The 125,225-nt window shown below is 49.6% G+C and overlaps 2 protein-coding genes across 2 annotated transcripts; one reads left to right on the top strand and one right to left on the bottom strand.

The window, feature by feature from the left end:
* The first annotated feature begins 6,597 nt into the window (after positions 1–6,597).
* On the top strand, positions 6,598–66,721 carry LOC147119156 (uncharacterized). Its single transcript, XM_085984861.1, has 3 exons — positions 6,598–7,277; positions 53,391–53,502; positions 64,040–66,721. The coding sequence occupies exons 1-3, from the start codon at positions 6,643–6,645 to the stop codon at positions 64,304–64,306; spliced, it is 1,014 nt and encodes a 337-aa protein (XP_085840987.1). The 5' UTR covers positions 6,598–6,642; the 3' UTR covers positions 64,307–66,721.
* Positions 40,676–50,691, bottom strand: LOC147119157 (uncharacterized). The gene is made up of 2 exons (XM_085987060.1): positions 50,687–50,691; positions 40,676–42,806 (listed from the first exon to the last, which is right to left on the bottom strand). Exons 1-2 carry the CDS (start codon positions 50,689–50,691, stop codon positions 41,708–41,710), a joined length of 1,104 nt encoding a protein of 367 aa, XP_085843186.1. The 3' UTR covers positions 40,676–41,707.
* Positions 66,722–125,225: the final 58,504 nt, after the last annotated feature.

Genomic DNA, 125,225 nt, shown 5'->3' with positions numbered 1-125,225 from the left:
GTGCTGACTCTGGCTGGGTTCAGTTCTACACTCACTGATTCCCCTCCCTCTCCTCCCCTGAAGGTGCTCACTCTGGCTGGGTTCAATTCTACACTCACTGATTCCCCTCCCTCTCCTCCCCTGAAGGTGCTGACTCTGGCTGGGTTCAGTTCTACACTCACTGGTTCCCCTCCCTCTCCTCCCCTGAAGGTGCTGACTCTGGCTGGGTTCAGTTCTACACTCACTGGTTCCCATCCCTCTCCTCCCCTGAAGGTGCTGACTCTGGCTGGGTTCAGTTCTACACTCACTGGTTCCCCTCCCTCTCCTTCCCTGAAGCTGCTGACTCTGGCTGGGTTCAGTTCTACACTCACTGGTTCCCCTCCCTCTCCTCCCCTGAATGTGCTGTCTCTGGCTGGGTTCAGTTCTAAACTCACTGGTTCCCCTCCCTCTCCTCCCCTGAAGGTGCTGTCTCTGGCTGGGTTCAGTTCTACACTCACTGGTTCCCCTCCCTCTCCTCCCCTGAAGGTGCTTACTCTGGCTGGGTTCAGTTCTACACTCACTGGTTCCCCTCCCTCTCTTCCCCTGAAGGTGCTGACTCTGGCTGGGTTCAGTTCTACACTCACAGGTTCCCCTCCCTCTCCTCCCCTGAAGGTGCTGACTCTGGCTGGGTTCAGTTCTACACTCATTGGTTCCCCTCCCTCTCCTGTCCTGAAGGTGCTGACTCTGGCTGGGTTCAGTTCTACACTCACTGGTTCTCCTTCCCAGAAGGTGCTGACTCTGGCTCTAACCTTCTTTCCAATACTCTGTCCTTCCTTATAAGCTTTTCTTCTGTAATATCTCACAATTTTGGTGAGGGGCACTCCCTGACCTGTCACAATTTCTCCTCCATTTACAGGCACTCCCTGACCAATTTCCCTTTCCCCTTCATTTACAGATGCTCCCTGACCAGTCTCCATTTCTCCTTCATTTACAGACGCTCCCTGACCAATCTCCCTTTCCCCTTCAGTTACAGATGCTCCCTGACTAGTCACCATTTCTCCTTCATTTACAGACACTCCCTGACCAGTCTCCATTTCTCCTCCATTTGCAGACGCTCCCTGACCAGTCATCATTTCTCCTCCATTTACAGACGCTCCCTGACCAGTCACCATTTCTCCTCCATTTAGCGACGCTCCCTGACCAGTCACCATTTCTCCTCCATTTACAGACGCTCCCTGACCAGTCACCATGTCTCCTCCATTTACAGACGCTCCCTGACCAGTCCCCATTTCTCATAGAGTTATACAGCACAGAAAGAGGCCATCATGTCCGCGCCAGCCATCAAGCCCTGTCTATTCTAATCGCATTTTCCAGCATTTGGTCCGTAGCCTTGTATGCTATAGCGTTTCAAGTGCTCATCTAAATGCTTCTTGAATGTTGTGAGGGTTCCTGCCTCTACCACCCTTTCAGGCAGTGAGTTCCAGATTCCAACCACCCTCTGGGTGAAAAAGTTTGTCCTCAAATCCCTTCTAAACTGGCTGTCCATTACCTTGAAACTATGCCCCCTGGTTATTGGCCCCTCTACTAAGGGGATAAGTTCCTTTCTATCTACCCTATCTATGCCCCTCATAATTTTGTACACCTCAATCAGGTCCCCACTCAGCCTTCTCTGCTCTGAGGAAAACAACCCCAGCCTGTCCAGTCTCTCTTCATAGCTGAAGCGCTCCAGCCCAGGTAACATCCTGGTGAATCTCCTCTGCACTCTCTCCAATGTAATCACATCCTTCCTACAGTGTGGTGACCAGAACTGCACACAGTATTCCAGCTGTGGCCTAACTAGCGTTTTGTACAGCTCCATCATAACCTCTCTGCTCTTATATTCTATGCCTCGGCTAATGAAGGCAAGTATCCCATATGCCTTTTTAACCACCTTATCTACCTGTCCTGCTGACTTCAGGGATCTATGTACATGCACACCAAGGTCCCTCTGATCCTCTGTCCTTCCTAGGGTCCTACCATTCATTGTGTATTACCTTGCCTTGTTAGTCCTCCCAAAATGCATCGCCTTACACTTTTCAGGGTTAAATTCCATTTGTCACTGTTCTGCCCATCTAACCAACCCGTCTATATAGTCCTGTAGCCTGAGGCTTCCCTCCTCGCTATTTACCACCCCACCAATTTTCATGTCATCTGCGAACTTACTGATCATACCTCCTACATTCATATCTAAATCATTAATGTACACTACAAACAGCAAAGGACACAGCGCCGATCCCTGCGGTACACCACTGGACACAGGCTTCCAAGTCACAAAAACAACCTTCGACCATCACCCTCTGCCTCCTGCCACTAAGCCAATTTTGGATCCAATGTGCCAAATTGCTCTGGATCCCATGGGCTCTTACCTTCTTGACCAGTCTCCCATGCTGGACTTTGTCAAAAGCCTTACTGAAGTCCATGTAGACTACATCAACTGCACTACCCTCATCCACACACCTAGTCACCCCCTCAAAAAATTCAATCAAATTGGTTAGACATGATCTCCCCCGACAAAGCCATGCTGACTATCCTTGATTAATCCTTGCCTCTCCAAGTGGAGACTAATTCTGTCCCTCAGAATTTTTTACAATAATTTCCCTACCACTGATGTTAGGCTCACTGGCCTGTAATTCCCTGGTTAACCCTACTACCCTTCTTGAATAATGGTACTATGTTAGCTGTCCTCCAGTCCTCTGGCACCTCCACTGTGGCCAGAGAGGTTCTGAAAATTTGTGTCAGAGCCCCTGCAATCTCCTCCCTTGCCTCACACAGCAGCCTGGGATACATCTCATCTGGGCCTGGGGATTTATCCACTTTTAAGCCCGCTAAAACTGCTAGTACCTCCTCCCTCTCAATACTAATTTGTTCAAGTGAATCACAATCCCCTGCCTGATTTCTATGCCTACAGCGTCCTTCTCCATAGTGAACAGATGCAAAATATCCATTTAAAACCTCACCCACATCTTCCGGCTCTACACACAGATTGCCACTTTTGTCCCTAATGGGCCCTACTCTTTCCCTGGTTATCCTCTTGCCCTTAATATACTTACAAAACACCCTGGGATTTTCCTTTATTTTGCTCGCCAGTGTATTTTCATGCCCCCTCTTCGCTCTCCTAATTTCTTTTTTAAGTACCCTCCTGCACTTTCCCAGCACTTCCTGGTTGTCCCGGAGTTTGTGTCTTAAACTGGCGGGTAGTTGTGTGAAGCGGATAATGTTGAGTGTTTTAATAATGGGGCCTGGGGCCGCACTCGGGGTGTGAGCAGCCCGCGTCACCCCGGGGTTCATTTATTTATTTATTTTTGTTTGTTTTTACATAGTTCGATGAATTTTTAATTATAATCAAGGCCACTGATTACAACTTCTGTGCAAATCTGCACATGCTCATAGAATTTGAGCCCTATAATATTAACACTCCTGTAATAGTGTATAATAAAATCACCATTTAACATTTTTCAATCACAGTAATCATTGACCCCCACACCAGATTGTATTCACCCTGAGCAATGCCATGAGAGATACACTAGTTACCTGAAGATTACTCTCGATTGCATTGGGAAAATAATTTCACTTGCAAGAAGATTAAGATCCCTGTATAAACCTTCATATAAACTCAGATATATTTCACATATCCTGGAATATAGCAGTTGAAATACACGAGCATTCAGTCACCTGTTTGCCAATACAATACTGTTCAGTTGAATTTGCTGCCTGTCTGTGAGACGGTCATTGGCGGCAGCTTGGTAAAAAGAGCCCCAGGCCAGTTTCTCCTCTACATTGGGGAGACCAAACGCAGATTGGGTGACTGCTTTGCGGAACACCTCTGTTCAGTCCGGAAGGGGGACCCCGAGCTTCCGGTCGCCTGTCATTTTAATTCACTGCTCCATTCCCACTCGGACCTCACCGTCCTTGGCCTCTTGTATTGTTCCACGGAAGCTCAACGTAAACTCGAGGAACAGCACCTCATCTTCCGATTAGGCACTTTGCAGCCTTCCGGACTCAATATCGAGTTCAACAATTTCAGATAATAACCTCGGCCCCTATTACTTTTTTACTTATAATTTTTTCCACCCCTTTGTTTTGGGTCCTCCTTTCCCCGCCCCCCCCCCTCCTTTCCTTTTCTTTCTCTCTCTCACCTGGCAGCTGTCTCTTACCTGCCAGTACACTTCACACCTAATCTCAGCTGCCTTTTGTCTCCACGGGCCTATTACCATCTCGTCTGGCTTCGAATACCTTTTATTGTCTGTTTTTCTTCTTTTGTTCGATCGCAGTCTTGCCTTCGATCTATTTTATTTTCTTTCCAGTTTTGAAGAAGCGTTTCGACCCGAAACGTCAACTCAAATTTCTCGCCACGGATGTTGCCTGACCTGCTGAGTTTTTCCAGCATTTGCTGTTGTTATTTCAGTTTCTGATTAGACCTTTCATTGGGTCCGATATAAATGTTGTGATCGTTTCTATAGCAACGAAGCCTGTGTGTGGACCTTGTGGGCAGACTGTATTTCATTCAATGTAACTTCAGGTGCTGCTTCTGTCAGGAGATTTCTGTTTCTCTCTGCCCTGCTTGAGCAGTCTGAGGGAAGGGCCGATCAAGTAGAAGATCGGAATAGCAAAGATTTCACTATTTTACCATGAGTACTGGGCAGAGCCTGTCCACAGTGCGCTCCGACACTCACACTGCTTTCTTGGTGTAATAATTTAACCCGTTCCCTGAGCTCGGGGTGTGAGCGGCCCGCGTCCCCCCGGGGTTCACGAACCCGCTCCCTGAGCTCGGGGTGTGAGCGGCCCGCGTCCCCCCGGGGTTCACGAACCCGCTCCCTGAGCTCGGGGTGTGAGCGGCCCGCGTCCCCCCGGGGTTCACGAACCCGCTCCCTGAGCTCGGGGTGTGAGCGGCCCGCGTCCCCCCGGGGTTCATGAACCCGCTCCCTGAGCTCTCTCACCTGATGTGTCAGCGGTTGCTGCCAAGGGCCGCGCATGCTCAGCTCACACCACCCGGGTGATTGACGGGAGCTCTGGACCAATAGGAAGAGCAGGGCGGGTCTGGAGGACCGGACGGGCAGCTGGTCCTCCAACCAATCGGAGTGTGTGAGGGGCGGGGCTTGACCTTTCAAACTGAACAACAGAAGGTGAGCTGAGCATGCGCGGACCTTGGCAGCAGCCGCTGACACATCAGGTGAGAGAGCTCAGGGAGCGGGTTCATGAGCGCCGGGGGCCCGCGGGCCGCTCACACCCCGAGCTCAGGGAGCGGGTTCATGAACCCCGGGGGGACGCGGGCCGCTCACACCCCGAGCTCAGGGAGTGGGTTCATGAACCCCGGGGGGACGCGGGCCGCTCACACCCCGAGCTCAGGGAGCGGGTTCATGAACCCCGGGGGGACGCGGGCCGCTCACACCCCGAGCTCAGGGAGCGGGTTCATGAACCCCGGGGGGACGCGGGCCGCTCACACCCCGAGCTCAGGGAGCGGGTTCATGAACCCCGGGGGGACGCGGGCCGCTCACACCCCGAGCTCAGGGAGCGGGTTCATGAACCCCGGGGGGACGCGGGCCGCTCACACCCTGAGCTCAGGGAGCGGGTTCATGAACCCCGGGGGGACGCGGGACGCTCACACCCCGAGCTCAGGGAGCGGGTTCATGAACCCCGGGGGGACGCGGGCCGCTCACACCCCGAGCTCAGGGAGCGGGTTCATGAACCCCGGGGGGACGCGGGCTGCTCACACCCTGAGCTCAGGGAGCGGGTTCATGAACCCCGGGGGGACGCGGGCCGCTCACACCCCGAGCTCAGGGAGCGGGTTCATGAACCCCGGGGGGACGCGGGCTGCCCACACCCCGAGCTCAGGGAGCGGGTTTTAAGAACCCCGGGGGGACGCGGGCTGCTCACACCCCGAGCTCAGGGAGCGGGTTCATGAACCCCAGGGGGACGCGGGCTGCTCACACCCCGAGCTCAGGGAGCGGGTTCATGAACCCCGGGGGGACGTGGGCTGCCCACACCCCGAGTGCAGCCCCAGGCCCCATTATTAATACACTCAACATTATCCACTTTACACACACCCGGGGTGGTCCTCAGGCCCCGAACAAGAGCCTGCGGGCCGGGCGTTTGCCCCGAGCGGGGCGGCAGCTGCGGGGCTTTCTTCCGGTGACAAGCCCGGGGGAACGGCTGCCATCTTGAGAGGCTCAGGGGGCAGCAGGGCGCATGCGCGGCCCCCTTGGCCAGGAACCAGGAGGAGAGAATCTTGTCAATTTCTATCCTGGACTCACAGTGATGGCTTTTGTAAACTCCTTTTACAGGTTGTGAGAGGGGCAGCATTTATACACCGCAAACTCAAACCAAACATCACATCAAGATCTGACAGAGTCACTCCATTCATCAGGAGCCGAATATCCTCGGACTTTGAATGTGGAAGGAGAAATGTTTGTCTGTTTTGTCTGTGGGAAAAGATTTCAAACATCAGTGTGACTGGAAAAGCACCGAGACACACACACCCGAGTGAGAGTGTTCCCGTGCACTGACTGTGGAAAGAGCTTTAACCAGTTACACAGCCTGAAAAAACATCGCACCATTCACAGCGGGGAGAAACCGTACACGTGTTGTGTGTGTGGACGAGGCTTCAACTGATCGTCCAACCTGGAGAGACACGAGGACACCCACACCATGGAGAAACCGTGGAAATGTGGGGACTGTGGGAAGGGATTCAGTTCCCCGTCACAGCTGGAAAATCATCGATGCACTCATACTGGGGAGAGACTGTTCACCTGCTCCGAGTGTGGGAAGCGATTCACTCGTTCATCAAACCTTCTGATGCACCAGCACATTCACACCGGGGAGAGGCCATTCACCTGCCCCATTTGTGGAAAAGGATTTAATCGATCATCTAACCTTCTGATGCACCAGCGCATTCACACCGGGGAGAGGCCGTTCACCTGTTCCGTGTGTGAGAAGGGATTCACTAAGACATCTGACCTTCTGATACATAAGCGAGTTCACACTGGGGAGAGGCCATTCACTTGTTCCGTGTGTGCGAAGGGATTCACTAATTCATCCGAGCTTCTGACACACCAGCGAGTTCACACTGGGGAGAGGCCGTTCCCCTGCTCTGTGTGTGGGAAGGGATTCACTCGGTCATCCATCTTGCTGAGACACCAGCGAGTTCACACCGGGGAGAGGCCGTTCACCTGCTCCGTGTGTGGGAAGGGATTCACTCAGTTATCCACCCTACTGAGACACCAGCGAGTTCACACTGGGGAGAGGCCGTTCACCTGCTCCGTGTGTGGGAAGGGATTTACGCGGTCATCCCACCTGCTGAGACACCAGCGAGTTCACAAATGACTGCAGCGGTTGGATTATGCTGTTATTGCGGCTATTAATCATATCTAGGACTGAACCGTGTTCATTCTGACAGTTGAGGTATGTTTCTGCTGATGTTAAACTCCAGCTCAGTTATAGGGGTTATTAATATTCTTGAAATGTAGCGGATTGACTTGTTGGGACTGCAGTGTCCCTTTAAGAACCGCTGTCTGATTTTGCCCCTTAATTCAGGGACTCTCATCAGAAATTTGTTTGCAATAAAATTATGAACTTTTACTTCAATGCTAAATTCATCTTTGGTACAATTATTACTGACTTGCACGTTACACACAGTGGCACCTCCAGTATCCACCAGAAAGAAGGGGAATGGGAATTGATGGAGAATCGAGAGTGCCCAAATGTTGCCCCTCCCGCCTGGTACAGCAATCCCCTCGGCATGGGAATGGAAACATGTCCAATCAGTAGCTGAGATTAACCTTTCTGGGCCTGTGGGATTGGTTTATATCAGACAGGAGGAGATTGGTGTCAGTGACTGTGGGGTTGGTTTATATCAGACAGGAGGAGATTGGTGTCAGTGACTGTGGGGCTGGTTTACATCAGACAGGAGGAGATTGGTGTCAGTGACTGGCTAGTTTATATCAGACAGGAGGAGATTGGTGTCAGCGACGGGTTGGTTTATATCAGACAGGAGGAGATTGGTGTCAGTGACTGTGGGGCTGGTTTATATCAGGAGGAGATTGGTGTCAGTGACTGTGGGGCTGGTTTATATCAGACAGGAGGAGATTGGTGTCAGTGACTGTGGGGTTTATATCAGACAGGAGGAGATTGGTGTCAGTGACTGTGGGGTTGGTTTATATCAGACAGGAGGAGATTGGTGTCAGTGACTGTGGGGCTGGTTTATATCAGACAGGAGGAGATTGGTGTCAGTGACTGGGGTTGGTTTTTAATCAGACAGGAGGAGATTGGTGTCAGTGACTGGGGTTGGTTTTTATCAGACAGGAGGAGACTGGTGTCAGTGACTGTGGGGTTGGTTTATATCTGACAGGAGGAGATTGGTGTCATAAGCACATAAGAACATAAGAAGTAGGAGCAGGAGTAGGCCATACGGCCCCTCGGGCCTGCTCCGCCATTCAATAGGATCATGGCTGATCCGAATCTAGACTCACGTCCACTTCCCTGCCCTCTCCCCGTAACCCCTAATTCCCTTATCTGCTAGGAATCTGTCTATCTCCATTTTAAATTTATTTAATGTTGCAGCTTCCGCAGCTCTCTGGGGTAGCAAATTCCATAGATTTACTACCCTCTGAGTGAAGAAGTTTTTCCTCATCTCAGTTTTGAAAGGGCAGCCCCTTATTCTTAGATTATGCCCCCTAGTTCTAGTCTCACCCATCAGTGGAAACATCCTCACCGCATCCACCCGATCAAGCCCCCTCAGAATCTTATATGTTTCGATAAGATCGCTTCTCATTCTTCTGAACTCCAATGAGTAGAGTCTCAACCTACTCAACCTTTCCTCATACGTCAACCCCCTCATCTCCGGAATCAACCGAATGAACCTTCTCTGAACCGCCTCGAGAGCAAGTATATCTTTTCTTAAATATGGAAATCAAAACTGCACGCAGTATTCCAGGTGTGGTCTCGCCAATACCCTGTATAACTGCAGCAAGACTTCCCCGTTTTTATACTCCATCCCCCTTGCAATAAAAGCCAAGATTCCATTGGCCTTCCTGATCACCTGCTGCACCTGCATACTAACTTTTTGTGTTTCATGCACCAGGACCCCCAGATCCCTTTGTACTGTAGCACTTTGCAGTTTCTCTCCATTTAGATAATAACTTGCTCTTTGATTTTTTCTGCCAAAGTGCATAACCTCACACTTTCCAACATTATATTGCATCTGCCAAATCTCTGCCCACTCACTTAGCCTGTCTATGTCCTTTTGCAGGTTTTTTATGTCCTCCTCACTCACTGCTTTCCCTCCCATCTTTGTATCGTCGGCAAACTTGGATATGTTGCACTCGGTCCTTACCTCCAAATCGTTAATATAGATTGTAAAGAGTTGGGGTCCCAGCACTGACCCCTGCGGAACACCACTAGTTACTGATTGCCAGCCCGAGAATGAACCATTTATCCCAACTCTTTGTTTCCTGTTAGATAGCCAATCTTCCACCCATGCCAGTATATTACCCCCAATCCCGTGATTTCTTATCTTGATCAGTAATCTTTTGTGTGGAACCTTGTCAAATGCCTTTTGGAAGTCCAAATACACTACATCCACTGGTTCCCCTTTATCCACCCTGTATGTTACATCCTCAAAGAATTCGAGCAAATTTGTCAAACATGACTTCCCCTTCGTAAAACCATGCTGACTCTGTCCTATTAAATTATGTTTATCCAAATGCTCTGTTACTGTTTCCTTAATAATGGACTCCAACATTTTGCCAACCACAGATGTTAGGCTAACTGGTCTATAGTTTCCAGCTTTTTGTCTACTTCCCTTCTTAAATAAGGGTGTTACATTAACAGTTTTCCAATCTGCCAGGACCTTTCCTGAGTCCAGGGAGTTCTGGAAAATAATCACCAATGCATCCACAATCCCTACCGCCACTTCTCTCAAGACCCTAGGATGTAGGCCATCAGGTCCGGGGGATTTATCTGCCTTAAGTCCCATTATTTTACTGAGTACCATCTCCTTAGTGATTTTAATCGTGTTTAGCTCCTCCCCGCCCCCCCCCCCCCCCCATTGCCCCCTGTTTGTCCAGTGTTGGGATATTTTTAGTGTCCTTTACTGTAAAGACTGATACAAAATATTTGTTCAGCGTCTTTGCCATCTCCATGTTCCCCCCCACTAGTTTCCTGGTCCCATCCTCTAAGGGACCAACGTTCACTTTAGCTACCCTTTTTCTTTTTACATAGCTGTACAAACTCTTGCTATCTGTTTTTATGTTTTTTGCTAGTTTACTTTCATAATCTATCTTCCCTTTCTTAATTAATCTTTTAGTTATTGTTTGCTGGCTTTTAAATGCTTCCCAATCTTCTATCCTCCCACTAGATTTGGCTACTTTATATGCCCTTGTTTTCAGTCGGATACTATCCTTTATTACTTTACTAAGCCACGGATGGCTGTCTTTTCTTTTATTCCCCTTTTTCCTCAGTGGAATCTATTCATCTTGAAAGATGTGAAATATCTCCTTGAATGTAGACCACTGCTCTTGAACCGTCTTACACTTTAATCTGTTTTCCAAGTCCACTTTAGTCAATTCTACTCTCATACCTTCATAGTCTCCTTTATTTAAGCTCAGTACACTGGTTTGAGATCCAACTCTCTCATCCTCAAACTGAATTTGGAATTCAACCATATTATGGTCACTCATTCCAAGGGGATCCTTTACTAGGACATTTTTTATTAATCCTGTCTCATTACACAGGACCAGATCTAAGATTGCCTGCCCCCTGGTTGGTTCAGTTGCATACTGCTCAAGGAATCCGTCCCTAATACACTCTATGAACTCTTCCTCAAGGCTGCCATGCCCAATTTGATTAGTCCAGTCAATATTAAAGTTAAAATCCCCCATGATTATAGCTGTTCCCTTATTACAAGCCCCAACTATTTCCTGATTTATACTCCGACCAACAGAGTTGCAACTGTTAGGAGGCCTATCGACTACGCCCACTAGTGACTTTTTCCCCTTATTATTCCTTATCTCCACCCAAACTATTTCACTATCCTGATCCTTTGACCCAATATCATTTCTGACTATTGCAGTGATTCCATCCTTGATTAACATAGCAACCCCACCTCCCTTTCCTTCCTGTCTGTCCTTCCTAATTGTCAAATACCCTTTAATGTTTAGTTCCCAGTCATGATTATCTTGCAGCCATGTTTCCGTAATGGCCACCAGATCATACCCATGTGTAGTTATTTGTACCGTCAACTCGTCAATTTTGTTACGAATGCTGCGTGCATTCAGATAAAGAACTTTCAAATATGTTTTCTGACAATTTATACCTGCTTTTACTACTTTACCTTTATCATTATACAGTCAGTGACTGTGGGATTGGTTTATATCAGACAGGAGGTGATTGGTGTCAGTGACTGTGGGGTTGGTTTATATCAGACAGGAGAAGATTGGTGTCAGTGACTGTGGGGTTGGTTTATATCAGACGGGAGGAGATTGGTTTCTGGGACTGTGGGGTTGTTTTATATCAGACAGGAGGAGATTGGTGTCTGTGACTGGGGTTGGTTTTTATCAGACAGGATAAACTGGTCAAAGTTGGAGAAAATGTATTTTTTGTCTGTATATTTATTATGTATATATATTTATGTACTTATGGATTTATATATATTAATTAAATAGTGTTATTCCTATATTAACGACTGTGGTAGGAATCTTTTTAAATCCTGGGATGTGAGCGTCGCTGGATGGCCCAGTGTTTATTGCCCATCCCTAATTGCCCTTGAGAAGGTGGTGGTGAGCCGCCTTGAACCGCTGCAGTCCGTGTGGTGAGGGAGGGAGTTCCAGGATTTTGACCCAGTGACGATGAAGGATCGGCGATATATTTCCATGTCGGGATGGTGTGTGACTTGGAGGGGAGCTTGGAGGTGGTGGTGTTCCCCTGCGACTGCTGCCCTCGTCCCTCTAGGTGGTGGAGGTGGCGGGTTTGGGAGGTGCTGCCGAAGAAGCCTTGCCGAGTTGCTGCAGCGCCTCTTGTCGATCAGAGGTTCTCAACCGGGGTCCGTGAGAAGGTTTCAAGGGGTGGGCCCAGAAACTCTCTCCCTCTTTCATTCTTTCTCCCACAAGCAGCCCTCACACCGGGCGCCGGCTCAGTTCCCATTGAGCAGCCGCGGGGGAAGCGATGTGGGGCGCGATGGGGCCAAGGCTGCGGAAGCCGCCCCTCGCTCGCTGACAATTGGGTTGATCCAGATTCCCATCATCTCCATCCAGCCTGTTGCCCCCATCTCCCCCCTTCCCCCCTACAAATCCAGGCTGGGGTTTATTGGAGGGTGAGGCCATTCCCAATTCCAGGAGCCCAGCCCGTTGACCACCTTCTCCCACTGGAACAGGAGCAGGGCGCAGGCGCAGTTTGCAGGACCCGCAGCTCCAGCCGCCGCTCGCCCTGACACCAGGCGGCGCCACTGAGCAGGACAGCCCGCGGCCCCAGGGATTGGTCCGTCAACCGTCAATCAAAGGCCAGCAGCCAATCCGCTTGGCCCAAGTCCCGCCTCCAACCGCCGTCCATTGTTGGAGCAAAATTCAAAGCGCCGCGAGCGGGAGCTCAAGCTGTCAATCAAAGGTCAGCCCCACCCACTGCACCCTGCTCACTCTCCGATTGGTGGCGGTCGGGGTGGGCGGGGCGATAAAGGGCCAATCAGTGCACTCCCCACCTCCGCCTGGGAGCTGGGCTTTGCTCAGGTGAGCAGATCACGTGGGCTGGAAGGAAATCGGCCACAAGGCAGCTTGTGAGGTCACTGGGCCTCTTGTATTGGAGAATCAAGGAGCAGGGAGTTTAAAACATACTATTACCGCACTTAATCGTCAAATACCTATTTATTTCAAAAAATAAAGCACAGTGATTTGAAATGGAAAGACTTGCATTTATACAGAGGCTTCTGTGATCTCAGGATGTCCCAAAGCGCTTTACAGTCAATGAACACTTGTGTTGTGTTACAGGGGAATTTTTATAACACAGGAGGGGCCTCAGAGAATCCCTGATATACACTGTCCAATCAAACACTCCCAGGGCAGGTACAGCACGGGTTAGATACAGAGTAAAGCTCCCTCTACACTGTCCCATCAAACACTCCCAGGGTAGGTACAGCACAGGTTAGGTACAGAGTAAAGCTCCCTCTACACTGTCCCATCAAACACTCCCAGGGCAGGTACAGCAGGCATTTGATACAGATTAAAGCTCCCTCTACACTGTCCCATCAAACACTCCCAGGGCAGGTACAGCACGGGTTACATACAGAGTAAAGCTCCCTCTACACTGTCCCATCAAACACTCCCAGGACAGGTACAGCACGGGTTAGATACAGTGTAAAGCTCCCTCTACACTGTCCCATGAGACACTCTCAGGGCAGGTACAGCACATGTTAGATATACAGAGTAAAGCTCCCTCTACACTGTCCCATCAAACACTCCCGGGACAGGTACAGTATGGGTTAGATACAGAGTAAATCTCCCTCTACAATGTCCCATCAAACACTCCCAGGGCAGATACAGCACGGGTTAGATACAGAGTAAAGCTCCCTCTACACTGTCCCATCAAACACTCCCAGGGCAGGTACAGGGGCGTGTTACCGATACCTCCCCTGGATACCAAGGCTAGGAGAGGCACTCTGGATGGTATGGGGAGCTGGGACTTGTCCATGAGAGTAACTGACCGTTTGAGAACTGAAATAATCCAGAGTAATGATCGGGTGTTAGTCGTGGCTCAGTGGGAGCACTCTCTCTCTCTCTGTGTCTCAGTGGGAGCACTCTCTCTCTCTCTCTCTCTCTCTCGCTGTGTCTCAGTGGGAGCACTCTCTCTCTCTCTCTCTCTCGCTGTGTCTCAGTGGGAGCACTCTCTCTCTCTCTCGCTGTGTCTCAGTGGGAGCACTCTCTCTCTCTCTCTCTCTCTCTCTTGTCTCTGAGTCAGGAGGTTGTGGGATCAAGTCCACCTCTAGAGACTTGCGAACACAATCTAGGCCGACACTCCAATGCAGTACTGAGGGAGTGCGGCACTGAAATAGGTCTTTCGGACGAGACGTTCAAGCGAGGCCCGATGAAGAGAAGGCAGGAACAGGGTACTGAATTTGGATGATCAGCCATGATCTCATTGAATGGCGGAGCAGGCTCGAGGCGCCGAATGGCCACTCCTGCTCCTATCTTCTACGTTTCTATGCCCTCTCAAGTGAATGTAAAAGATCCCATGATGTTATTTCGAAGAGCAGGGGAGTTCTCCCTGGAGTCCTGGCCAACATTTCTCCCTGAACCAACATCACTAAAACAGATCATTTGGTCATTATCACATTGCTGTTTGTGGGATCTTGCTGTGTGCAATGTGGCTGCTGCATTTCCTACATTACAACAGTGACTGCTCTTCAAAAGTACTTCATTGGCTGTAAAGTGCTTTGGGATGTCCTGAAGTTGTGAAAGGTGCTGTATGAATACAAGTCTTTCTTTAACAAAGGTGAAAAGGCCCAAAATGGAACAGTCGGTAACAGGACATCAATTAGTCTCCTCTTATCTTAGAGACATCAAGGACTCGATACAAAGTGTGTTTGAAACAAAGCGATTTATTTGACTTATATCCAGAATATTAAACTCCAGCCCAGTTACAGGGGTTACTAACATCAGCTGAAACAAACCCCAACTGTCAGAATGAACATGGTTCAGTCCTGGATGTGATTAACAGCAGCAATAACAGCAGAATCCAACCCCTGCAGTCACTGGTGAACTCGCTGGTGTGTCAGCAGGTTGGATGACTGAGTGAATCCCTTCCCACACACGGAGCAGGAGAACGGCCTCTCCCCAGTGTGAACTCGCTGGTGTGTCCGCAGGCTAGATGACCGAGTGAATCCCTTCCCACACACGGAGCAGGAGAACAGCCTCTCCCCAGTGTGAACTCGTTGGTGTGTCCGCAGGCTAGATGACCGAGTGAATCCCTTCCCACACACGGAGCAGGTGAACGGCCTCTCCCCAGTGTGAACTCGCTGCTGTCTCAGCAGGTGGGAGCTGTACAGAGCTCTGGTTAGAACCCATCTAGAGTATTGTGTTCAGATCTGGGCACCGCACCACAGGAAGGATATATTGGCCGTGGAGAGGGGTCGTGGTGCAGATTCACCAGAATGATATCGGTGCTAAAAGGGTTACATTTCTTCAATAAATTCCAGCAGGCTTGTGGGATGCGACTATCTTTTCCAGAAGCGGTGTGAGTCTCTCTAACGGCCCCTTCTCCTCCCCGGTGATCATAAACAGCATCTCTTAGGATCCTTTCAAGCATCTTCCCTGTGGTCAAGGTCACACTGATGGGCCTGTAGTTCCCTGGCTCTGATGGGAACTCCATGAGCTGCCTTCCAATCTCGGGGAACAACCCCTGACTCTGTTGAGCTGTTGATGATACGGACAAAGGCAGCGGTGGTTAAATACAGCCCGTGGGCCATTTCCAGCCCACCAATAGATTCAATCCAGCCCGCCAAGGCCTGGCTTCGAGGCTGAACATCCGCCGCACCCGACCCCAGCCTGACCCCAGCCCATGTAACGTCAGGAGGCGGGTCATTGTCTCCGAGGCAGCAGGGGAGTCACAACCACAAACAGAGGCGGGCAAATATCATCTGCCATTTGCTGCATCAATGTGTCTGGCTCTATTCCATGGAGGAGCCGGCAGATTTCCAGTTTCACCCACCCCCCGCCCTCCGATCTGCAAGCTCCCTGTCAGCCCTGGTTTAGCGGTTGGAGCTGGATATTGCACAGATGAGGCCCAGCCAGTAAAATGGCTGGGTCCTTTCGCCGAGGACATTGGACAGGCAGCACCATCGCACCGCTCACCCGATGTCCACCCAGAATGAAAATCAGCCCCAAGAAGTCTAAGCTCAGCAATCTCAGCAACGTCAAACACATCCAAGATCCCCGATCAGCTGCAAGAGAAGGATCGACATTCCATTCTCGCCCATGTACCAGTTGCAATTGAGCCTTTCTTTGAAAATGAGCCTGACTGAATGATCTGATCTGTGGTGTTTAATGGACTTGGGAAGCCAATCATATTTGGAAATATGAAACTGAACCCTGTATTCATTGAAAATTACAAAATCTACCTTATTCAGCTGACTGATGCATCTCAATGGCAAGAGCATTGCGATAATAAAGGTTTGCAAATCAGAGCTGAATTTGATATTTCCAATAAAATCAACTTCAATGTTTCACAAATCCAAGATGTTCCAAGAGTTTTCAATGCGGAGGACCAGACTGGATGATGATAAATATTTGGACATCTCCAAGCACACCGCCTGACACTAGATTGTCCTCCACATTACAAGCTGTCTTATCCTCTTCAGCAATGCACAGCTTCAAATGAGAGAAAAGGTCGTCGCGTGTCTGGGTTTCTTCCTGTACAATGGACCTCCAGTTTGTTCCCATTTGCTCACTGCATGTGAAGAGATCACTGCTTTGCGATCAGATCACAGGCCAAATGTCAGAATTAAAGCAATTGTGGTGATAAGAGTAGCTGGAACATTATTAAGGATCAGAACCAAACTATTGTCAGGAGAAATTTGCTTGGTTTGTGTTTGGAAACAGCAGGGGCTGATTTTAACCTCACGCACCCGGCGGGAAACTAATGCGATCAGATCGGCCACTTGTTTTACACCCCGCCCGATTTCACTTTCGACTGAAATCATTGGAGGGCAAAATCGGGGAAGATGTAAAACGAGCAGAAAATTCAATCCCGTCAGATGGGGGAGGTTCAAATTACCCCCAGCATACCTGAACTAGAAGGACAACTACTAAAAATGGCCAAAAGGACAATAAAATAACTATGGAAACAGCCTGAGCAGTTCCGCAGCAACACGAATCCTCAACTGGGAAGCTTTCTGCTTTTTAACCTCGTACACTATTTATCTACAAAGTACATCTCTAATTATCATCAACAGCAAGCTGCAATATCACTTATTGGAATATAATTGTTTGACTAAGTAAGAGTTTAGCTAAAGAACTACCTGCAGTTATTTTACAAATATAATATTTTCTTACCTTAAGCAAACCTTTTGAAGTTTTCTTTTGCCTTTTACTTTTTGTTGTGTGTTTTTTTCTCTTTAGGTCCCTGCACACAACCAAAGCATTCTCAGCTGAGGGAACAGGTGGGCAGCTTGCTCTGACCCTGCCGTTCTACTGTGACCCGTGGGGTCTCACCCTCCAAATGGACTTCCTTGTGGGGACACGCTCACTTTCTGTTGACCCCCCTCTTTCTTCCCGACAGTCCAGTGGAGATTAAGGATTTGCAGTGTGAGGGAGAATGGGCATAAACCCACATCCCACCATTCTTTGGTGCCATTTGTTGAGCTGGCATGCTGTGCCCATCTCCGTTAATGACTTCTGATGTTCTTCAGTTTTTTGAAGCAGAAACAGTGTCCACAAAGAGCTACTTGTGCTTCAAAAGACTCGAGCCGGTCGGCCAAACAGCCACGTGGACTTTCAGTCCAACATATAATCCATCGATCGATCGATCACTCATTTCATTCATTTAGTAATGGCAGATTTTACTATCTTACACCACATTCTGTGTATTTAAGATAGTAACTGAGGCCTATCTGAATTTATGTTGATAAATTATTGGGAGGGTAGAAGTGGTGCGATGCTCAACACTAAGAGTCGGACTGTTTCCGATTCACCAATTGAACACTTTACTCTCACCAACGTGCGCTGTCCCTTTAAATGTGCTGCGCGGTTTCTCTCCCAGCGGCAGGAGCTGGTGAGCGGCCTGCGCGGGGCCTCACCATTGCTGCGCCACCGTGCAGCCGCGCACCTTAGGGGCAACATTGGTGTGCGGCCCTCAACAGCTCACCACAACTTGTTAAGTGGCCCTCCAGCCCAAATCACTGCCCACCCCTGCCCGAAACCATCTTTAACGGGATTCTGCCTCCTGACGGGGCGGGAAAAGATTTTGCCATTATTACCACAATTGAGCACCATCTTCTTTTCCAAAGATCTCTGATGGCTGCTTTTGTCTCCCTCAACTGTGGGTGATATTTCTCTCTATTCTTCTGCAAACTGAATTCATCTTGATCTGAACTGGGTTCAATGTAAGATAGTTCAGGGAGTCAGGCATCATTCACCCCTAGACCTACGCTGGCCGGTGAAACCCCAGTCATTTCCTTAGTAAGAGTGCCTCTGGTTCCTCGCCAAATATTTGTCAGGATCCCAAAAGCCAGCTTTCTTACCGTCCACTCCTGGAGGCCCCACTCCCTGAGCCTACAACCTTCAGCAGGGTCAGTGGTGGAGTTCAACAGCAGGAGTGAACCCAACTGTCAGAATGAACATGGTTCAGTCCTGGATGTGATTAACAGCAGCAATAACAGCAGAATCCAACCCCTGCAGTCACTTGTGAACTCGCTGATGAATCAGTAGGTGGGATGACTGAGTGAATCCCTTCCCACACACGGAGCAGGTGAACGGCCTCTCGCCAGTGTGAACTCGCTGGTGTCTCAGCAGGTTGAATGATCGAGTGTATCCCTTCCCACACACAGTGCAGGTGAACGGCCTCTCCCCAGTGTGAACTCGCTGGTGTGTCAGCAAGTTGCATGACTGAGTGAATCCCTTCCCACAGACGTGCAGGTTAATGGCCTTTCCCCGGTGTGAGTGCGTTGGTGTAGTGATTTCAGATGATCGCCTGAACCGAGTCCCGCAGTGAGAGCACCTGAACGGTGTCTCGTCAGTGTGAACATGTTGATGGCACGTCAGGTCCTCAGAACTTTTATAACACTTCCCGCAGTCCGAGCATTTAAAAGATCTCTTGTCAGTGTGAACTCACTGATGGCACATCAGGTCCTTGGATCTTTTATAACACTTCCCACAGTCCGAGCATTTAAAAGATCTCTCGTCAGTGTGAACTCGCTGATAAAGAACATAAGAACATAAGAAATAGGAGCAGGAGTAGGCCAATCGGCCCGAGCCTGCTCCACCATTCAATAAGATCATGGCTGATCTGATCCTAACCTCAAATCTACTATCACTCTACATCCCACCCGAACCCATGTGATCTCCTGGGAGAGGCGAAAAACCAGATAAAAAACCCAATGGCCAATTTGGGAGAAAAAATCTGGGAAATTCCTCTCCAACCCACCTAGGCGATCGAAACTCGTCCAGGAGATCACTCTGTCCCAATATTTTCTACAGTACTTACCTTCTGTAAAAGGTGATCTCCACCCCAGCCAGGAACAGGAATAGAACCATCTCCTGAAATCTAACACATAATTAGAACACAAGAAGTAGGAGCAGAACCAGGCTACACGGCCCCTGGGCCTGCTCCGCTACCCACAGGGCCATGACCGTTCCGAACCTAGACTCATGTCCAATTTCCTGCCCGCTCCCCGTAACCCCTAATTCCCTTTACTTCTAAGAAACTGTCTATTTCTGTTTTAAATTTATTTAATGATGTGGCTTCCACAGCTTTCTGGGGCAGCAAATTCCACAGACCTACTACCCTCTGAGTGAAGAAGATTCTCCTCATCTCAGTTTTGAAAGAGCAGCCCCTTATTCTAAGATTATGCCCCCTAGTTCTAGTTTCACCCATCATTGGGAACATCCTCACCGCATCCACCCGATCAAGCCCCTTCGCAATCTTATATGTTTCAATAAGATCGCCTCTGAATTCCTCTTAAACTGAATTCCTCTTTAACATAGAAACATAGAAGGTAGGAGCAGAAGTAGGTCATTCGGCCCCTCGAGCCTGCTCCGCCATTCAATAAGATCATGGCTGATCATCTAAATTCAGTACCCTGTCCCTGCCTTCTCCCCATATCCCTTGATCCCTTTAGCCTTAAGAAATATATCCAACTCCTGCTTGAATATATTTAATAAATTGGCCACCACTGCCTTCTGTGGTACAGAATTCCACAGGTTCACCACTCTCTGGGTGAAGAAATTCCTCCTCATCCTTGTCCTAAATGGCTTACCCCTTATCTTTAGACTGTGACCCCTGGTTCTGGACTCCCTTGCCATTGGGAACATCCTTCCTGCATCCAGTCTGTCCAGTCCTGTTAGAATTTTATAAGTTTCAATGAGATCCCCTCTCATTCTTCTAAACTCCAGCGAGTATAAGCCCAATCGACCCAATCTCTCCTCATACGTCATTCCTGCCATCCCAGGTATCAGTCTGGTGAATCTTCGCTGCACTCCCTCCATGGCAAGAACATCCTTCCTCAGATAAGGTGACCAAAACTGCACACAATACTCAAGGTGTGGTCTCACCAAGGCCCTGTACAACTGCAGCAAGACATCCTTGTTCTTGTACTCGAATCCTCTCGCTACGAAGGCCAACATACCATTTGCCTTCTTAACCGCCTGCTGCACCTGCATGCTTACCTTCAGTGACTGGTGCACAAGGACACCCAGGTCTCGTTGCACTTCCCCTTCTCCCAATCTATTGCCATTCAGATAATAATCTGCCTTCCTGTTTTTGCCACCAAAGTGGATAACCTCACATTTATCCACATTATACTGCATCTGCCATGCTTCTGCCCAATCACTCAACCTGTCCAAATCATACTGGAGATTCTCGGCATCCTCCTCATAGCACACACGCCCACCCAGCTTTGTGTCGTCTGCAAACTTGGAGATATTACATCCAGTTCCCTCGTCTAGATCATTTATATATATTGTGAATAGCTGGGGTCCTAGGACCGATCCTTGCGGTACCCCACTAGTCACTGCCAACCACTCGGAAAAAGAGCCGTTTATTCCAACTCTTTGCTTCCGTCTGCCAACCAGTTCTTTATCCAAGTCAGTACCTTGCCCCCAATCCCATGTGCCTTAACTTTACATGCTAATCTCTTATGCAGGACCTTATCGAAAGCCTTCTGAAAGTCCAAATACACCACATCCACTGGTTCTCCCTTCTACCAGTTACATCCTCAAAAGATTCCAGTAGATTAGTCAAGCACGATTTACCTTTTGTAAATCCATGTTGACTTTGTCCGATCCTGTCAGTTTTCCAAGTGCTCTGCTATTACATCTTTTATAATGGACTCTAGCATTTTCCCCACTGTTACCGCCGAATTGGAGCCTGAACGGACCCAGTGATATACAGGGTCGACGTATACCCAACTTCGACTTATAGAGCAATAAACTCAGACTACTGCGGACCTTGCTGGAATGTGCGAGTACACTTTTATTTACAGAGCGCTCTGGGAGAAGTGCTATACACCCCCTTGGTGCAATCGCTAGCTTCTCAGCTTTACAATAGCAGCCGCGCTCCTTTTATACAATTTAAAAACAGGAAAGATACCATATTACATTAATTCCTTGGCCAATCTGGTACTTTAGCATCCTTTAACTTTGGCCAATCCGATACCTTAGCAACCCTTAATCACATTCTGTCAAAAACAAGTTGATTATATTATTATACCGTTAGCAAACAACTTAATTATATTACTGTTCTGTACCAGTGACATCACACGTTTGGTGTAAGCAGATCAAGTCAGCTGTCTGTTATGCCAGTGTCTGCAAAATGTCAATGAATGTCAAGTATTTCAGCAGGCACTACGGTGCCATTTTAAAATTTCCTCCAACAGCCCCTCCTTTTGGTCCTGGAGCACGATCCTCTTGCTCCCAGATGACCATCGTTCTTTGTTTCTTCACAGGGTTGGTTTACAACCACTGACTCATCTCGTGAGAACCGGCCGTTCCGGCCACGTCATCATACGTTTCTTCTTCTTCACCCATATTTCTGGGCAGGAGGTCGGTGTATTCTTCGACAGAAGCTACTGGCAGCACAGCTTTCACAGCAGTTTGACAGCACATTTTAATGATACTCAATGCACAGCACAGCAGTATACATATCACAACCATGATCAATATCATTTGCACTAGCCAAGCACCCCAGCCTGATCCTCCCAGTAACCAATCAAACCATCCGCCTCCAATATTGGATTGATGGAGCAAAGCTACTTGTTTCTGAATATGGTCCACTAGGTTGGTAATATTTTCAGAACTGTCTGGGATGTATGTACAGCATTCTGCTCCGATCATGGCACATGTACCTCCCTGTGCAGCTAGTAGGTAATCTAGTGCCATTCTGTTTTGTAGGGCGACAGTTCTTAGGGCTACCATTTTGGCACTCATCTCTCTCAGGGATTCAGCCGTGTCATTGGCTACTCCCTCAATTATGGTTGCCAATAACCATATTTCTTGAGAAGTAAACACTATTCCAGCCGTGGGGAACATAGCTCCTAGTACCACCTGCCAGGTGGGAAGTTCTCTTTTAGTACGACTATGCTTGTGGTGGTCTTTCAATTCCTTTATGTGGTGTATATATGGTACTACATACCCCAAATAGCATGATCCTGCCCAATTCTCTGGTAGCCAGGGGTATGCTCTATGACCCCATATGAAGTATGTCCCATTATAGGCTGTCATTATCTGTCCCGGTTGTTCGGGGTTTATGTTGGCGTGGAAGACGGTAAAACCCATCTGGTTGTCAGTATTTGTTCGCCTGGTCCCATTCCATGGTTTATTATTGGTCAAATTCATCAAATTGGTGGTATTGAACCACCAGCTTTCCATGGAATTTCCTGCATTATATGTGGTAAAATTTTGTATACAATGACCTTTCCCCACATCAATTCTGATCCCTTCAGTCTGTTCTGTACCGCGCTCCCAACATATTTCCCTGATCGGCTGGCCCTTTCCTGACGTATTGGTAAGAACTAAAAAGGGGGGTTCTTTCGTATAATTATATGTTGGCTTATACCATTCTTTAAAATTTTCTAACGAATATCCTCCCCCCTGGAACTCATTCCTTAGGCTAGTCCATTTCTGTTCCCAGGTTTTTCCAAAGGTGGATAAAGTGGTATTTTTCTGTTTCGTATGATTTCTATTAATTATCCATTCTGCCATATCTGTGAGGTTCAAGGGTATTGGTCGCAAGGGTATCCCTCCTTTCGCATGAGTGGGAGTATGGCTACATACCCAACAGGCATCTATCCCACTCCGTTTGGCATACTTATATGACATATATAAAAACGTATTTACATGCAATCCCCGTTTTCTATGCGGTCCTGTCGCCGCATCTCCCGTGACAATACGTATCAACGCAACTATACACAGTAACTTATACATGTTTTTGATGCAATATTCTTCTTCCAGTTATTGCCGAAGGGGTCTCCCTTTTTTTTCTGTGGAACAGATTCAGAACAGTGGGGGTAATTATTCACGTTCATGTCCTTTATATAACTTCAACTGAGTCCAATGTTTCCATATGCCCTTTCCCCTTATGTCCAGACAGGCACAGGTGTCCCCACTGATTATGATCTCATAGGGTCCGCTCCATTTCGGCGCGAACCCCGGTTTGCCAGGTAGATTTCTTACCATGACCCACGCTCCGGCGGGGGGAACGTCCGGGAGCGTGTTAAGTTCTAGCTCCTTGTCCCTTTCCCGCTGTTGGTCACGGATATTTTTACGCATCTCCTTTAATTGAGTGCTGAGTTCCAAAACGTATCGTTTTAATTTATCTTTTAGAGGACCTACATCGGCCCCACCTGTTATGATGCCTTCGGGTAATTGCATCGCCCTTCCTGTCATTGCCTCTCTTCCCGAGTGAGAGAGCCCGTGGTGAATTTCCAACAGAGTGTTTTGTATGCACTCTGGGGCCATTACCTTATCATCCTTTCGCCAGACGTTATCGCTTCCTCGTATAGCGCCTTGTTTCTCCCACATACCTTTCTCAACATCTGGTGTGTCCTCGTGCAGTTCTTCAATACTTATCTCCTCTCCTGGGTTACTTATGCTAGCCACTGGTGTGTCGCTAATCTCCTCTTGTTCTAACGCGAATTGTGCAGCTTTGTCCGCTGCTTGGTTCCCCTGGTGGTTTAACCAATCTGGGCTAGTTCTGTCCGGCTCTCTCTGGTGTGCCTTGATTTTTATTACTGCAACTTGTTGGGGCTTATTACTAGCCTCAAGGAGGGCCTCTATCCTTCTCTGATGTTTTATAGGATTGCCTCCTGTCGTAATGAATCCTCTCCTGCCCCAGGCGGTCATATAGTCATGGACTACCCCAAAGGCGTATCTACTATCTGTGTAGATGTTTACTACTTTATTTTCCGACATCTCCAGTGCCTTAGTGAGTGCCACTAACTCGGCCACTTGGGCTGACAAACCCCCATCGATTCGCCCTGACTCTACTGTTTCCAGTCGGTCATTAACTACGGCCCACCCTGTGCGGGGTAGTCCATCCATATATTTGCGCGACCCATCTACGTAAAGTGTTCCTTCGGCCGTCGCCAGAGGGGTATCCTTTATTCTATCTTCTTCTAAGTTCATATCTACATCCCCACAATTATGAGGCTCTCCGGTTCCTAATATTCCTTCTGCCGGATTGTCTCCCATATCCCTAATGATGGTTACTGCTTTACTCGGAGGGAGGAGGACCGCTTCCCATTTTGCTCGTCTCATATTTGAGACGGATCTCAATTTTCCCGTGTTCAGCATTTCTACCAAGGTGTGTTTGGTGTGAAGGATAATGTTTCCTGTCATCACAATTGGCTCGCTGACCTTTATGGCCCAGGCAGCACAATCTAATGCGGCTATAGACCGTGAAAGCCCGGTTACTACAGGTCCTTCTGCAGTGGAGTAGTATGCCACTGGCCCGCGCTTGTCCCCATGATCCTGTGTTACCACCGTGGTATAAAATCCCCCTTCATTATTGCAGTGTATGTGGAAGTCTTTGCACATGTCTGGTAATCCCAATCCTGGGGCTGATATTAATTCTGACTTCAGTTGGATATAAGCTTCCTCCTGCTCTGGGCCCCATTCTATTGAGTCCAGTGCTGGTTTGCCCCCTTTCACTAGCCACTGTATGGGTTCTGCTATTTTAGCGAACCCTGGGATAAAATTTCTACTATAATTAAAGAGGCCTAATACCTTCCTTACTCCCCTCACTGTTACGGGCCTGGGCATACTCTGGACAGCGACCTTTCTGTCCGGTGGCATTTCTTTAAGTCCCTGGGAGATAAGGTGTCCCAGATACAATACCTGGGTTTTTCCTATCTGTGCCTTTTTGGGGCTCACCTTTAGGCCAGCCGTCTCCAATGTTTTTAATACTAGGTACAGGGTCGTCTGGTGCCCTTCTTTCATTTCCGAAGCTATTAGTATGTCATCAACATACTGGAGAATCGTACTCCCACTGGGCAGTTCTACCCTTTTTAAGATGTCGCTCATGACTCGGCGAAAGATAGCCGGGCTATTGTGAAACCCCTGTGGGAGCCGGGTCCAGGTATACTGTTTGTCCCCTACCGTAAACGTGAATTTTTCCTGTGATTCTGGGTCCAAGGGTAAGGCCCAGAATCCGTTGGCTATGTCCAGGACTGTGAAGATTTGGTGTTCTGGGGCTAGACCGTTTAAGATGGTTGAGGGGCTGGCGACGATAGGGTGTAACTTAGGGGTGACCTTGTTGAGGGCAGTGTAATCTATAGTTAACCTATAGCTTCCGTCAGGTTTTCCTACTGGCCATGTAGGGGAATTGGTGGTACTTGTTGTTTCTCTCAGGATGCCTTTCTCTCCAAGTCCTTTTACTATGTCTATGACTGCCTTTCTTGCCTCGGTTTTTATGGGGTACTGGCGGTGTGGCTGATGTTCTGGTCTGGGGATCTTGATAGGGTCAATACCAGCTTTTCCTGTGTCTAGTTTTGTTTCTGCCCAAACTCCGGGGACGGAGGCGCAAATGGCCCCGTAATCACCTGTATCTAATTGCCAGTTTCTTTTGGTTACTGTGGCTACTCCAATCGTGCCGGTATTATTTGCGAGTCGTCCTACCTTTGCTATGTGGCCGTCTGTTTTTGGCCACATTAGTTTTCCCTTGCCACAATCGATTAATATTTTGTATTCTTTCATAAGATCATTACCCATTATTGTGCCCTCGTTATTTTTACATACGTAGAATCTCATCGGGATGTAAAGATTGTCTATTTCTACCATTTGGGTGGTACTTAGGAAGGCGGGCACCTTGGTGCCGCCGATCCCTGTTAAATATATCATCTTACTGGTTGTAGGGAGGGGAAGGTCGGTTACGGATATTGACGCTCCCGTGTCCACTAGCATTTCACACTGTCGGCCCCCTACTAGTGCAGACACATAAATCCTACCCTCCTTTTTGCTTTTTACGGGGGCCGCTGGACGTCACTTATTCTGTTGCTGTCGTTTATACTCCTGCCACTCCCTGTAGTCTTCGGCGGAAATCGTATTTTGCCCGCTAGTTGGCCTGCCATGTTTGCTGTAACAAGTGGCTTCCAAGTGTCCCCTTTTTCCACAATAGTTACATTGTCTCTCATTCTTTTTGCCCTTGCATTCTTTTGCAAAGTGACCCATCTTTCCACAATTATGGCAAGGTCCCTTTTTGGGTCTTGCTCCAGTTTCCAATTGGCCGACCACAGCTATTTTTTCTTCTTTAACTTTTGTCACTATCTCATCCTTCATCCCGTTTCCGTCTATTTCACATGCCCATTCTACCAGGTCATCATAATTTCTTGCGGTCACTACTCCCATTTTTATGATTGTTTGGTGTGCCGGTGATAAGCCGTCCTTAAATGCTTGTATAAATGCCGGATCTGTCCTGACTGCGTTTGGTTGGCCCGGACTTTCCTGGTAAATACTAAATAGTCACTCGCCATATTCTGAGGCCCCTTCTCCCTTTTGTTGTTTAGTCGCTGTAATTTTACTCCAATTAGTGGGGGAGTCACCTAAAACCCGTTGGACTTCAGTTTTAAAGAGAACAAAGGGTGCCTGTTGGGCGTCTACTTCGGCAGTGAGGGCTACTGCATGTGTCCAGCGTCCCCCACCGTAATCCCTTGCGGCTGCGGCGGCGCCTGCACCGGGATCGCCCGCCACAAGTCGCCACCTGTCCGCCGGACAGGCTGCCCGAACTAACTGATGGATGTCTCTTAGATGTAACTGATGCCCCACCCAAACGGCGTTGAGTTCTGCCCAAAACTTTGCGTTCAGGCTACGGGTCTGGAGTTTTCCCAGGACTGTCATGATTTGTTGTCTCTCCCCGGGGGTAAAGGGTTTATAACTCACTGTTGGTGCAGCGGCGGTTCCACCCCGGGTTACTGGGGCCATGTCGACACTTTCGACCTTTTCCTCAAACATGGGAGCCGTTGGATCTAGTGTCTCGTATGGGGGAAGGGAAGTAGTATCCGTCCAACCACTCATTCGTCCGCCCTCACATGTAGCCCTCTTTCCTAAATCCTTAATTACCTTATCTTGGCAAGTTATCTTTGTTTCGAGAGTTTTAATGTCCTGTGTTTTATCTTTAACAATTTTCTTAATTACATTTACTTGTTCTATCAGTCCTGACAATTGGTGTACTAGTAACACGCCCACCTTTTTAGTTTTATCCTTTTTCTGTTTACTCAGCCAATTTCTCTGAAGTTCTAATGTCTGTGATACGTCCCATCCATCCTTCTGCATTTTTTAAATGAGTGAATGCCTGTCTGTCATATAAGAATCGATGAGGGAGCCCGGGGGCCCCCTCTTAATCTCCTTACCTGATATCAGTAGTCCACCGACCTTTCCTCTTTGTCTGGAGTCACGTTTTTGAAAGCCCCTCTATTCTTTTCTTCTAAGAATACCCGGGCGTTTTAACGTACTCGAAACGGCATTCTCAGAGGTCTGGGTTTCTCTGTCTTTCAAGAGTGCCCGGACGTGTAACGTTTTACCCCGCTCCACAAGTTCCTAACATCAGTCTGTTAGTCCCGAATAAGACCTGAGGATTAAAATTTTGTCAATACAGATACGAATATAAGTTCATCACAGACAAATGTCAAGTGTAGTCCCACACTCCACTAGTCCACTTACTTATTCTTTGATCACTCGGCGTCCTTATACTTGATCAGAGTACTAAAACACCGGTGACCCTGCTCGCAGCGCCAATTTGTTACCGCCGAATTGGAGCCTGAACGGACCCAGTGATATACAGGGTCGACGTATACCCAACTTCGACTTATAGAGCAATAAACTCAGACTACTGCGGACCTTGCTGGAATGTGCGAGTACACTTTTATTTACAGAGCGCTCTGGGAGAAGTGCTATACACCCCCTTGGTGCAATCGCTAGCTTCTCAGCTTTACAATAGCAGCTGCGCTCCTTTTATACAATTTAAAAACAGGAAAGATACCATATTACATTAATTCCTTGGCCAATCTGGTACTTTAGCATCCTTTAACTTTGGCTAATCCGATACCTTAGCAACCCTTAATCACATTCTGTCAAAAACAAGTTGATTATATTATTATACCGTTAGCAAACAACTTAATTATATTACTGTTCTGTACCAGTGACATCACACGTTTGGTGTAAGCAGATCAAGTCAGCTGTCTGTTATGCCAGTGTCTGCAAAATGTCAATGAATGTCAAGTATTTCAGCAGGCACTACGGTGCCATTTTAAAATTTCTTCCAACACCCACGACCGATGTCAGGCATACCGGTCTATAATTCCCCGTTTTCTCTCTACCACCTTTTTTGAATAGTGGGGTAACATTAGCTACCCTCCAATCCATGGGAACTGTTCCAGAGTCTATAGAATTTTGGAGGATGACCAGCAATGCATCTACTATTTCTAGGGCCACTTCCTTAAGTACCCTAGGATGTAGATTATCAAGCCCTGGGGATTTATCGGCCTTCAATCCCATCAATTTCCCTAACACCATTTCCCTACAAATACTGATTTCTTTCAGTTCCTCCCTCTCATTAGAACCTAGGTTCCCCGACATCTCTGGGAGGTTATTTGTGTCCTCCTTTGTGAAGACAGAACCAAAGTATGTATTTAATTGGTCTGCCATTTCTTTGTTCCCCATTATAATTTCCCCTGATTCTGACTGCAAGGGACCTACGCTTGACTTCACCAATCTTTTTCTCTTCACATAGTTATAAAAGCTTTTACAGTCAGTTTTTATGTTCCCTGCAAGCTTACTCTCATACTCTATTTTCCCCCTCTTAATTAATCCCTTTGTCCTCCTTTGCTGAGTCCGAAACTGCTCCCAATCCTCAGGTTTGCTGCTATTTCTGGCCAATTTATATGTCTTCTCCTTGGATCTTATGCTATCCCTAATTTCCCTTGTTAGCCACGGTTGAGTCACCTTTTTCGTTTTATTTTTATGCCCAACAGGGATGAACAAATTCTGTAGTTCATCCATGCGATCTTTGAATGTTTGCCATTGCCTATCCACCGTCAACCCTTTGAGTAACATTCCCCAATCAATCCTACCCAACTCACGCCTCATACCATCGTAGTTTCCTTTATTTAAATTCAGGACCCTAGTCTCTGAGTCAACTACTCCACTCTCCATCTTAATGAAGAATTCTATCATATTATGATCGCTCCGACCCAAGAGGCCTCACACAAGATTGCTAATTAATCCTTTCTCATTACATAATACCCAGTCTAAGATGGCCTGATCTCTAGTTGGTTCCTCGACATATTGGTCCAGGAAACCATTACTGTTTGGAGGTCTGTATACCACTCCCACTGTTTTCTGCCCCTTGGTATTTCTCAGTTCTACCCATACAGATTCCACATCATCAGAGCTAATATCCTTCCTTTCAATTGTGTTAATCCCCTCTTTAACCAGCAATGCTACCCCACCTCCTTTTCCTTTTTGCCTATCTTTCCTGAATATTAAATATCCCTGGATGTTGAGTTCCCAGCCTTGGTCAACCTGGAGCCATGTTTCCATAATCCCAATCATATCATATCCGTTTACCTCTATTTGCGCAGCTAATTCATCCACCTTATTACGAATGCTCCTCGCATTAAGACACAAGGCCTGCAGGCTCGTTTTTTTTAACACTCTTGCACCTTTTAGAATTATTATTTACTGTGGCCATGTTTGATTTAAACCCTTGATTTCTCTGACTGCCACCTTTGTTTTTCTCCTTCCTTTCTTTTGCTTCTATCCTTGTTTCCCTTTCCTCTGTCTCCCTGCTCAGGTTCCCAAACCCCTGCCATTTTAGTTTAAACCCTCCCCCAGAGCACTAGCAAACACTCCCCCTAGGACATCGGTCCCGGTTCTGCCCAGGTGCAAATCATCCAGTTTGTACTGGTCCCACCTCCCCCAGAACCAGTTCCAATGTCCCAGGAATTTGAATCCCTCCCCCCTTGCACCATTCCTCTAGCCACGTATTCATCTGATCTCTTGATCTCAACTGGGTTCAATGTAAGATAGTTCAGGGAGTCAGGCATCATTCACCCATAGACCTATGCTGGCCGGTGAAACACCAGTCATTTCCTTAGTAACAATTCCACTGGTTACTCGCCATATATTTGTCAGGATACCGAAACCCAGCTTTCTTACCGTCCACTCCTGGAGGCCCCACTCCCTGAGCCTACAACCTTCAGTAGGGTCAGTGGTGGCGTTCAACAGCAGGAGTGAACCCAACTGTCAGAGTGAACATGGTTCAGTTCTTGATGTGATTGACAGCAGCAATAACAGCAGAATCCAACCCCTGCCGTCACTTGTGAAGTCGCTGGTGTCTCAACAGGTTGGATGAATGAGTGAATCTCTTCCCACACCCGGAACAGGTGAACGGCCTCTCCCCAGTGTGAACACGCTGGTGTGTCAGAAGGTGGGAAGTACTGTTGAATCCATTCCCACACACGGAGCAGGTGAACGACCTCTCCCCAGTACGAACTCGCTGGTGAGTCAGCAGATCCTTTTTGCTTTTAAAGCTCTTCTCACAGTCAGAACATTTAAAAGGTCTCACATTGGTGTGAACAAGTTGGTGTCTCAGCAGGGTGAATGACTGATTGAATTCCTTTCCACACACAGATCAGGTGAACGGTCTCTCCCCAGTGTGAACTCGCTGGTGTGTCAGCAGGTCACATGACTGAGTGAATCCCTTCCCACAGACGGAGCAGGTGAACGGTCTCTCCCCGGTGTGACTGCGTCGATGAATTTCCAGCTCAGATGGGTAATTGAATCCTTTCCCACAGTCCCTACATTTCCAGGGTTGCTCCCCGGTGTGACTGCGCTTGTGTTTCGCCAGGCCAGAGGATCGACTGAATCCTCGTCCACACACAGAACACGTGGACGGTTTCTCCCCGCTGTGAGCGGTGCTTTTTGCTTCCATGTTATGTTTGATGATATTCAGGTCCCGATGAATTGAGTGACTCTGTCAGATCTTGATGTGACGTTTGAGTTAAATTTCCTGTCTACAAATCCTGCCCTTCTAATACCCTGCAAAATGAATATAAAACAGGAAAAAGGGAGCGTGAGAGAGAACCCACAAAAACACAAAGACAGGTTTTGAAATTGAGCTCAATAAATCTGGGAGTTTGTGGGGCCGGTACCAGAAAAAAAGTTACAATGAAAGCTGCCGGATTGTCATTAAAATCCCAACTGGTTCACTGATGTCCCTCAGGGATATGGGGATCGGGCGGGAAAGTCAAGTTGAGGTCGAAGTTCAGCCATGATCTTATTGAATGGCGGAGCAGGCTCGAGGGGCCGTATGGTCCACTCCTGCTCCTAATTCTTGTGTTCTTATGGAAGGGAACCTGCCTCCCTACCTGTCCCACGACTTCTACCGCCTAAAAGGAAAAGGGCAGCAGGTGCATGGGAACACCATCATCTGCAAGTCACACACCATCCTGACTTAGACATAGATCGTCATTCCTTCATCGTCGCTGGGTCAAAATCCTGGAACTCCTTCTCTAACAGCTCTGTGGGAGCACCTTCACCACACGGACTGCAGTGTTTAAAGAAGGCGGCTCACCACCACCTTTTCAATGGGCACTAGGGATGGGTAATAAATACTGGCCTTACCAGCGACGCCCACAGCCGAAGAATGAATTAAAAAATCTGCATATGTAAAATGGATTAAAAGCCTTTACAGAAATACTTGTTCCTAAAACAATACTCTTTTACATTGTAGGGTCACTGTCTGTTTAACAACCCAATCTCCCCCAGAATCCACCTCCCTTGACAGTCTCACATTGGAAATTGTTGGGTCCTCCTGGGCTCAGAAGTACTGGGGGTTAAACCCAACAGCTTCTCCTCCATCTCCACTCCAGCTCAAACTGAAGCAACAAAAAGACCTACACAGGCAGCCAGGGACCGACTTCCGCATCCAGCGCCCGCCCTGATACAAGCCGGCTCTGGATTGGCGGCTCTGCTGTGTCGATCCAGTTGTGGTTTCTCCTGTCCGGGTTTCCTGGTGCCGCGCTCATCAGTCACCTGACAACCCATTGTTAGTGGAAGCGCGTCATCCTCGGTCCCAGGGACCGCCTCAGGAGAGAAGATGGCCACGCATGCGCCCTGCTGCAGGTGGAACCGGTCTGTCTTTCCTCTACCAAGATGGCGGCGCGTAACCCGGGCATTTCACCGAGAATAAGCCTCACCGCTGCTGGCCGGCGGAACACATTCGGCCGTGGGATCTCATTCGGGCCTGAGGCCGTTCTCCAACATTATAAACCCTGCGATGCGGCCTACCCGCAGTTTATTAATCTCCCGACCCCACTCCCGCCGACCTGCAGCTCCGCCTGGCGACCGCACGAGGATTTCTTTGTAAAGTCGCTGACATAAGAACATAAGAAGTAGGAGCAGGAGTAGGCCAAACGGCCCCTCGGGCCTGCTCCGCCATTCAATAGGATCATGGCTGATCCGAATCTAGACTCACGTCCACTTCCCTGCCCTCTCCCCGTAACCCCTAATTCCCTTATCTGCTAGGAAACTGTATATCTCCATTTTAAATTTATTTAATGTTGCAGCTTCCTCAGCTCTCTGGGGTAGCAAATTCCATAGATTTACTACCCTCTGAGTGAAGAAGTTTCTCCTCATCTCAGTTTTGAAAGGGCAGTCCCTTATTCTTAGATTATGCCCCCTAGTTCTAGTCTCACCCATCAGTGGAAACATCCTCCCCGCATCCACCCGATCAAGCCCCCTCACAATCTTATATGTTTCGATAAGATCACCTCTCATTCTTCTGAACTCCAATGAGTAGAGTCCCAACCTACTCAACCTTTCCTCATATGTCAACCCCCTCATCTCTGGAATCAACCGAGTGAACCATCTCTGAACTGCCTCGAGAGCAAGTATATCTTTTCTTAAATATGGAAACCAAAACTGCACGCAGTATTCCAGGTGTGGCCTCACCAATACCCTGTATAACTGCAGCAAGACTTCCCTGTTTTTATATTCCATCCCCCTTGCAATAAAAGCCAAGATTCCATTGGCCTTCCTGATCACCTGCTGCACCTGCATACTAACTTTTTGTGTTTCATGCACCAGGACCCCCAGATCCCTTTGTACTGTAGCACTTTGCAGTTTCTCTCCATTTAGATAATAACTTGCTCTTCGATTTTTTCTGCCAAAGTGCATAACCTCACTTTTCAACATTATATTGCATCTGCCAAATCTCTGCCCACTCACTCAGCCTGTCTATGTCCTTTTGCAGGTTTTTTATGTCATCCTCACTCATTGCTTTCCCTCCCATCTTTGTATCGTTGGCAAACTTGGATATGTTGCACTCGGTCCCTTCCTCCAAATCGTTAATATAGATTGTAAAGAGTTGGGGTCCCAGCACTGACCCCTGCGGAACACCACTAGTTACTGATTGCCAGCCCGAGAATGAACCATTTATCCCAACTCTCTGTTTTCTGTTAGATAGCCAATCTTCCACCCATGCCAGTATATTACCCCCAATCCCGTGATTTCTTATCTTGATCAGTAATCTTTTGTGTGGAACCTTGTCAAATGCCTTTTGGAAGTCCAAATACACTACATCCACTGGTTCCCCTTTATCCACCCTGTATGTTACATCCTCAAAGAATTCGAGCAAATTTGTCAAACATGACTTCCCCTTCATAAAACCATGCTGACTCTGTCCTATTAAATTATGTTTATCCAAATGCTCTGTTACTGTTTCCTTAATAATGGACTCCAACATTTTGCCAACCACAGATGTTAGGCTAACTGGTCTATAACGAACACGTGACCCGGGCCTACGGCCTGATTGACGGGAGCTTCCGACCAATAGGGAGCGAGTGGGGCGGGGCTGGAGGAGCGAGCCGGCGGCGGGTCCTCCAACCAATCGCGGAGCCCGAGGGGCGGGACTAGCGCCGGCTGATTGTCTGATCCGCAGGGCAGCGAGTTTCTCCAGTCCCTTGTTCAGGGCCCGGGGCCGGGGAGGCTGTGGGCCTTTATTCCCGTTAGTGGACACAAGGCTCTTTGGGGGAGAAATTCGGTTGGTAGCGCCACCGATTAGCACCTAAAGAGGCCGAGAAGTGGGGCGCTAACCAATTTCTGCCTGGGCGCAGCGAACCCAGCGCCTCTCCCCATATTGAGCTGGCATTTAGCGCTGGCGCAAAATCTTAGCGCTGGCGCAAAATCTTAGCGCCCGCTCACGGCCGCAGGCAGATTATGACGTCATTTGAGTGTGCAACGCCTTTTGGGCGCCCCGGACCGGAAATTCAGTAGCGCCCCCCTCCGTACCGCCTGGCGCTAATAAGGACAGCTTACCTGGAGCCTTCCCCAGTCGCTCTCGGGCTGGAGGGGCGTTATTTAAAGGGTACTGGTGTGGTTTGAAAGCGCCAGCCTTTTTGGCTCACAACTTCCTCGAGAGTTACAGAGAGTTGCTGAGCTGCACACTGCGAGCCATTTCACCACTGAGCCAGCGCTGGCAGAGGAACTTCAGCCTTCTGACCATCACCTTGGTGTTGGTGAGCATTTACAACGGGAAAACTTCCTGTGCGCACTTATTATGGGGGCTGCATTGGAGGGGAACATCCTGCTGCTGAATCATCGGGGAAGGGCACAGAGAAACATGGAGGGGCAGGCATGGCCAGACGGAGGAGGGCCAACAGACGTCGCCACACCAGACCTTACGCTGGCAGGGTTTTCTGACAGCAGTTTTCCTACATGAACATGTCGGAGGAGCAGTGTATCAGAAGGCTGCGCTTTACAAAGGAGGTGGTTACTGAGCTGTGCCAGCTGCTTCAGCCAGATCTGCAGCCTCAGATAAGGTGCAGGACATCTCTGTCGGTGGCTGAGAAGATGACTGCTGCCCTGAACTCCTACGCAAGCGGCTCTTTTCAGGCTGCACGTCAGAGGCTGATCAGAAGTCGCTTCTAGGCCCCTCTCACGGAATGCTTGCTGCCATTCCAAGAACAGGAATGGAACCGGTCTGATACCCCCAAGCCTGTAAATAGCAGACATGGCCATTGTAAATGAAGAAAGTGTTTTATTACACAAAATGTGGTTCCTTCCAACATGAAAAAGCAATGGCAACAGAAAGCAAAACTAACACACTGACACATAACTACCTCTCACACCCGGGAGACTGTCCAAAACATAAATCACATTCCGACCATCTTCCTTGGCCTTGATTCCTACTCAACAGACGCTTCATCAGCACCTTCTACTGTTTCCCCCTTGATGGTGATCTGGGTCTCTTTCGAGACTGGCCCCTTCCCTCCCTGCAGCTCCTCCTTAATGTGACCCCAGTGGCTGCAGCAAGGCTGGGGGAGGCCTGCTGACTGTCCGAAAGCGCAGATGCCCCTGAGGGGCGGCCTGGACGACCTCTGGGCCTAGAGGGCCCGGCTGCTGACTGCTCCACCTGTGCATGGGTGGAAGCAATCTGTCCTGCAGGTGGTGGCAGCTGCAGTGGAGATGTGCCAGCGGTGGCATCTGGAATGCTGTCATCCTGAGAGCGGACAGCAGCTCCCTGTTCGGCCGACACACTGGCACTCTGACGGGGCAGCACCACAGCCTGCGCAGCAATCGGATGGTCCACAGATTGCTGGCCTGATGTGGTGCTGTGAGGGCCCCGGGTAATCCTGCCTGATCCATCGAGGGTGGCAGCAGACAGTGCTCGCATGGCCTCAATCTGCGTCTGCATGAGACCAGCGAGTGAATGCGTGGCAGCACTCAGCACTTGCGTGGCAGGTGCCAGTGCTTCGGCGAAGCCCTGGACAGCCCTTTTCAATGCTGTCCCGAAGTCCTGCGCACTCCGGGCCTGTGCTGCGCCGAAGTCTTGAACACTCCTCGCCAGTGTCTCGATGGATTCAGGCAACCTTGCCAATGCAGCCATGAGCTCAGTGTGCCTCAGCCCAGCCTGGGCGCTCATTTCTGTGAAGGCACACACCTCCTCTGCGCTCTGTGCAGCAGCACTGGCGGCCTGACTCGCCCTCCGGGGAGACGGCCCCCGAGTTTCCCTACCCCCCTTGCGTTGCTGCAGCCCGCTGGTGCCTGGAGTTGGTTCCTCCTCAGAGATTTCCCCCCCCCGCTCCCCTCCAGGGAAGTTGTCCCCCCAGTCTGGCATTGGGCTGGCTCGCCTGAGGGTGGTTGGGATGGTCCGGCTTCCTCCTGCTCGTCGCCTCCAGAGTCACTCACAGTGGCAGCTTGAGGGCCCGCCTCCTCACCTGGCGAATCAGCACCTGAAAGCAGGGAGGTACAGGAGTGGCTTTAGCGTGAGGACAGGGTGGCAGCGAGGGAGGCATGAGTGCTGCAATGCACTGCACTGGTTCGACAGTGAAAATTAATGCTGGTGGGGGGAACAAGTGGAAGGAGAGAGGTCAAAAAGGTGATAACCTTACCATCGCTGTGTACACTGGGGTCGGCAGCTCCAGAGGCGACAGGACCACTCATCCGGCTTCCCAGAATCAGCTGGACTCATTCCTCCAGCTCCATCAGGGTGTGCAGGTCAGGCCGGCCTCCTCCCATCCGAAGTTGTTCCCGCCGGTTCCAGGCCAGCTTGGACTGCAGGAGAAAGGACGGGAAGTGATGAAACATGCTGCACTGAGCTGACACTACATGCCCCCCATGGTTGAATAGCCCTTACAATATGCACATTACATGCCCCCCATGGCTAAATAGCCCTTACATGATGCACTGAGCTGACATTACATGCCCATGGATAAAAAGCCCTTACATGATGCACTGAGCTGACAATACATGTCCCCCATGGTTGAATAGCCCTTACATGATGCACTGAGCTGACATTACATGCCCCCCATGGCTAAATAGCCCTTACATGATGCACTGAGCTGACATTACATGCCCATGGATAAAAAGCCCTTACATGATGCACTGAGCTGACATTACATGTCCCCCACGGTTGAATAGCCCTTACATGATGCACTGAGCTGACATTACATGCCCCCCATGGTTCAGTAGCCCTTACATGATGCACTGAGCTGACAATACATGTCCCCCATGGTTGAATAGCCCTTACATGATGCACTGAGCTGCATGTGCGTGTGTGTTTCCTGAAAGGGCCATGTGTGCTGGCTGACAGATGGCCATTGGGGACTCGCGCACCCTCTGGCCATAAAGTGAGGTGCAGATGGAGGGATGAAGAAGATTATGAAAAAGGTACTCACCCTGACGACCCGAGTGAGGTCGTTGAACTTCTTCCTGCATTGCAGACGAGTCCTGTGCACCACGCTGCTGGAGGACACTCTTGTGGCAACCTCCCTCCAGGCTCGGCGGTAGTCGGCTTGAGGAGGCCTCCTCCCATCCTCGGGGTACAGAACAGCTCGCTGGTGCTCCACTGCGCCAGCCAGAGCATCCAATGCCCCATCAGTGAAGCGCTCCGCCCTCTGCCTCACCCTTTCCATGTCTTGCCAGGCTGGTGCGCCACAGGTAGGTTCACACCAATTTTCAGGCCTACAAGGCAGTGAGTGTGTCTGCTGATGCTAATTGACCCGCCCCTTTAAGAGCTGGCTGGCGCCAGTGTGTCTCGGGGAAAGTGATTATTGACAGCACCTGCGCTGCGCCCCGCCGCCGCGAAATTGGGTTGCGCCGCCGGGTTAGCGGCTTAAGAGTATCGTGCAGCGCCTGATTTAGCACCGCAATCACCTTCAGGGGCGCTGCAGCCCAATATCACGCGAGGTGGCGCTAAATTGCGCCTGGCGCTAAACTTTGCGCTTCGCCAGGACTAGCGCCCCAAACGGGGCGATACCGAATTTCTAGCCCTTTGTCTCACAACACACCGACTCAGGTTTTAATAGAGACTTTTTAAATTCATCAATAAAAGCAGATAAACCCCGTGCTTCTGTCGAACAAACTTTTTAATATTTGGGAGTAAAAGGACAAGTTTTTTTCCCTCTGGGGAATTTATTATTAGTTTCAGGAAACAACAACAACCACTTGTATTTATAAAGCGCCTTTAATGTAGTAAAAGGTCCCAAGTCTCTTCACAGGATTGTTATAAAACAAAATTTGACACCGAGCCACATAAGGAGATATTCGGGCAGACGACCAAAAGCTTGGTCAAAGAGGTCGGTTTTAAGGAGCATCTTAAAGGAGAGAGAGGTAGAGAGATGGAGAGGTTTAGGGAGGGAATTCCAGAGTTCAGGGCCCAGGCAACTGAAGGCACGGCCGCCAATGGTGGAGCGATTAAAATCGGGGATGTTCAAGAGGCCGGAATTAGAGAAGCGCAGATATCTCGGGGGGGGGGGGGGGGTTGTGGGGGCTGAAAGAAATTGCAGATAGGGAGGGACGAGGCCACGGAGGGATTTGAAAACAAGGATGAGAATTTTAAGGATGAGACACTTGAGGAAAAGCAGGGAGTGGGGGAGGGTCAAGCCCTTATGGGACAGGGTCGCTAATTCTGTTCTGCAACAGTTACTGGGACAGACTGTATCTCCCCCTCTCCTCCACACAGGGATTTGTGGTAGTTAAAGAGACAGTGATTCTCCTTGTTCTGTGAGATTGTAATTAAAGGGACACTACTCTGAGATGGCTGCGAACTTTTAGTGTCGCCAGCCTTTCTAAAACATCTTCCTTTCTTTGAAGATCTGTGTGAACTCGCTGGTGACTCAGCAGGTTGGATGAACTCTGAAACCTCTTTACACAGTCAGAACATTTAAAGGGTCTCTCATCGGTTCTGGGGCAGGAGGGATCTGGTTAACAGTGATCACAATATCATTAGGTTTAAAGTAGTTATGGAAAGGGACAAAGAAAAATCAACGGTGAAAATACCCAGCTGGAAGAGAGCCAATTTCAGTTATTTGAGAAGGGATCGAGCACAGGTGGACTGGAAACAAAGATTGTCCAGGAAAACAGTGAATGACCAATGGCAGGCCTTCAAGGCTGAGACAGTTCGGGTACAAACCAAGCATATTCCCATAAGGAGGAAAGATGGGGCATCCAAAGCTCGAGCTCCCGATGACAAAGGATATCAAGGTTAGAATAAAACAGAAAAAGGAGGTTTACGACAAATGTCAGGTACAGAATACAGTCAAAAACCAGGCAGAATACAGAGAGTGCGGGGGAAATTGAAACAGGATATAAGAAGGACAAAGAGAGAATATGAGAAAAGATTAGCAGGTAACATAAAAGGGAACCCAAAATCTTCTATAAACATATGAAAAGTAAAAGGATAGTTAAAGGAACGGTGGGGCCGATTAGGGACCAAATAGGAGCTCATCATACGGAGGCAGAGGGCGTGGCTGAGGTACTGAATGAGTACTTAGCATCTGTCTCCACAAAAGAGGATGAAGTTAATGTCGCAGTAGAGGAGGGGGGAGTAGAGAAATTGGATAAAAATAGATAGAAAGGAGGTGCTAAATAGGTTGTCATCACTCAAAGTTAACAAGTCACCCGGACCAGATGGGATGCATTCTAGATTGCTGAGGGAAGCTAGGGTGGAGATAGCAGAAGCTCCGACCACAATCTTTCAATCTCCCTCAGATATATGGGAGTGGTGCCAGAGGACTGGAGGATTGCAAATGTTACACCCTGTTTAAAAAAGGGGAGAGGGATAAACCTGGTAACTACAGGCCAATCAGTCTAATGTCAGTGGTGGGTGAACGACTAGAGACCATTGTCAAGGACAAAATTAATTCTCACTTGGAGAAGCATGGGTTAATAAGGGGCAGCCAGTATGGACTTGTTAAAGGTAAATCATGTCTGACTAACCTGATTGAGTTCTTTGATGAAGTAACAGAGGGTTGATGAAGGTAGTGCAGCAGATGTTGTATATATGGACTTTCAAAAGGCATTTGATAAAGTACCATGTAAGAGACTTACTCGGAAAATAGAAGCACAGGGAATTAAAGGGCTGATGGTAATTTGGGTATATAATTGGCTAAGGGATAGGAGACAGTGAGTAGTGCTGAGGGATGTTTTTCTGACTGGAGGGAAGTATGCAGTGGGTTCCCCCAGGGGTCGGGATTAGGACCATTGCTTTTCTTGTTATATATAACTGACCTGGACTTGGGTATAGGTGTACAAGTTTGAAGTTTACAGATGATACAAAACTTGGCAATGTAGTAAATAGTGAGCATAGTAGTAGCAGACTTCAGGAGGACAGAGACAGACTGTGAAATGAGCAGACACAAGGCAGATGAAATTAAATGAGGATAAGTGTGAAGTGATGCACTTTGGGAGAAACAACAGGGAGAGGCCGTATAATCTAAATGGGACTATTTTGAGAGGGTGCAAGAGCAGAGGGGCCTGGGGGTCCATAATCACAAATCTTTGAAAGTGCCGCGGCAAGTTGGTGAGGCGGTTCAGAAAGCGTATGGGATACTTGGCTTTGTAAATAGGGCCATTGAATACAAACACAAGGAAGTTACACTAAACCTTTACAAATCACTAGCGAGGAACATAGGACAGGAGGCCATTCAGCCCCTCGAGCCTGTTCCACCATTCAATGAGATCATGGCTGATCTGCGATCTAACTCCATACACCTGCCTTTGGCCCATATCCCTTAATACCTTTGGGTAACAAAAACCTATCAATCTCAGATTTAAAATTAACAATTGATCTCGCATCAGTTGCTGTTTGCGGAAGAGAGTTCCAAACTTCTACCACCCTTTGTGTGTAGAAGTGTTTCCTAATTTCACTCCTGAAAGGTCTGGCTCTAATTTTTAGACTATGCCCCCAGTCCTAGAATCCCCAACCAGCGGAAATAGTTTCTCTCTATCTACCCTATCTGTTCCCCTTAATAACCTGAAAACTTCGATCAGATCACACCTTAACCTTCTAAATTCCAGGGACTACAACCCTAATTTGTGTAATCTCTCCCCGTAACTTAACCCTTGAAGTCTGGGTATCATTCTGGTAAACCTACGCTGCACTCCCTCCAAGGCCAATATATCCTTCCTAAGGTGTGGTGCCCAGAACTGCTCACAGTACTCCAGGTGTGGTCTAACCAGGGTTTTGTACAGCTGCAGAGTTTTGGCCTCAGCTGGAGTCTTGTGTACAGATCTGGGCACCACACTTTAGGAAGGATGTCAAGGCCTTGGAGAGGGTGCAGAGGAGGTTGACCAGGATGGTACCAGGGATGAGGGACTTCAGTTATGTGGAGAGATTGGAGAAGCTGGGATTGTTCCCCTTAGAGCAGAGAAGGTTAAGAGGAGACCTAATAGAGGTGTTCAAAATGATGAGGGGTTTTGATCGAGCAAGTAGGGAGAAACTGTTCACTCTGGCAAGTGGGTCAGTAACCAAAGGTCACAGATTTAAAATAGTTGCTAAAAGAAGTAGAGGGGAATGAGGAGAATTGTTTTCACACAGAGGGTTGTTAAGATCTGGAACGCACCATCTGAAAGGATGCTGGAATCAGGTTCCACAGGAACTTTCAAACGGTAATTGGACATGTACTTGAAGAAGACTAGTTTGCAGAGTTCTGGGGATAAAGCTGGGGTTTGGGACTAAATTGGACAGCTCTTTCAAAGAGCCGGCACAGACACGATGGGCCGAATCACCTCCTTCTGTGCTGTTAGATTCTATCATCAGTGTGAAGACGCTGGTGTCTCTTAAGGGTCTTCGAGCTTTTAAAGCTCTTCCCACAGTCAGAACATTTAAAGGGTCTCTCGTCAGTGTGAACAAGCTGGTGTGACAGGAGGCTGGATGAATGAGTGAATCCCTTCCCACACACGGAGCAGGTGAATGGCCTCTCCCCAGTGTGAACTCGCTGGTGCCCCTTCAGCTCCCCGGAGCTTTTAAAGCTCTTCCCACAGTCAGAACATTTAAAGGGTCTCTCGTCAGTGTGAGCTCGCTGGTGTACCAGCAGGTTGGAGGGCTGAGTGAATCCCTTCCCACACACGGAGCAGGTGAATGGTCTCTCTCCAGTGTGAACTCGCTGATGTGCCAGCAGGTGGGATGACTGAGTGAATCCCTTCCCACACACGGAGCAGGTGAATGGCTTCTCCCCAGTGTGTAGGTGTTGGTGTCTCTTCAGCTCCCCGGAGCTTTTAAAGCTCTTCCCACAGTCAGAACATTTAAAGGGTCTCTCGTCAGTGTGAACAAGCTGGTGTGTCTGCAGTTTGGATGATTCAGTGAATTCCTTCCCACATTCAGAGCAGATGAATATCCTCTCCCCAGTGTGGAGGCGCTGGTGTTGCTTGAGCTCCATGGGGATTTTGAAGCTCTTCCCACACTCAGAACATTTAAATAGTCTCTCCCCAGTGTGAACTCGCTGGTGTCCCTTCAGCTCCCTGGAGCTTTTAAAGCTCTTACCACAGTCAGAACATTTAAAGGGTCTCTCATCAGTGTGAGCTCGCTGGTGTTGCTTCAGATCCTGGGGGCTTTTAAAGCTCTTCCCACAGTTAGGACACTGAAATGGTCTCTCATCAGTGTGAACAAGCTGGTGTCCCTTCAGTTCTCTGGGGCTTTTAAAGCTCTTCCCACAGTCAGAACATTGAAATGGTCTCTCATCAGTGTGAACAAGCTGGTGTCCCTTCAGTTCCCCGGGGCTTTTAAAGCTCTTCCCACAGTCAGAACACTGATATGGTCTCTCATCAGTGTGAACAAGCTGGTGTCCCTTCAGTTCCCTGGGGCTTTTAAAGCTCTTCCCACAGTCAGAACATTGAAATGGTCTCTCATCAGTGTGAACAAGCTGGTGTCCCTTCAGTTCCCCGGGGCTTTTAAAGCTCTTCCCACAGTCAGAACACTGAAATGGTCTCTCATCAGTGTGAACTCGCTGGTGTGTTTGCAGGTGGGATGAACGAACAAATCCCTTTCCACACACGGAGCAGGTGAACAGACTGTCCCTGGTGCGACTGCGCCGTTGAACTTCCAATGCAGGCAGGGAACTGAATCCCTTCCCGCCGTCCCCACCTTTACCCGGTTTCTCCCCGGTGTGACAGTGTATGTGTCTCACTAGGTCAGGCGATCGGCTGAATCCGCGTCCACACACCGAACACGTGTGCGGTTTGTCATCGCTGCGATCGCTGCTTTCTCCTTCCATGTGCAAAGGCCGATGATATTCAGGTCCAGATGAATCGAGCGACTCTGTCAGATCTTGACGTGATTTTGGTCTGAGCCTCCCACCTGTAACTGCTCCACTTCTATAACCCTGTAAATTGAGATCAGAAAAGGATCAGAGGCAAACTGTTGTTTAATTTTCCCCTTTCCGAACCCAGGGGCAGTGAAGCTGATTTTCAGGCCCCAGCTGCTGCACAGGTTGGTTGAAAGGATCAGCAGTAATGGCGGCTGTAATACCCACAAGCCCCAGCGCTCCAGAAAGCGCTCTGTTGACGCTGAGTCCCGCGCATGTGCTCATGGCCCCCACGCTCTCCCTCCTGCTCCACAATCGCCCGTCCCGATCGGTCCGCAACGCGCATGCTCAGCACACAAAACCCCGTGGTTGGAACATCAGGCGCGCATGCGGAGTCGCAACATCTGGTACGCGTGCGCGGCTCAGGTGGGGGCGAGTCAGTGTTTTGCCTCAGTCACCAGGGAGGTGCACATGCGCAGGACGACCCAACATTCTTCCTGTCAGCAATCACTCCCTCGTTTCTTTTAATAAAAACAGAAACTGCTGGAAATACTCAGCAGGTCAGACAGCATCTGTGGAGAGAGAAACAGAGTTAACGTTTCAGGTCGATGACCTGTCGTCAGAACTGCTTGTTCTTTAGTGTCAGCTGTGACTCAGTTGGTAGCACTCTCTCCTCTGAGGCAGAAAGTTGTGGGTTCAAATCCCACTCCAGAGACTTGAGCACAAAAATCTAGGCTGACACTCCAGTGCAGTGATGAGGGAGTGCTGCACTGTCGGAGGTGCCGTCTTTCGGATGAGACGTTAAACTGAGGCCCCATCTGCTCTCTCAGGTGGATGTAAAAGATCCCATGGCACTAGTTCAAGAAAGAAAGACTTGCATTTATATAGTGCTTTCATTACCACCAGATGTCTTGAAGTGCTTTACAGCCAATGAAGTACTACAATGAAGTAGCCACTGTTGTAATGTGGGAAAGAGCAGGGCAGTTATCCCCAGTCTCCTAGCCAATGTTTATCTCTCAATCAACATAAAAAGATAGATTATCTGGTCATTATCACATTGCTGTTTGTGGGAGCTTGCTGTGCGCTAATTGACTGCTGCATTTCTTACATTACAACAGTGACTACACTTCAAAAGTACTTCATTGGCTGTAAAACACTTTGGGACGTCCAGTGGTGGTGAAAGGCGCTATAGAAATGCAAGTCTTTCTTCACTGGTCTCACCAGCGGCCTCTTCTGACTGATGGTTGATTGACTTTACAAGAGGATTTGAGTACAGGACTAAAGAAATCTTACTCCAATTATACTGTGTACAATTTTGGTCTCCTTACCTAAGGAAGGATATACTTGCCATAGAGGGAGTGCAACGAAGGTTCACAAGATTGATTCCTGGGATGGCGGGACTGTCGTATGAGAAGAGATTGAGTAAACTAGGCCTGTATTCTCTTGAATTCAGAAGAATGAGAGGGGATCTCATTGAAGCATACAAAATTATTACAGGGCTTGATAGGGTGGATGCTGGGAGAATGTTTCCCTTGGCTGGGGAGTCTAGAACCAGGGGCCACAGCCTCAGGATAAAGGGTCGGCCATTCAGGACTGAGATGAGGAGAAATGTCTTCACTCAGAGGGTGGTGAATCTTTGGAATTCTCTACCCCAAAGGGCTGTGGAGGCTCAGTCATTGGGTATATTCAAAACAGAAGTGGATAGATTTCTGACCAGTAAGGGCACCAAGGATATGCGATAGGGCCGGTGAATGGAGTTGAGGTGATGATCAGCCATCTCAGTGAATGGTGGAGCAGGCCCGAGGGGCCGAATGGCCACTCCTGCTCCTACTGGGGACAGAGCATCCGCGCATGCGCACACGGGCCGGCGGTTTGGGCCGAGTCCGGCACAGCGACCCCTCCCGGTCACCAAATGTAATAACCGCGCATGCCCAGAGGACACCAACCCCCCTCCCCCACTCGGAGTTGCGCCTGCGCACTCTTATCCTGTCGGACGGAGTCGGCGCGGGACATTCCGGGGAAAGGACTTGGTGCCGGTTACAGACTCGCGATCGGTGACGCAAAGTGAGTTTTCTCCGCTCCGATTGGGTGGAGAATCGCGCGGGGTGGGGGGAGGGGTGGATCGGGAGAGAATAAAGAGAAATAGAAAAACCTGAGAGTCCGCGAGGCCCCGGACCGAGCGGCGTCAGTTGGACCGAGCACGTGATCTCATCGGGCACACGTGACCCGGGGCCACGGCCTGATTGACGGGAGCTTCCGACCAATAGGGAGCGAGCGGGGCGGGGCTGGAGGAGGGAGCTGGAGGAGGGAGCTGGCGGCGGGTCCTCCAACCAATCGGGGAGCGCGAGGGGCGGGACTAGCGCCGGCTGATTGTCTGATCCGCAGGGCAGCGAATTTCTCCAGTCCTTTGTTCAGGGCCCGGGGCCAGGGGAGGCTGTGGGCCTTTATTCCCCTTATTGGACACAAGGCTCTTTGTCTCAGGCATAGGGTGGCCAACTAAATTTTAATTTAATTTGTTAAGTTTCATTTAATGGTTTTTTAAGTTACAGTTTCTTTGTTTATGGTCCCTACAAAAGAGTACACTCATCTGCACACCGCAGGTACTGGAGTGCTTATCACCACAGGTAATGAAATGTTAATTTAATTATTAAGTTTCCTTTAATGTTTTAAGTTGTTACAGTTTATTTGTTAGCACAAAAGAGTACACTCAGCTGCAATTCCTTTGAACCATAGCTTTCTAGTAAGAAATCACACAACACCAGGTTATAGTCCAACAGTTTTATTTGAAATCACAAGCTTTCGGAGCGCTGCTCCTTCGTCGGGTGAAGTGGAGAGATGCATAAAGACACAGCTTATATAGTCAGAGAATAATGTCAGATGATTACAGGTAATCTTTCTAACTGCCATTTATCACACCTCGGCAGAGAAATAATCACAGCTGTGATTATCTCTCTGCCGAGGTGTGATAAATGGCAGTTAGAAAGATTACCTGTAATCATCTGGCAGTACTCTCTGACTATATAAGCTGTGTCTTTATGCATCTCTCCACTTCACCCGACGAAGGAGCAGCGCTCCGAAAGCTTGTGATTTCAAATAAAACTGTTGGACTATAACCTGGTGTTGTGTGACTTCTTACATTTTTCCACCCCAATCCAAACCGGCATCTCCACACCATAGCTTTATAGAACTATCTTGCATAAGTTTTGAAATCTGTTATTATCTGTATAATTTAACCCTTTGTGGATTCGAGTTAGTAAACCTCCTCCACAAGTACTGCACATGATAACCTTTGAAAGGTTCTGATCTTTGTATTAGTAATTTCTGAGCTTGATGGTCTAGTTGATTTAATTTCTTGTTACTAACATACCTTGCACTATTTCTTTCATCGAGATAATTATTTCAAATACTTCCATTATCAGGTCTTTAGCTGCTCCATTGATCCCTGTCAATGATCCTTTGTTAGGGGCTGGGGTTAGGGTGTAGGTTTAGGGGTTAGTGTTTGTGGCTCTTGGTTATTGGTTAGGATTGGGGTTAGTGGTTAATGGTTAGGATTGGGGCCAGTGGTTGGGGTTAGTGGTTAATGGTTAGGATTGGGGCCAGTGGTTAATGGTTAGGATTGGGGTCAGTGGTTGGGGGTAGTGGTTATTGGTTAGGATTGGGGGTAGTGGTTATTGGTTAGGATTGGGGTCAGTGGTTGGCGGTAGTGGTTATTGGTTAGGATTGGGGTCAGTGGTTGGGGGTAGTGGTTATTGGTTAGGATTGGGGCTAGTGGTTGGGGCTAGTGGTTATTGGTTATGATTGGGGCTAGTGGTTGGGGTAGTCAATTGGAGGTTAGACTTAGGCATTAGTGATTAGGGTTAGAAACCACTATTAACAACACAGGTGTCACTGGACGCATCTTTTTTCATTTCATGTTTATTAACCTCACACAGACGAGTCACGGAACAGCCTCATGAATTGTTCATTCAAGGAACATTCTTTCTGGCTGGAGTCTGATTTTTCCCTTCTTTCACATCTCTACAGTTCTCACAGAAAAATACATACACTTTGGGATTTGGGGACAAGAACAGGCGGATCCAGGTGTTGGGCTGGTTACATCCCAATCATCAGCCTGCCTGAAAACGGCTTCTGAAAATAACCTGTCACCATCTGATTCCACCGTCATATCTTCATCCATTACCCGCCTTTCACCCTCACTGGAGCACTTATCACCACCATGACCATTCCCCATACTGAGGCTCTCTGATTTCCATTTATAGTCTGTGAAAGTGGTCCCTGGATTTGGTGTCACAATGTAAGTGGTCCCTGGATTTGGTGTCCAGATTCATTTCCAGCCATTTTGAGATGTCCCTTACCCTGACAACAGAAAGGCAACACACCCTTCGGGACTCTCGATCCTGACTGTAAAGACTACTACCTATCCTTCTAATTATAGAATCCCCTATATGACAGTGTTTCCACTCTGCTCCTCCTCCTTCTTCTTAGGCAGTCCCTCGGAACCGAGGATGACTTGCTTCCACATTAAAAATGAGTTCTCAGGTGACTGATGAGTCCAGTGCGGGACCTAGTCTCTGTCACAGGTGGGGCAGACGGTGGTTGAAGGGGCGGGTGGGTGGGGAGCTTGGGTTGACGTGCGCTCCTTGCGCTGCCTGCGCTTGGCTTCCGCTTGCTCCCGGCGAAGAGACTCGAGGTGTTCGGCACCTTCCCGGATGCTTCTCCTCCACTTTGTGCGGTCTTGGGCCAGGGATTCCCAGGTGTCGGTGGGGATCTTACACTTTTTCAAGGAGGCTTTGAGGGTGTCCTTGAAGCATTTCCTCTGCCCACCTGGGGCTCTCTTACCGTGCCGGAGCTCCGAGTGGAGCGCTTGTTTTGGGAGTCTTGTATCGGGCATGCAGACAATGTGACCCGTCCATCGGAACTGATCGAGCGTGGTCAAAGCTTCGATGCTGGGGATGTTGGCCTGAGCAAGAACACTGATGTTGGTGCGTCTATCCTGCCAATGGATTTGCAGGATCTTGCGGAGGCAGCGTTGGTGGCTTTGAGGTGCCTGCTGTACATGGCCCATGTCTCTGAGGCATACAGCAGGGCGGGTATTACTGCTGCTCTGTAGACCATGAGCTTAGTGCTGGGTTTGAGATCCTGGTCTTCAAACACTCGTCCTCAGGCGACTGAAGGCTGCACTGGCACACTGAAGGCGGTGTTGGACTTCGTTGTCAACGTCTGCCCTTGTTGACAGTAGGCTCCCGAGGTATGGAAAGTGGTCCACGTTGTCCAAGGCCTTGTCGTGGATTTTGATAATCGGGGGGGGGGGGGTAGTACTGTGTGGCGGGGGCAGGTTGGTAGAGGACCTTTGTCTTACGGATGTTTAGTATAAGGCCCATGCTCTCGTACGCTTCGGTGAAGGTGTTGACGATGGTTTGGAGTTCGACCTCAGCGTGTGCATAGACGCAAGCGTCGTCTGCATACTGTAATTCGACGACAGAGGATGGGACAACCTTGGATCTGGACTGCAGGCGATGGAGGTTGAACAGTTTCCCGTTTGTTCTGTAAATTAGCTCCACTCCAGTGGGGAGCTTACTGAGGGTGAGATGGAGCATTGCAGCAAGGAAGATCGAGAAGAGCGTTGGTGCAATGACACAGCCTTGCTTGACCCCGGTCCATACATGAATTGGGTCTGTGGTGGAACCGTTGGTCAGGATCACAGCTTGCATGTCGTCATGAAGCAGGCGGAGGATGGTGACAAACCTTTGAGGGCAGCCGAATTTGAGGAGGACACTCCATAATCCCTCATGGTTGACAGTGTCGAAGGCCTTTGTGAGATCAAAGAAGGCCATGTACAGCGGTTGGTGCTGTTCCCTGCATTTCTCTTGTAATTGACGTGCGGTGAAGATCATGTCCATTGTGCCCCTTAGTGGGCGGAATCCACATTGTGACTCTAGGAGGAGCTCTTTGGCCACTGGGAGCAGGTGATTGAGGAGGATTCTTGCGATGACTTTCCCTGTGGCAGACAGCAGGGAAACTCCACTGTAGTTACCGCAATCGGACTTGTCACCTTTCTTGAAGATGGTCACAATTATGGCATCTCTGAGATCCCCTGGCATGCTCTCCTCCTTCCAGATAAGAGAAATTCGTTCATGAATTCGCGCCAGTTGTGCTTCTCCGCCATGCTTTAGTGCCTCGGCGGGGATTCCATCTGCTCCCGAGGCCTTGTTCTTCAGTTGTCGGATGGCCTTTTCAACCTCATGCCAGGCTGGGGTTGTGCTGAAATGGTGGCGGGTAGCATGCTGCGGGATGGAGTTGAGGACACTCGCGTCGAAGACAGAGTCGCGGTTAAGGAGATCTTCGAAGTGCTCCTTCCAGCGGGCACTGACTGCATCTCTGTCCTTGATGAGTACCTCTCCGTTCTTGGCCCGCAGAGGGGTAGGGCCTTGGGTGCTTGGGCTGTAGGCGGTCTTGACTGCGCTAAAGAATCCACGCACGTCATGTTTGTCGGCTAGCTGCTGGATCTCCTGCGCTTTCTCCACCCACCATCTGTTCTTTAGGTCGCAAGTTTTTTGTTGGACCTCAGCCTTCAGGCGTCTGTAGAGCTGCTTTCTTGCTCTTGAGTTCTGTTGCTGTTTCCAGATCAGGAATGCCTTGCGCTTGCGGCATATTAGCTCCTGGATCTCCTGGTTGTTCTCTTCAAACCAGTCTTGGTGTTTCCTGGTCGAGTGACCGAGCGTCTCTTCACAGGTGCTGATTATGGAGGCCTTGAGTGCAGACCAGGCACTGTGGGCACTCTGTGTCTCTGCATCACTGGGAGTCGTCGGGTTGTTTGTGAGGCGCAGCCTGAATAGGGCTTTCTTAGCGGGGTCTTTGAGTGCTCTGGCGTTAATTTTCCTGCAGCATTGTTTCTGTTGCCGCCGTTGTTTTGGGGCTACATTGATGGAGATGACAGAACGGATTAGGCAGTAGTCTGTCCAGCAGTCATCAGTTCCTGTCATGGCACGGGTGATGCAGTTGTCCTTGCGGTCCTTTGCTCGGACGATGACATAGTCCAGCAGATGCCAGTGCTTGGAGCGAGGGTGCTGCCATGAAGCCTTGTACTTGTCTCTCTGACGGAACAAGGTTTTGGCTATGACAAGGTCATGTTCTAAGCATTTCGACAGGAGGAGGGTACCATTGGAGTTGGCTTTCCCTACCCCCTCTCTGCCGATCACACCTCCCCAGAAGTCTGTGTCCTTTCCAACTCTGGCGTTAAAAGTCGCCAAGGAGGATCAGCTTGTCGCCCGTTGGGACTCGGGTCAGGGATTGTTCGAGGCTGGCGTAGAATTCCTCTTTGGTCTCGTCTGGGGCTTCCAGTGTTAGGGCATACGCACTGATGACCGTAGCGTATTGGTTCTGGGCTAGGATAAGCTGAAGAGTCATGAGGCGCACGTTTATACCGCTAGGAGGGTCTCTGAGACGCCCAACTAGTTCATTCTTTATGGCTAAGCCTACCCCATGGAGCCGGCGTTCTTCTTCAGGCTTGCCTTTCCAGAAGAAGGTGTAGCCACCACCTTGCTCCTTGAGCTGGCCTTCCCCTGCCCGCCGGGTCTCACTTAGGGCGGCGATGTCAATGTCGAAACGTCTGAGCTCCCGGGCAACGTTCCGGTCTGTCACTGTTGGGGTCCATGAGGGTCCTGACGTTCCAGGTCCCGAACTTCATTTTAAAGGGTGGGAGATGCCTGTGCGTGAATTATTTTAACGTGGGTCCCTGGATTTGGTGTGACAATGTAAGTGGTCCCTGGATTTGGTGTCCAGATTCATTTCCAGCCATTTTGAGATATCCCTTATCCTGACAACAGAAAAGCAATACACCCTCCGGGACTCTCAATCCTGACTGTAAAGACTACTATCTATCCTTCTAATTATAGAATCCCCTATACGACAATGTTTCCACTCTGCTTCTCCACCCGTTGGACAGCCTCCTGTTCCATGGTGCCTTGGGCAGCATTCTAGCTGTCCTTCCCAGTCTTTCTCCTTATCCTCACAGGTATTGAGTACTTTGTACCTGTTGGACAGGAGCAGTGTCTGCTGGACTTCCTTCACTACTTCTCCTACATTCCCCTTACTCGGCTGACTGACAGTCACACTCTCCCCTTCCTGCACCTGTGCTTTCTTCTGGTGTGTGACTGTACTCGAGTAAATTATCCAGTAATTCCTGCTCCTCCCTTATATGTCGGAGTGTCTCTAGCTTGGACTCCAGCTCACCGACTCTGAGCTGGAATGTCATGAGGCAGAGACATTTGCTGCAGATGTGACAGTCTGGGACAGTCTCGTTGTTCACAAACTCCCACATACTACAATCCCCACACACTGCCTGGTCTTTATTAATGAATGAATTTATTTTTTGTTATCTGTAGTTTACTTCTTGAACTGTGATTAATTACTTCGCTATTTATCAGTTATGAGCGTCTTTAAAAGCAGTTAGAATTTAATCACTTACCTCGTTTTCCTTTGACTTACATTTACTTGCACTAATAAATCCTTACTAAGTCAAGCTTAACACTAAACACTAAAGAGACTAAACACACAAAGGGATATCGATATTCTTACCGATATACTTATGTTAATTTGCTCTGCTGTGTGTTGATTATAATGTCACTTTTTTCTGTGTCCTCCGGTGCGATTATTTATTATTTACTGTTGCTCCTGGTTTAAATTACTGAGCACCTCCTTCCCCCTCAGCATCCAATTCCCATTCTCACCAAATTCCCCTTACCACTCTGTTTAGCAAGTCACTCCGTTTAGTAGATTCTCAAGCTCTGTGTCACACCGCTCATCCTCCTCCTAGTCCCTCCTCCAAAGTTATCTCTGTCTTCAGCTATTCCACTCACTTTTCTGCCACCTTGTTGTTGATCTAAAATGGCGATGGCTGTTACCCAGAACACTCCGCGCGTGAGAATAGGCCCTATCAATGCTGCAGGGCCTGGTGTGCGCAGGCGCGGGGAGAGCTCGGTGCGGGGCGGGTTCCGCGCGTGCGCAGTGCCACCAGTCGGGTGATGGCGGCGGAAGGTGGAGAGAAGATTCCGGAGCGGGGAGGAGACAGCAGAGTGCAGGGGAGCAATAGAACCGGCGGGGAGGCTTTATAAACACCGGGGTGGGCCTCAGGCCCCGAACAAGAGCCTCCGGGCCGGGCGTTTGCCCCGAGTGGGGCGGCAGCTGCGGGGCTTTTTCCCGGTGACAGGCCCGGGGTAACGGCCGCCATCTTGAGAGGCTCAGGGGGCAGCAGGGCGCATGTGCGGCCCTCTTGGCCAGGAACCAGGAGGAGAGAATCTTGTCAATTTCTATCCTGGACTCACAGTGATGGTTTTTGTAATCTCCTTTTACAGGCTGTGAGAAGGGCAGCATTTACACACCGCAAACTCAGACCAGACATCACATCGAGACCTGACAGAGTCACTGCATTCATCAGGACCCGAATATCATCAGTCTTTGAATGTGGAAGGAGAAATGTTTGTCTGTTCTGTCTGTGGGGAAAGATTTCAAACATCAGCGTGACTGGAAAGGCACCGAGACACACCCCCCCGAGTGAGAGTGTTCCAGTGCACTGACTGTGGAAAGAGCTTTAACCAGTTACACGGCCTGAAAAATATCACCCCATTCACAGTGGGGTGAAACTGTACACGTGTTGTGTGTGTGGACGAGGCTTCAACTGATCGTCCGACCTGGAGAGACACGAGGGCACCCGCACCATGGAGAAACCGTGGAAATGTGGGGACTGTGGGAAGGGATTCAATTACCCATCTGAGCTGGAAACTCATCGACGCACTCACACTGGGGAGAGGCCGTTTACCTGCACCGTGTGTGGGAAGGGATTCACTCAGTCATCCAGCCTCTATACACACCAGCGAGTTCATACTGGAGAGCGACCGTTCACCTGCATTGAATGTGGGAAGGGATTTACTGCATTATCAACCCTCCTGACACACCAGCGAGTTCACACTGATAAGAGACCTTTTAAATGTTCTGACTGTGAGAAGAGCTTTAAAAGCACAAAGGATCTGTTGACACACCAACGAGTTCACACTGGGGAGAGGCCGTTCACCTGCTCCATGTGTGGGAAGGGATTCACTCAGTCATCCCACCTTCTGACACATCAACTTGTTCACTCTGATAACAAACCTTTTAATTGTTCTGACTGTGAGAAGTGCTTTAAAAGTAAAAAGGATTTATTGATACACCGACGCACCCACACTGGGGAGAGGCCGTTCACTTGCTCAATGTGTGGGAAAGGATTCACTTGTTCGTCCCACCTTCTGACACACCAACTTGTTCACTCTGATAAGAGACCGTTTCAATGTTCTGACTGTGAGAAGAACTTTAAAAGCAAACAGCACCTGCTGAAACACCAACGCACTCACACTGGGGAGAGGCCGTTCATCTGCTCCGTGTGTGGGAAGGGATTCACCCGATCATCCCACCTGTTGAGACACCAGCGATTTCACACTGGGGAGAGGCCATTCATGTGCACTGAATGCAGGAAGGGATTCACTGATTTATCCGACCTTCTGACACACCAGCGAGTTCACACCGGGGAGAGACCGTTCACCTGCTCTGTGTGTGGGAAGGGATTCACTCAGTCATCCCACCTCAGCGAACACCGACATGTTCACACTGATGAGAGACCTTTTGAATGTTCTGACTGTGAGAAGAGCTTTAAAAGCACAAGTGGTCTGCTGAAACACCAACGCACTCACACTGGGGAGAGGCCGTTCACCTGCTCTGTATGTGGGAAAAGATTTACTGATTCATCCTACCTGCTGACACACCAGCGAGTTCACACTGGAGAGAGGCCATTCACCTGCTCCACGTGTGGGAAGGGATTCATGGATTCCTACAACCTGCTGGCACACCAACCTGTTCACACTGGGGAGTGGCCATTCACCTGCTCCATGTGTGGGAAGGGATTCACTGATTCATCCAACCTGCTGACACACCAGCGAGTTCACACCGGGGAGAGGCCGTTCACCTGCTCCGTGTGTGGGAAGGGATTCACTCAGTCATCCTCCTTACTGAGACACCAGCGTGTTCACGACTGACTGCAGAGGTTGGATTCTGCTGTTATTGCTGCTGTTAATCACATCCAGGACTGAACTATGTTCATTCTATCAGTTGGGGTTTGTTTCTGCTGATGTTTATAACCCTATAACTGGGCTGGAGATTAATATTCTGGATAAATGTCAAATAAATCAGCTTTGTTTCAAACACACTTTGTGTCGAGCCTGTGATGTCTCCATGATAGGAGGAGACTAATTGATGTCCTGTTACTGACTGCTCCATTTTTGGACCGTTTCTCCTCTCTTACTCTGGATTATTTCGGTTCTGATCTAATTGGCCTACTACCACCCTGGGAGTCCTGTGATACAACGATAATGAAGTTGTTGACTAATCACAGCGATCAATCACTATCAATGAGTCTACAACAGACCCAGACATGAGGTGAGGAAAACCCCAGTGGTGGAGAGCTTGAGAAGCCATCGGACCAAAGTCACCTCTTCCTCCCGAGCATTCTACACTGACCACACGTCATGTCTCAAATTACTCACACACTGTGTCCCAAAGTCTTATTCTATGAATGAAATCGGTCCAATTTACATTTGAATGAATCAACACGAACTGCTTCCACCGTCTCCCTAGGGAGCTTGTCCCATAGATTGACCACTCACTAAATGAAATATTGTTTCCACAGATTGGATTTGAATTTACCCCCTTCAAGCGCAGGCCGTGTCCTCTGGTTCTACTGTGCTGGACAGGGTGAAATAACTTGTCGTGCTCTACATTATCCAGTCCCTTTAGAATCCTAAAAACAGCAATCCTATCACCTCTCCACCTTCTCTTTCCAGTGTGAACAGGCCCAGTTTACATAACCTGGACATGTTGGCTCGATACTCAGTTAAATTCTGACACAAACCTGTTGATGCTTCTTAAATTGCATTAACCGACACTTCACAGGATCCTAGAATGATACAGCACAGAAGGAGGCCATTCGGCTCATCGTGCCTGTGTGGCTCTCTGAAAGATCCATCCAATTACAAAAGCAAAATACTGCGGATGCTGGAAATCTGAAATAAAGAGAGAAAATGCTGGAAATCCTCAGCAGGTCAGGCAGCGTCTGTGGAGAGAGAAACAGAGTTAACGGTTCAGGTCACTGACCTTCCGTCAGAACCTTTCATCACACATTATAACCTAATGTATTACTCACTCTGGTTTAAGCTTATATTGTGGTTAATAACGGCAAACTCTGTTGTTTCTCCCGATCCGATTAGTTTCCAACCAGTCGATTCAGTGGAACGTTCTATCAGTGTTGCCATGGCGACCTGTCTGCAGTGAAGCGCCTGTTTGACTTCTTGAAAGTGCAAAGTATCTGCTGGCACACCAACACACTCACACTGGGGAGAGGGCGTTCACCTGCACCGTGTGTGGGAAGGGATTCAGTCTATCATCCAACCTGCTGAGACACCAGCGAGTTCACACTGGGGAGAGGCCGTTCACCTGCTCCGTGTGTGGGAAGGGATTCAGTCTATCATCCAACCTGCTGAGACACCAGCGAGTTCACATGTGGCTGCAGGGGTTGGATTCTGCTGTTAATCACATCCAGGACTGAACCATGTTCATTCTGACAGTTGGGGTTTGTTTCAGCTGATGTCAGTAACCCCTATAACTGGACTGGAGTTTAATCTGTATCAATGTCAATTAAATGAGCTTTGTTTCCCACACACGCAGTGTGTCGAGTCCTTGATATCTCGACAATAAGACGAGCTGATTGAGGACTTGTTACAAACTGAGTGGAATCCATCTGAGAACTGAGTTGCCACAACTTGTTAAAAGATGGATCTACAAGATGTCCAAGTCTGACAGGACAGAAAATTCTATTATATCACAGGGTCCACTTCAACCATCCAGGGCAGTGAGTCCCTGTAATATTGGATTTTAACCTATGGGAAATATTCTGATAATCTGTTATTGTCACGGGGCAAAGCAGCCTTGTTACTTTAACATCAGTTTAATCAGACTCAATGGACAATCCGATCTCCAAAGGGAAACGTCTCCTTAAAGCTGACGGTGTCGGCAGTTCTGCAGCTCATTTCTCAGTGTGAGCGTGTCAGAGTGAAAAGCTTTAACAACAGCCGATGTTTCACAAAGGGAGACCTCACCAGACCAAAGGCCATTGGTGGAGTTTAATGGGCTGTTTGTGTCACTGGGCCATTTTTAACTGAAGAAAAACTGGTCACAGCAAACAGAGAGTTTAACAGACTGTCCCTGGTCCACTCGAACCCCCACCTTCTCTCTCTCTCACTATTTATGGGCACTGCTGCAGTAATTGCTCCTCTGACCTTTCCTCTCTTGTCCCTCCTACACCCCTAATACACGGCCCGACACAATCTCCCTCCCCCTACATCCTCACTGTGCTGGAATCCACACCAGTCTCCCCATCTGCTCCTTGTTCTCTCCCTGGATCCTAAAACTACTGAACTCACTCTTCCCCCTCCTGAAGTCTACAGGCTCTAAAACTGAAGCTTGGTGTCCCTCAGTCCCGACTCCTTGATTTACCTCCCCTTCTCTCCTCCTCTTTCCCCCTTGGTTGTGTTGCACACTCTGGGCCTTGGGCCTTCCCCGGGGATTCTCAGTATGAACAGGTGGGATGTGTTTGGAGACAGGGTGTCCCGGCTCTCCACCTTTAAAGGGACAAGGAGACGACCAGCTGGGCTGAATGGCCCTGCTTTATGACATCACTGCAGTGCCTAGCAACCAGCCTCCCTGGGCCCTGCTCATTATGGGCTGGGTTTAGCTCAGTGCTGTTACAGGAAGGGAAACAGGAGCAGGATTCGCCCCGTGTGGAGCCCAGGATTAATGGAGAGAGGCACAGGATCAATTTATACCTTATTGAGTGAGAAATGTCATTGTCCCAGACACTCCCTGCCCCTCGGTATCTGTGTCGGGGAGCGGCTGATGGGTTTACTCTGTATCTAACCCGTGCTGTACCCGACTGGAGAGTGTTTGATGCTGACACTAGGGGCTCAGCTCCACGAGCACAACATTTAACCCAAAGATGATCTGATAAACCCATCAGCTTCTCCCCTAGACACAGGTCCTGAAGGACAGGGAGTGTCTCTGATATTTTGGTTGGTGTCGTTGATCAAGTTTAAACACCTTGCTCACATCTCCTCTCACCCTGCTTTGTTCCAACGAGAAGTGCCCCAGTTTCTCTCGTCTCTCCCCCTGGGAAAGAGAAGTTCGCCTCAGTTAGAAACTCAAACAGGCGCTTCACTGCAGACAGGTCATCATGAGGAAACATTTCTTTACCCAGCGAGTTATTATGATCTGAAATGCACTGCCTGAAAGGGTGGTGGAAGCAGATTCAAGAGTAACTTTCAAAAGGGAATTGGATAAATATTTGAAGGGAAAACATTTACTGGGATATGGGGAAAGAGCAAGGGAGTGGGACTAATTGGATAGCTCTCCCAAAGAGCTGGCACAAGCATGATGGGCCGAATGGCCGCCCTTTGTGCTGTATCATTCTATGATTCTCTGATAACTAAAGCCTCTCATCCGTGGTATAACCTCAGGGAATTTATTCTGCAGCCTCTCTGTGGCCCCGACATCCTTCCTAGTGTAAGATGCCCAAAACTTATTCTAACTGCAACCGAACCAATGGTTTTGTTTTCTACGCCCCATTTATAAAAAACCTCGGGTAACATTTTTAAACCACTTTATAAACTTGTCCTCCAACTTTTAAAGATTTGTGTATCTGATCTCCCTGTAGATTTTAGAGATATTAACATAACATGGTTAAAATACATTGAGATCAAATGTCTGATATAATGTGTATTATGGGAAAGAGAAGTTTAGTCTGAGTTAGAAACTCAAACAGGTGTTTCACTGCAGACAGGTCGCCATGGCAACACTGATAAGACATTCCATTCACTGAATCGACTGGTTGGAATCTGTAATCAGATCAGGGGAAAGAACAGGTTTTGTCTGTTATTAACCACAATATAAGCTTAAAATCATAGAATGGTTACAGCACAGAAGGAGGCCATTCAGCCCGTCGAGCCCGTGCCGGTTCTCTGCAAGAGTACTTCAGCTAGTCCCACTCCCCGCCCTTTCCCTGTAACCCTGCAAATGTTTTTCTTTCAGGTACTTATCCAATTCCCTTTTGAAAGCTGTGATTGAATCTGCCTCCACCACCCTTTCAGGCAGTGCATTCCAGATCCTAACCACTCGCTGCGTAAAAAAGTTTTTCCTCATGTCGCCTTTGGTTCTTCTGCCAATCACCTTAAATCTGTGTCCTCTGGTTCTCGACCCTTCCGCCAATGGGAACAGTTTCTCTCTACTCTGTCCAAAACCCTCATGATTTTGAACACCTCAATCAAATCTCCTCTCAACCGACTCTGCTCTAAGGAGAACAACCCCAGCTTCTCCAGTCTATCCACATAACTGAAGTCCCTCATCCCTGGAACCATTCTTGTAAATCTTTTCTGCACTCTCTCTAAGGCCTTCACATCCTTCCTAATGTGCGGGGCCCAGAATTGGACACAATACTCCAGTTGAGGCCGAGCCAGTGTTTTATGAATGTTCATCATAACTTCCTTGCTTTTGTACTCTGTGCCTTCCTTGCTTTTGTTGCCTCTTGTTGCTGGCTCCAGGCACTGGAGCGGTTCCTGTGTGTTCAGCTCTCAGCTGCAGTCAATACCTGGGCCGGGCTCAGCACTTTGCCCAGCACATCTCTGTCCACGTTGTCATACTTGACACGGAGGGGCTGCGCAGGCTTCTCGTCCACCTTGGTCAGGGCGAGAGGTCCCAACCACTCGTGCAAGTCCACGGGCATGTTGCGGCCGCACTGCGGACAGCCTGGGCTTAGGCTGTGCGAGCTGGAGCCACGTGAGCTACACTGGAGAAGGTTGAGATTCCAGAAATAGTGGGGAACCAAGGGGCTAATGAGAGTGAGGAACTTAAAGTAATTCATATCAGTCGAGAAAAAGTACTTGAGAAACTAATGGGACTAAAAGCCGACAAATCCCCTGGACCTGACCGCCTACATCCTAGGGTTCTAAAAGAGGTGGCTGCAGAGATAGTGGATGCATTGGTCGTGATCTTGCAAAATTCACTAGATTCTGGAAAGGTCCTCGTGGAATGGAAGGTAGCAAATGTAACCCCGCTATTCAAGAAAGGAGGGAGAGAGAAAACAGGGATCTACAGGCCAGTTAGCCTGACATCAGTCCTCGGGAAAATGCTGGAATCCATTATTAAGGAAGTGGAACAGGGCACTTAGAAAATGATAATATGATTAGGCAGAGTCAACATGGTTTTATGAAAGGGAAATCATGTTTGCATAAAGCTCCAAAGTGGGTTCCAAATCATTAATGCTCCAGATTCTAAGATTGGGAAGTGAACAGCTGTGAAATGGTAGGTTTTAGACCACTTCTGCAGCTTTCACCTATTCACAGCAATCCACAGTCATTGAGAACCCGACATACTGACCTGACGTGATCGCCGCTCTCCGGGAACCTCGTTAAAGACCTGGGGAAATGGTAAGTACTTGGGAAAATGGTGCTCTAACTACCTTTTAACAAGCTTTAAAGTATCTAAATTGGCTGGGAAACTCACAAGGAGGCGGTTCAGAGCGGGATACCGACCCGCTGTCAGTTTTTGTGATTTTGACAGCGGACTCGCCTCCAAACCCGCACTCTGAGTGCCAGCAAAATTCAGCCCTTAGAGAACTGCGTCCAGTTCTGGTCACCATATTATAAATAGGATATAGAGGCACTGTTGTAAAGGGGCCTTCTGTTCCATGCCTAGGAGCTCTGAACCATGGCAGAGAGCGGCTGGGACACATTTCTTACAGGCCTGGAGAGGGTGCAGAGAAGATTTGGAAGGACGATACCAGAAATGCGAGGGTATACATATCAGGAAAGGATGAACAGGCTGGGTCTTTTCTCGAAAAAAGGCTGAGGGGTGACCTAATAGAGGTCCTTAAAATTATGAAAATTTTTTGATAGAGTGGATACAGAGAGAATGTTTCCACTTGTGGGGAAGAGCATAACTAGAGGCCATCAATATAAGATAGTCACCAAGAAATCCAATAGGGATTCATAAGAAACTTCTTTACCCAGCGAGTGGTGAGAAGGTGGAACTCGTTACCACAGGGAGTGGTTGAAGCGAATAGTATCGATGCATTTAAGGGGAGGCTGGACAAGCATATGTGGGAGAAGGGAATAGAGGGTTATGGTGATAGATTTAGATGAAGAAAGACGGGAGGAGGCTCGTGTGAGGCAACCACAGAAGGCAGTTGAGGCCAATTCATTAAATATATTCAAGAAGGAGTTAGATATATTTCTTAAGGCTAAAGGGATCAAGGGATATGGGGAGAAAGCAGGGACAGGGTACTGAATTTGGATGATCAGCCATGATCTCATTGAATGGCGGAGCAGGCTCGAGGGGCCGAATGGCCTACTCCTGCTCCTATCTTCTATCTTTCTATGTGTGGAGCATAAACGCCGGCATGGCCTGGTTGGGCCGAATGGCCTGTTTCTGTGCTGTATATCCTGTGTAATCCTGTGTAACTCTAACAATCTCAGTTTTGCAATTTTCAATTCACTATTCCCTATAAACCGATTGTTAAAACCTGAGCCAGTGTGTTGTGAGACAAAGAGCCTTGTGTCCAATAAGGGGAATAAAGGCCCACAGCTTCCCCTGGCCCCGGGCCCTGAACAAGGGACTGGAGAAACTCGCTGCCCTGCGGATCAGACAATCAACCGGCGCTAGTCCCGCCCCTCGGGCTCCCTGATTGGTTGGAGGACCCGCCGCCGGCTCGCTCCTCCAGCCCCGCCCCGCTCGCTCCCTATTGGTCGGAAGCTCCCGTCAATCAGGCTGCGGGCCCGGGTCACGTGTCCCTCACCGAGTTTACAAAGAAAGCCTCGCGCGGTCACCAGGCGGAGCTGCAGGTCGGCGGGAGCAGGGTCGGGAGATTAATAAATTGCGGGTAGGCCCCGGGCCCCATTATTAAAACACTCAACATTCAACATTATCCGATTCACACACACCCGGGGTGAGCCTCAGGCCCTGAACAAGAGCCTCCGGGCCGGGCGTTTGCCCCAAGCGGGGCGGGAGCTGCGGGGCTTTCTCCCGGTGATAGGCCCGGGGCAACGGCCGTCAGCTTGAGAGGCTCAGGGGGCAGTAGGGCGCATGCACGGCCCCCTTGGCCAGGAACCAGGAGGAGAGAATCTTGTCAATTTCTATCCTGGACTCACAGTGATGGCTTTTGTAAACTCCTTTTACAGGCTGTGAGAAGGGCAGCATTTACACTCCGCAAACTCAAACCAAACGTCACATCAAGATCTGACAGAGTCACTCCATTCATCAGGACCCAAATATCATCGGTCTTTGACTGTGGAAGGAGAAATTTTTGTCTGTGCTTTCTGTGGGCAAAGATTTCAAACATCAGTGTGACTGGAAAAGCACTGAGACACGCACACCCGAGTGAGAGTGTTCCAGTGCACTGACTGAAAAATCATCACACCGTTCACAGCGGGGAGAAACCGTACACGTGTTGTGTGTGTGGATGAGGCTTTGACCCATCGTCCAACCTGGAGAGACACAAGGACACCCGCACCACGGAGAAACCGTGGAAATGTGGGGACTGTGGAAGTGATTCAATTACCCGTCTGAGCTGAAAATAGATTGACGCAGTCACACTGGGGAGAGGCCGTTCACCTGCTCCGTGTGTGGGAAAACATAATTTGTTTCCCACTTGGCGCAAAAAGAATATATTAATGGCAACAATTCATTTGAGTTGATTTTAAATAGGTTGGTTTACCAATTGAATCATGTTTCTCTCATTGTATTTCCCAACTCAGATTCATTACCTCATTTATTTTCTTCCTCTGATCTCCTGAACCTCATCTGGCAGCGTAATGTGGGCGAGTGGTGATTGATGGCCCTGGGAACCAATAGGAAGAGAGCTCAGGGGCCGGAGGGCCAAGGGAGCAGCGAGTTCGGCAACCAATCACGGTGTTTGAGGGGTGGAACCTGAGTCCGCCACTCGAGTGAGTCGGTGTGAACCCGTTAAACAATTTATCTTCTAAAAGTTAAATTGAGATTTCATTTGTCAACAGAACAGTTTAACATTTGTTAGTATTTTGTTTCCCTGGAGTTCCTATTATGAGTTTCAGACACTTCAGTGCCAAGTGGACCAGATGTTTACAACCCTCTTAATAAGGAGAAACTGACTCCAGTGTCAGAAGGGTCGGTAACCAGAGGACTCAGATTTAAGGTCATTGTCAAAAGAACCAGCGGCGACATGAGGAAAGAATTTAAGCAGCGAGTTGTTATGACCTGGAAGGCACTGCCTGAAGTGGTGGTGGAAGCAGATTCAATGGCAACTTTCAAAGGGGAATTGGAGAACTACTTGAATTGGGAAACAAATTGCGGGTCTGTGGGGATAAAGCAGAGGAGTGGGCCTAAATTCAAAGAGCTGGCTCTGGGACAATGGGCCGAAGGGCTGCACCATTCTCTGATTCTATGAACTCTGCATTCCTCCAATTCTGGCCTGTTGTGCATCCCCCACTTCCTTCGCTCCACCATTGGTGGCCGTGCCTTCAGTTGCCTCGGCCCTAAGGTCAATTTTTGCCTAATTCCGATCTTGTGAAGCACCTTGGAAAGTTTTACTACATTAAAGGCGCTATGTAAATGCAAGTTGTTGTTGGTGTGCTACCATTGACCTCAGCTTTTCCAGACAGAATCAGCCAGGGACGGCGGCTGTGCTGCTCCCCATGGTCGAAATGCTGGCAGCTCACTGTATCGGCTCACAGCTCAGAATTGCTATTGGTGAGGTACTGGAGGGCAAAGAGTGACTGGGGCCAAACCCCACCATCACGCAGCACCTTCAGGAGAGAAAGGGAGAAAAATCCAAATTTCTGTCCTGTATTTACAGTCATGACTTTTGTAAACTGCTTTTACAGGGCATTAGAAGGGGAGGATGTGCAGACGAGAAATTCAAACCAAACATCACATCAAGATCTGACAGAATGACACGATTCATCAGGACCTGAATATCATTGGCCTTGTAATATAGAAGGAGAAATGGTTGTCTGTGGGAAAAGATTTCAAACATCACAGTGACTGGAAAAGCACCGAGACACACACACCCGAGTGAGAGTGTTCCAGTGCACTGACTGTGGTAAGAATTTTAACCAGTTACACAACCTGAAAAAACATCGCACCATTCACAGTGGGGACAAACCGTACATGTGTCCTGTGTGTGGACGAGGCTTCAACTGATCATCCAACCTGGAGAGTCACAATGACACCCGCACCATGGAGAAACCGTGGGAATGTGGGGATTGTGGGAAGGGATTCAGTTCTCCATCGAAGCTGGAAACTCATCAACGCAGTCACACTGGGGAGAGGCCATTTACCTGCTCCGTGTGTGAGAAGGGATTCACTCATTCATCCAACCTTCTGAGACACCAGCGAGTTCACACTGGGGAGGGGCTATTCAACTGCTCCGTGTATGGGAAGGGATTCACTCAGAGAACCAGCTTGCTGATACACCAGCGAGTTCACACCGGGGAGAGACCGTTCACCTGCTCCATGTGTGGGAAGAAATTCACTCGTTCATCTGAGCTTGTGAAACACCAGCACATTCACACTAGAGAGCGCCTGTTCACCTGCTCCGTGTGTAAGAACAGATTCACTCTTTCATCCAAGCTCCTGAGACACCAGCGCATTCACATTGGAGAGAGGCCGTTCACCTGTTCCATGTGTGGGAAGGGATTTAATCGACCATCCAAACTTCTGACACACCAGCGCATTCACACTGGGGAGAGGCCATTCACCTGTTCAGTGTGTGAGAAGGGATTCACTAATTCATCTGATGTTCTGACACACCAGCGAGTTCACACTGGGGAGAGACCGTTCACCTGTTTTGAGTATGGCAAGGGATTCACTCAGTCATCCACCCTGCTGTCACACCAGCGAGTTCACACTGGGGAGAGGCCGTTCACCTGGTCTGTGTGTGGGAAGGGATTCACTCAGTCATCCAACCTGCTGAGACACCAGCGACTTCACAAGTGACTGCAGGATTCTGCTGTTATTGCTGCTGTTAATCACACCCAGGACTGAACCATGTTCATTCTGACAGTTGGAAGTTGTTTCTGCTGAGGTTAATGACCCTATAACTGGGCTGGAGATTAATATTCACACAGAATCACAGAAACCCCACAGTGCAGATAGAGGCCATGTCGGCCCATCGAGCCTGCACCGACGCATATCCCACCCGATCCCCGTAACCCCTACACCAACACATATCCCACCCTATCCCCGTAACCCCACGTATTTAATCCCCCTAACACTAAGGGTCAATTTATCATAGCCAATCAACCTAACCCGCACATCTTTGGACTGTGGGAGGAAACCGGAGCACCCGGAGGAAACCCACGCAAACACGGGGAGAATGTGCAAACTCCACACAGACAGTCGCCCGAGGCCGGATTCGAACCCGGGTCCCTGGCGCTGTGAGGCAACAGTGCTAACCACTATGCCACCGTGCTCTGGATATCTGTCAAATAAATCAGCTTTGTTTTCATTGCATTCGTGTAGATTTTTGCCTTTCCCACCTGGATGTTTAGCGTCACCTGGCTGGAGCTCAGAAAGGACAATCTGGGGGAGAATCGTACGGCGGGAACAGAACTTTAGCGTGACACAGTCCTTCAGGGCCACAGTGAGAGGGCAAACGGCACTTTGGTCTTTCATGTTTCTCTTCACTGACAGCAAGGTTGCTGTACGGGTTTATCTTGAGGCCTGTAAGAAATGTGTCCCAGCCACTCTCTGCCATGGTTCAGAGCTCCTAGACACGGAACAGAAGGCTCCTTTACAACTGTGTTTTGACTCAGGAAGAACAACGTTGAATGCTGGAAATGTGCTGTCATATCAGAGATTGGTGCCAAACTGCGATCTGTTCCTAAAATAAAAACAGAAAATGCTGGAGAAATTCAGCAGGTCAGGCAGCATCTGTGAAGAGAGAAACAGAGTTAATGTTTCAGGTCGATGACCTTTCGTCAGAACAGAACGTGTGATTTGTTCCTGATTGAAAGTGAAACAGGTTTAAGTTTCCAGTCTAAAGATGACTGGTAATCATTTGACATGTTTATGTGACAGTCCTGAGTCTATCATTTTAAGGCAGGCGTTAACCCATTAAAAAAAAACGTTTAAAATAAATTGGTTAAATTCTGCATTAAAATAGCAGATGGAGGAGTTCACAGGAGTTTGTTAACTGCTGGTACAATTATACAACAGACATTTGATCTCCAGATAAAGAAGGACCTGCAGCGTGTTTCCAGGAATTCCCTGTTTTATTGATGTGTGTGTGTTAGACACCAGGATAACTAAAAATACACAACCCGGAACATCCACGGGGGTGCGAACCCGAGAGTTACTCTGAGATCACTCCCGCTGTGGAACTCCACCACTGACCCTGCTGAAGGTTGTAGGCTCAGGGAGTGGGGCCTCCAGGAGTGGACGGTAAGAACATAAAAGTAAAGTCTTGCTTTGTTTTATATACATGTATGTTTAATATTAGTGGACTTTGTATTAAAGACCCGTGTCTAGTGAATTATTAGCTTGTAATCACCTCAGACAGATCAGGCTCTAATTATCCCTTTTAAGCTGAAACAGACCTCGTGTGAACAGAACCAGCAGAGCTGAGAACTCTGCCTGTGTGGACTGAGCCGAACCGTGAAGGCCATTTGTTTCTTGAAATGCCCCAGTAAAAGCAAACTCTGACATTGTTCTGACTCGCAGATTCCTCGTAGCTCCAATGAACAGGAAGCGGTTACTCGATGAACCCTAAACAGCCATCCAATGGAATGCTTTGTTTGATGAATGTCTTTCAGCTCAATGGTTTGATTGGCCGAGGTAACCAGGGTCACATGGGCTGTACCTGATTGGGCTTTAAATACAGGAACAGTTTGCAGCTCAGGTCAGAGAGCACCCCGGGAAGAAGAAAGCTGACGGCTACAGCCAAGGTGGAACATCCTTCGGGCTGTCCCTGGAGAGGGAGCACGCGGTGTCCGCCGGGACGCTGGAGGCCTTCCGTGACCGGTGGGCACTGGAGGGACTGGAGTCAATTGTCAACATCAGCAACAGTATTCTGATCTGATTTAATTATAATTGGGAGTTGATTGTTTGTGCCCCTTTAAACAGGGGGCTCTCTCGGTAATGTGACATCGATTGATGACAATGTCATTCTAATTGGCCTTTTAAAAGAGTCGAACATCCTTTCGTGCCTCCCAGGCTTGGCAATGATCAAAGTCTGAGTTCATGGATACAGCTTGTTAGATTATGAGTCTTACGATATAACTATAATGTAAGAATGTTACAAGAAGTATTCCTTTGTAGAATCTCCCATGTAAATATTTTGCACTCATTTAGTATAGGAGTTGTATTACTGTAGAATCTACATATTAAAAATAAAGCCTGTGCTCAGGGGAATTAAGGTGTGGAGTGTTTCATTGGAGATCTCGAACTCAACTAGGAATAGCATAAAAGCTCATCAGGATTGTAAACAACTTCAGTCTCACAAACACCGGAGATTGGTGTCTGTGACTGTGGGGCTGGTTTATATCAGACAGGAGGAGATTGGTGTCAGTGACTGTGGGGTTGGTTTATATCAGACAGGAGGAGATTGGTGTCAGTGACTGTGGGGCTGGTTTATATCAGACAGGAGGAGATTGGTGTCAGTGACTGTGGGGCTGGTTTATATCAGACAGGAGGAGATTGGTGTCAGTGACTGTGGGGCTGGTTTATATCAGACAGGAGGAGATTGGTGTCAGTGACTGTGGGGTTGGTTTATATCAGACAGGAGGAGATTGGTGTCAGTGACTGTGGGGTTGGTTTATATCAGACAGGAGGAGATTGGTGTCAGTGACTGTGGGGCTGGTTTATATCCGACAGGAGATTGGTGTCAGTGACTGTGGGGTTGGTTTATATCATACAGGAGGAGATTGGTGTCAATGACTGTGGGGTTGGTTTATATCAGACAGGAGGAGATTGGTGTCAGTGAATGTGGGGTTGGTTTATATCAGACAGGAGCAGATTGGTGTCAGTGACTGGGGCTGGTTTATATCAGACGGGGAGATTGGTGTCAGTGACTGTGGGGTTGGTTTATATCAGACAGGAGGAGATTGGTGTCAGTGACTGGGGTTGGTTTATATCAGACGGGAGGAGATTGGTGTCAGTGAATGTGGGGTTGGTTTATATCAGACAGGAGGAGATTGGTGTTCATGACGGGCTGGTTTATATCAGACAGGAGGAGATTGGTGTCAGTGACTGTGGGGCTGGTTTATATCAGACGGGAGGAGATTGGTTTCAGTGACTGGGGTTGGTTTATATCAGACAGGAGGAGATTGGCGTCAGTGACTGGGGTTGGTTTATATCAGACGTGGGAGATTGGTGTCAGTGACTGGGGCTGGTTTATATCAGACGGGAGGAGATTGGTGTCAGTGACTGGGGTTGGTTTATATCAGACAGGAGGAGATTGGTGTCTGACTGGGGTTGGTTTATATCAGACGGGGGGAGATTGGTGTCAGTGACGGGTTGGTTTATATCAGACAGGAGATTGGCGTCAGTGACTGGGGTTGGTTTATATCAGACGGGGGGAGATTGGTGTCTGACGGGTTGGTTTATATCAGACGGGGGGAGATTGGTGTCAGTGACTGTGGGGTTTTATATCAGACAGGAGGAGATTGGTGTCAGTGACTGTGGGGCTGGTTTATATCAGACAGGAGGAGATTGGTGTCAGTGACTGTGGGGTTGGTTTATATCAGACAGGAGGAGATTGGTGTCAGTGACTGTGGGGTTGGTTTATATCAGACAGGAGGAGATTGGTGTCAGTGACTGTGGGGTTGGTTTATATCACACAGGAGGAGATTGGTGTCAGTGACTGTGGGGCTGGTATATATCAGACAGGAGGAGATTGGTGTCAGTAACTGTGGGGCTGGTTTATATCAGACAGGAGGAGATTGGTGTCACTGATTGTGGGGTTGGTTTATATCAGACCGGAGGAGATTGGTGTCGGTGACTGTGAGGCTGCTTTATATCAGACAGGAGGAGATTGGTGTCGGTGACTGTGGGGTTGGTTTATATCAGACAGGAGGAGATTGGTGTCAGTGACTGGGGTTGGTTTATATCAGACAGGAGGAGATTGGTGTCAGTGACTGTGGGGCTGGTTTATATCAGACAGGAGGAGATTGGTGTCAGTGACTGTGGGGTTGGTTTATATCAGACAGGAGGAGATTGGTGTCAGTGACTGTGGGGCTGGTTTATATCCGACAGGAGATTGGTGTCAGTGACTGTGGGGTTGGTTTATATCATACAGGAGGAGATTGGTGTCAGAGACTGTGGGGTTGGTTTATATCAGACAGGAGGAGATTGGTGTCAGTGAATGTGGGGTTGGTTTATATCAGACAGGAGCAGATTGGTGTCAGTGACTGGGGCTGGTTTATATCAGACGGGGAGATTGGTGTCAGTGACTGTGGGGTTGGTTTATATCAGACAGGAGGAGATTGGTGTCAGTGACTCTGGGGTTGGTTTATATCAGACGGGAGGAGATTGGTGTCAGTGAATGTGGGGTTGGTTTATATCAGACAGGAGGAGATTGGTGTTCGTGACGGGCTGGTTTATATCAGACAGGAGGAGATTGGTGTCAGTGACTGTGGGGCTGGTTTATATCAGACGGGAGGAGATTGGTGTCAGTGACTGGGGTTGGTTTATATCAGACAGGAGGAGATTGGCGTCAGTGACTGGGGTTGGTTTATATCAGACGTGGGAGATTGGTGTCAGTGACTGGGTCTGGTTTATATCAGACGGGAGGAGATTGGTGTCAGTGACTGTGGGGTTGGTTTATATCAGACAGGAGGAGATTGGTGTCAGTGACTGTGGGGCAGGTTTATATCCGACAGGAGGAGATTGGTGTCAGTGACTGGGGTTGGTTTATATCAGACAGGAGGAGATTGGTGTCAGAGACTGTGGGGTTGGTTTATATCAGACAGGAGGAGATTGGTGTCAGTGACTGTGGGGTTGGTTTATATCAGACAGGAGGAGATTGGTGTCAGTGACTGTGGGGTTGGTTTATATCAGACAGGAGGAGATTGGTGTCAATGACTGTGGGGCTGGTATATATCAGACAGGAGGAGATTGGTGTCAGTAACTGTGGGGCTGGTTTATATCAGACAGGAGGAGATTGGTGTCACTGATTGTGGGGTTGGTTTATATCAGACCGGAGGAGATTGGTGTCTGTGACTGTGAGGCTGCTTTATATCAGACAGGAGGAGATTGGTGTCGGTGACTGTGGGGTTGGTTTATATCAGACAGGAGGAGATTGGTGTCAGTGACTGTGGGGTTGGTTTATATCAGACAGGAGGAGATTGGTGTCAGTGACTGTGGGGCTGGTTTATATCAGACAGGAGGAGATTGGTGTCAGTGACTGTGGGGTTGGTTTATATCAGACAGGAGGAGATTGGTGTCAGTGACTGTGGGGCTGGTTTATATCCGACAGGAGATTGGTGTCAGTGACTGTGGGGTTGGTTTATATCATACAGGAGGAGATTGGTGTCAGAGACTGTGGGGTTGGTTTATATCAGACAGGAGGAGATTGGTGTCAGTGAATGTGGGGTTGGTTTATATCAGACAGGAGCAGATTGGTGTCAGTGACTGGGGCTGGTTTATATCAGACGGGGAGATTGGTGTCAGTGACTGTGGGGTTGGTTTATATCAGACAGGAGGAGATTGGTGTCAGTGACTCTGGGGTTGGTTTATATCAGACGGGAGGAGATTGGTGTCAGTGAATGTGGGGTTGGTTTATATCAGACAGGAGGAGATTGGTGTTCGTGACGGGCTGGTTTATATCAGACAGGAGGAGATTGGTGTCAGTGACTGTGGGGCTGGTTTATATCAGACGGGAGGAGATTGGTGTCAGTGACTGGGGTTGGTTTATATCAGACAGGAGGAGATTGGCGTCAGTGACTGGGGTTGGTTTATATCAGACGTGGGAGATTGGTGTCAGTGACTGGGTCTGGTTTATATCAGACGGGAGGAGATTGGTGTCAGTGACTGTGGGGTTGGTTTATATCAGACAGGAGGAGATTGGTGTCAGTGACTGTGGGGCAGGTTTATATCCGACAGGAGGAGATTGGTGTCAGTGACTGGGGTTGGTTTATATCAGACAGGAGGAGATTGGTGTCAGAGACTGTGGGGTTGGTTTATATCAGACAGGAGGAGATTGGTGTCAGTGACTGTGGGGCTGGTTTATATCAGACAGGAGGAGAATGGTGTCAGTGACTGTGGGGTTGGTTTATTTCAGACAGGAGGAGATTGGTGTCAGTGACTGTGGGGCTGGTTTATATCAGACAGGAGGAGAATGGTGTCAGTGACTGTGGGGTTGGTTTATTTCAGACAGGAGGAGATTGGTGTCAGTGACTGTGGGGTTGGTTTATATCAGACAGGAGGAGATTGGTGTCAATGACTGTGGGGTTGGTTTATATCAGACAGGAGGAGATTGGTGTCAGTGACTGTGGGGTTGGTTTATATCAGACAGGAGGAGATTGGTGTCAGTGACTGTGGGGCTGGTTTATATCAGACAGGAGGAGATTGGTGTCGGTGACTGGTGTTGGTTTATATCAGACAGGGTGAGATTTAGTCAGTGACTGTGGGGTTGGTTTATATCAGACAGGAGGAGATTGGTGTCAGTGACTGGGGTTGGTTTATATGAGACAGGAGGAGATTGGTGTCAGTGACTGTGGGGTTGGTTTATATCAGACAGGAGGAGATTAGTGTCAGTGACTGTGGGGCTGGTTTATATCAGACAGGAGGAGATTGGTGACAGTTACTGGGGTTGGTTTATATCAGACAGAAGGAGATTGGTGTCAGTGACTGGGATTGGTTTATATCAGGCAGGAGGAGATTGCTGTCAGTGACTGTGGGGCTGGTTTATATCAGACAGGAGGAGATTGCTGTCAGTGACTGTGGGGCTGGTTTATATCAGACAGGAGGAGATTGGTGTCAGTGACTGTGGGGCTGGTTTATATCAGACAGGAGGAGATTGGTGTCAGTGACTGTGGGGTTGGTTTATATCAGACAGGAGGAGATTGGTGTCAGTGACTGTGGGGCTGGTTTCTATCAGACAGGAGGAGATTTGGTGTCAGTGACTGTGGGGCTGGTTTATATCAGACGGGGAGATTGGTGTCAGTGACTGTGGGGTTGGTTTATATCAGACAGTAGGAGTTTGGCGTCAGTGACTGGGGTTGCTTTATATCAGACAGGAGGAGATTGGTATCAGTGACTGTGGCGTTCGTTTATATCAGACAGGAGGAGATTGGTGTCAGTGACTGGGGCTGGTTTATATCAGACAGGAGGAGATTGGTGTCAGTGACTGTGGGGCTGGTTTATATCAGACTGGAAGAGATTGGTGTCAGTGACTGTGGGGCTGGTTTATATCAGACAGGAGGAGATTGGCGTCAGTGACTGTGGGGTTGGTTTATATCAGACAGGAGGAGATTCGTGTCAGTGACTGTGGGGTTGGTTTATATCAGACAGGAAGAGATTGGTGTCAGTGACTGCGGGGCTTGTTTATATCAGACAGGAGGAGATTGGTATCCGTGACTGTGGGGTCAGTTTATATCAGAGAGGAAGAGATTGGTGTCAGTGACTGTGGGGTTGGTTTATATCAGACAGGAGGAGATTGGGGTCAGTGACTGTGGGGCTGGTTTATATCAGACAGGATGAGAATTGTGTCAGTGACTGTGGGGTTGGTTTATATCAGGCAGAAGGAGATTGGTGTCAGTGACTGTGTGGTTGGTTTATATCAGACAGGAAGAGATTGGTGTCAGTGACTGGGTTTGGTTTATATCAGACAGGAGGAGATTGGTGTCAGTGACTGGGGTTGGTTTATTTCAGACAGGAGGAGATTGGTGTCAGTGACTGTGGGGTTGGTTTATATCAGACAGGAGGAGATTGGTGTCAATGACTGTGGGGTTGGTTTATATCAGACAGGAGGAGATTGGTGTCAGTGACTGTGGGGTTGGTTTATATCAGACAGGAGGAGATTGGTGTCAGTGACTGTGGGGCTGGTTTATATCAGACAGGAGGAGATTGGTGTCGGTGACTGGTGTTGGTTTATATCAGACAGGGTGAGATTTAGTCAGTGACTGTGGGGTTGGTTTATATCAGACAGGAGGAGATTGGTGTCAGTGACTGGGGTTGGTTTATATGAGACAGGAGGAGATTGGTGTCAGTGACTGTGGGGTTGGTTTATATCAGACAGGAGGAGATTAGTGTCAGTGACTGTGGGGCTGGTTTATATCAGACAGGAGGAGATTGGTGACAGTTACTGGGGTTGGTTTATATCAGACAGAAGGAGATTGGTGTCAGTGACTGGGATTGGTTTATATCAGGCAGGAGGAGATTGCTGTCAGTGACTGTGGGGCTGGTTTATATCAGACAGGAGGAGATTGCTGTCAGTGACTGTGGGGCTGGTTTATATCAGACAGGAGGAGATTGGTGTCAGTGACTGTGGGGCTGGTTTATATCAGACAGGAGGAGATTGGTGTCAGTGACTGTGGGGTTGGTTTATATCAGACAGGAGGAGATTGGTGTCAGTGACTGTGGGGCTGGTTTCTATCAGACAGGAGGAGATTTGGTGTCAGTGACTGTGGGGCTGGTTTATATCAGACGGGGAGATTGGTGTCAGTGACTGTGGGGTTGGTTTATATCAGACAGTAGGAGTTTGGCGTCAGTGACTGGGGTTGCTTTATATCAGACAGCAGGAGATTGGTATCAGTGACTGTGGCGTTCGTTTATATCAGACAGGAGGAGATTGGCATCCGTGACTGTGGGGTCAGTTTATATCAGAGAGGAAGAGATTGGTGTCAGTGACTGTGGGGTTGGTTTATATCAGACAGGAGGAGATTGGGGTCAGTGACTGTGGGGCTGGTTTATATCAGACAGAATGAGAATTGTGTCAGTGACTGTGGGGTTGGTTTATATCAGGCAGAAGGAGATTGGTGTCAGTGACTGTGTGGTTGGTTTATATCAGACAGGAAGAGATTGGTGTCAGTGACTGGGTTTGGTTTATATCAGACAGGAGGAGATTGGTGTCAGTGACTGTGGGGCTGGTTTATATCAGACAGCACTCGGAGCAGCGGGAGCAGCGGAGGAGGAGCCCGGTATAAAAACCGGCGACCAGCGAGGCCCGAGAGCACTCGGAGCAGCGGGAGCAGCGGAGGAGGAGCCCGGTATAAAAACCGGCGACCAGCGAGGCCCGAGAGCACTCGGAGCAGCGGGAGCAGCGGAGGAGGAGCCCGGTATAAAAACCGGCGACCAGCGAGGCCCGAGAGCACTCAGAGCAGCGGGAGCAGCGGAGGAGGAGCCCGGTATAAAAACCGGCGACCAGCGAGGCCCGAGAGCACTCGGAGCAGCGGGAGCAGCGGAGGAGGAGCCCGGTATAAAAACCGGCGACCAGCAAGGCCCGAGAGCACTCGGAGCAGCGGGAGCAGCGGAAGCAGCGGAGGAGGAGCCCGGTATAAAAACCGGCGACCAGCGAGGCCCGAGAGCACTCGGAGCAGCGGGAGCAGCGGAAGCAGTGGAGGAGGAGCCCGGTATAAAAACCGGCGACCAGCGAGGCCCGAGAGCACTCGGAGCAGCGGGAGCAGCGGAGGAGGAGCCCGGTATAAAAACCCGCGACCAGCGAGGCCCGAGAGCACTCGGAGCAGCGGGAGCAGCGGAGGAGGAGCCCGGTATAAAAACCGGCGACCAGCGAGGCCCGAGAGCACGCGGAGCAGCGGGAGCAGTGGAGGAGGAGCCCGGTATAAAAACCGGCGACCAGCGAGGCCTGAGAGCACTCGGAGCAGCGGGAGCAGCGGAGGAGGAGCCCGGTATAAAAACCGGCGACCAGCGAGGCCCGAGAGCACTCGGAGCAGCGGCAGCAGCGGAGGAGGAGCCCGGTATAAAAACCGGCGACCAGCGAGGCCCGAGAGCACTCAGAGCAGCGGGAGCAGCCCGGTATAAAAACCGGCGACCAGCCAGGCCCGAGAGCACTCGGAGCAGCGGAGGAGGAGCCCGGTATAAAAACCGGCGACCAGCGAGGCCCGAGAGCACTCGGAGCAGCGGGAGCAGCCCGGTATAAAAACCGGCGACCAGCCAGGCCCGAGAGCACTCGGAGCAGCGGAGGAGGAGCCCGGTATAAAAACCGGCGACCAGCGAGGCCCGAGAGCACTCAGAGCAGCGGAGGAGGAGCCCGGTATAAAAACCGGCGACCAGCGAGGCACACCAACTCAGCAGCGGGAGCAGCGGAGGAGGAGCCGGGTATAAAAACCGGCGACCAGCGAGGCCCGCGAGCACTCGGAGCAGCGGGAGCAGCGGAGGAGGAGCCGGGTATAAAAACCGGCGACCAGCGAGGCACACCAACTCAGCAGCGGGAGCAGCGGAGGAGGAGCCGGGTATAAAAACCGGCGACCAGCGAGGCCCGAGAGCACTCGGAGCAGCGGGAGCAGCGGAGGAGGAGCCGGGTATAAAAACCGGCGACCAGCGAGGCACACCAACTCAGCAGCGGGGAGAGAGGTAAAAAGAAATCAGTGTGTGACGTCATCAGGGAGCAGGTAAGTGATTGGTTGGTGAGTATTTCTCTTTTTTAAACTTTAACTCTGTAGTTTATAGTTACTAGGGTCTTTTCTGGTGTAGCAGGTACTGTTGGTAGACTATACAAGCGCCTTAGAGATATCTTTAATTGGTGATAGTAAATTAATTTAAATTAATTAAAGGGTAAGTCATGCCAGGAGAGCCCAGCCCCGTGATGTGCTCCTCCTGCTCCATGTGGGAATTCAGGGACACTGCCCCTGGTGACTACGTGTGCAGGAAATGCATCCATGTGCAGCTACTAGCAGACCGCATTGAGGAGCTGGAGCTGCAGGTGGATGGGTTGTTGAGCATTCACGATGCTGAGAAGTTCATGGATAGCACGTTTAGTGAGTTGGTCACACCGCAGGGAAGGGCTGCACAGGAAGAAAGGAAAGGGGTGACCATCAGGTGGAGCAATAGAAGTAGGCAGGTAGTGCAGAAAACCCCTGTGACCATTCCCCTCTCAAACAAGTATACCGCTTTGGATACTGTTGAGGGGGATGACTCACCAGGGGAAGGCGGCAGCAGCCAGCTTCCTGGCACTGGGGGTGCTCCTGCTGCCCAGGAAGGGAGGAAAAAGAGTGGGAGAGCAATAGTGGTAGGGGATTCTATAGTAAGGGGAACAGATAGACGTTTCTGCGGCCGTAGACGTGAATCCAGGATGGTTTGTTGCCTCCCTGGTGCCAGGGTCAAGGATGTCACTGAGCGGCTGCAGGGCATTCTGGAGGGGGAGGGTGAACAGCCAGAGGTCGTGGTCCACATTGGTACCAACGACATAGGTAAAAAGAGGGATGAGGTCCTGCAGCAAGAATTTAGGGAGCTAGGGGCAAGATTAAGGAGCAGGACCTCAAAGGTTGCAATCTCTGGATTACTCCCGGTGCCACGTGCCAGTGAGTATAGGAATGGGAGGATAGAACAGATGAATGCGTGGCTAAAGGGATGGTGCAGGAGGGAGGGCTTTAGTTTCCTGGATCACTGGGTCTGCTTCTGGGACAGGTGGGACTTGTACAAGTCGGACGGTTTACACCTGAACCAGAGGGGAACCAATATCCTTGCGGGGAGGTTTGCTAGCACTGCTGGGGGGGGTTTAAACTAACTCGGCAGGGGGATGGGATACAGAGTGGAGCTATAGTAGGGGGTGATGTACAGCCAAATACGGAGGAAAAAACAAGTCAGCAGGGAAGGCAGAGTAAAGATGTGAAGGCAAAAGGGAATATGGCAGGGCTGGAAGGCATTTATTTTAATGCAAGGAGTCTTGCAAATAAGGTGGATGAACTGAAGTTGTTGTTGAACACATGGGAGTACGATATTGTTGCTATCACGGAGACATGGTTGAGGGAGGGTCAGGACTGGCAGCTGAATATTCCGGGGTATAGAATCTTCAGGCGAGACAGAGGGGGGTGTAAAAGGGGAGGGGGTGTTGCAATATTAATTAAGGAGTCAATTACTGCTGTAAGGAGGGATGATATATTAGCAGGTTCCTCTAATGAGGCCATATGGGTAGAACTTAAAAACAAAAAGGGGTCAAGCACTTTGCTGGGAGTGTACTATAGGCCCCCAAACAGTCAGGGGGAGATAGAGGAACAGATATGTAGGCAAATCTCAGAAAAGTGTGAAAATAATAGGGTAATAATAGTGGGGGATTTCAACTTCCCCAATATAAATTGGGATAGTCAGAGTGTGAAAGGCTTAGAGGGTGCAGAATTCTTAAAGTGCATCCAGGAGAGCTTTTTGAGCCAACATGTAGAAAGTCCTACAAGAGAGGGGGCGGTACTGGACCCAATTCTAGGGAATGTAGCCGGGCAGGTGGTGGAAGTGTCTGTAGGAGAGCAGTTTGGCGATAGTGACCATAATTCGGTGAGATTTAAGGTGGTCATGGAAAAAGACAAAGACGGCCCGGAAATAAGGGTTCTAAATTGGGGGAAGGCCGATTTTAATAAGATAAGACAGGTTCTGGCCAAAGTGGACTGGGAGCAGCTACTTATAGGAAAATCCACATCAAAACAGTGGGAGGCTTTCAGAAGGGAAATAGAGAGAGTACAACGCCAACATGTTCCTGTAAAGGTCAAGGGTGGGACCAACAAGCAAAGGGAACCTTGGATGACAAGGGATATACAAAAATGCATTAGGAAAAAAAGGGGGGCTTTTGGCAGTTACAAAAGACAAAAGACGGAGGAAGCCCTAGAGGAGTATAAAAGGTGCAGGGGCATACTTAAAAAGGAAATTAGGAGGGCGAGGAGGGGCCATGAAATAACACTGGCAAGCAAAATAAAGGAAAATCCTAAGATGTTTTATAAGTATATTAAGGGCAAGAGGATAACCAGGGAAAGGGTAGGGCCCATTAGGGACCAAAGTGGCAAGCTGTGTGTAGAGCCAGATGAAGTAGGTGGGGTTTTAAATGAATTTTTTGCCTCTGTGTTCACTATGGAGAAAGACGATGTAGACATAGAAGTCGGGCAAGGGGACTGTGACATACTTGAACATATTAGCATCGAGAGGGAGGAGGTACTAGCGGTTTTAGCAGGCCAAAAAGTGGATAAATCCCCAGGCCCGGACGAGATGTATCCCAGGCTGTTGTGTGAGGCAAAGGAGGAGATTGCAGGGGCTCTGACACAAATTTTCAGAACCTCTCTGGCCACAGGGGATGTACCAGAGGACTGGAGAACAGCTAACGTAGTACCATTATTCAAGAAGGGTAGCAGGGATAAACCAGGGAATTACAGGCCAGTGAGCCTAACATCTGTGGTAGGGAAATTATTGGAAAAAATTCTGAGGGACAAAATTAGTCTCCACTTGGAGAGGCAAGGATTAATCGGGGATAGTCAGCATGGCTTTGTCAAGGGTAAATCATGTCTGACCAATCTGATTGAATTTTTCGAGGGGGTGACTAGGTGTGTGGATGAGGGAAATGCTGTGGATGTGGTTTACATGGACTTCAGTAAAGCTTTTGACAAAGTCCCACATAGGAGACTGATCAAGAAGGTAAGAGCCCATGGGATCCAGGGGGCCTTGGCGCGTTGGATCCTAAACTGGCTGAGTGGCAGGAGGCAGAGGGTGATGGTCGAAGGTTGCTTTTGTGACTGGAAGCTTGTGTCCAGTGGGGTACCTCAGGGATCGGTGCTGGGTCCCTTGCTGTTTGTGATCTACATTAATGATTTGGATGAGAATGTAAAGGGTATGATCAGTAAGTTCGCGGATGACACGAAAATTGGTGGGGTGGTAAATTGTGAGGAGGAAAGCCTCAGGCTACAGGACGATATTAACGGGTTGGTCAGATGGGCGGAAAAGTGGCAAATGGAATTTAACCCGGAAAAGTGCGAGGTGATGCATTTTGGACGGACAAATAAGGCAAGGGAATACACAATGAGTGGTAGGACCCTAGGAAGTACAGAGGGTCAGAGGGACCTTGGTGTACATGTACATAGATCCCTGAAGGCAGCGGAACAGGTAGATAAGGTGGTTAAAAAGGCATATGGGATACTTGCCTTCATTAGCAGAGGCATAGAATATAAGAGCAGGGAGGTTATGATGGAGCTGTACAAAACGCTGGTGAGGCCACAGCTGGAGTACTGTGTGCAGTTCTGGTCGCCTCACTATAGGAAGGATGTGATTGCTTTGGAGAGGGTGCAGAGAAGATTCACCAGGATGTTACCTGGGATGGAGCGCCTCAGCTATGAAGAAAGACTCAACAGGCTGGGGTTGTTTTCCTTGGAGCAAAGGAGGCTGAGGGGGGACCTGATTGAGGTGTACAAAATGATGAGGGGCGTAGATAGGGTAGATAAAGAGGAGCTTTTCCCCTTAGTAGGGGGGTCAATAACAAGGGGGCATAGATTCAGGGTAAGGGGCAGGAGATTTAGGGGGGATTTGAGGAGGAACTTTTTCACCCAGAGGGTGGTTGGAATCTGGAACTCACTGCCTGAAAGGGTGGTAGAGGCAGGAACCCTCACAACATTCAAGAAGCATTTGGATGGGCACTTGAAATGCCATTGCATACAAGGCTATGGACCAAATGCTGGAAAATGGGATTAGACTGGACAGGGATTGATGGACGGCGTGGACGCGATGGGCCGAAGGGCCTCTTTCTGTGCTGTAAAACTCTATGACTCTATGACTCTATGAGGAGGAGATTAGTGTCGGTAACTGGGGTTGGTTTATATCAGACAGGAGGAGATTGGTGTCATTGACTGGGGTTGGTTTATATCAGACAGGAGGAGATTGGTGTCAGTAACTGGGGTTGGTTTATATCAGACAGGAGGAGATTGGTTTCAGTGACTGTGGGGCTGGTTTATGTCAGACAGGAGGAGATTGGTGTCAGTGACTGTGGGGTTGGTTTATATCAGACAGGAGAAGATTGCTGTCAGTGACTGTGGGGCTGGTTTATATCAGACAGGAGGAGATTGGTGTCAGTGACTGTGGGGTTGGTTTATATCAGACAGGAGGAGATTGGTGTCAGTGACTGTGGGGTTGGTTTATCTCAGACAGGAGAAGATTGGTGTCAGTGACTGTGGGGCTGGTTTATATCAGACAGGAGGAGATTGGTGTCAGTGACTGTGGGGTTGGTTTATATCAGACAGGAGGAGATTGGTGTCAGTGACTGTGGGGCTGGTTTATATCAGACAGGAGGAGATTGGTGTCACTGACTGTGGGGTTGGTTTATATCAGACAGAAGGAGATTGGTGTCAGTGACTGTGGGGCTGGTTTATATCAGACAGGAGGAGATTGGTGTCAGTGACTGTGGGGTTGGTTTATATCAGACGGGAGGAGATTGGTGTCAGTGAATGTGGGGTTGGTTTATATCAGACAGGAGGAGATTGGTGTCAGTGACTGTGGGGTTGGTTTATATCATACAGGAGGAGATTGGTGTCAGTGACTGTGGGGTTGGTTTATATCAGACAGGAGGAGATTGGTGTCAGTGACTCTGGGTTTGGTTTATATCAGACAGGAGGAGATTGGTGTCAGTGACTGTGGGGTTGGTTTATATCAGACAGGAGGAGATTGGTGTCAGTGACTGTGGGGTTTGTTAATATCATACAGGAAGAGATTGGTGTCAGTGACTGTAGGTTTGGTTTATAACAGACAAGAGGTGATTGGTGTCAGTGACTGTGGGGCTGGTTTATATCAGACAGGATAAACTAATTAAAGTTGGACAAAATGTGTTTTTGCATGTATAATTATGTACTTATGTATTTATGTATATATATTAAATAGTGTTATTCCTATATTTAACGACTGTGGTAGGAATTTTTTAAAATTGATTCCTGGGATGTGGACGTCGCTGGATGGCAGAGCATTTATTGGCCATCCCTAGTTTCCCTTGAGAAGGTGGTGGTGAGCCGCCTTCTTGAACCGCTGCAGTCCGTGTGGTGATGGTACTCCCACAGTGCTGTTAGGAAGGGAGTTCCAGGATTTTGACCCAGTGACGATGAAGGATCGGCGAAATATTTCCAAGTCAGGATGGTGTTTAACTTGGAGGGGAACTTGGAGGTAGTGGTATTCCCATGCACCTGCTGCCCTTGTCCTTCTAGCTGGAAGAGGTCGCGGGTTTGGGAGGTGCTGCCAAAGAAGCCTGCGCGAGTTGCTGCAGTGCATTTTGTAGATACAGTCCCATCAAACACTCCCAGGGCAGGTACAGCACGGGTGAGATACAGAGTAAAGCTCCCTCTACACTGTCCCATCAAACACTCCTAGGGCAGGTACAGCACGGATTAGATACAGAGAAAAGCTCCCTCTACACTGTCCCATCAAACACTCCCAGGGCAGGTACAGCACGGGTTAGATACAGAGTAAAGCTTCCTCTACACTGTCCCATCAAACACTCCTAGGGCAGGTACAGCACGGATTAGATACAGAGTAAAGCTCCCTCTACACTGTCCCATCAAACACTCCCAGGGCAGGTACAGCACGGATTAGATACAGAGTAAAGCTCCCTCTACACTGTCCCTTCAAACACTCTCAGGGCAGGTACAGCACGGGTTAGGTACAGAGTAAAGCTCCCTCTACACAGTCCCATCAAACACTCTCAGGGCAGGTACAACATAGGTTAGATACAGAGTAAAGCTCCCTCTACACTGTCCCATCAGCACTCCCAGGGCAGGTACAACACGGGTTAGATACAGAGTAAAACTCCCTTTACACTGTCCCAGCAAACACTCCCAGGGCAGGTACAGCACTGGTTACATACAGATTAAAGCTCTCTCTACACTGTCCCATCAAACACTCCCAGGAAAGGTACAGCACGGGTTAGATACAGAGCAAAGCTCCCTCTACACTGTCCCATCAAAGACTCCCAGGGCAGGTACAGCACGAGTTAGATACAGAGTAAAGCTCACTCTACACTGTCCCATCAAACACTCCCAGGGCAGGTACAGCACGAGTTAGATACAGAGTAAAGCTCCCTCGACACTGTCCCATCAAACACTCCCAGGGCAGGTACAGCACGGGTTAGTTACAGAGTAAAGCTCCCTCCACACTGTCCCATCAGCACTCCCAGGGCAGTTAAAGCACGAGTTAGATACAGGGTAAAGCTCCCCCTACACTGTCCCATCAAACACTCCCAGGGCAGGTACAGCACGAGCTGGATACAGAGTAAAGCTCTCTCCACACTGTCCCGTCAAACACTCCCAGGGCAGGTACAGCAAGGGTTAGATACAGAGTAAAGCTCCCTCTACACTGTCCCATCAAACACTCCCAGGGCACGTACAGCACGAGTTAGATACAGAGTAAAGCTGCCTCAACACTGTCCCATCAAAGAATCCCAGGGCAGGTACAGCATGAGTTAGATACAGAGTAAAGCTCCCTCTACACTGTCCCATCAAACACTCCCAGGGCAGGTACAGCACGAGTTAGATACAGAGTAAAGCTCCCTCGACACTGTCCCATCAAACACTCTCAGGGCAGGTACAGCACGGGTTAGATACAGAGTAAAGCTCCCTCGACACTGTATCATCAAACACTCCCAGGGCAGGTACAGTACGGGTTAGATACATAGTAAAGCTCCCTCTACACTGTCCCACCAAACACTACCAGGGCAGGTACAGCACGGGTTAGATTCAGAGTAAAGCTCCCTCTGCACTGTCCCATCAAACACTCCCAGGGCAGGTACAGCACGGGTTAGATACAGGGTAAAGCTCCCTCTACACTGTCCATCAAACACTTCCAGGGCAGGTACAGCACGGGTTAGATTCAGAGTAAAGCTCCCTCTACACTGTCCCACCAAACACTACCAGGGTAGGTACAGCACGGGTTAGATTCAGAGTAAAGCTCCCTCTACACTGTCCCATCAAACACTCCCAGGGCAGGTACAGCACGGGTTAGATACATAGTAAAGCTCCCTCTACACTCTCCCAACAAACACTCCCAGGGCAGGTACAGCACTAGTTAGATACAGAGTAAAGCTCCCTCTACACTGTCCCATCAAACACTCCCATGGCAGGTACAGCACGAGTTAGATACAGAGTAAAGCTCTCTCTACACTGTCCCATCAAATACTCCCAGGGCAGGTACAGCACGGGTTAGATAAAGAGTAAAGCTCCCTCTGCACTGTCCCATCAAACACTCGCAGGGCAGTTCCAGCACAGGTTAGATACAGAGTAAAGCTCCCTTTACACAGTCCCGTCAAACACTCCCAGGGCAGTTCCAACAGAGGTGAGATACAGAGGAAAGCTCCCTCTACACTGTGCCATCAAACACTCCCAGGGCAGTTCCAGCACAGGTTAGATACAGAGTAAATCTCCCTCTACACTGTCCCATCAAACACTCCCAGGGCAGCTACAGCACGGGTTAGATACAGAGTAAAGCTCCCTCTACACTGTCCCATCAAACACTCCCAGGGCCAGCACAGCATGGGTTAGTTACAGAGTCAAGCTCCCGCTACACTGTCCTATCAAACACACCCAGGGCAGGTACAGCATGGGTGAGATACAGAGTAAAGCTCGCTCTACGCTGTCCCATCAAACACTCCCAGGGCAGTTCCAGCCTAGGTTAAATACAGAGTAAAGCTCCCTCTACACTGTCCCATTAAACACTCCCAGGGCAGGTACAGCACGGATTAGATACAGAGTAAAGCCCTCTGTACACTGTCCCATCAAACACTCCTGGGGCAGGTACAGCACGGGTTAGATACAGAGTAAAGCTCCCTCTACACTGTCCCTTCAAACACTCTCAGGGCAGGTACAGCACGGGTTAGGTACAGAGTAAAGCTCCCACTGCACAGTCCCATCAAACACTCCCAGGGCAGGTACAGCACGAGTTAGATACAGAGTAAAGCTCCCTCTGCACTGTCCTATCAAACACTCCCAGGGCAGGTACAACACGGGTTAGATACAGAGTAAAGCTCCCTCTACACTGTCCCATCAGCACTCCCAGGGCAGGTACAACACGGGTTAGATACAGAGTAAAACTCCCTCTACACTGTCCCAGCAAACACTCCCAGGGCAGGTACAGCACTGGTTACATGCAGAGTAAAGCTCTCTCTACACTGTCCCATCAAACACTCCCAGGAAAGGTACAGCACAGGTTAGATACAGAGTAAAGCCCCCTCTACACTGTCCCATCAAACACTCCCAGGGCAGGTACAGCATGGGTTAGATACAGAGTAAAGCTCCCTCTGCACTGTCCCATCAAACACTCCCAGGGCAGGTACAACACGGGTTAGGTACAGAGTAAAGCTCCCTCTACCCTGTCCCATCAGCACTCCCAGGGCAGTTACAGCACGAGTAAGATACAGGGTAAAGCTTCCCCTACACTGTCCAATCAAACACTCCCAGGGCAGGTACAGCACGAGCTGGATACAGAGTAAAGCTCTCTCCACACTGTCCCGTCAAACACTCCCAGGGCAGGTGCAGCAAGGGTTAGATACAGAGTAAAGCTCCCTCTATACTGTCCCATCAAACACTCCCAGGGCAGGTACAGCACGAGTTAGATACAGAGTAAAGCTGCCTCTACACTGTCCCATCAAAGACTCCCAGGGCAGGTACAGCATGAGTTAGATACAGAGTAAAGCTCCCTCTACACTGTCCCATCAAACACTCCCAGGGCAGTTACAGCACGAGTTAGATACAGAGGAAAGCTCCCTCGACACTGTCCCATCAAACACTCCCAGGGCAGGTACAGCACGGGTTAGATACAGAGTAAAGCTCCCTCTCCACTGTCCCATCAAACACTCCCAGGGCAGTTACAGCACGAGTTAGATACAGGGTAAAGCTCCCCCTACACTGTCCCATCAAACACTCCCAGGGCAGGTACAGCACGAGTTAGATACAGAGTAAAGCTCTCTCCACACTGTCCCGTCAAACACTCCCAGGGCAGGTCCAGTTCAGGTTAGATACAGAGTAAATCTCCCTCTACACTGTCCCATCAAACACTCTCAGGGCAGGTACAGCACGGGTTAGATAGAGAGTAAAGATCCCTCTACACTCTCCCATCAAACACTCCCAGGTCAGGTACAGCACGGGTTAGATACAGGGTAAAGCTCCCTCTACACTGTCCCATCAAACACTCAAAGGGCAGGTACAGCACGGTTTAGATAGAGAGTAAAGCTCCCTCTACACTGTCCCATCAAACACTTCCAGTGCAGGTACAGCACGGGTTAGATACAGAGTAAAGCTCCCTCTACACTGTCCCATCAAACACTCCCAGGGCAGGTACAGCACGAGTTAGATACAGAGTAATGCTCCCTCTACACTGTCCCATCAAACACTCCCGGGGCCAGCACAGCATGGGTTAGTTTCAGAGTCAAGCTCCCGCTACACTGTCCTATCAAACACTCCCAGGGCAGGTACAGCATGGGTTAGATACAGAGTAAAGCTCCTTCTTTGCTGTCCCATCAAACACTCCCAGGGCAGTTCCAGCCTAGGTTAAATACAGAGTAAAGATCCCTCTACACTGTCCCATTAAACACTCCCAGGGCAGGTACAACACGGATTAGATACAGAGTAAAGCCCTCTCTACACTGTCCCATCAAACACTCCTGGGGCAGGTACAGCACGGGTTAGATACAGAGTAAAGCTCCCTCTACACTCTATCATCAAACATTCCCAGGGCAGGTACAGTACGGGTTAGATACATAGTAAAGCTCCATCTACACTGTCCCACCAAACACTACCAGGGCAGGTACAGCACGGGTTAGATTCAGAGTAAAGCTCCCTCTACACTGTCCCATCAAACACTCCCAGGGCAGGTACAGCACGGGTTAGATACATAGTAAAGCTCCCTCTACACTGTCCCAACAAACACTCCCAGGGCAGGTACAGCACTAGTTAGATACAGAGTAAAGCTCCCTCTACACTGTCGCATCAAACACTCCCATGGCAGGTACAGCATGAGTTAGATGCAGAGTAAAGCTCTCTCTACACTGTCCCATCAAACACTCCCAGGGCAGGTACAACACGGGTTAGATACAGAGTAAAGCTCCCTCTACACAATCCCGTCAAACACTCCCAGGGCAGTTCCAACAGAGGTGCGATACAGAGGAAAGCTCCCTCTACACTGTGCCATCAAACACTCCCAGGGCAGTTCCAGCACAGGTAAGATACAGAGTAAATCTCCCTCTACACTGTCCCATCAAACACTCCCAGGGCAGCTACAGCACGGGTTAGATACAGAGTAAAGCTCCCTCTACACTGTCCCATTAAACACTACCAGGGCAGGTACAACACGGATTAGATACAGAGTAAAGCCCACTCTACACTGTCCCATCAAACACTCCTGGGGCAGGTACAGCACGGGTTAGATACAGAGTAAAGCTCCCTCTACACTGTATCGTCAAACACTCCCAGGGCAGGTACAGTACGGGTTAGATGCATAGTAAAGCTCCCTCTACACTGTCCCACCAAACACTACCAGGGCAGGTACGGCACGGGTTAGATTCAGAGTAAAGCTCCCTCTACACTGTCCATCAAACACTTCCAGGGCAGGTACAGCACGGGTTAGATGCAGAGTAAAGCTCGCTCTACACTGTCCCATCAAACACTCCCAGGGCAGGTACAGCACGGGATAGATAAAGAGTAAAGCTCCCTCTGCACTGTCCTGTCAAACACTCACAGGGCAGTTCCACCACAGGTTAGATACACAGTAAAGCTCCCTCTACACAGTCCCGTCAAACACTCCCAGGGCAGTTCCAGCACAGGTTAGATACAGAGTAAATCTCCCTCTTCACTGTCCCATCAAACACTCCCAGGGCAGGTACAGCACGGGTTAGATACAGAGTAAAGCTCCCTCTACACTGTCCCATCAAACCCTCCCGGGGCCAGCACAGCATGGGTTAGTTACAGAGTCAAGCTCCCGCTACACTGTCCTATCAAACACTCCCAGGGCAGGTACAGCATGGGTTAGATACAGAGTAAAGCTCCCTCTACGCTGTCCCACCAAACACTCCCAGGGCAGTTCCAGCCTAGGTTAAATACAGAGTAAAGCTCCCTCTACACTGTCCCATTAAACACTCCCAGGGCAGGTACAACACGGATTAGATACAGAGTAAAGCCCCCTATACACTGTCCCATCAAACACTCCTGGGGCAGGTACAGCACGGGTTAGATACAGAGTAAAGCACCCTCTACACTGTATCATCAAACACTCCCAGGGCAGGTACAGTACGGGTTAGATACATAGTAAAGCTCCCTCTACACTGTCCCACCAAACACTACCAGGGCAGGTACAGCACGGGTTAGATTCAGAGTAAAGCTCCCTCTACACTGTCCCATCAAACACTCCCCGGACAGGTACAGCACGGGTTAGATACAGGGTAAAGCTCCCTCTACACTGTCCATCAAACACTTCCAGGGCAGGTACAGCACGGGTAAGATACATAGTAAAGCTCCCTCTACACTGTCCCAACAAACACTCCCAGGGCAGGTACAGCACGAGTTAGATACAGAGTAAAGCTCTCTCTACACTGTCCCATCAAACACTCCCAGGGCAGCTACAGCACGGGTTAGATACACAGTAAAGCTCCCTCTACACAGTCCCGTCAAACACTCCCAGGGCAGTTCCAGCACAGGCTAGATACAGAGTAAATCTCCCTCTACACTGTCCCATCAAACACTCCCAGGGCAGCTACAGCACGGGTTAGATACAGAGTAAAGCTCCCTCTACACTGTCCCATCAAACACTCCCAGGGCAGCTACAGCACGGGTTAGATACAGAGTAAAGCTCCCTCTACACTGTCCCATCAAACACTCCCAGGGCCAGCACAGCATGGGTTAGTTACAGAGTAAAGCTCCCTCTACACTGTCCCATCAAACACTCCCAGGGCAGCTACAGCACGGGTTAAATACAGAGGAAAGCTCCCTCTACACTGTCCCATCAAACACTCCCAGGGCAGCTACAGCACGGGTTAGATACAGAGGAAACCTCCCTCTACACTGTCCCATCAAACACTCCCAGGGCAGGTACAGCACGGGTTAGATACAGAGTAAAGCTCCCTCTACACTGTCCCATCAAACACTCCCGGGGCCAGCACAGCATGGGTTAGTTACAGAGTAAAGCTCCCTCTACACTGTCCCATTAAACACTACCAGGGCAGGTACAACACGGATTAGATACAGAGTAAAGCCCACTCTACACTGTCCCATCAAACACTCCTGGGGCAGGTACAGCACGGGTTAGTTACAGAGTAAAGCTCCCTCTGCACTGTATCATCAAACACTCCCAGGGCAGGTACAGTACGGGTTAGATACATAGTAAAGCTCCCTCTACACTGTCCCACCAAACACTACCAGGGCAGGTACAGCACGGGTTAGATTCAGAGTAAAGCTCCCTCTACACTGTCCCATCAAACACTCCCAGGGCAGGTACAACACGGGTTAGATACAGGGTAAAGCTCCCTCTACACTGTCCATCAAACACTTCCAGGGCAGGTACAGCACGGGTTAGAGACAGAGTAAAGCTCCCTCTACACTGTCCCAACAAACACTCCCAGGGCAGGTACAGCACGAGTTAGATACAGAGTAAAGCTCCTTCTACACTGTCCCATCAAACACTCCCAGGGCAGGTACAGCACGAGTTAGATACAGAGTAAAGCTCTCTCTACACTGTCCCATCAAACACTCCCAGGGCAGGTACAGCACGGGTTAGATACAGAGTAAAGCTCCCTCTACACAGTCCCGTCAAACACTCCCAGGGCAGTTCCAGCAGAGGTGAGATACAGAGGAAAGCTCCCTCTACACTGTGCCATCAAACACTCCCAGGGCAGTTCCAGCACAGGTTAGATACAGAGTAAATCTCCCTCTACACTGTCCCTTCAAACACTCCCAGGGCAGGTACAGCACGGGTTAGATTCAGAGTAAAGCTCCCTCTACACTGTCCCATCAAACACTCCCAGGGCAGGTACAGCACGGGCTAGATACAGGGTAAAGCTCCCTCTACACTGTCCATCAAACACTTCCAGGGCAGGTACAGCACGGGTTAGATTCAGAGTAAAGCTCCCTCTACACTGTCCCACCAAACACTACCAGGGCAGGTACAGCACGGGTTAGATTCAGAGTAAAGCTCCCTCTACACTGTCCCATCAAACACTCCCAGGGCAGGTACAGCACGGGTTAGATACATAGTAAAGCTCCCTCTACACTGTCCCAACAAACACTCCCAGGGCAGGTACAGCACTAGTTAGATACAGAGTAAAGCTCCCTCTACACTGTCCCATCAAACACTCGCATGGCAGGTACAGCACGAGTTAGATGCAGAGTAAAGCTCTCTCTACACTGTCCCATCAAATACTCCCACGGCAGGTACAGCACGGGTTAGATAAAGAGTAAAGCTCCCTCTGCACTGTCCTGTCAAACACTCGCAGGGCAGTTCCAGCACAGGTTAGATACAGAGTAAAGCTCCCTTTACACAGTCCCGTCAAACACTCCCAGGGCAGTTCCAACAGAGGTGAGATACAGAGGAAAGCTCCCTCTACACTGTGCCATCAAACACTCCCAGGGCACTTCCAGCACAGGTTAGATACAGAGTAAATCTCCCTCTACACTGTCCCATCAAACACTCCCAGGGCAGCTACAGCACGGGTTAGATACAGAGTAAAGCTCCCTCTACACTGTCCCATCAAACACTCCCAGGGCCAGCACAGCATGGGTTAGTTACAGAGTCAAGCTCCCGCTACACTGTCCTATCAAACACTCCCAGGGCAGGTACAGCATGGGTTAGATACAGAGTAAAGCTCCCTCTACACAGTCCCATCAAACACTCCCAGGGCAGGTACAGCACGAGTTAGATACAGAGTAAAGCTCCCTCTGCACTGTCCTATCAAACACTCCCAGGGCAGGTACAACACGGGTTAGATGCAGAGTAAAGCTCCCTCTACACTGTCCCATCAGCACTCCCAGGGCAGGTACAACATGGGTTAGATACAGAGTAAAACTCCCTCTACACTGTCCCAGCAAACACTCCCAGGGCAGGTACAGCACTGGTTACATGCAGAGTAAAGCTCTCTCTACACTGTCCCATCAAACACTCCCAGGAAAGGTACAGCACAGGTTAGATACAGAGTAAAGCCCCCTCTACACTGTCCCATCAAACACTCCCAGGGCAGGTACAGCATGGGTTAGATACAGAGTAAAGCTCCCTCTGCACTGTCCCATCAAACACTCCCAGGGCAGGTACAACATGGGTTAGATACAGAGTAAAGCTCCCTCTGCACTGTCCCATCAAACACTCCCAGGGCAGGTACAACACGGGTTAGGTACAGAGTAAAGCTCCCTCTACCCTGTACCATCAAACACTTCCAGGGCAGATACAGCACGGGTTAGATACAGAGTAAATCTCCCTCTACACTGTCCCGTCAAACACTCACAGGGCAGGTACAGCAAGGGTTAGATACAGAGTAAAGCTCCCTCTACACTGTCCCATCAAACACTCCCAGGGCAGGTACAGCACGAGTTAGATACAGAGTAAAGCTCCCTCTACACTGTCCCATCAAAGACTCCCGGGGCAGGTGCAGCACGAGTTAGATACAGAGTAAAGCTCACTCTACACTGTCCCATCAAACACTCCCAGGGCAGGTACAGCACGAGTTAGATACAGAGTAAAGCTCCCTCGACACTGTCCCATTAAACACTCCCAGGGCAGGTACAGCACGGGTTAGTTACAGAGTAAAGCTCCCTCTACACTGTCCCATCAGCACTCCCAGGGCAGTTACAGCACGAGTAAGATACAGGGTAAAGCTCCCCCTACACTGTTCCATCAAACACTCCCAGGGCAGGTACAGCACGAGCTGGATACAGAGTAAAGCTCTCTCCACACTGTCCCGTCAAACACTCCCAGGGCAGGTACAGCAAGGGTTAGATACAGAGTAAAGCTCCCTCTATACTGTCCCATCAAACACTCCCAGGGCAGGTACAGCAAGAGTTAGATACAGAGTAAAGCTGCCTCTACACTGTCCCATCAAAGACTCCCAGGGCAGGTACAGCATGAGTTAGATACAGAGTAAAGCTCCCTCTACACTGTCCCATCAAACACTCCCAGGGCAGGTACAGCACGAGTTAGATACAGAGTAAAGCTCCCTCGACACTGTCCCATCAAACACTCCCAGGGCAGGTGCAGCACGGGTTAGATACAGAGTAAAGCTTCCTCTCCACTGTCCCATCAAACACTCCCAGGGCAGTTACAGCACGAGTTAGATACAGGGTAAAGCTCCCCCTACACTGTCCCATCAAACACTCCCAGGGCAGGTACAGCACGAGTTAGATACAGAGTAAAGCTCTCTCCACACTGTCCCGTCAAACACTCCCAGGGCAGGTCCAGCTCAGGTTAGATACAGAGTAAATCTCCCTCTACACTGTCGCATCAAACACTCTCAGGGCAGGTACAGCACGGGTTAGATAGAGAGTAAAGATCCTTCTGCACTCTCCCATCGAACACTCCCAGGTCAGGTACAGAACGGGTTAGATACAGGGTAAAGCTCCCTCTACACTGTCCCATCAAACACTCAAAGGGCAGGTACAGCACGGTTTAGATAGAGAGTAAAGCTCCCTCTACACTGTCCCATCAAACACTCCCAGGGCAGGTACAGCACGAGTTAGATATAGAGTAAAGCTCCCTCTACACTGTCCCATCAAACACTCCCGGGGCCAGCACAGCATGGGTTAGTTACAGAGTCAAGCTCCCGCTACACTGTCCTATCAAACACTCCCAGGGCAGGTACAGCATAGGTTAGATACAGAGTAAAGCTCCCTCTTTGCTGTCCCATCAAACACTCCCAGGGCAGTTCCAGCCTAGGTTAAATACAGAGTAAAGATCCCTCTACACTGTCCCATTAAACACTCCCAGGGCAGGTACAACACGGATTAGATACAGAGTAAAGCTCCCTCTACACTGTATCATCAAACACTCCCAGGGCAGGTACAGTACGGGTTAGATACATAGTAAAGCTCCCTCTGCACTGTCCCACCAAACACTACCAGGGCAGGTACAGCACGGGTTAGATTTAGAGTATAGCTCCCTCTACACTGTCCCATCAAACACTCCCAGGGCAGGTACAGCACGGGTTAGATAAATAGTAAAGCTCCCTCTACACTGTCCCAACAAACACTCCCAGGGCGGGTACAGCACTAGTTAGATACAGAGTAAAGCTCCCTCTACACTGTCGCATCAAACACTCCCATGGCAGGTACAGCACGAGTTAGATGCAGAGTAAAGCTCTCTCTACACTGTCCCATCAAACACTCCCAGGGCAGGTACAGCACAGGTTAGATACAGAGTAAAGCTCCCTCTACACAGTCCCGTCAAACACTCCCAAGGCAGTTCCAACAGAGGTGCGATACAGAGGAAAGCTCCCTCTACACTGTGCCATCAAACACTCCCAGGGCAGTTCCAGCACAGGTAAGATATAGAGTAAATCTCCCTCTACACTGTCCCATCAAACACTCCCAGGGCAGCTACAGCACGGGTTAGATACAGAGTAAAGCTCCCTCTACACTGTCCCATCAAACACTCCCAGGGCAGGTACAGCATGGGTTAGATACAGAGTAAAGCTCCCTCTACGCTGTCCCATCAAACACTCCCACGGCAGTTCCAGCCTAGGTTAAATACAGAGTAAAGCTCCCTCTACACTGCCCCATTAAACACTCCCATGGCAGGTACAGCACGGATTAGATACAGAGTAAAGCCCCCTCTACACTGTCCCACCAAACACTAGCAGGGCAGGTACAGCACGGGTTAGATACAGAGTAAAGCTCCCTCTACACTGTATCATCAAACACTCCCAGGGCAGGTACAGTGCGGGTTAGATACAGAGTAATGCTCCCTCTACACAGTCCCATCAACAGTCCCAGGGCAGATACAGCACAGGTTAGATACAGAGTAAAGCTCCTTCTACACTGTCCCATCAAACGCTCCCAGGACAGGTACAGCACGGGTTAGATACAGAGTAAAGCTCCCTCTACACAGTCCCAACATACACTCCCAGGCAGGTACAGCACGGGTTAGATACAGAGTAAAGTTCCCTCTACACAGTCTCAACAAACACTCCCAGGCAGGTACAGCACGGGTTAGATACAGAGTGAAACTCCCTCGACACTGTCCCATCAAACACTCCCAGGGCAGTAACAGCACGGGTTAGATACAGAGTAAATCTCCCTCTACACTGTCCCATCAAACACTCCCATGTCAGGCACAGCACGGGTTAGATACAGAGTAAAGCTTCCTCTGCACTGTCCCATCAAACACTCCCAGGTCAGGCACAGCACGGGTTACATAGTAAAGCTTCCTGTACACTGCCCCATCAAACACTCCCAGGGCAGGTACAGCACAGGTTAGATACATAGTAAAGCTCCCTCTGCACTGTCCCATCAAACATTCCCAGGGCAGGTACAGCACGAGTTAGATACGGAGTAAAGCTCCCTTGACAGTGTCCCATCAAACACTCCCAGGGCAGGTACAGCACGGGCTAGATGCAGAGTAAAGCTCCCTCTACACTGTCCCGCCAAACACTCCCAGGGCAGTTCCAGCACAGGTTAGATACAGAGTAAAGCTCCCTCGACACTGTGCCATCAAACACTCCCAGGGCAATTCCAGCTCAGGTTAGATACAGAGTAAACATCCCTCTACACTGTCCCATCAAACACTCCCAGGGCAGGTACAGCACGGGTTAGATAGAGAGTAAAGCTCCCTCTACACTCTAACATCAAACACTCCCAGGGCAGGTACAGCACGGGTTAGATTCATAGTAAAGCTCCCTCTACACTGTCCCATCAAACACTACCAGGGCAGGTACAGCACGGTTTAGATAGAGAGTAAAGCTCCCTCTACACTGTCCCATCAAACACTTCCAGGGCAGGTACAGCACGGGTTAGATACAGAGTAAAGCTCCCTCTACACTGTCCCAACAAACACTCCCAGGGCAGGTACTGCACGAGTTAGATACAGAGTAAAGCTCCTTCTACACTGTCCCATCAAACACTCCCAGGGCAGGTACAGCACGAGTTAAATACAGAGTAAAGCTCTCTCTACACTGTCCCACCAAACACTCCCAGGGCAGGCACAGCACGGGTTAGATACAGAGTAAAGCTCCCTCTACACAATCCCGTCAAACACTCCCAGGGCAGTTCCAGCAGAGGTGAGATACAGAGGAAAGCTCCCTATACACTGTGCCATCAAACACTCCCAGGGCATTTCCAGCACAGGTTAGATACAGAGTAAATCTCCCTCTACACTGTCCCATCAAACACTCCCAGGGCAGGTACAGCACGGGTTAGATACAGAGTAAAGCTCCCTCTACACTGTCCCATCAAACCCTCCCGGGGCCAGCACAGCATGGGTTAGTTACAGAGTCAAGCTCCCGCTACACTGTCCTATCAAACACTCCCAGGGCAGGTACAGCATGGGTTAGATACAGAGTAAAGCTCCCTCTACGCTGTCCCACCAAACACTCCCAGGGCAGTTCCAGCCTAGGTTAAACACAGAGTAAAGCTCCCTCTACACTGTCCCATTAAACACTCCCAGGGCAGGTGCAACACGGATTAGATCCAGAGTAAAGCCCCCTATACACTGTCCCATCAAACACTCCTGGGGCAGGTACAGCACGGGTTAGATACAGAGTAAAGCACCCTCTACACTGTATCATCAAACACTCCCAGGGCAGGTACAGTACGGGTTAGATACATAGTAAAGCTCCCTCTACACTGTCCCACCAAACACTACCAGGGCAGGTACAGCACGGGTTAGATTCAGAGTAAAGCTCCCTCTACACTGTCCCATCAAACACTCCCCGGGCAGGTACAGCACGGGTTAGATACAGGGTAAAGCTCCCTCTACACTGTCCATCAAACACTTCCAGGGCAGGTACAGCACGGGTAAGATACATAGTAAAGCTCCCTCTACACTGTCCCAACAAACACTCCCAGGGCAGGTGCAGCACTAGTTAGATACAGAGTAAAGCTCCCTCTACACTGTCCCATCAAACACTCCCATGGCAGGTACAGCACGAGTTAGATACAGAGTAAAGCTCTCTCAACACTGTCCCATCAAACACTCCCAGGGCAGGTACAGCACGGGTTAGATACAGAGTAAAGCTCCTTCTACACTGTCCCATCAAACACTCCCAGGGCAGGTACAGCACGGGTTAGATACAGAGTAAATCTCCCTCTACACTGTCCCATCAAACACTCCCAGGGCAGGTACAGCACGGGTTAGATAAAGAGTAAAGCTCCCTCTGCACTGTCCTGTCAAACACTCACAGGGCAGTTCCAGCACAGGTTAGATACACAGTAAAGCTCCCTCTACACAGTCCCGTCAAACGCTCCCAGGGCAGTTCCAGCACAGGTTAGATGCAGAGTAAATCTCCCTCTACACTGTCCCATCAAACACTCCCAGGGCAGATACAGCACGGGTTAGATACAGAGTAAAGCTCCCTCTACACTGTCCCATCATACACTCCCAGGGCAGCTGCAGCACGGGTTAGATACAGAGTAAAGCTCCCTCTACACTGTCCCATCCAACACTCCCAGGGCCAGCACAGCATGGGTTAGTTACAGAGTAAAGCTCCCTCTACACTGTCCCATCAAACACTCCCAGGGCAGCTACAGCACGGGTTAGATACAGAGGAAAGCTCCCTCTACACTGTCCCATCAGACACTCCCAGGGCAGCTACAGCACTGGTTTGATACAGAGGAAAGCTCCCTCTACACTGTCCCTTCAAACACTCCCAGGGCCAGCACAGCATGGGTTAGATACAGAGTAAATCTCCCTCTACACTGTCCCATCAAACACTCCCAGGGCAGGTACAGCACGGGTTAGATACAGAGTAAAGCTCCCTCTGCACTGTCCCATCAAACACTCCCGGGGCCAGCACAGCATGGGTTAGTTACAGAGTAAAACTCCCTCTACACTGTCCCATTAAACACTACCAGGGCAGGTACAACACGGATTAGATACAGAGTAAAGCCCACTCTACACTGTCCCATCAAACACTCCTGGGGCAGGTACAGCACGGGTTAGATACAGAGTAAAGCTCCCTCTACACTGTATCATCAAACACTCCCAGGGCAGGTACAGTACGGGTTAGATACATAGTAAAGCTCCCTCTACACTGTCCCACCAAACACTACCAGGGCAGGTACAGCACGGGTTAGATTCAGAGTAAAGCTCCCTCCACACTGTCCCATCAAACACTCCCAGGGCAGGTACAGCACGGGTTAGATACAGGGTAAAGCTCCCTCTACACTGTCCATCAAACACTTCCAGGGCAGGTACAGCACGGGTTAGAGACAGAGTAAAGCTCCCTCTACACTGTCCCAACAAACACTCCCAGGGCAGGTACAGCACGAGTTAGATACAGAGTAAAGCTCCTTCTACACTGTCCCATCAAACACTCCCAGGGCAGGTACAGCACGAATTAGATACAGAGTAAAGCTCTCTCTACACTGTCCCATCAAACACTCCCAGGGCAAGTACAGCACGGGTTAGATACAGGGTAAAGCTCCCTCTACACTGTCCATCAAACACTTCCAGGGCAGGTACAGCACCGGTTAGATACAGGGTAAAGCTCCCTCTACACTGTCCCAACAAACACTCCCAGGGCAGGTACAACACGGATTAGATACAGAGTAAAGCCCCCTCCACACTGTCCCATCAAACACTCCTGGGGCAGGTACAGCACGGGTTAGATACAGAGTAAAGCTCCCTCTGCACTGTATCATCAAACACTCCCAGGGCAGGTACAACACGGATTAGATACATAGTAAAGCTCCCTCTACACTGTCCCACCAAACACTACCAGGGCAGGTACAGCACGGGTTAGATTCAGAGTAAAGCTCCCTCTACACTGTCCCATCAAACACTCCCAGGGCAGGTACAGCACGGGTTAGATTCAGAGTAAAGCTCCCTCTACACTGTCGCATCAAACACTCCCAGGGCAGGTACAGCACGGGTTAGATACAGGGTAAAGCTCCCTCTACACTGTCCATCAAACACTTCCAGGGCAGGTACAGCACGGGTTAGATACATAGTAAAGCTCCATCTACACTGTCCCATCAAACACTCCCAGGGCAGGTACAGCACGGGTTAGATACAGGGTAAAGCTCCCTCTACACTGTCCATCAAACACTTCCAGGGCAGGTACAGCACGGGTTAGATACAGAGTAAAGCTCCCTCTACACTGTCCCAACAAAAACTCTCAGGGCAGGTACAGCACTAGTTAGATACAGAGTAAAGCTCCCTCTACACTGTCCCATCAAACACTCCCATGGCAGGTTCAGCACGAGTTAGATACAGAGTAAAGCTCTCTGTACACTGTCCCATCAAACACTCCCAGGGCAGGTACAGCACGGGTTAGATAAAGAGTAAAGCTCCCTCTGCACTGTCCTCTCAAACACTCGCAGGGCAGTTCCAGCACAGGTTAGATACAGAGTAAAGCTCCCTCGACACAGTCCCGTCAAACACTCCCAGGGCAGTTCCAGCAGAGGTGAGATACAGAGGAAAGCTTCCTCTACACTGTGCCATCAAACACTCCCAGGGCAGTTCCAGCACAGGTTAGATACAGAGTAAATCTCCCTCTACACTGTCCCATCAAACACTCCCAGGGCAGCTGCAGCACGGGTTAGATACAGAGTAAAGCTCCCTCTACACTGTCCCATCAAACACTCCCAGGGCAGCTACAGCTCGGATTAGATACAGAGTAAAGCTCCCTCTACACTGTCCCATCAAACACTCCCAGGGCCAGCACAGCATGGGTTAGTTACAGAGTCAAGCTCCCTCTACACTGTCCCATCAAACACTCCCAGGGCCAGCACAGCATGGGTTAGACACAGAGTGTGGTAAACCACTGTATTGTATATTGCCACCTCTGGGTGGCGCTGTGTATGGAGGCATGCCTCAGCTGACTCCACCCACCACTGTGTGGGTTTCGTTCAGACTTGTTCAGTCACTCACGAAGAAGCATGGTCTCTTCTTAGCTAATAAAAGCCTTATTCATCTCTTCTTTCGACTCATCATCTCTTCTTCGACTCATCACCTTTTATGAAGTAATTGATAAGCGTATCAATTTTATTAGCTAAAAGTTAAATGGCGACACCTGAGGAGCAACAACAGCAACGGATACAGCAGACATTGCTGAGAGCCCTCAGACCACCACGCCTGGACCTCGACCCTCAAGATGTGGGTGCATCAGCCAAGTTTGAACACTGGCTGAGCTGCTTTGAATCCTTCCTCGCAATCTCACAGGTTACAGAGGAGGATCACAAACTGAAAATTTTGACCGCCCAGGTGAGCCATCAAGTATATATGCTAATCCGGGACTCTAATACGTACGTGGCGGCCCTCGAGCTACTAAAAGGGCAATATACGCGCCCAGTGAACACAATTTACGCCCGACACCTCTTGGGATCCCGCAGGCAGCAACCGGGAGAATCGGTAGGGGCATTTGCACGGGCGCTACTGGCACTCTGCAGAGACTGCGATTGTAAAGCGGTAACGGCTGTGGAGCATGCGCAGGGACTCGCCTGTGATGCCTTCGTCAGGGGCCTCCAGTCAGACCACACCCGGCAGAGACTGCTAGAAAGCAAGGAACCCGACCTGAAGACGGCCATTGCCCTTGCGCTCTCGTTAGAGGAGGCCCACCGAAACCTCGAGGCATACCCCCGTAACGGCGCCGAGACATGGCAATCGAAACCGTGGGACACGGGACCGCCGCCCCCGGCACCAACCGCTGCAGCGACCCAACCGAGACAGCAGCCTCCGGTAAGAACTGCTTCGATGCCCAGTAACCAGGCCCAAAAATGCTATTTCTGTGGCCAGTTAAAACATCCCAGAGCGCACTGCCCAGCTAAGACAGCTACCTGCTCGGGCTGCGGGAAGAAAGGCCATTACGCTAACGCCTGCAAGGGGAAGCCAGCCAGCAGCGCAGCGTGCGGGCCGTGGAAGCAGCCATCTTATCCGCCATTTTGTGTACCCCCGGCCGCATGGCATCCGCCGCCATCGTATCCAACGCACTCAACCGCCATTTCGTCACCGGAACCGATCACCGTCTCGGCGGATGACTATAGTGACTCACTAAGCCACATACTGGCCTCCGTGACGCTGGATCAAGGCCACCCTCACCATCTATCCAGCTCCATGATGGATATCGTGGTAAACGGCCGCGCCACCAGTTGCCTGATCGACAGCGGGAGCACAGAGAGTTTCGTCCACCCCGACACGGTACGTAGCCACTCCCTCACGATTCTGCCAACGCACCATCGCATTTCTATGGCGTCCAAGTCCCAGTCAATGGACATCAGCGGCTACTGTGTGGTGACCCTGTCAGTAGGGGGCACTGAATATCAAAAATTTAAACTGCTACTCCTGCCCCGTCTTTGCGCTGCCGTCCTGCTAGGGTTGGATTTTCAGTGCCACCTTAAGAGTGTCACACTAGCATACGGTGGACCCCTCCCCCCACTCACAGTCTGCAACCAACAACTTTTAAATCGCCCGCTGCAAACCACCTGCAGCCTTTCCACATTAAAAGTCCCCCCCTCCCCTGTTCGCTAACCTCACCCGCGACTGTAAACCCATCGCTACCAAAAGCAGGCGGTACAGTGCCGGGGACAGAGCTTTTATCAGCTCTGAGGTGGAGCGGCTCTTGAAGGAGGGCATTATCGAAGGTAGCACTAGCCCCTGGCGAGCCCAGGTTGTAGTCGTTAAAACCACTGCAAAACGCCGCATGGTAATCGACTACAGCCAAACCATAAACCGGTACACCCAGCTGGACGCGTACCCCCTCCCTTGCATATCTGATATGGTCAATCAGATTGCGCAATACAAAGTATTCTCCACCATCGACCTTAAGTCAGCGTACCACCAGCTGCCCATCCGCCATGAGGACCGCCAGTATACTGCCTTCGAGGCAAACGGCCGCCTCTACCACTTCCTTAGGGTCCCCTTCGGCGTCACCAACGGGGTTTCGGTCTTCCAAAGGGAGATGGACTGAATGGTTGACCAGAACGCGCTGCGGGCAACCTTCCCCTATTTGGATAACGTCACCATCTGCGGCCACGACCAGCAGGACCACGACGTTAATCTAGCAAATTTCCTCCGTACGGCCCAACGGCTGAACCTAACGTACAATAAGGAAAAATGTATGTTTCACACCAAGCGCCTGGCCATCCTCGGCTGCGTGGTGGAGAACGGAGTCATCGGGCCCGACCCCGACAGAATGCGCCCCCTAATGGAGCTACCCCTTCCCCACTGCCAAAAAGCACTGAAGAGATGCCTGGGGTTTTTCTCCTACTACGCCCAGTGGGTGCCCCTCTATGCAGACAAAGCCAGGCCCCTCATCAAAGCCACCTCCTTCCCCCTGACACCAGAGGCGTGTGCAGCCTTCACTCTTATCAAGAACGATATCGCGAAGGCCGCAATGCACGCGGTGGATGAGTCCATCCCCTTCCAAGTGGAGAGCGATGCCTCCGACTTCGCCCTAGCCGCGACCCTTAACCAGGCGGGCAGACCCGTGGCCTTTTTCTCAAGGACCCTCCAGGGCCCCGAGACGAGACACTCCTCCGTCGAAAAGGAGGCCCAGGCTATTGTAGAAGCGGTGCGTCACTGGAGGCATTACCTGGCCGGGAAACGATTTACCCTGCTCACTGAACAAGCGTTCAGTAGCTTTTATGTTTAATAATAAGCAGAGGGGTAAAATCAAGAACGACAAGATCTTGAGGTGGAGAATCGAACTCTCCACCTACAATTATGATATCTTGTATCGGCCAGGGAAACTCAATGAGCCCCCAGATGCCCTATCACGTGGTACATGCGCCAACGCGCAGAGTGATAGGCTGCAGTCCCTCCACAATGACCTCTGCCACCTGGGGGTCACCAGGTTTTTCCATTTTATCAAATCCCGTAACCTGCCCTACTCCATCGAGGAGGTCAGGACCATGACCAAGAGCTGCCAAATCTGCGCCGAGTGCAAACCGCACTTCTATAGGCCGGACAGAGCAAGCCTGATCAAGGCCACCCGCCCCTTCGAACGCCTGAGCGTCGATTTTAAAGGGCCCCTCCCCTCCGCTGACCGCAATGTGTACTTCCTCAACATAGTTGATGAGTACTCCCGTTTCCCCTTTGCCATCCCTTGCCCAGACATGACCAGTACCACGGTCATCAAGTGTCTGAATGACATCTTCGCTCTGTTCGGGTTCCCCAGCTATATACATAGCGACAGGGGCTCATCGTTCATGAGCGACGAACTTCGGCAGTACCTGCTGACAAGAGGTATCGCCACGAGCAGGACCACCAGTTACAACCCCCGGGGGAACGGCCAGGTGGAAAGGGAGAACGCGACGGTTTGGAAGGCAGTCCTCTTAGCACTAAAATCTAAGGGCCTTCCGACCTCCCGCTGGCAGGAGGTCCTCCCTGCAGCGCTTCACTCCATTCGGTCACTGCTTTGTACTGCCACTAATGCGACCCCTCATGAGAAAATGTTCGTTTTCCCCCGGAAGTCTACATCGGGAACCTCGCTACCGGCATGGTTGACTTCTCCTGGGCCCGTCCTACTGCGGAGGCACGTGAGGACGCATAAAACGGACCCCCTGGTCGAGCGGGTGCACCTCCTACACGCCAACCCCCAGTATGCCTGGGTGACATACCCAGACGGGCGGGAGGACACGGTCTCCATACGAGATCTCGCACCCTCGGGTACCCCTGAATTACCACCGTTATCCCCCTTACCACCGTTATCCCCCTTACCACTGTTATCCCCCACCACCCCTCCCAACCCAACCCCTGCAGACGGCATGCCAAAGCCCCAGGAATCTTCGCCAACCACCCAGACACCAGACCCGACGTCGGATGCTGCAACACCACCGCCGCCACCACGACGATCAGGACGTCAGACAAGGCCTCCTGATAGACTTAACTTGTAGTACCCTTCACCCCGCCGGACTTCACATTAAACAAGGGGTGAATGTGGTAAACCACTGTATTGTATATTGCCACCTCTGGGTGGCGCTGTGTATGGAGGCATGCCTCAGCTGACTCCACCCACCACTGTGTGGGTTTCGTTCAGACTTGTTCAGTCACTCACGAAGAAGCATGGTCTCTTCTTAGCTAATAAAAGCCTTATTCATCTCTTCTTTCGACTCATCATCTCTTCTTCGACTCATCACCTTTTATGAAGTAATTGATAAGCGTATCACAGAGTAAATCTCCCTCTACACTGTCCCATCAAACACTCCCAGGGCAGGTACAGCACGGGTTAGATACAGAGTAAAGCTCCCTCTACACTGTCCCATCAAACACTCCCGGGGCCAGCACAGCATGGGTTAGTTGCAGAGTCAAGCTCCCGCTACACTGTCCTATCAAACACTCCCAGGGCAGGTACAGCATGGGTTAGATACAGAGGAAAGCTCCCTCTGCGCTGTCCCATCAAACACTCCCAGGGCAGTTCCAGCCTAGGTTAAATACAGAGTAAAGCTCCCTCTACACTGTCCCATTAAACACTCCCAGGGCAGGTACAGTACGGGTTAGATACATAGTAAAGCTCCCTCTACACTGTCCCACCAAACACTACCAGGGCAGGTACAGCACGGGTTAGATTCAGAGTAAAGCGCCCTCTACACTGTCCCATCAAACACTCCCAGGGCTGGTACAGCACGGGTTAGATACAGGGTAAAGCTCCCTCTACACTGTCCATCAAACACTTCCAGGGCAGGCACAGCACGGGTTAGATACATAGTAAAGCTCCCTCTACACTGTCCCAACAAACACTCCCAGGGCAGATACAGCACTAGTTAGATACAGAGTAAATCTCCCTCTACACTGTCCCATCAAACACTCCCAGGGCAGGTACAGCACGGGTTAGATAAAGAGTAAAGCTCCCTCTGCACTGTCCTGTCAAACACTCGCAGGGCAGTTCCAGCACAGGTTAGATACAGAGTAAAGCTCCCTCTACACAGTCCCGTCAAACACTCCCAGGGCAGTTCCAGCAGAGGTGAGATACAGAGGAAAGCTCCCTCTACACTGTCCCATCAAACACTCCCAGGGCAGCTACAGCACGGGTTAGATACAGAGTAAAGCTCCCTCTACACTGTCCCATCAAACACTCCCAGGGCCAGCACAGCATGGGTTAGTTACAGAGTCACGCTCCAGCTACACTGTCCTATCAAACACTCCCAGGGCAGGTACAGCTTGGTTAGATACAGAGTAAAGCTCCCTCTACGCTGTCCCATCAAACACTCCCAGGGCAGTACAGCACAGGTTAGATACAGAGTACAGTTCCCTCTACACTGCCCCATCAAACACTCCCAGGGCAGGTACAGCACGGGTTAGATACAGAGTAATGCTCCCTCTACACAGTCCCATCAAACAGTCCCAGGGCAGGTACAGCACGGGTTAGATACAGAGTAAATATCCCTTTACATTGTCCCATCAAACACTCCCAGGGCAGGAACAGCACAGGTTAGATACAGAGTAAAGCTCCCTCGACACTGTCCCATCAAACACTCCTAGGGCAGGTACAGCACGGGTTAGATACAGAGTAAAACTCTCTATACACTGTCCCATCAAACACCCCCAGGGCAGGTACAGCACGGGTTAGATACAGAGTAAAGCTCCCTCTACACAGTCCCGTCAAACACTCCCAGGGCAGTTCCAGCAGAGGTGAGATACAGAGGAAAGCTCCCTCTACACTGTGCCATCAAACACTCCCAGGGCAGTTCCAGCACAGGTTAGATAGAGAGTAAATCTCCCTCTACACTGTCCCATCAAACACTCCCAGGGCAGGTACAGCACGGGTTAGATTCAGAGTAAAGCTCCCTCTACACTGTCCCATCAAACACTCCCAGGGCAGGTACAGCACGGGTTAGATACAGGGTAAAGCTCCCTCTACACTGTCCATCAAACACTTCCAGGGCAGGTACAGCACGGGTTAGATTCAGGGTAAAGCTCCCTCTACACTGTCCCAACAAACACTCCCAGGGCAGGTACAGCACGGGTTAGATACAGAGTAAAGCTCTCTCTGCACTGTCCCATCAAACACTCCCAGGGCAGGTACAGCACGGGTTAGATAAAGAGTAAAGCTCCCTCTGCACTGTCCTGTCAAACACTCGCAGGGCAGTTCCAGCACAGGTTAGATACAGATTAAAGCTCCCTCTACACAGTCCCGTCAAACACTCCCAGGGCAGTTCCAGCAGAGGTGAGATACAGAGGAAAGCTTCCTCTACACTGTGCCATCAAACACTCCCAGGGCAGTTCCAGCACAGGTTAGATACAGAGTAAATCTCCCTCTACACTGTCCCATCAAACACTCCCAGTGCAGCTGCAGCACGGGTTAGATACAGAGTAAAGCTCCCTCTACACTGTCCCATCAAACACTCCCAGGGCAGCTACAGCTCGGATTAGATACAGAGTAAAGCTCCCTCTACACTGTCCCATCAAACACTCCCAGGGCCAGCACAGCATGGGTTAGTTACAGAGTCAAGCTCCCTCTACACTGTCCCATCAAACACTCCCAGGGCCAGCACAGCATGGGTTAGACACAGAGTAAATCTCCCTCTACACTGTCCCATCAAACACGCCCAGGGCAGGTACAGCACGGGTTAGATACAGAGTAAAGCTCCCTCTACACTGTCCCATCCAACACTCCCGGGGCCAGCACAGCATGGGTTAGTTGCAGAGTCAAGCTCCCGCTACACTGTCCTATCAAACACTCCCAGGGCAGGTACAGCATGGGTTAGATACAGAGGAAAGCTCCCTCTGCGCTGTCCCATCAAACACTCCCAGGGCAGTTCCAGCCTAGGTTAAATACAGAGTAAAGCTCCCTCTACACTGTCCCATTAAACACTCCCAGGGCAGGTACAGTACGGGTTAGATACATAGTAAAGCTCCCTGTACACTGTCGCACCAAACACTACCAGGGCAGGTACAGCACGGGTTAGATTCAGAGTAAAGCGCCCTCTACACTGTCCCATCAAACACTCCCAGGGCTGGTACAGCACGGGTTAGATACAGGGTAAAGCTCCCTCTACACTGTCCATCAAACACTTCCAGGGCAGGCACAGCACGGGTTAGATACATAGTAAAGCTCCCTCTACACTGTCCCAACAAACACTCCCAGGGCAGGTACAGCACTAGTTAGATACAGAGTAAATCTCCCTCTACACTGTCCCATCAAACACTCCCAGGGCAGGTACAGCACGGGTTAGATAAAGAGTAAAGCTCCCTCTGCACTGTCCTGTCAAACACTCGCAGGGCAGTTCCAGCACAGGTTAGATACAGAGTAAAGCTCCCTCTACACAGTCCCGTCAAACACTCCCAGGGCAGTTCCAGCAGAGGTGAGATACAGAGGAAAGCTCCCTCTACACTGTGCCATCAAACACTCCCAGGGCAGTTCCAGCACAGGTTAGATACAGAGTAAATCTCCCTCTACACTGTCCCATCAAACACTCCCAGGGCAGCTACAGCACGGGTTAGATACAGAGTAAAGCTCCCTCTACACTGTCCCATCAAACACTCCCAGGGCCAGCACAGCATGGGTTAGTTACAGAGTCACGCTCCAGCTAGACTGTCCTATCAAACACTCCCAGGGCAGGTACAGCTTGGTTAGATACAGAGTAAAGCTCCCTCTACGCTGTCCCATCAAACACTCCCAGGGCAGTACAGCACAGGTTAGATACAGAGTACAGTTCCCTCTACACTGCCCCATCAAACACTCCCAGGGCAGGTACAGCACGGGTTAGATACAGAGTAATGCTCCCTCTACACAGTCCCATCAAACAGTCCCAGGGCAGGTATAGCACGGGTTAGATACAGAGTAAATATCCCTTTACATTGTCCCATCAAACACTCCCAGGGCAGGAACAGCACAGGTTAGATACAGAGTAAAGCTCCCTCGACACTGTCCCATCAAACACTCCTAGGGCAGGTACAGCACGGGTTAGATACAGAGTAAAACTCTCTATACACTGTCCCATCAAACACCCCCAGGGCAGGTACAGCACGGGTTAGATACAGAGTAAAGCTCCCTCTACACAGTCCCGTCAAACACTCCCAGGGCAGTTCCAGCAGAGGTGAGATACAGAGGAAAGCTCCCTCTACACTGTGCCATCAAACACTCCCAGGGCAGTTCCAGCACAGGTTAGATAGAGAGTAAATCTCCCTCTACACTGTCCCATCAAACACTCCCAGGGCAGGTACAGCACGGGTTAGATTCAGAGTAAAGCTCCCTCTACACTGTCCCATCAAACACTCCCAGGGCAGGTACAGCACGGGTTAGATACAGGGTAAAGCTCCCTCTACACTGTCCATCAAACACTTCCAGGGCAGGTACAGCACGGGTTAGATTCAGGGTAAAGCTCCCTCTACACTGTCCCAACAAACACTCCCAGGGCAGGTACAGCACGAGTTAGATACAGAGTAAAGCTCTCTCTGCACTGTCCCATCAAACACTCCCAGGGCAGGTACAGCACGGGTTAGATAAAGAGTAAAGCTCCCTCTGCACTGTCCTGTCAAACACTCGCAGGGCAGTTCCAGCACAGGTTAGATACAGAGTAAAGCTCCCTCTACACAGTCCCGTCAAACACTCCCAGGGCAGTTCCAGCAGAGGTGAGATACAGAGGAAAGCTCCCTCTACACTGTGCCATCAAACACTCCCAGGGCAGTTCCAGCACAGGTTAGGTACAGAGTAAATCTCCCTCTACACTGTCCCATCAAACACTCCCAGGGCAGCTACAGCACGGGTTAGATACAGAGTGAAGCTCCCTCTACACTGTCACATCAAACACTCCCAGGGCCAGCACAGCATGGGTTTGTTACAGAGTCAAGCTCCCTCTGCACTGTCCCATCAAACACTCCCAGGGCCAGCACAGCATGGGTTAGACACAGAGTAATCTCCCTCTACACTGTCCCATCAAACACTCCCAGGGCAGGTACAGCACGGGTTAGATACAGAATAAAGCTCCCTCTACACTGTCCCATCAAACACTCCCGGGGCCAGCACAGCATGGGTTAGTTACAGAGTCAAGCTCCCGCTACACTGTCCTATCAAACACTCCCAGGGCAGGTATAGCATGGGTTAGATACAGAGTAAAGCTCCCTCTACGCTGTCCCATCAAACACTCCCAGGGCAGTTCCAGCCTAGGTTAAATACAGAGTAAAGCTCCCTCTACACTGTCCCATTAAACACTCCCAGGGCAGGTACAACACGGATTAGATACAGAGTAAAGCCCCCTCTACACTGTCCCATCAAACACTCTTGGGGCAGGTACAGCACGGGTTAGATACAGAGTAAAGCTCCCTCTACACTGTATCATCAAACACTCCCAGGGCAGGTACAGTATGGGTTAGATACATAGTAAAGCTCCCTCGACACTGTCCCACCAAACACTACCAGGGCAGGTACAGCACGGGTTAGATTCAGAGTAAAGCTCCCTCTACACTGTCCCATCAAACACTCCCAGGGCAGGTACAGCACGGGTTAGATACAGGGTAAAGCTCCCTCTACACTGTCCATCAAACACTTCCAGGGCAGGTACAGCACGGGTTAGATACATAGTAAAGCTCCCTCTACACTGTCCCAACAAACACTCTCAGGGCAGGTACAGCACTAGTTAGATACAGAGTAAAGCTCCCTCTACACTGTCCCATCAAACACTCCCATGGCAGGTACAGCACGAGTTAGATGCAGAGTAAAGCTCTCTCTACACTGTCCCATCAAACACTCCCAGGGCAGGTACAGCACGGGTTAGATAAAGAGTAAAGCTCCCTCTGCACTGTCCTGTCAAACACTCGCAGGGCAGTTCCAGCAGAGGTTAGATACAGAGTAAAGCTCCCTCTACACAGTCCCGTCAAACACTCCCAGGGCAGTTCCAGCAGAGGTGAGATACAGAGGAAAGCTCCCTCTACACTGTGCCATCAAACACTCCCAGGGCAGTTCCAGCACAGGTTAGATACAGAGTAAATCTCCCTCTACACTGCCCCATCAAACACTCCCAGGGCAGCTACAGCACGGGTTAGATACAGAGTAAAGCTCCCTCTACACTGTCCCATCAAACACTCCCAGGGCAGCTACAGCACGGGTTAGATACAGAGTAAATCTCCCTCTACACTGTCCCATCAAACACTCCCAGGGCAGCTACAGCATGGGTTAGATACAGAGTCAAGCTCCCTTTACATTGTCCCATCAAAGACTCCCAGGGCAGGTGCAGCACAGGTTAGATACAGAGTAAAACTCCCTATACACTGTCCCATCAAACACTCCCAGTGCAGGTACAGCACGGGTTAGATACAGAGTAAAGCTCCCTCTACTTGGAAAAAAGTGACCGGATCGGACAAAGTCAACATGGCTTTACAAAAGGTAAATCGTGCTTGACTACTGGAATTTTTTGAGGATGTAACTGGTAAAATAGATAAGGGAGAACCAGTGGATGTGGTGCAATTGGATTTTCAAAAGGCTTTCGATAAGGTCCCGTCTAAGAGACTAGCGTGTAAAATTAAGGCACATGGGATTGGGGGCAAGGTATTGACTTGGATAGAGAACTGGTTGGCAGACAGAAAGCAAACAGTTGGAATAAACGGCTCTTTTTCCGAATGGCAGGCAATGACTAGTGGGGTACCACAGGGATCGGTCCTAGGACCCCAGCTATTCACAATATATATTCATGATCTGGACGAGGGTACTAGATGTAATATCTCCAAGTTTGCAGACGACACAAAGCTGGGTGGGCGTGTGTGCTGCGAGGAGGATGCCGAGAAACTCCAGTATGATTTGGACAGGTTGGGTGATTGGGCAGAAGCATGGCAAATGCAATATAACGTGGATAAATGCGAGGTTATCCACTTTGGTGTCAAAAACAGGAAGGCAGATTATTATCTAAATGGCACTAGATTGGGAGAAGGGGAAGTGCAACGAGACCTGGGTGTCCTTGTGCACCAGTCGCTGAAGGTAAGCATGCAGGTGCAGCAGGCGGTTAAGAAGGCAAATGGTATGTTGGCCTTCGTAGCGAGAGGGTTTGAGTACAGGAACAAGGATGTCTTGCTGCAGTTGTACAGGGCCTTGGTGAGGCCACATCTTGATTACTGTGTGCAGTTTTGGTCGCCTTATCTGAGGAAGGATGTTCTTGCCATGGAAGGAGTGCAGCGAAGATTCACCAGTCTGATACCTGGGATGGCAGGAATGACGTATGAAGAGAGATTGGGTCGATTGGGCTTATACTCGCTGGAGTTTAGAAGATTGAGAGGGGATCTCATCGAAACTTATAAAATTCTGTCAGGCCTGGACAGACTAGATGCAGGAAGGATGTTCCCGATGGTCAGGGAGTCCAGAACCAGGGGGTCACAGTCTAAGGATAAGGGGTAAGCCATTTAGGACAGAGATGAGGAGGAATTACTTCACCCAGAGAGTGGTGAACCTGTGGAATTCTCTGCCAAAGAAGGCAGTAGAGGCCAATTCATTAAATATATTCAAGAAGGAGTTGGATATATTTCCTAAGGCTAAAGGGATCACGGGATATGGGGAGAAGGCAGGGACCGGGTACTGAATTTGGATGATCAGCCATGAGGTCATTGAATGGCGGAGCAGGCTCGAAGGGCCGAATGGCCTACTCCTGCTCCTATCTTCTATGTTTCTATGTTTCTACACAGTCCCATCAAACATTCACAAGGCAGGTACAGCGCGGGTTAGATACAGAGTAAAGCTCCCTCTACACTGTCCCATCAAACACTCCCAGGGCAGGTACAGCACGGGTTAGATACAGAGTAAAGCTCCCTCTACACTGTCCCATCAAACACTCCCAGGGCAGGTACAGCACGGGTTAGATACAGAGTAAAGCTCCCTCTACACTGTCCCATCAAACACTGCCAGGACAGGTACAGCGCGGGTTAGATACAGAGTAAAGCTCCCTCTACACTGTCCCATCAAACACTCCCAGGGCAGGTACAGCGCGGGTTAGATACAGAGTAAAGCTCCCTCTACACTGTCCCATCAAACACTCCCAGGGCAGGTACAGCGCGGGTTAGATACAGAGTAAAGCTCCCTCTACACTGTCCCATCAAACACTCCCAGGGCAGGTACAGCATGGGTTAGATACAGAGTAAAGCTCCCTCTACACTGTCCCATCAAACACTCCCAGGGCAGGTACAGCATGGGTTAGATACAGTATAAAGCTCCCTGTATACTGTCCCATCAAACACTCCCAGGGCAGGTGCAGCACGGGTTAGATACAGATTAAGCTCCCTCTATACAGTCCCGTCAAACAGTCCCAGGGCAGGTACAGCACGGGTTAGATACAGAGTAAAGTTCCCTGTACACTGTCCCATCAAACGCTCCCAAGACAGGTACAGCACGGATTAGATACAGAGTAAAGCTCCCTTTACACTGTCCCATCAAATACTCCCAGGGCTGGTACAGCACGGGTTAGCTTCAGAGTAAAGCTCCCTCTGCACAGTCCCATCAAACACTCCCAGGGCAGGTACAGCACGGGTTAGACACAGAGTGAAGCTCCCTCCACACTGTCCCATCAAATGCTCCCAGGACAGGTACAGCACGGGTTAGATACAGAGTAAAGCTCACTCTACACAGTCCCATCAAACAATCCCAGGGCAGGTACAGCATGGGTTAGATACAGAGTAAAACTCCCTCTACACTGTCCCGTCAAACACTCCCAGGGCAGGTACAGCACGGGTTAGATACACAGTAAAGCTCTCTCAACACTGTCCCATCAAACACTCCCAGGGCAGGTACAGCACGGGTTAGATAGAGAGTAAAGCTCCCTCTACAGTGTCCCATCAAACACTCCCAGGGCAGGTACAGCACGGGTTAGATACCGAGTAAAACTCCCTCTACACTGTCCCATCAAACACTCCCAGGGCAGGTACAGCATGGGTTAGATATACAGTAAAGCTCTCTCAACACTGTCCCATCAAACACTCCCAGGGCAGGTACAGCACGGGTTAGATACAGAGTAAAGCTCACTCTACACTGTCCCATCAAACACTCCCAGGTCAGGCACAGCACGGGTTAGATACAGAGTAATGCTCCCTCTACACTGTCCCATCAAACACTCCCAGGGCAGGTACAGCACGGGTTAGATACGCAGTAAAGCTCCCTCTACACTGCCCCATCAAACACTCCCAGGGCAGGTACAGCACGGGTTAGATACAAAGTAAAGCTCCCTCTGCACTGTCCCATCAAACAGTCCCAGGGCAGGGACACTGTGGTGTATGTAACCTGTTCCACCTTAAGAGAACTACCTTAAGAGATGTACTACTTTCTCTTGCCTGCTGTATACTGTAATACCGGTGGTGACCACACCGGTATATAAGTGTTGTGTAGGGATTTGCTGGGCAGTTCAGCCCTGACCTCCGAATAGTAAAGACCTGTTAAAGTTATTCTTGTGGTCTGTGTCCAGTGATTTATAATAAGCTTAACTGGGACACACAGACTTAACAGTGGCGACGAGTCCGATCTTACCCTGCGGCAGTTTTACATCCAAGGCAGCTTCGTCCTCAGAATGGGCGTCGAGAAGAGGCATCCGCCTTCATCATCCTGCTGAGCACCATCGCACGGGAGGCATCGAGAACCCGGGTTAAAAAGAAAAATTCTGACCACGAAGCCCTCCATCAGCGACAGGCAGTGATCATCCCTTCTACCGCGGTGGTGGGTAAGCCGATCAGCGACACGAGCAGAAAGTCGGCCACGTTGACTGTGGAGTGGGGGAGGGAAAATGGAGGAAAAAGGGCAGAGAACTCGACCACGGCCGGTGAAAAGGGCCGGGCTGCAATCGAGGCCGAGAGGCGCAGCGACTGGGGCAGCTTAAGGTATGAGAGCCACGGAGAACTCAAATGCAGCCGGTGTAAAGGACCGGGCTGCAAGCGGGGCTGCAAGGCAAAGCAGCGTCGGGGAATTGAGAACCGCTGGGGAGGCGAGAACGGCAGCAGCACGGCAATCGCCATTGCAGCCAGCGGGGGAAGAAGGCAACCGCGGGAATCCGCCATTGTAGTCGGCGGGGGAAGAAGACGAGCACGGGAAAGACCGCCAAGCGCGGGAAGCCGCCATTTTAGTAGGCGGGGGAAGAAGACAAGCGCGGGAAGCCGCCATTTTGAGAAAAAGAAAAATTTAAAAAACTTGCAAGGATGCCTAAACATGGGAACATTAATACCTTTGATAGCGATATCGAAGATTGGACCACGTATGTAGAACGCATGGAAGTTTATTGTAAAGCAAATAAGGTACCAGATGATGAGAAAGCACTAACCTTATTAAGCTCAATGGGTGCGAAGACATACGGGCTATTGAAGCACCTTCTATCACCAAATAAACCGGCGGATCAGACTTTCGCGAATATTGTTACTGTCCTGAAAAATCATTTAAACCCCACGCCGCTGATGATAGCGGAACGATTGAAATTTTACAGAAGAACGCAGCTGAAAGACGAAAGCAACGCTGAATTTTTAATTGAACTGCGTAAGCTAGCAAAGCACTGTCAGTTTGGAACAGGACTAGCAGATGCGCTGAGAGATAAATTTGTGTGTGGATTGTTAAAAGAAGGAACACAAAAGCGACTGCTTGAGGAGAATGATCTTACACTTGATAAAGCTGTCACTATTGCAGCATCGCACGAAGCCGCAGCGAGAGGCACGGCGGAAATGCAGCTACGGTCACCGGAACTCAGCACCAATCAAATGGTCTTGGGTACAGTAAAATGTTATCGTTGTGGAAAGACAACGCACGATCAGAACCAGTGCTGGTTCAAAAATCAGGAATGCAGAAAATGTGGCAGGCTTGGTCACATAGCTAAAGTATGCCGGTCAGGAAAGAAGACCAGCAACAAAAAGTCACCACAGGAAAAGTACAGAAAGGTACACAAGGTGACAGAGAACAGTTCGAACGAACAGAAGTCAGATTCAGACTCCAGCAGTAATGAACTGGGTAGTCTAAGAGTACACAATGTTGGTAAGGAAGCAGACCTCCAAACAATTTGGGTCACACTTCAGATAGCAGGAGTCCAAGTGAAGATGGAATTGGACACTGGATCGGCATTGACGGTCATGAATAAGCAAGATTACAAAAGGTTATTCCCACATATTCCCCTACGGGATACGGAGATTGTATTGAAAACATACACGGGGCAAAGAGTATGCCCCATCGGGAAGATAGAGGTAAAGGTGGTCCACAAGGGCAAAGAAAGCCGAGGAATGGACATATATGTGCTACCTGAGGGAGGTCCACCACTACTGGGACGGGAGTGGATTAGGAAAATAAATATGGACTGGCATTCCTTAAAAGCACTAACGGTAGATTCCGGTCAAAAAGATGTCAAACCTAAACGATTGTCCAAAATATTGGACGATGCTAAAGAGGTGTTCCAACAGGGACTGGGAACACTGAGAGGAATTGCGGCAAACATCAAGGTTGAAGAACATGCAAACCCGAAATTTTTCAAAGCCAGACCGGTACCTTATGCGATACGACCTGCTGTGGAAGCTGAGCTGGAAGGGCTAGAATGTTCAGGAGTACTGTCTAAGGTAGACTGGAGTGAGTGGGCCACGCCCATTGTTCCCGTCATGAAGCGTTCATCGAGCAACAAGCCGGGGGAACCGGGGAAGGTTCGCATCTGTGGAGATTTCAAGATCACATTTAATCCGGTGCTTCACACGGTGCAGTATCCGCTTCCGCGGATTGAGGATATCTTCGCTTCGTTGTCTGGCGGGAAACACTTCACCAAGATAGACCTGGCGCAGGCGTACTTACAGATGGAAGTTGAGGAAGAGTCACGCCAGTATCTCACGATCAACAAATGTAAGAAGTCACACGACACCAGGTTATAGTCCAACAGCTTTATTTGAAATCACAAGCTTTCGGAGCGCTGCTCCTTCTTCAGGTGAAGTGGAGAAATGCATAAAGACACAGCTTATATAGTCAGAGAATCATGTCAGATGTTTACAGGTAACCTTTCCAACTGCCATTTATCACACCTCGGCAGAGAGATAATCACAGCAGTCAAAGGTGTGACATTCAGCCTCCGATCTTCGGGTAAGCATTCTCCAAGGTGGCCTTCGAGACACACGACAACGCAAAATCGTCGAGCAGAAACTGATAGCCAAGTTCCGCACCCATGAGGACGGCCTTAACCGAGATCTTGGGTTCATGTCACGCTACATGTGACCCCACCTGATGCAGGGTCATCCAGACTCGAGTCGACATTGGCTTGTTCTCTCTACACAGATGCGGCCGGACCTGCTGTGATTTCCAGCCAAAAAAAATGTTTTTTGTCTGTTTTTTTGTTTTTCATACAGACCCCAGCATCTGCAATATTTGACCCCTTGTGACCCCACCTCATTGTTCTTTGATGTAATGTTTCCCTGACTGACCTGTTTGGACACCATTCACACCTTTGACTGCTGTGATTATCTCTCTGCCGAGGTGTGATAAATGGCAGTTGGAAAGGTTACCTGTAAACATCTGACATGATTCTCTGACTATATAAGCTGTGTCTTTATGCATTTCTCCACTTCACCTGAAGAAGGAGCAGCGCTCCGAAAGCTTGTGATTTCAAATAAAGCTGTTGGACTATAACCTGGTGTCGTGTGACTTTTTACATTTGTCCACCCCAGTCCAACTCCGGCATCTCCACACCATCACGATCAACACGCATAGAGGTTTGTACCTGTATAATAGACTGGTTTTTGGAGTGGCATCGGCTCCAGCAATTTGGCAGAGGGCCATGGAGCAGGTATTACAGGGAATTCCAGGCACACAATGTTACCTGGACGATATTTTGATTACAGGAGATGATGACGAGGAACACCTTGCAAATTTGGAACCGGTGCTCACCAGATTGAAAGAATATGGACTTCGAGTTAATCGCCAGAAATGTGAGTTCTTTCAGAAGCGGATCTCGTACTGTGGTCATGTCATTGACCAGGAGGGGCTTCATAAGTCTCCTGACAAGATCGAAGCTGTTGTGAAGGCTCCCGCTCCGGATAATGTATCCCAGTTGAGGTCGTTCCTGGGGTTGATTAACTATTACCATAAGTTTCTGCCAAATTTATCCACGGTGCTGCACCCGCTGAACGCTCTTTTGCAGAAGGGAGTACCATGGAAGTGGAGCGAGGACTGTAAGAGGGCCTTTCGCAAAAGCAAGGCATTGATCACCTCAGAGGAAGTGTTGGCTCACTTCAACCCAACGCTGCCTATTCGTTTGGCTTGTGATGCTTCTCCATATGGTATTGGGGCAGTACTCTCACACAAGTTGCCAAATGGCCTGGAGAGGCCAGTCGCGTTCGCATCCAGATCATTGACCTCCGCTGAGCGCAACTATGCTCAGATAGATAGGAAGGCTCTCAGCCTTGTGTGGGGAGTAAAGAAGTTTAATCATTACCTGCAGGGCCAAAAGTTTACGCTTCTGACAGACCACCAGCCGTTGGTATCCATTTTTAACCCTAAGAAGGGTGTTTCGGTGATGACAGCACAGAGACTCCAGAGATGGTCCCTTTTCCTAGGGGCACATCAATATCAGATTGAATTCAAAGGTACAAAGCAGCATGGTAATGCTGATGGGCTGTCGCGCCTGCCACTACCTACAGAGAAGGAGGCACCGACGGTTGACCCTGTTGAGTTATTTCACTTGACCATCATCGAATGTTTACCAGTCACCAATGCAAGTATTGAAAGAGAAACCAGGAATGACCCGACACTGTCCCGGGTCTACGAAGTGACAGTGAAGGGATGGCCAGCACATGGTGATCCACTGTTACCGCCATTCTCAGCAAGACGAGACCAGCTGTCCGTCTGTCAAGGAACATTGATGTATGGAACAAGGGTGATTATTCCTCCTAAGTTAAGAGAGAGAGTTCTAAAGGAACTGCATGAAGGTCATCTGGGGGGAGTCAAGATGAAAAGCCTTGCTAGGGCTTATGTGTGGTGGCCGAGTATCGAACAACAGATAGAGGATCTGACGAAAAGCTGCTCAGGGTGCCAAAAAGTGCAAAATGCACCTCCGATTGCACCGCTGCATCCATGGGAATGGCCTGCAACCCCATGGCAATGTGTACATATTGACTTTGCTGGTCCATTCATGGACTCCATGTTTTTAATTGCGGTGGACGCACATTCTAAATGGCCAGAAGTGATTAAGATGACTACCACTACCTCGGAAAAGACGATCGCGGTGCTAAGAACGATATTTGCAAGAAATGGATGGCCAGAACAAATATGTTCAGACAACGGACTGCAGTTCGTGTCAGAAGAATTCCAGAAATTCATGAAGAAGAATGGGGTGAAACATCATACCTCTGCCCCATATCATCCGGCTACAAACGGGTTGGCCGAGATATTTGTACAAACGTTCAAAAAAGCAATAAAGGCCATGAGCGAAGATCAGATCCCACTACAACACAAGGTGGACAAATTCCTACTGGCATATCGAAACGCCACTCATGCAGTGACAAACCAAAGTCCTGCCATGATGTTCTATAACAGGAGGTTGTGGTCCAGGTTGGACTTGTTAAAACCAAATGTGCGGAGGGAAGTTGAAAACAAACAGTTCCAGCATATAAATAACAAGACCACTTGGAGTTTCGAAATAGGACAACCAGTGTTAGCCCGGGACTATAAAAACGAGAAATGGCAATCTGGAACAATTTGGGCCAGACAAGGACCCCTGATGTACACGGTAGATATTGGTGAAAATGTAATACGGCGTCATGCTGACCAACTGGTAGAATCGAGAACAAGGGTCGAACCTATGGTTACGGCAGAGACAACCGTGGAAGAAGTTAGTTAACCTGAAGCATCTACCTCAGAAGTGAATGTACCTGATGATGATGTCCAATCCACAAGAGACCAACTAGATGAGTCAACCCAGCAACGAGAATCAGAGAGCCCTGAAAGGCGTTATCCAACTCAAATCAGGAGGCCTCCTCAGAGACTGAATCTTTGAACTGTTTTGCATGAAGTTGTATATATATATATGTTATTATGTTATGTTAAATGGGGATATAACTGTTAAGCTAAAAAGGGAGGATTCTGGTGTCTGTAACCTGTTCCACCTTCAGAGAACTACCTTAAGAGATGTACTACTTTCTCTTGGCTGCTGTATACTGTAATACCGGTGGTGACCACAGCGGTATATAAGTGTTGTGTAGGGATTTGCTGGGCAGCTCAGCCCTGACCTCCGAATAGAAAAGATCTGTTAAAGTTATTCTTGTGGTCTGTGTCCAGTGCTTTATAATAAGCTTAACTGGGACACACAGACTTAACAGACACCACGGGTTAGATACAGAGTAAAGCTCCCTCTACACTGTCCCATCAAACGCTCCCAGGACAGGTACAGCACGGGTTAGATACAGAGTAAAGCTCCCTCTAGACAGTCCCATCAAACACTCCCAGGGGAGGTACAGCACGGGTTAGATACAGAGTAAAGCTCCCTCTACACTGTCCCATCAAACACTCCCAGGGCAGGTACAGCACGGGTTGGATACAGAGTAAAGCTCCCCCTATACTGTCCCATCAAACACTCCCAGGGGAGGTACAGCACAGGTTAGATGCAGAGTAAAGCTCAAACTACACTCTCCCATCAAACACTCCCAGGGCAGGTACAGCACGGGTTAGATACAGAGTAAAGCTCCCTCTACACTGTCCCATCAAACAACCCCAAGGCAGCTACAGCACGGGTTGGATACAGAGTAAAGCTCCCTCTACACAGTCACATCAAACACTCCCAGGGCAGGTACAGCATGGCTTAGATACAGAGTAAATCTCCCTCTACACATTCCCATCAAACACTCCCAGGGCAAGTACAGCATGGGTTAGATACAGAGTAAAACTCCCTCTACACTGTCCCATCAAACACTTCCAGGGCAGGTACAGCACGGATTAGATACAGAGTAAAGCTCCCTCTACACTTTCCCATCAAACACTCCCACGGCAGGTACAGCATGGGTTAGATACAGAGTAAAACTCCCTCTACACTGTCCCATCAAACACTCCCAGGACAGGTATAGCACGGGTTAGATACAGAGTAAAGCTCCCGCAACACTGTCCCATCAAACACTCCCAGCGCAGGTACAGCACGGGTTAGATACAGAGTAAAGCTCCCTCTACACAGTCCCATCAAACACTCCCAGGGCAGGTACAGCACGGGTTAGATAGAGAGTAAAGCTCCCTTTACATTGTCGCATCAAACACTCCCAGGGCAAGTGCAGCATGGGTTAGATACAGAGTAAAGCTCCCTCTACACTGTCCCATCAAACACTCCCAGGGCAGGTACAGCACGGGTTAGATACAGAGTAAAGCTCATCTACACTGTCCCATCAACCGCTCCCAGGGCAGGTACAGCACGGGTTAGATACAGAGCAAAGCTCCCTCTACACTGTCCCATCAAACGCTCCCAGGGCAGGTACAGCATGGGTTAGATACAGAGTAAAGCTGTCTCCACACTGTCCCATCAGACACTCACAGGGCAGGTACAACACGGGTTAGATACAGTGTAAAGCTCATCTACACTGTCCCATCAACCGCTCCCAGGGCAGGTACAGCACGGGTTGATACAGAGTAAAGCTCCCTCTACACTGTCCCATCAAACGCTCCCAGGGCAGGTATAGCAAGGGTTAGATACAGAGTAAAGCTCCCTCTACACTGCCCCATCAAACAATCCCAGGGCAGGTACAGCACGCATTAGATACAGAGTAAAGCTCACACTACACTGTCCCATCAAACACTCCCAGGACAGGTACAGCACGGGCTAGATTCAGAGTAAATTTCCTTCTACACTGTCCCATCAAACACTCCCAGGGCAGGTCCAGCACGGGTTAGAGACACAGTAAAGCTCTCTCAACACTGTCCCATCAAACACTCCCAGGGCAGGTACAGCACAGGTTAGATGCAGAGTAAAGCTCAAACTACACTCTCCCATCAAACACTCCCAGGGCAGGTACAGCACGGGTTAGATACAGAGTAAAGCTCCCTCCACACAGTCCCATCAAACACTCCCAGGGCAAGTACAGCATGGCTTAGATACAGAGTAAATCTCCCTCTACACATTCCCATCAAACACTCCCAGGGCAAGTACAGCACAGGTTAGATACAGAGTAAAGCTCCCTCAACACTGCCCATCAAACACTCCCAGCGCAGGTACAGCACGGGTTAGATACAGAGTAAAGCTCCCTCTACACTGTCCCATCAAACAGTCCCAGGGCAGGTACAGCATGGGTCAGATCCAGCATAAAACTCCCTCTGCACTGTCCCATCAAACACTCCCAGGGCAGGTACAGCACGGGTTAGATACACAGTAAAGCTCTCTCAACACTGTCCCATCAAACACTCCCAGGGCAGGTACAGCACAGGTTAGATGCAGAGTAAAGCTCAAACTACACTCTCCCATCAAACACTCCCAGGGCAGGTACAGCACGGGTTAGATACAGAGTAAAGCTCCCTTTACATTGTCGCATCAAACACTCCCAGGGCAAGTGCAGCATGGGTTAGATACAGAGTAAAGCTCCCTCTACACTGTCCCATCAAACACTCCCAGGGCAGGTACAGCACGGGTTAGATACAGAGCAAAGCTCATCTACACTGTCCCATCAACCGCTCCCAGGGCAGGTACAGCACGGGTTAGATACAGAGTAAAGCTCCCTCTACACTGTCCCATCAAACGCTCCCAGGGCAGGTATAGCACGGGTTAGATACAGAATAAAGATCCCTCTACACTGTCCCATCAAACAATCCCAGGGCAGGTACAGCACGCATTAGATACAGAGTAAAACTCCCACTACACTGTCCCATCAAACACTCCCAGGACAGGTACAGCACGGGTTAGATTCAGAGTAAATCTCCCTCTACACTGTCCCATCAAACACTCCCAGGGCAGCTACAGCACGGGTTAGGTACACAGTAAAGCTCTCTCAACACTGTCCCATCAAACACTCCCAGGGCAGGTACAGCACAGGTTAGATACAGAGTAAAGCTCAAACTACACTCTCCCATCAAACACTCCCAGTGCAGGTACAGCACCGGTTAGATACAGAGTAAAGCTCCATCCACACAGTCCCATCAAACACTCCCAGGGCAAGTACAGCTTGGCTTAGATACAGAGTAAAGCACCCTCTACACAGTCCCATCAAACACTCCCAGGGCAAGTACAACATGGGTTAGATACAGAGTAAAACTCCCTCTACACTGTCCCATCAAACACTTCCAGGGCAGGTACAGCACGGATTAGATACAGAGTAAAGCTCCCTCTACACTTTCCCATCAAACACTCCCAGGGCAGGTACAGCATGGGTTAGATACAGAGTAAAACTCCCTCAACACTGTCCCATCAAACACTCCCAGGGGAGATACAGCATGGGTTAGATACAGAGTAAAACTTCCTCTGCACTGTCCCATCAAATACTCCCAGGGCAGGTACAGCACGGGTTCGATACAGAGTAAAGCTTTCTCTACACTGTCCCATCAAACACACCCAGGGCAGTTACAGCACAGGTTAGATACTGAGTAAAGCTCCCTCTACACAGTCCCATCAAACACTCCCAGGGCAGGTACAGCACGGGTTAGATACAGAGTAAAGCTCCCTTTACATTGTCGCATCAACACTCCCAGGGCAAGTGCAGCATGGGTTAGATACAGAGTAAAGCTCCCTCTACACTGTCCCATCAAACACTCCCAGGGCAGGTACAGCACGGGTTAGATACAGAGTAAAGCTCATCTACACTGTCCCACCCACCGCTCCCAGGGCAGGTACAGCACGGGTTAGATACAGAGTAAAGCTCCCTCTACACTGTCCCATCAAACGCTCCCAGGGCAGGTATAGCACGGGTTAGATACAGAGTAAAGCTCCCTCTACACTGTCCTATCAAACAATCCCAGGGCAGGTACAGCACGCGTTAGATACAGAGTAAAACTCCCACTACACTGTCCCATCAAACACTCCCAGGACAGGTACAGCACGGGTTAGATTCAGAGTAAATCTCCCTCTACACTGACCCATCAAACACTCCCAGGGCAGGTACAGCACGGGTTAGATACACAGTAAAGCTCTCTCAACACTGTCCCATCAAACACTCCCAGGGCAGGTACAGCACAGGTTAGATACAGAGTAAAGCTCAAACTACACTCTCCCATCAAACACTCCCAGGGCAGGTACAGCACGGGTTAGATACAGAGGAAAGCTCCCTCTACACTGTCCCATCAAACAACCCCAAGGCAGCTACATCACGGGTTAGATACAGAGTAAAACTCCCTCTACACTGTCCCATCAAACAGTCCCAGGGCAGGTACAGCACGGGTCAGATACAGAGTAAAGCTCCCTCTACACTGTCCCATCAAACGCTCCCAGGACAGGTACAGCACAGGTTAGATGCAGAGTAAAGCTCCCTCTACACAGTCCCATCAAACACTCCCAGGGGAGGTACAGCATGGGTTAGATACAGAGTAAAACTCCCTCTGCACTGTCCCATCAAACACTCCCAGGGCAGGTACAGCACGGGTTAGATACAGAGTAAAGCTTTCTCTACACTGTCCCATCAAACACACCCAGGGCAGGTACAGCACAGGTTAGATACAGAGTAAAGCTCCCTCTACACAGTCCCATCAAACACTCCCAGGGCAGGTACAGCACGGGTTAGATACAGAGTAAAGCTCCCTTTACATTGTCGCATCAAACACTCCCAGGGCAAGTGCAGCATGGGTTAGATACAGAGTAAAGCTCCCTCTACACTGTCCCATCAAACACTCCCAGGGCAGGTCCAGCATGGGTTAGATACAGATTAAAGCTCTCTCTACACAGTCCCATCAAACAGCCCCAGGGCAGGTACAGCACGGATTAGATACAGAGTAAAGCTCCCTCTATACTGTCCCATCAAACACTCCCAGGGCAGATACAGCACGAGTTATATACAGAGTAAAGCTCCCTCTACACAGTCCCATCAAACAGTCCCAGGGCAGGTACAGCACGGGTTAGATACACAGTAAAGCTCCCTCTATACTGTCCCATCAAACACTCCCAGGGCAGGTACAGCATGGGTTAGATACAGAGTAAAGCTCACTCTACACTGTCCCATCAAACACTCCCAGGGCAGGTACAACACGGGTTAGATACAGAGTAAAGCTCATCTACACTGTCCCATCAACCGCTCCCAGGGCAGGTACAGCACGGGTAAGATACAGAGTAAAGCTCCCTCTACACTGTCCCATCAAACGCTCCCAGGGCAGGTATAGCACGGGTTAGATACAGAGAAAAGCTCCCTCTACACTGTCCCATCAAACAATCCCAGGGCAGGTAAAGCACGCACTAGATACAGAGTAAAACTCCCTCTACACTGTCTCATCAAACACTCCCAAGGCAGGTACAGCACGGGTTAGATACAGAGTAAAACTCCCTCTACACTGTCCCGTCAAACACTCCCAGGGCAGCTACAGCACGGGTTAGATACACAGTAAAGCTCTCTCAACACTGTCCCATCAATCACTCCCAGGGCAGGTACAGCACGGGTTGGATACAGAGTAAAGCTCCCTCTACACTGTCCCATCAAACACTCCCAGGTCAGGCACAGCACGGGTTTGATACAGAGTAATGCTACCTCTACACTGTCCCATCAAACACTCCCAGGGCAGCTGCAGCACGGGTTAGATAGAGAGTAAAGCTCCTCTACACTCTCCCATCAAACACTCCCAGGGCAGGTACAGCACGGGTTAGATACAGAGTAAAGCTCCCTCTACACAGTCCCATGAAACAGTCCCAGGGCAGGTACAGCATGGGTTAGATACAGAGTAAAGCTCCCTCTACACTGTCCCATCAAACAGTCCCAGGGTAGGTACAGCACGGGTCAGATACAGAGTAAAGCTCTCTCTACACTGCCCAATCAAACACTCCCAGGGCAGGTACAGCACAGGTTAGATACAGAGTAAAGCTCAAACTACACTCTCCCATCAGGCACTCCCAGGGCAGGTACAGCACGGGTTAGATACAGAGTAAAGCTCCCTCTACACTGTCCCATCAAACAACCCCAAGGCAGCTACATCACGGGTTAGATACAGAGTAAAGCTCCCTCTGCACTGTCCCATCAAACAGTCCCAGGGCAGGTACAGCACGGGTCAGATACACAGTAAAGCTCCCTCTACACTGTCCCATCAAACGCTCCCAGGACAGGTACAGCACAGGTTAGATGCAGAGTAAAGCTCCCTCTACACAGTCCAATCAAACACTCGCAGGGGAGGTACAGCATGGGTTAGATACAGAGTAAAACTCCCTCTGCACTGTCCCATCAAACACTCCCAGGGCAGGTACAGCACGGGTTAGATACAGAGTAAAGCTTTCTCTACACTGTCCCATCAAACACACCCAGGGCAGGTACAGCACAGGTTAGATACAGAGTAAAGCTCCCTCTACACAGTCCCATCAAACACTCCCAGGGCAGGTACAGCACGGGTTAGATACAGAGTAAAGCTCCCTTTACATTGTCGCATCAAACACTCCCAGGGCAAGTGCAGCATGGGTTAGATACAGAGTAAAGCTCCCTCTACACTGTCCCATCAAACACTCCCAGGGCAGGTCCAGCACGGGTTAGATACAGAGTAAAGCTCTCTCTACACAGTCCCATCAAACAGCCCCAGGGCAGGTGCAGCACGGGTTAGATACAGAGTAAAGCTCCCTCTGTACTGTCCCATCAAACACTCCCAGGGCAGATACAGCACGAGTTAGATACAGAGTAAAGCTCCCTCTACACAGTCCCATCAAACAGTCCCAGGGCAGGTACAGCACGGGTTAGATACACAGTAAAGCTCCCTCTATACTGTCCCATCAAACACTCCCAGGGCAGGTACAGCATGGGTTAGATACAGAGTAAAGCTCACTCTACACTGGCCCATCAAACACTCCCAGGGCAGGTACAACACGGGTTAGATACAGAGTAAAGCTCATCTACACTGTCCCATCAACCGCTCCCAGGGCAGGTACAGCACGGGTAAGATACAGAGTAAAGCTCCCTCTACACTGTCCCATCAAATGCTCCCAGGGCAGGTACAGCACGGGTTAGATACACAGTAAAGCTCTCTCAACACTGTCCCATCAAACACTCCCAGGGCAGGTACAGCACAGGTTAGATACAGAGTAAAGCTCAAACTACACTCTCCCATCAAACACTCCCAGGGCAGGTACAGCACGGGTTAGATACAGAGGAAAGCTCCCTCTACACTGTCCCATCAAACAACCCCAAGGCAGCTACATCACGGGTTAGATACAGAGTAAAACTCCCTCTACACTGTCCCATCAAACAGTCCCAGGGCAGGTACAGCACGGGTCAGATACAGAGTAAAGCTCCCTCTACACTGTCCCATCAAACGCTCCCAGGACAGGTACAGCACAGGTTAGATGCAGAGTAAAGCTCCCTCTACACAGTCCCATCAAACACTCCCAGGGGAGGTACAGCATGGGTTAGATACAGAGTAAAACTCCCTCTGCACTGTCCCATCAAACACTCCCAGGGCAGGTACAGCACGGGTTAGATACAGAGTAAAGCTTTCTCTACACTGTCCCATCAAACACACCCAGGGCAGGTACAGCACAGGTTAGATACAGAGTAAAGCTCCCTCTACACAGTCCCATCAAACACTCCCAGGGCAGGTACAGCACGGGTTAGATACAGAGTAAAACTCCCTCTGCACTGTCCCATCAAACACTCCCAGGGCAGGTACAGCACGGGTTAGATACAGAGTAAAGCTTTCTCTACACTGTCCCATCAAACACACCCAGGGCAGGTACAGCACAGGTTAGATACAGAGTAAAGCTCCCTCTACACAGTCCCATCAAACACTCCCAGGGCAGGTACAGCACGGGTTAGATACAGAGTAAAGCTCCCTTTACATTGTCGCATCAAACACTCCCAGGGCAAGTGCAGCATGGGTTAGATACAGAGTAAAGCTCCCTCTACACTGTCCCATCAAACACTCCCAGGGCAGGTCCAGCATGGGTTAGATACAGATTAAAGCTCTCTCTACACAGTCCCATCAAACAGCCCCAGGGCAGGTACAGCACGGATTAGATACAGAGTAAAGCTCCCTCTATACTGTCCCATCAAACACTCCCAGGGCAGATACAGCACGAGTTATATACAGAGTAAAGCTCCCTCTACACAGTCCCATCAAACAGTCCCAGGGCAGGTACAGCACGGGTTAGATACACAGTAAAGCTCCCTCTATACTGTCCCATCAAACACTCCCAGGGCAGGTACAGCATGGGTTAGATACAGAGTAAAGCTCACTCTACACTGTCCCATCAAACACTCCCAGGGCAGGTACAACACGGGTTAGATACAGAGTAAAGCTCATCTACACTGTCCCATCAACCGCTCCCAGGGCAGGTACAGCACGGGTAAGATACAGAGTAAAGCTCCCTCTACACTGTCCCATCAAACGCTCCCAGGGCAGGTATAGCACGGGTTAGATACAGAGAAAAGCTCCCTCTACACTGTCCCATCAAACAATCCCAGGGCAGGTAAAGCACGCACTAGATACAGAGTAAAACTCCCTCTACACTGTCTCATCAAACACTCCCAAGGCAGGTACAGCACGGGTTAGATACAGAGTAAAACTCCCTCTACACTGTCCCGTCAAACACTCCCAGGGCAGCTACAGCACGGGTTAGATACACAGTAAAGCTCTCTCAACACTGTCCCATCAATCACTCCCAGGGCAGGTACAGCACGGGTTGGATACAGAGTAAAGCTCCCTCTACACTGTCCCATCAAACACTCCCAGGTCAGGCACAGCACGGGTTTGATACAGAGTAATGCTACCTCTACACTGTCCCATCAAACACTCCCAGGGCAGCTGCAGCACGGGTTAGATAGAGAGTAAAGCTCCTCTACACTCTCCATCAAACACTCCCAGGGCAGGTACAGCACGGGTTAGATACAGAGTAAAGCTCCCTCTACA

Source organism: Somniosus microcephalus, chromosome 4, assembly GCF_052327205.1.
Source record: "Somniosus microcephalus isolate GS21.2 chromosome 4, FLI_Smic_1.0, whole genome shotgun sequence".
Classification (NCBI taxonomy): Eukaryota; Metazoa; Chordata; class Chondrichthyes; order Squaliformes; family Somniosidae; genus Somniosus; species Somniosus microcephalus.
This window is presented reverse-complemented; position numbering and strand designations above follow the sequence as displayed.

Excerpts from the sequence above, each read along its gene's own strand:
- LOC147119156 (XM_085984861.1), top strand. The coding sequence starts at position 6,643 with ATGGAGAAACCGTGGAAATGTGGGGACTGTGGGAAGGGATTCAGTTCC. Across the intron at positions 7,278-53,390 it reads TGTGGGAAGGGATTTACGCG|TAAAAAGGATTTATTGATAC; the intron begins GTCATCCCACCT and ends GTGCTTTAAAAG. Across the intron at positions 53,503-64,039 it reads ACCTTCTGACACACCAACTT|CGCATTCACACTGGGGAGAG; the intron begins GTTCACTCTGAT and ends CTGACACACCAG.